The sequence below is a fragment of the Populus alba genome, chromosome 15 (assembly GCF_005239225.2).
Source record: "Populus alba chromosome 15, ASM523922v2, whole genome shotgun sequence".
Taxonomy (NCBI): domain Eukaryota; kingdom Viridiplantae; phylum Streptophyta; class Magnoliopsida; order Malpighiales; family Salicaceae; genus Populus; species Populus alba.
Genome location: NC_133298.1, coordinates 6,970,575 through 7,111,394, shown reverse-complemented (window position 1 = coordinate 7,111,394; position 140,820 = coordinate 6,970,575). Strand labels below are relative to the sequence as shown.

The following is a 140,820-nucleotide window of genomic DNA, read 5'->3' as shown; positions in this document are numbered from 1 at the left end:
ATTCAATTATATATTCACGGAACTCGATTTAAGTGAATTAATTAAGAAAACTTCGAGATAGTAGGGTATAATTTTTATTTTATTTTCAATATTTAAGAACCATTTTGATATTTTAGAAAATACTCCTCCATTATTGCAAGCAAATGCCAGTCCTCGCTGCTCCCAACTTAAAAAAGTCACTGGTTTTGGAAGCTCATGCGGTCCTGGTTCCTGAGCTTTGCTCTGTCTCCACGAAAGACTGTAGCTTGAGTATTGAAAGAGATGATCTTTTATTGCTTTGCAGTGAATTTTGCATCATCTTTTTCTTCAACGACAGGAAATCCCAATGATTATCACAATTAATTATAATTTTTTTTTTTTATCATTGTTTGTGGCATTCAAGTCTTTGTCCGGTAATGTGGTTGATATTATCACATTATGTTTTTTTTAAAAAAAAAATATTAAGATAATATTATTTTAATATATTAAGATAATTCAATTTTTAATTAGAGTATCTTACCCAACTAGTTGCAACTTTGGAGAAAACTCATGTGTACAACATATGCGAATTTGCTTGTAGAGGAAAATTCAGCATGGCTAATTTTTGCTTGTTTAAAATTGTTAAAAAATCATTTTCAATTTAAATTTTTCAATTTTTATATGAAAATATTTAAAGATATAATTTATATTATTTTTTTAACACACTTATTTAAATAAAAGCCTTTTAAACTTGAAATTTGTATATATATATATATATATATTATATTTAATTTTTATCAAATAAATAAAAATAATGATATTCAAACTAATAATTATTTAATCATTAAGACTCTGATATTTTATAAAAAACTATTTCAATCTAAAATTTAAACTTTATCTTTGCATTTCGAGTTGGAAAAGAAAATATCCTCCCAAAAAAGCAGGGAAGTGTTCTTTGCTAAAAAACCAAAAAAAAAAAAAAAAAAAATGATTCAAGGAGTTTCAATCCTCAAAGCACAAGAGAGAAGTCGAATAAAAGGCATTAGTATTTTCTTATTTTACTCCTAGCCTAGCCTTCGTACTCCCTCCCCAAACTATTGCCTATCACCAAAAGGTCAAAATATTAATTATTTGATCAAAATATCAATTATACTCCTAATTCTAACTTATTTTAGTATTTTTCAATCCAATTTCCCTCTCTTATTTACAATTAAATAAAAGGCATTAGTATAAAGTAATTTTAAAAGAAATAACATAATTAATGTGTAATTAACTGTATTTTTCTAATCTGACTAAAAAAACAAAAAAAAACTATGACTTTAGGATGGGAAAGATCCAAATTAATCCAAATCACCCTGCATCTCTGAATCATCTAGTGGAAGCCCCCCACGACTGCATTCCTGCAGGACTCTTTACACTCAAAAGGGAAGCTTTCGCCTTCATGGAGAAAAGAGCTCCATGTTCTTAGACCCCTGAATGCACGTAATAACCACATTTATACACAGATCAATCATCACCACACGATTTTTGTTCTTATCGCTTACGATGAATTCCTTAAAAGTTAAAACTACTGTGCAATACGTGCTCGACCTAGCCAGGTGAACAGCAGCTGGTTCTTCTGCACATTTTATCCGATAGCATCGCACATACTCTGCAAGATTCTGTGCCCTAGATCATGGTAATATCTTGCAACTTTGGGATTTATTTGGGCAAACTTTGTCTTTACAGAGAAGAGGTATGTTCTCCACCATCATTGTTTTCATTTTTTTTTCCTTGTTTTCAAGATCTCTGGTGGATGATACTGTTTCTCATCTGAAATTCATCTTCCACTCAATAGCGTACTGTGACTTTTTGTACTTATACTGATGCTTCTGGTTGTTGAATGTGGGTCTCTGTCTCTCTGATTTTTGAATTCGCAAATCGATGGCGAGCTAGTCAAATTATTCCTTGAAGAATTTTGGTGAAAGTGGGGTCTTTGTGTTTTAGCTTGAAGGGACGCCTGATTAAGCAATTTTCAATTTTCATCATTCTTTTCTCCAGAAATTCAATTTGAATCATCGTTTGCAACTGGTTTTTCAAAGGAATGAGAAATTAAGCATTCGAATTATGACATACATCATTATACTCTCTTGAATCTATGCTAACTAACTTATTTGTGCTGAATCAAATTAAAAGTTAGTTTAAATAAATAAATAAAAATAATACATACATCATTATACCTTAATTCAACTCCTTTCATTGTAGAAATTTGAGAAAAAATTGAGTTTTATGTCAACTAGCATCGTTTCCATTGATAAAAACAGTTTCATAAGTTTATCATGAAGAAACGTGCACTGACGTCAGCAAATTCTTATAATCGGAATTTTCTGTATTTATTTTTAATTTGATAAATAAGGTGAAAAAAATTAATGTTATCAAGAATAATATGTTTACTAGACCAATAGTCTTAGATATGAGTCAAACTATAAGGTCGTGTCACAAAATGTGTCATAAAAATGTGACAATAATAAAGAAAAGAAAAAAATCTGAATTAATTGGGTTAACCCTTTCAAACCAGGTTAACCGTTAAACCTTTGATTCTTGTCATTAAAGTTTGATAGCTAAATAGAAAAAAAAAATTGACAGGTTACCTAGAATTAATTGGTTTAATTCCGTCAAACCTGGGATTCATATCATGAAAGTTTGATAAGTAAATATAAAAAAAAATTGAACATTAACAAACTAAAAATTGACTGGTTAACCCAAAAATTAATTTAAAAAAAAAAATAAAAGCCATCAATTTATATAAAAATAGCAAAAAAAAAAGGAAAAAAAACTAAAGGCATCAGCCAATAATTAAATAAATTAATTAATATTGATGAACAAAATTAAATAAAAAAATATTAATAAAAAGAAAAAATAAAAGAAAAAAACTTATAAGAAGAAAAAAACTAATGAAGAAAAAGAAAAAAAATCTAAATTAACTGGGTTAACCCGTCAAACTTGAGATCCATATCAGGTCTGATAACTAAATAGAAAAAAAAATTAATATCAACAAATTAAATAAAAAATTTAATTAAAAAGAAAAAAAAAAAGAAGGCATTAGCCTTTTCACTGTGGATTGCATTGTACAGTCCATCGTGAAAGGCATAAAAAGAAAAAAAAAGCAAAAGAAAAAAAAAAAATTTAAAGGCATCGGTATTTTCACTGTGGACTGCATATAATACTAAAAGATGAAATCAGAAGAAAGAAACTAATAATGAAAAAAAGAAAAAAATATGAATCAACTGGGTTAACTCGTTCAAACCTGGGATTCGTGTCATGAAAGTGTGATAACTAAATAGAAAAAAGAATTAATATTAATGAACTAATTTTTTTTTAAAAAAAAAGATTAATTAAAAAGGAAAAGGTAAAGAGAAAAAAACCCACTGGAAGAAAAAAAACTAATGAAGAAAAAAAAATTGAATCAACTGAGTTAACCCGTTATACTTGGGATCCATGTCATTAAAGTCTGATAACTAAATAAAAAGAAAGGTAATACCAACAAACTAAAATAAAAAAAAAAAAAAAAAAAAACAATGAAAGAAGACAAAAAAAAAAAAAAAAAAACTAAATGCATCAGCTTTTTCATTGTGGACTGCACAGTAAAAAGCTTAAAAAAAAAAAAGAAAAAGAAAAAAAAAAGACATACGTCATAGGTTAATTTTTTTCTTTCATAAAAAATATCAAAAAAGGCTAAGATTTAAGAGTGTCAGGTCTTTATACAAAGATATACCCAAAAAGCCTTGGGTCTAGCTGCAACGATTGACATGAGAGTAATATTTATAATATTAATAATAATATTAAACTTACATTACTTAAGTTTAAGTGAGTCTGCAATACCAGACCTCAGAGCTTTGGATGCGGGTTTGGCTGCAAGGTTGTGTCATAAAAATGTGATAATTAAATAGATTAATTAAAAAGAAAAAATCAAAGAAAAAAAACCAACAGGAAGAAAAAACTAATGAAGAAAAAGAAAAAAAAATCTGAATTAACTGAGTTAACCCTTCAAGCCAGGTTAACCCATTAAATATGGGATTCGCATCATGAAAGTTTGATAACTAAATAGAAAAACAAAAATTGACGGGTTAACCCAAAATTAACTGGGTTAACTCGTCAAGTCGGAGGATACGTGTCATGAAAGTCTAATAATTAAATAGAAAAAAATTTAAAATTAACAAACTAAAATAAACAAAAAAAATTAATTAAAAAGAAAAAAGCAAAAATAAAATTCCGGGTTCACTCGTCAAATCACCGACCCGAAGAGGTGGGGAGGCTCCTGCCTGTTTGAATGCCTTCTTTTTTATCTCGCCAACAACAGATTTTTTTTCTTACGGCGAAGAAAGAAGCAACCAGGGACCAGACCACTAGCCTAGATAATCAAAGAGGCACGGGCTGCTATCTTCTTCTTATTATTATACGATAACGAGATTGGAAAATAGGGATTTTTGAATTGATGAACGAACCCATCTCTCTTTCTTCTTTAGCTGGAGATCAGGAAAGCCAGAAGCGAAGTTAGTTCTTTCTTCCCAAACCAAGGACCTATGGAAGTCGGGGCTCGTCCCCGGTCAATATTGGATCAAACAATAGGGGGTCGTAGCTTCTTTGGCTTCAACGTCAACCGGGGAAAGCTTAAGAGATGAGGAATCTGAGAATTGTTACATAGAGCAAAGGTCTACTCTATCTTCAAACTCGCCTTTGAAGGCAGGGCGGGCAGTTCATGTCCCTTCTAGCCTAGCTAAGACTACCAGCTTCTTCTCGGCATCAACTCACTCCTGGTCTTTCGGGAACAAGGACCTCAACTTGACACTGACTTTCGTGTTTGTTGAAGACAGCCAGGATCTTTCAGAAAATGGATTCCTATTCGAAGAGTGCATAACCGCATGCCTGATGACTGTATTCCTGCTTTCGATGCACCGGGCTCTCTCCTTGCCTTCGTCCCGCCGGGGCACATCTAATCTATGTTCTCTTTCCTCAAAGACAGATGATTATCTTATCCTAAGCCAATGATGGATTTTTTCAGTTCTTTCTATGAGAAGCTCTCTCTACGCCACCCGCGATTCCCATTAGAAAGTCTCTTTCGGTTCTTTCTTCCATTAGTGGGGCTCATCAAAAACTGGACTTCTAAATGATTTCCAAGCTTAGTTCATCCGGGAGCGTAGTGGTTTCAAGAGCTACGATATCTACCTATAAGAAAAGGAATACCTGGAAAAGTCATTCAATTCTTCCTCGCCAGGAGAAAGGCTCAGGGCCCTGCTCTCACTATATCGAGTTGGGTCCCCTCGTTTAGTCTATGGGCATTCGCTGTCTGGCACCTCCTTCAGATTCTAGAAAGTAGAAGACAATGATAAACCAGACCTAGTTAAAAAATAAGGTGTATAAACAGAAGTTCTGTTTATACAGAAGTTTTTTTTTTTATTATTCGGGCGCACCGCCAACTGGTTATAGTTATGAAATCACATTGATAGCCTCTACTCGTGCTCTAGCGGAGCTTTCCCACGATCGGCAGCACAGGAGAATACATGCCAAGGTGCTTAATTAATGCGCAAAACAACTCCCTCTAGCTTCTTCCCCCTCGCCGACGAGTCTATGGAAACTCGCAGGAGTTAGAGTAGGAACATGACAAACCATTATAATGCATTTTCGCAGGAAGTAGCATACTCATGTTGCCTGCTTTCGTTCCTTTCGTCTCGAAGGCCTAGCCATCCTTCTTTATTAAGTTAAGGCCCAAATAAATGCTGCCATATCCGATTTCCGACATTCAAGCATCTAATAGAAATGTACGAGGAGGAATCGAAATCACAAGGTGAATTTGAAGCCTCAACGAGAAAGGAAGGTCGTTGGGGACAAGTAAAATTCTTTCATTTAGTGCTTTCGTAGATAAGAGAACTCTTGCTTTTAGGAGCTTCATCTAACTCGGCATAAGAGAAGAGCTTCGGGTTCAGAAGTCGTACGTCTGGTTCACTAGGATTCGAAATCCCCTCTGTGTGTTGAATCCTAAGTAGCTAACCGAAGTGGGCTTGGTGGCCCTATTTCATAAGAAAGACCGCCCCCTTCAATAAATTCCGATCTATCTTTCCGCCCGAACTTCTCACCTGGTATGTCCTGTATGCCCTACCAGGGGAATCCTGGAGTTACTGAAGGATATTCTGATTCAAGCTCTGAACAAAAGCTCATTCTTTTCTCCCGGACAAGGATTAGCTTCTGATCTTCCTCTTCTTCTTCTTGGTCTCGCTCCCTTCCCGAACCTCCCCGCTCTCGGCCATTCCACACGCTGCCTAGAAGAGGCGTGGTTATCTGAAGTGGATTCTCTCTTTTCTAGTCGATGCCGAACCTGCTGCCCCATTGACTAAGAAGGGGGCGGGCAGCTACAATCCCATTGTATTCGAGGAGTCAAGGATTTGCTGGGAATTCCGGATCGAAGAAGAGGAAGATCTAAATATGGTGCGGAAAAACCCGTCAAATCCGCGATCCGTGTTATAAAAGTCTTATAACTTAATAAAAAAAATTAACATTAACAAACTAAATTAAAAAAAAAAATCATTAAAAAAAAAACACAAAAAAAAAAAACCGATCAACGTTTCACTATGCAGTAACAATTTTAGTATATTTCTAATTCTCCGTTTGCTTTTCATACAAATTTTAGTAGAGATCATAGAAAAAAATTAAAAATCATAAATGCATCTTAATATCCAGTCATGAAGGGATTGTTTGATGATGATGATAATGATGATGATGATGATGATAATAATAATAATAATAATTTTAATTATTGCTTAGTAGATAATAAGCAAAAAAATTGCATAATAAAAAATCCTCCATTTTGGATTAAAAAGACACACCCCGTCGGTCCTCTCTCTATTTTTTAATTAGAACTAAATTAAAATAATTTTTTTTAAAGTTATTTTTCATAAAAATATATATTTTTTTAAATATCACAATATTAAATAAATACTTCGGCTAGTGTTCGAAAGTGTAGTTGTGATTTTTTTTAAAAATATATTTTTTAAATGTATTAGAATAATATTTTTTATTTTTTAAAAATTATTTTTGATATGAGGATATCAAAATGATCTGAAAATACAAAAAAATAATTAATTTGAAGTAAAAAAAGATAATTTTTTTTTTACTATTTTTAAAAATACTTTTAAAACGTAAAAACAAACCGGGTTAAAATCTGCTTGTCATGCACAATTTACCAAAACTTTTATAAATGATATAGTGACATATACAACATAATAAATCCAACAATATATATATATATATATATATATATATATATATATATATATATATATATATATATATATATATATGCGCACCTAAAAACCTAACAGAGAATCACCAAATAATTAAAAATAATACAGAAAATTCCCTCTATACGACATCATTTAACACAATTTTCATAGAAGAAAGTTATTACCGACGTGGAAATCAAACAAAGTGTGAAAAAAAAATTGTAGAGATCGAGTTTATAGACATCAAGTGCTGGGGAAACGAAATGGGCCAGCTCAATAAACAAGAATCTGCTCCAATACAGTGCAGGCCGAAGAGCTTATAATCCATTTTTGTTTGTACGAGGAATGACAATCAAACCTTCTAAGGCCCAATACACTTTCTTCTTGCTGATAGGAACCCCTTATTTTGTATTTTGTCTGGTTGCTCCTTTGGTTTTCCATTATTAAGAACATTAAAACAAGACTGAAACTTCAAATAGTACTGTTTTAATGACTTTTTAAGTTTTCTTTTACCTTCTTAAGAAATAGGGTAGAGCCAAATAACACAATAACCGGGTTATTAAACTGAAAAAATTAATTATAAAAACGTGGTTTGGTTCTGTTTTAGTTTCTTACTAGTTTTTTAAAGCTATGCTATGCCACAAGTTAAATTATTTTTTTTTTCAGCCTAAAAAAATACAAAGATGCTAAAAAGTTAAAAAATTAATTCATACTAGCAGGAACACTTTGCAAATACTTAAATGGTAACATGTTACATGACTTTTTTAAAAAAAAAAAATTGAAGGCTAGGAGTGAAAAAGAAACATTTTAAAAAAGGATAAAAAAAGACTTCATCAAACCTATATTAGTGGTCAGCGCAATGCCTTTGGGTGGGATAAATCTTTCAACCTTAAAAAAAAAAAGTGAAGGTGTCACCATGATTTCCAAATAAGTCAAAGAAATTAAAGACTGAGATCATCAAATAAGTTTGGTTAATATCTCTCTCTCTCTTTTCTCTCTCTCTCTCTATATATATATATATATATAAACTTTAATCTAATAATAAGAAAAACCAAGCAAATTTGGAAAAGTTCTCTAAACCATAGTTAATCTTTAAAAAATCACAACTTGTAAAATCTCAGATTTGGACTGAAAGCCCAATCCTTAACTAATTTAATTTTTAATGACAAAATTGGAAAACAAAATAGCAACAAAAGGAACTTGGACCAACATGAAAAAAAATAAGGATGAAATAGTAAGAAACAAATAAAATTTATAAGTCATTTCAAACAAAAAAAATCAAAATCTTGTTGACTAAATTTGAGAGATGAAAAACATAAAGAGGATAAAATAATAATAATAAAAAAATCAATTTGAAGTGATTTTTCCAAATAAAACAAATAAAAGAGGGACTAAATTTGAAGATAAACGTAGTTTAAGGGTTGTTGTGAATTTTTTCATGGACAATGCGCAAACTAAGAAAGATGAGAGAGAAATGAAGGGGAAAAAAGAAAATTGAATCGTCACCAAACCGGGAGTAATCATTATATAAGCGCCACTCATAAAGAAAAAAAAACGCTGAGACATATCAAATGACATGACATGATAATTTTTTTAACAATTGTAGTTAGCCACACGCACCACTTGAAGGTGACGGATTGGTTGATGTGCTGACATGTGTTGTGCACGTGTCAGTAGCTTTTTATTTTTGTTTTTGTGTCAAAAGACAACATCATCCCAAAACCAAATAGTTATTGCTAAAAAACCATTATGAAATAATAAATTTGCCCTTGCAAAGATACTTTGAGAATTTTCATTTTAACAGTGATAAAGTCATTATACTATTTTAAAAAAGTTAAAAACCAAGAATGCCCCTAGCCATAGTTAAGTTTAATTTTGCTTTCAATGGTACCAAAGTAAATTCAATGTATAAAAAGTTTATGAAAAGATAAAAATACCCAACAATAATTATGAAATGACAAATGAATCATGTGAAAATATCAATTTATCCCTGTAGGTCAGTTCAAAAGATTCTTTTAGAGCAAAAACATAATTATATTGTTATAATCCATGATGAATCACATCTAATTAGTTTGTCTTTTTTTAAAATTGGTTATTCAATTTAATTTTGATTGATTTTAAAATTTAGATTCAATTAGATTTTTTATCCAAACCTCCAAACAAACCAATAATCATAACAAATCCTTAAAAAAGTCTCGAACATACTTCCATTAATATGGAGGAACGAGCGAGTATATTAACATCAAAATCTTTGATTTTATTGACATTATATTTATTTATTTTTAAATAAAAAATATTTTAAAAATAATTATTGTAATTAATGGTCCAAACATCCACTAAATTTGTAGCTTATGAATATTTTTTTTGGAAAGTATAATTTTATAATTAGTTTATACAGTATAGAAAATGGCCAAGAATAAATGACAACTCAGCCGTAATGGAGGCACACATATAAAGCATATTCTAAAGATACTCTATTATGCCAACAACAACCAAAGCATATACCATTTGAATTTACAAGTGCGTGGCATCATGCCTTCTCTGGTTGTTCAAGGATGGAGGGAAAAAAAAAATATCAAAGCAAGTGTAAGCTAACCTTTCAAGCTTCAAGAATCCCAGCATTCTCCTCTCGATAAAAAAAATAAGAAAAACACAGGTAATTTCATGATCTTGACCTCATTTGATACTTTTGCTGCAAAAATTGATTCATTTGGATAAATATATTCTTGTTTGTGTAAGATCCAATCTCTTGATTGATCATACAACTTTTCTCTGTGTACTCTCTGCTCCTCTCCCTCAACAATGAAACAATCTCATGATATGGTTCCTCCATCTTTAATTCTTGCATGCTCAGAAATCCCAGCATCTGAATCAGCATTCTCCTCTCGATAAAAAATAAGAAAAACAGAGGTAATTTCGTGATCTTGACCCTATTTGATACTTTTGCTGCAAAAATTGATTCATTTGGATGGATATATTCTTGTTAGTGTAAGATCCAATTTCTTGATTGATCATATAGCTTTTCTCTGTGTACTCTCAGCTCCTCTCCCTCAACAATGAAATAATCTCATGATATGGTTCCTCAATCTTTAATTCTTGCATGCTTAGAAATCTCAGCATCTGAATCAGCACTCTCCTCTCGATAAAAAACAAAACAAAAAAAAACACAGGTAATTTCATGATCTTGACCCCTTTTGATACTTTTGCTGCAAAAATTGATTGGATATATTCATGTTAGTGTAAGATCCAATTTATTGATTGATCATATTGCTTTTCTCTGTGTACTCTCTGCTCCTCTCCCTCAACAATGAAACAATCTCATGATATGGTTCCTCGATCTTTAATTCTTGCATGCTTAGAAATCCCCAGAACATTATGATTAATTAATCGAGAAAGTAGAATGGAAGTTTAAGTTGCTAAAAAAAATTGTTACTAGTTTTGGTATAATTCTGATCTGGCAGTTCATTTATTTATTTATTTATTTTTGTTATATCATCAACATGGCATTCATTTTGCTTTTATATTATTTTGGGAAGGCAGTTCAAACCATATTATTTAAAAATTTATATTTTTTTTATATTTTTAGATTATTTTAATATGCTGATATTAAAAATAATTTTTTTTTTAAAAATATTTTTATAAAATACTTTTGAATAAAAAATATTTAAAATCATGATCACTACCACACTTTTAAATACTATTAATCTAATTTTGATATAATTCTAGTCCGGCAGTTCTTTTATTTATTTGTTTGTTATAATATCGACTCGCCGTTCATTTTGCTTCACCTGTTTGAGGTTCATTTCAAGCAAAGTTTCCTGGCCTGAAATAAATTCTCAGGTTTTTACTTTTGGGTCTGTCTGCTTTGCCCATTTGCTTAGAGCATTGAGCTCTTTGTATTTGGGCCTCATATCCTTTTTAGGCCGCTGGCCTTTTGATGGATTCTACTGTTAAATAACAATAATAATAAAAAACAAAATTAACTCAATTTTGTATGTTTTACAAAGCACTTGTTGCTTGTTCAATTTTGGATTCGAATCTAGTTATAGAGATGATCAATATATAGGAATCAGAAAATCGTAATATTGATATATTTAACAGATATATTTCGTATAATATTTGGTACATATTTAACAGATATATTTCATATTTAGTGAAACATACTAAATGTTATATGATATTTGGTGAAGTATGATCAGGCATGGCTCTAGTTTTTTAAAATAATTTTAATTATTTTCTTAGGAATAAGGTAAAATTTAAAGCAAAGGGCATTAAAATCTTGTTAAACCAAATTAATTTTGTAATTTTGTTGGAGCAAAAGACTTTTTTATTTTAATTATTAATTCATGTGTTTGTTTTTGCACGGTAAAAAAACTTATTTTTTAAAAAATTATTTTAATTATTAAATCATTATAAATATTTCATTTTACTAGATTAAATATTTTGATTTATGTCTTTTTTTTCTAGTTTTTTTGTTAGTTATTATTAATAATTTATTTATTTACAGAGATGATTATTAGATATTTAGATAAGCTTTTTGATTTACACTTATAATTTATATTATATAAAAAAAGATTTCAAAATAGTTTGTATATGAAAGTTTTTTTAAAAAAAGAAAAATTATAACCCGCTATGGAGCGCATATCAAATCATTTTTTTCACTCTAATTTTTTCGATCATTTTATATAATTCATTTTTTTTATTCATTTTATCTTTAAGCATTTAATTTGTTAGATATTCGACTTTATACGAACTTATTGCTTTGCTTTTGTTTTTTATTTTAATATTGTCTCTTTTTAAATGTTTTTTTTAGGATGTTATGCTAATTTGTTCATAACTTTTTTTTTTTTATGTTTTATACGAATCAAGTTTATTTTAAAAAATAAAAAAATATTTATTTTTAAATAATATTACTATTGTGTTTTGCCTTACATAATATTTTTTTGAGCATGAGTTTATATGTGAGTTTCATTTGTGTTTATCTCTTAAGTTATAAGGTTGAAAATTTATTTTTTATTGATTTTAATTAATAAGTTCAATAAACATAATCAAAATATCTTATTTTGTGTGGTTAAATATTTTGATTTACATCGCTTAAGTTTATTAATTTCTCTTTTAATTATTGTCAACAATTGTTTTTGTTTATTTATATAAATAATTATTAATTTATTTAATGAGATAGTTGAATAAGCTTTTTAATTTATATTTTAATTTTTTTAATGTTAAAAAATATATTGAAACAGTCTATAATATAACTGGTATTTTTCTTAAAAAATCACTACCCTAGGCAAAACACAGATTAAATGACTAATAATAGCCTATAAATTGATGGGGTGATGAGGTGATCTATAGATAGACCCGTGACCAAGTAACTCAAGTTTTTTTTCTTAGACCTATGATTCTAGTGCTAAAAAATATCTCATTATCCTTTGTTGACACCTGGCAGCAAATTTCTCCATTGTTGTCGGCCAGCAGCACGGATATTCCTCCTCTTAAAGGATGGGCTCAAATTGCTTCACGTGTCGCCTCAGCATGCAAGATTGCCAGAGCTTCCCTCCTTGGTTGTTTTAAGTTTTAACAACTTTCCAGTTTCCACCACTTATACAAAATAGCTGGAAGGAAACGAAAACAAGCAACCGCCGTCAGCTCTTACACGCCGTTAAGTCTCGAGCAGTGCGAAATGCGAGGAGGGATTAGGTGACGGCATCACAGCCCAATTGGGCCAATTTGCTCAATTAATTTAAACCAAGGTAACTATATAAAAATCATAGAACATTAACCCCCCCTGTATCCGTACTTTATTTATTTATATTTCATATTCTATGAGGAATGGTAATTTATAACATACATAAAATAACAAGATAAAAAAATTATATATATCTTTTAGAATAATAATATATAAACAAAAGAAACAAAAAATATTTCTGTTTTGAAGAGAGATATATTAAAATATTTTATAATATATATATTTTTTCTTACATTATTGTTGTATTATTGTTATTGGAAGATAAAAACTAGGTTATATGTTATAGATGAACGTTGAGATGTTAGATATTTAAAATTATATCTAAAATCAATATTAAAATTTTATTTATCATTATTTTTAGTGTAATTTTTGTTATAAACTTGAAATTTATAAAAGTCTAAATTAAAAATGATAAAATTTAAATTTATAATTGCTTAACCAATACGATTTTAATACTATATTAAATAATTATTTCAATTTAGTTAAATAATTTAAATAAATTTTAAAATATAATTTATATTATTTTACAAAAAAATCCCAAACAAAGAAGTAATTAATAAACAACTAAAAAAGCTAAAGAAATTAATTACATCAAACATGGAAATAACAGCCACATCATTTCTTCATGTAAATGAGCTTCCCCCCTGTCACCATTCCCAGTCACCTGCCAAATTTCTCCCTCGGTTTCCGTTATTTCCCATATCAAGCAAGTAGGCTCGTTCTCCAAACCTCAGCCTCGGACTTCCCACACCTCTCAACGGCCCAGATCCCATCTCTCCCTCCAAAACTCACACTAAAAAACCTTGGAAAACAGTATATAATTACATCGAAAACGCTACTCTATCGCTCTGAGAGATCCATCAATGGCGGAACATGAAGGCGAGCGTGAGCGTGAACCAGTGGTTGAATCAGTGGTGGATAAGATAACAGAGAAGACCCACGATCATCATTCATCATCTTCTTCATCAGATTCCGATGATGACAAGTTGGATGCTGTGAAGTCGAAAATCTTTCGTCTTTTTGGTAGAGAGAAACCCGTCCACAAAGTCTTAGGCGGTGGAAAACGTAAACATACAATAACTAACATCTCTCTCTGATTGATTAAATATCTTGTTTTTATTTCTTTGATTCGTAGCTAGATCCTTTTTTTTTATACTTCTTTTTTATTTGATGTTGTTACAGAAACTTGAAAATTGTTGCCTGGTGTGGAAATTGATATTAAATGATGGATTTGGTTTCTAAAACCATGGCGTATTAAAAGAAAAGAAAAGAAAAGAACAGAAAAGAAAAGAAATGATGTTAAAATCCCTTTTTGTTGTTTCGAATTTGGAATTTCTTATTAAGAGAATGATTTGACAAGAGATTTATAAGTGAAGAGCGGTTTGTTGGTTGACGATGCTTGCTAGCTAGCGTTAGATCACTCGATTCTTTCAATTTTGTTTTTCTAAACACGCACAGAAACATTCCCTTTATTTGTCTAAATGAGACGGGAAAATTTATGCATTTCCACTGTTGTAGGATTGAGCATTGTATTGGTGAGTAGGGAAGCAAGTTTGGGTTACATTTGTTTTTGTTAGATGGGACTTGGAAAACCAAGTTTTGGCATTTCCACAATTATAGGATTGAGCAATGTATCGGTGAGTAGGAAAGCAAATTTGGGCTGCTTTTGTTTTTGCTAGACGGACTTGGAAAAGCAAGTTTTCACATTTCCACTATAGATTGATCGCTTGATTTCGTGTTCTCGAAATTGTTTGTCTTTCCGTAATGATTTTGGTTTTGTTTTTTTGCAGCTGCTGATGTTTTCCTATGGAGGAACAAGAAAATCTCTGCTGGTGTGCTTGGTGGTGCAACTGCTGTCTGGATTTTTTTTGAATTGCTTGAATATCACTTAATAACTTTAGTTTGCCATTTATCGATATTCTCTCTGGCTGTTCTTTTCCTGTGGTCCAATGCATCCAACTTCTTAAACAAGTAAGGATCGTTTGATATTCTTTACATCCCTTCAGCTTTGGTAAATGTATATTCTTTCTAACGGTGTTGGCTTCAGCTTTGGCGATGTATATTCTTTCTAATGGTGTTGGCTTCAATTTCCTCTGTACTAGATCCCCACCTAAAATCCCCGAAGTCTTACTTCCTGAAAAATGTGTTCGTGAAGTTGCATCTGGGTTGAGAATTGAAATCAACCGAGGATTTGCTGTCCTGCATGATATTGCTTCTGGGAGAGATTTGAAGAAGTTTCTTGCTGTAAGTGATCTCTTCCTATCATTGATATAGCGTTTGATCTTCTGATGGGGAATATCATATTTGGAGCTGTATTTTACACATCCTTGGTGATTAATGCTTACTTCATCAGACACTTCTACTTTTTTTAAAAAAAAACCACTCTGAATTCCATTTTGTAGGCATGTTAATGGATTAAAGCTGCGTAGTTCGTCCTAATACATGTCAAGTTATGTTGGATTTATACTTTATAGAACTAATTATGAGTTGTTGCTGCTCATTTTGTTGTCAGGTAATAGCTGGCTTGTTGGTTCTGTCACTTGTTGGAAGTTGCTGTAACTTCCTGACCTTACTCTACATATGTAAGGAATTCAGATGTTCATTACTTCTACTAGATGCAAGATAGGTTTTTATTAGACTCTGATTTTTATTTCTTCTTTGAAACAGCCTTTGTTTTGCTGCACACCGTACCAGTGTTGTATGAGAAGTACGAGGACCAGGTTGATGGATATTCTGAAAAAGCATGGATTCAGATCAAGAAGCAGCATGCGGTGTTGGATGAAAAGTATTTAAGCAAAATTCCAAGAGGACCATTCAAGGAGAAGAAGAAGGATTAGAGAGAGGGAGAGAGAGAAACCAGTTCTAGTGTTCACTAGGTTGAATTTTGACTCTCAGCAGGTCTGTTTGATTAAGCTGCTCTTGTTGTGACTTGAGTATTTTACAAGCCCTGCCTCTGCTTTATGTTTATGGGGGTGTTTAGGTGCTCCCAAATTTAACTAATATCGTATTCGGTAACCTCTTGAGTTACGTAGATTCGCTCACTTTTATAATAATAAGTTATTGGTTTCCAGGAAAAATCTCCGTCTTGTTCGTTCTTCTTATATCGATTAATCTCCTGCCTTTGGCATCAATGTGCTCGAGTTAATGCTTGTGGGCTTTAAAGGGTCACTAGTATAGTTGGCCGCATTGCAATGAGAATTTCTTGAAATATATATACATAGACACACACACACACATTTTATTTTGACAGAAAATGGTTTTCTATTAACAATATAATTCTTTGAATAATAAAAAAAGGCAACCAGTATAATGATTTGAAATAAACTGAAAAGAACAATTCTGAAGGTGTTTGTTGATGTAAAATGTTCTACCTTTTCTTTTATCATAAGGTACAACGTGTGCTTTCCTCTTTAAATTCTAATTAAAAAGAAAATCTTTAATCTATATGCTATTCCAAGTTAATATTCCAGAGAGAAGAAGATGAGCTAGACCTGGCAATCAATCTTGTGTTGTTCTACTCTTACTGCTCTCAGTACACTTTCTTGGCACATTTCATCACATTGGGACCAGCTGCCCTAAATGTGTAGCAGATTTGAGTTCCATCTCGCCCTTTTCTTTTCTGGTTAAATTGACTTCTGAATGTTCAGCTATAATCTTCAACAATAGAGCTATAAAGAAAGAAAAAGAATCATATCACAAGAGTAAGGAGGAGTATTACTACCTTTCACGAAGACTGATGTACAAATGCTACCCTTAATATTTGTTCGTAAACTACAGACTATCTTGAAAAACCCAATACAGATTCCTCTCAAATTCCACAAACCCTTGTGCATTTCCAAGCACCACACAGTCACATAATTACAATACTAAAAAATGCATTGCTTGTAGAATGGTCTAAAAAATACTGACAAGTGAGAACCCCCTCTTTCGCTTCATCTACACATTTTTCTGACAGAAACCTGAAAGTGTACGTTTTAACTTCTCTGTAATTTCCATCATTTCACTCTGAGGATCTGGTGTCGGGCATTCTGCGTTCCATTCGACACCCGCTGCTGCATGCTTGTAAGAAAAATGTTTCAGTTGCAAGGGAAGGCCATAACCTCCGACATACAAAGAACGTTGCCAATGACAGGGTGACTGCTTCGTAAAATCTAGAGGAAGTAAGTTAACTGTTGCTTCTTTCTTGAACCCCCTTCGCCATACAACTCATTCCATTGCTTTAGCTCATTCATTACCGTACCCTCAGTTGCGAAACTTGAAGCAACCTGCAGATACATATTTAGAAACATCCCTAGACAGAAACATAAGATTCTAGATTTCTTTTACTTTCATGCTGTAGAACCAAATTATCAAGATGGTCATTGGTTCGAATCACACTGCATTCACACATAGCAAAGAAAACATGGCTACTTAAGTAGTTGAGAGGTTTCTCGTCTGGGAAATAATGCTGTTATGATGCTAATCATAGAAAATTTAACTCCAATATAGTGCCAGCTACTTGAATTTCAAATCATAAGTTATGGACTATAAGTAGAAGAAGAAAGCATGAGAGTCTGGTGACAGAAGAATTTGAATTTGAAAAGATTATTTGCTCATGGATTGAGGGTGATAGATGCAATCCAAATTTAAAGGAAATTCATGTAAGATCACCTGATTCTTTGCCTGTCTCATATCATCCATGTTTAACGGCCTTAGAATGATCACGCTTTCCTCTTTCCCTTCTTCCTTTGTATGTGCAGCATCTTCTGAGCTTGTGCCTTCTTCAGCTTTCTGCTTCTTTTCCTATAGAGATATTAAAGGAGCAGAAAACCAGGAAAAGTGTCAGCAAGGACTAAATATGAAAAATACATCTGTAACATGGGAGAAAAGGCTTACCTTATCCTTCACTCGCTCCTGCTGTAAAAGCTCTCTAACTGGTCGATATGCTGCTGTGACACACAGGTTCTGTTTACAGCAATCAATAACATGAGCTAATCAGTCCATTATGAATTGGTTTGATGAATGCTATAAATCTTCTGGAAAATAGAGAAAAGAAAGAACAAACCTTGAGATCACTTCCAGTATACCCTTCTGTCATGGTTGCAAGCTCCTTGAAGTCTAGATCTTCTGTTTTTTCTTTTGACATGAGAGTTTTCAAAATCCTTTCCCTGCTCTCAATAGATGGAAGACCAACCATAATTCTGCCCGACACAAAAAACACGTTGTAGTTAGCAAACATGATGTGAAGCATGAAAATATTTTACATGGAAATATTGAAGCTTACAATTGAAAAGCCATGATGGAAGCTAAAGATATCTGAGAAGGTTTCTTGAAGAGGTCAAGACAGAAGGTGAAAAAGAAAGGAGTTGCGATGATGTTGGTCAATAAACCAATTAGAGGAATCAGAAGAAATAAAACGTACCTGCGCTCAAACCGCCTAATAATTGCTTCATCAAGGTCAAATGGCCTGTTGGTCGCTGCAAGGACAAGAATACGCTCACCAGGTTTTGTCAACAGTCCATCCCAGTGAGTCATAAACTCATTCTTAATCTTCCGCATGGCCTCATGCTCACCATTTCTAGTCCGCTGCCCTAGCATGCTATCAACCTCATCCACAAATATGATAGTCGGGGAAACCTTTGCAGCAAGTGTGAACAGAGCTCGAACGTTCTTCTCATCTTCACCAAACCATTTTGAAGTAATGGTGGACATCGAGACATTTATGAAACTTGCTCCGGCTTCTTTGGCTATAGCTTTTGCCAGCATTGTTTTTCCTGTTCCAGGTGGACCAAATAGCAATATACCTCTACATGGCTTGAGAAGCCCACCATTGAAGAGGTCTGGCCTCCGAAGAGGCAGCATGACAAGCTCCTGAAGTGATTCTTTGGTTTCATCCAAGGCACCAATATCTGCAAATGTTACTCCAATCTCATTTGCAGGGATAACCTCTGGTCTGATTCGTTTCTCAAACTCATTGTCAGGAGGAACTTCCTGCAGGAAGTAATGGGAATCCATCGGTTAGACAATCAAAATAATATTGACAGCTCTTATCTAAAGTATAAAGAATTTTGACTTACAGGGGCTTTAGGTTGATTCTCGCTGTCCTTCTTCGCTCCAGTAACAGATTTCTCTTTTTCAGTCTTACTATCATTCTTTGCACCAACAGCCTCTTCCCCTTCAGCTTCCTAAAATTGACAAAAAATGTAACACCAACCTTCTATAGTGCTCACTGTGTAATAGACAATATCAGGCATAGAACTAACCTTGCCAGCTTCGGCATTAGTCTCTAGTTTTAGTGTATCCTTCCCGTCACTTTTACCTTCTTGGAATATACTCAATCCATGTGACAAACTGCTCCAATGAAATAATTGTAATTAAGAGACTGTTGTCTATTATCTTCCCAGAGGATATAACAAAATAAATCATTAAATCAAAACAGGTATCCACCTCTTAGATGATATAAGAAGCTTTCCATTTCGGTATTCCGGATCCTTATTATTCATCAGATGATATGAGATTGCTGATACCACGATTTCTTCAATATAATTGCTAAGAACCATTGTGTCTGCATGGCAAATAGAACTCAAACCATCGCATTCAATATCATTTGCCGCAAGCACCTCAGCAATGTGGTTTTTGTTATCTTGAAACTGAATCTTCTTCATGTCCTCTTCCAGTTGGGCTTTCCAGCTGACAAGATGAGTCTCATCTTCTGGTGGTTTGATCTCAATGTTGTATGGGAATAACATTGAGAGCCTTTCATCCGCTTCTTTGCAATCATCTTCTTGGTCCAACATCCGGGAACCAAGTATCAACACATTACCTGAGAGTTTCTTCAACAATTTATCGAGCAAGTTGTACATCCTTTGTGATTGAAGAAGCAGCTTCTCAGCATCCCGAAGGTATAAAATGATGGAACTTCTTTCTGATACTGAAACCAATACCTGTAAGAAAAACATTTTGACTGTTCATAAGATCTTAAGAATCATGCAGCGTAATAATCCTGACGCTGAAAATCAAATTTTCGTTTACATTTTAACATATAGTTTATATATGCAGTAGAGACTCTCATTCAGAAGCTAAACAGAAATGCTGTAGAATTGTGTATTATCAAGGAAAAGTATACTTTTCACTAGTAACAACATAACGAGCTAGTGTCTTAAATAAAAAAAATTAAACATCAACCACCAAAAAATCAATGAGCACACTAGTGACAATATTTTTACCTGGTAAAGTGATTGCAAAAATAGTTTCTCATCAAAACACCAACTGCTTGTGTGCTTGAGAGGAGCTGAAAAAACAAAAGAATCCCCAGAAGCAATGAGTTCAATAGATGTTTAAATATGCAGATACCTACAGCCAATCTAACGTTCATAAGAAAACTAAAGAGAACAACACGGGTTGATGATCTTCGAGAAAATCATGCATTATAAATGAATTAGCATTGAGTTCTTCATAATTATATAATATCAGTCATGCAGAAAATATGACAGACAATAATAAAATTGCTACCAATATGAATGCTGGGAATCAAATCAAGAAATGTAGAACCTAAAGTTTGTGGATTCGAGAAATAGGACAACAAACCTAGGAAAAAAGTCCTATGCTCTTTCAAGGCTTACATCTCCTGGGATGAAACCGATTAAACAGGACAAAGCCATTTATCTTACCAATTCTTATCACTGAAACCAAGAGTAACTGAGGATACCGCAAAGAAAAGATTGGAAACAATGACTGAGTGATAAAGTTTCTGGTGAGAAATCATTTTTGTAGATGTGATCTAAACATCGTATCAAGTTTTGTAAATCCGTACATTACAAGGCAGTGGTGGTGAAGAAAAATGGATTCATTTCCAGCATCACTGTCTCTTCAAGGAAGTTCGCTTCATTTAACAAATTGTAATGAACTTTCCAATAGTCAGTCTTCAGAAAAATCAACATATATTGTCATGAACTTTCCAATAGTCAATCTTCAGAAAAATCAACAACTATCAACATATATATCGCATTTTTAATAGTATTTAGGACAGCAACAAAAGTTATCGAATTCTGATGTGTAACCTGGATTCATGGAACCGGACTGTGAAGTCATACTACTCATATCAGAAGCGGTGGAGGTGCTTCTGCGAAGTTTGGAAGAATTATGAGACCCTTCCTTACCCCTGCAATATACAAAGACACAAGGTTAGAGCTGAAAACATTTAAATCCATGAGAGATCTTTAATCTAACCACCACATCAGACCAGCTAAACTCAGCCAAGACCTATTTCTAGTGCAAAGGGATGATGAACTGAGGGGTTTGCTTGTGAATACCTACCTTGTTTCTTCCTTTGGAGAAAGGATTGAGAAAGAACCAAACAAAGAGGACATTCGTTCCAATGTCACCCCAGAAATGGACGTCTTGAAAGACTACAAAAACAAGCAAAGAAATCAGGGTACTTAACAAAATGAAGACATGAAGCCATCTGCAATCCTCTAACCAAATAATAAAAACTTTACTCATAAAATGCATGCCATTAAACATGTCTACATGGTTATTTTCCGACCACTTAAATGATGAAAAATATAAAATGATGCAGTAACACTCAGATTCAACACCCACTACAGCATTTTCAATTCATCAGAACGAGCAGGAGAAAGCTTACAGATTCTTTTTTACTGCATCCATACTTGCTTTGCATCTGCAGTGAAGAAAGCATGAAGAGTATAAGTACTATTCAATGGCAACACGGAGAGAAGGATTGGAATTTGTTCGTAGTCACCTTCATGGAAAAGTCACTAACATCCAACAACAGCAGCTTTGATTCAAAGTTATGTGCTAAAGCCTTCGCAAGCATTTGGTGATAAAACTCTTCATAAAATTAAAATTGCAAGAGATTAGGTCGCTGCCATCTTTAAACACATAATATTCAATTTAAAATCACAAAACATATCCTCATCGCTTACCAGCAGGTCCTGAGAGCAAAATCGCTCTACTAGCAGGAGAAAGATTCCGGGTGTGCTTGGAAAAGTCAGCATGCTTTAAATGAACAAATGCCGCACTTGTTAATAACATTCGAGTTTTCTCACTGCAATCAACCATACAAAGAAATGAGAAAGTAAAAATGGATTGATTATTGAAAATCTTCCCTAAGAATGAATTCCAGAACACATATTGCAGCAGTATCTGAACTAATGCCATAGAAGGACTTCATAAAAATGTTACAACTTGTGCTCTGTGTAGACCAATATGGTTTACTTTCCATGCCTCCTACAATCCAAGAACAGAGCAGCAACTCAGCCAGAAGATTTTCTCAAGCTTAACATAACTGAAATCTTGATACAACTATATGACTTAATTCCCTTCATCTCCAATAATCCAAGCAGAAGTTAGCAACTCATCCAGATAATTTTTTCTCAAATTCAACAATTTCAAGTTGAGTACTCCAAAAACAGTACAGGGACCCGTCAATAATTAGATGCCTCGTGACAGTTAAAAAGACAGAAAAAAAAATCCAGCAATACCAGTGAAAAACAGAGAGAACTGGCAGGCTTGGTATCAAAACCCTAGAACATTAATAAATATTTGACATGCTGGCTAAAATCCTCCTAATGGTTCAAGAAAAATTTCTGAGATTACATAAATTCCTGACTTTTCATTGTGGCATCTATGGATGAGTGAATTTCCCCTATTCAACAAGATGAACTTAAGGCTAACCTGTCCAGAAAGAGGGAAATCAAATTCAATTATTGAAGAGATCCTTCAAATTTTAAGCACTCATTATAGGAGGAAAATCTATCAAAATGAGATGATGCCATTGATTAACTACAACTCCAAAAGCAAACTATTTAATAAAACATTCATGATTATTATAATCATGTCCAGGGAATATCATCATGTCATAGCAGTTAATTTCCAGATAATGATAATAAAAGTACCAAAACCCCATATGTCAGTAGATACATAGAATCAACTCAAAATCCCATAAATAAAGAAATAGCACAGTTTCTTTCTCAAGATCTTCAAAATGCTGATATCAAAATAAAACAATTTTTGGACTGTATAATACAAGCATGTGATAAAGGTCGAAAAGCTAGCAGAGAATAAGAAGCATTATCTTGCCTGAGATAATAAGGGAACTCATCAAATGTGACCTTGCTGTTTCTTCCATCAACAACCTGCCTCATCAATTCTTGCTCAATCTGCTCAGCTGTGACACCATCTATAGAGCCACATCCACCAGCCCACCCACTTACCTTTTGTCCAGAGGCCAATCCTAGCCCCATACCGACCCCAACCCCAACACTCAAAGCAGACAGCAACATATGCTTCTGTTCCATCTCTCTCTGATTTTTTTTTTCTCTCTCTTCCCAAACTAACAACACCTTCAAGAAGACTAAAAACGCTCAAGATTTTAACATGAAAATGAAAACATGATCATATATGCACATAAAAGTGATAACTTCTGGACACCCTACAAGCTAAAATGGCTGTTACAATACAGTAAGAGATTTGGAGGATAAAAAAAGAGAGATTTTCAAGCAACAAGAATTTAGCAGTAAAAAAGGAACGATGAATAAAATCTTTTCTCGAGGAGACTAGAAAATCTGAAAATGGGTTAGGAAACGCTAAAGGGTCCCAAGAACAGAAGCTTTGTCTACAGTCTTTCTTGACAGGTATGACTCTGGTGCTATGTGGTCTGGCCCTCTTCAACTATTTATAGCATGCTCTCCTCCTAATGAACGTTAAATTACCGGGAAAATTTACTTTATATATATATATATATATATTTTAATGTTTTGGGTTTATTTTATTTTGGTTGGGAGGTTTTCTCTTTTTAACTTTTCTGTTAGGTGGTTCTTTGCCTTTTTCTTTTGTCGTATATTTTATTTGCTTGCGTGTCTTCTATATAATAAATAGTAGGTAAAGTAAAAATACCTACTTTCCATGCTTTATTTTTTATTTAATTTTTTTTTATTAAAATAAATATTTAAACTACTTTGCGTTACTAATTTTATAAATCTTGAAATAAACAAGCAAATCTAGAAAATAACCAGATAAGTTATATCCCACATTATTTTTCATTTATTTTTTCATGCCTTTTGCTTATAATGGTCAATGCTCCTGTAAATAATTGCTTTATTTTGAAGACTATTTATTTTTGACAAAGAAATTTTCCATTGAATCGTGACGTGCAAAAGTGTCTTCAGAATACCTGGATTATTAAAATAAAATAAAAACCATTTTCTGCAACTTAATTTTCATTTTTTTTTGTTTTTAACATGAGAGAAAAATACATCGACACTCTTAGACGAAATCTTGATAAATTTTCTTTACCGGTTGGGTGATATTATTTAAATGATCAATCATCAACTTCTTAGCTTATTATTTTTCATAATAAGTAAGAACACTTAATTACACATGTATTCTTGAAATATCAATTTTAAATCCGACTCACGGTGCCTATTTTAGAGACTAGTGTCTAAACATGTCTAATCAAATCTAAAAAAAAAAAAATGCTTAAAAAGAAATAATGTGTTATGTACAAATCTTAATGATATGATTTCTATTCGACGTGTCATATGGTTTAAGGGGTAATTGAAAATATAATAATATTTATATTTTAAAATATTTTTATTTAAAAATATATTAAAATAATATATATTTTTAAATATTTTTAATAATAACATATCAAAATGATTTAAAAACAAATAAAAAAATTATTTTGAAGCAAAATATAAAAAAAAATTAATTCTTTTTAAAAATATTTTTAAAACACAAAAACAAATAAGCTTTTAGTAATTTTATGTTACTAATTGTTTCTATAAAACATCACAAGGATTTTTCAAAAGCATAAGTTCATGGATTAAGAGTGTATTTAATATTATAATAGTTGTTGCTTTTCAAATATAATTTTTACTCGAAAACATATTAAAAAAATATTTTTTTTAGCTTATAAAATTTATTTTTGATATTAACACATCAAAATAATTCAAAAACACTAAAAAAAACTTATTATTATTTTTTTTAAAAAAATATTTATGCTGCAAGAACAAACAAGATTTATCAAAATTATTATTCGACAATATATCAATTTCGGTGGTCAAAATTATCAGATGGGATTGACCGACTTTACCCAAGTAATTATTTGACCCTTTTTGGCGTATGCGTCGTCTTTGGTTTTGGAATAACATCAATGGTCCACACCACAAGTAATTTCGAAGACAATGGCCCTCATGTGTAAAAGCATTCGCCTAGACCTCGAAAAAAGAAAGTTTTCTTGTTGGGTGCAAGGGGAAATTCTTTGATCTTCATGGAGGTTAGAATTAAAAATCATAATATAAGATGCAAATAATTTAATGTAATATAAAAAAATCATGACTTTCTATTAGATTCTTTTTTGTTGGGGTTAAAAGACTCAGAATTTCGGAGGATCCGTTCATTTTTTTCCTCGAAAACACCTTTAATTATTATTATTATTATTGATATTTCGGAAAGAGGCTTTAATATCGAGAAAAAATGATTTAGTAATGAGGTAAAAGAGGAATCATACAAGACAAGTCTTTTAAGAAAGTTTGAAGGCACTTTTTTTAAAGTACATGACACGGTCTATATAGAATAGTGTTTTCTGCTTGGTCCATTTTGCTTTACAGAGCAGCACATGGTCAGTTTCAAAAGAAATCGGTAAGCATTTGCACGTTTTTACCTTGTATATTGAAAAACTGCTTTCTAGGCCAATACATGAATGCGCCGCCCCCACTTGAAAGGGACTACAAGACTAAACTGAGGCGGCTCCTCCAAAAGCCTGAGGTTTTCTTATACTCTCCGGCACTCAAAAGACAAATCCACTCTGGCTTCATGCTCTCCATCACATGCCATCATCATCAACCATGAGAAGCCACTTGGCTTTTCATTGTTTGGCTGTATAATTATGTTGCTCTATACTGCGAGTTAAATTAAAAAAAAAAAAATTGAATATAAAAAAATAATATTTTGATTGTGGAGAAGGATTCTTTAATATTTGTCATTGTTAAAGAATAATATAAATCATATCTTGGAATCTCACTAATAGCTTAAGTTATTGGGTTGAGATGGTTCTTTGACATAGTATCAAAGCCTTGATGACAAACGGTCACGAGTTCGAATCTCATCATTTCCATTTATTTGATAAAAATTAAGCACAAGGTAATGTGAATCTGTGTAAGTTTCAAGCTCAAATGGTTTTCACTTAAGGGTTAAGATGGTTAAACTATTCGGGCTTGAAACTTGTAATTAGGCCCCGAATTTTTATTTAGATCCTGAAACCTTACCTAACAACTTAAACTATTGGGTTAAAATAGTTATTTGACAGCTACAAAACATGGTCTTTCATTTCAAATTAAAAAACTCATTACCTGATTTAATGTCTAGCCTAAATTTTTAATTAAATAATATAAGAGTTGCTTCGATATGATCCAATTAACTTGACAAATCTAAATAAAAAGATAAAAAATAAAATAACAAAAAAATTATTGTTTGATTTAAAAAAATATATATATATTTAATTAGGCCAACCCTAGGACTCAAGTCATAAACTCAATTAGGTTTAATAACATAATTTCTTTAAGATATTTTTTATTTAATTATATAATAATAAAAACATACGCTAGAAGAAAGCAACCAAATAATATATAATGTATGAATTCCATATAATTGGTATATGTTTTAATTAATTTATCAGGAAATTTGTATGGTCTAACATTGATAGTTGGTGCATCCATTGGGACCGCATTACCAAGCAAATCGGACGATTTAATTTGACATTCTATTCATGATGTTGTTACAGCTTGATAAAAAATAAAATATAAACTTGGAATCAAATTTTTAAAGTCACGAGATCCCATGCATAAAGACATACTATTACTTAAAAACTTTCACCTAACATTGTGAACCTTTATATATATATATATATTAAACCATTCTCTTCAATTACATGTGACATGAATATAAATAAATAATATAAAGTCATATAATAATCTTATAAATAAATTTTATAATAAATATTGCATTTTTTTTTATCAATATCGTTCAAATTAATAAAAAAAAATAATATAGGACAACAACAAAAAATCAACCAGTGATTCAATTTAATAACCTGATATTAATGTTTTATGCAATTATTTATTTTTAGATGTTGATAATTAATTTTATGCTCTTATTGATTTGGTTTTAAGTAGTTCTAGAGTTTTAGCAATCTAGATAAAATACCATTTTATATAGTTTAGGAGTGATTTAAGTAGCTTATTTTATGTTATTTATAGTTTTATATGATGTGTAAATAAAAAAATAATAAAAATGGGATTAATCTATATTTTAGGATGTATTATAAGAAATTGGGTATCTTCTTAGGAATTACTAATTTTATTTTTAAAATTTTTTCCATTATTGATTTTTTTCTTAATTAGAAATGAGATTGAATTTACTTATTAGTATTGATGATATTCTATAATCTTAGTATTATATTAAGATTGAAATAATTAATAAGAAATTTCAAAAGAGTATGTATTTTTACATATAGTTATGCACATGACATAAAGACATGTTATTCATTATTCATGAGAAGTACTCTATTTTACCCCAACATTATCCTTAGTTTTTTTTTATATTGTTAAATTAAAACATTTAATGATTTTTCGTTAACCTTTTCTTTCAATGGAAAGAAGTACGTACCATAGGTTTAATTAATCAGTATTCTTCATCCATTTCATTTTTATTATAAAACAAGTTATTAATCTATATTAAAATCCTTTACATTTCACGATAAAAATGAACAATGAAATGTCAATGCCTTTTATATTTTGGTTCTTAAAAGTTTTGAAGTTTTTTTTTTAATTTTATCATTTAACATTAAATTTATTGGGTATTGAACATCATAATTTATTTTAATTTTTTTCTATGAAGTTATTTCGGTTTTATGACTCAAGTCACGAATTTTGTGAGTTAATCGTGTTGATTCAGGTTATTTTTTTGTTCTTTTTAATTATTATTATTTTTTTATTTTCATACTTCAATATTGGATTTACTAGATATTGGACTTTATTATTTGTTTTGATTTGCTTTTTATCAAGTTATCTCAGTCTCATGACTCGGATTGCAAATTTTGCAGGTTAGTCGTGTTGACAGAAGTCATTTTTTTTTATTCTTTATTTAATTAAAATTTTCTCAATTTGTATCCTTCAAATTTAGGTTGATCAATAATTGAGATTCATAATTTTTTTTTTATTTTTTTTTATGGGGTTTTCACAATCTCATGATGTAGGTTGCGAGCTTTGCGGGTTAGCCAAGTTAACTCAAGTTTTTTTTTTTTTATCATTTTTTTAATTTAATATGTTTTTTTCAATTTTATTTTTTAATATCAAGTTTTTTTCAAATGAATCCACTTTACAATTTTTGATAGAGAAAGAGTGAAATTCGAGGAGAGGAGAAAATGAAAAGAAAGAAAAGATGAATAGGTCATTGGAGTCACATTGTGGCATTCCTCTACCACACACCGCCTTATTCCAACGCCATCAAGGATTATTGTCTAAAGTGGTCTGAGCAAGTTGCACTTGCCTCCAATGTGTGGCGATTCTCCCCACATAATGCACATATGTTGCAAGTATCAATCAACTTTTCCCTGCTTGTTCAATTTCATCCCCAATCTTGTAAAAATAGAGCTAGATATTTGTTCTAGTTTCAAATTTAATCCATGAAGTCTAAATATTAACATAATTTAATTTATCTTGCCAAACCGAGTGCTAGAATTTTTTTTTGTACATTATAAGATCCTCATATCTAAGCAACCAAAACAAACCATCAAGTTCAATCCTTAATTAAGTAAGTAAATTAAAGGTAATTTCAATCCTTAATTAAGTAAGTAAATTAAAGGTAATTTCAACACAAGTTAGTTGTGAGAATTAAGTAAATTTTAAGTTTAAAAATCTTTTGCTCGAAAGGTTTGCTAGAAATAAATTATCATTGATCTCACTTAAGAATTTATTCTTTTGGATTGAGATGATTCTTAAATAACGTAATTGAAAATGTAAATTTATTTTTATTTTAATCTAAATTAAGTGATTAGTAATTAATATTGTCTCTCTAATATTGTATCTATGTCAGATTTCTATGAATAATGTAGTGAATGGACTAATGATTTTTAGAGGGTCTTTGTGCTATTGATAGCTTAAACAATAATGAATGAAATGTCCTAATTACGCAATTGTTTTTAAGAAGAATGTCCTTGCATAATTGAGAGGACGGGGGCAACAAAAAAAAGTGATTGAGGAGGAATGATACAAGAGTATACCTCAAATTAAATCTTTAATAGAACAAGCATTGATGTGAATATAGAAGTTGCAATATGGATTAATGAAAGATCCATCTTCCTTGAATAAGATCACTTTAAGGAGGTGAATTTGTGTTTTTTCTCTCTCAAAAGAGAGCTTTTTGATGTGGTGATGAGCTAAAAGGGGAGATGTATTGAAGTTGAGCAAAAGTATATGTGGTGGCATTGCGTGTATCCCACAAATCAAAAATGCAGCAAAAGATTTTCAAAAACGAAAGCAGGCGAGGCTTAGGTGGAAGTACGCAAAGGAATTTCATTATTTTAGCTGTTTTTCTTGCGTAGTTCTCCATGATTTTTCTCAAAAACTTAAGACTCTCTTATTATGCCCTTTTGATGATCGGTTGATAAGAGCACTTGCCACTCACATTTTCAACTTTATTTCCTTTTGGCAAACTGCAAATGAAAGCCAAAAGGCCTCAAAGCTACAGCTTTCGTAAGGACCCAACACAACAAGTGAAAGTCTCCAGCCATCAATTTGAAGAGAATGGAGAGTAAGAAATGGAGATAGCGAGGAAGAATCCAATGAAAGGATGTGTTTTTCTTTCTTGACACTATACCAAATTAAGACTTCTTTATTTTCTTGTGCTTGCTTGTTCACTTTGTCCACAAAACCCTTTCCTTGTAGTTCATGTCTCGTCTTGAATCAACTCGAACTTTCCAGCTCTTTCCATTTTTCTTTTCGAAAGGTAATTTGATGTGAATAGAAATCACTTCTTTGTTGCGAAGAAAGAAGAACAATAGAGGGCTTATCCCCTGCCATGATTGATGAGACACAAATTCCATACAAAATTTGGACAACCATGAGAAGAAGAAAACCATTTTTAGGCCCTTCAATGTAACCTTCTACTTGTAAGTGGTAGAGAATAATATAAATTATATTATAGAATCTCATTTAACAATTTAAATTATTAGGTTGAATTAGTTTTTTAACATAGTATCAAAGCTTTAATGATCAAGCGATCACGAGTTTGAGTCTTATAATTTATATTTATTTGATAAAAATTAAGCACAAGATAAAGTGAATTTGTGGAAGTTTCAAGTCTTAAGAGCTTTCACTTGAGAGGGTGTGTTAGAAAATAATATAAATTATATCTTGAAATCTTATTAATAGCTTAAATTATTGGATTTGAGATGATTTTTTAATAATAAATTTTATTATATTTTAATTCAAACTTATTAAAAAAAATAAAAATAAAAATTATGTGACCTCTTCGGTAAGTTGCTAGCCTTCAAGTGGGATGCAAGCTAAAATGTGCATTAAGAGATGCTTCTTTTAAATCATCTCGTCAATAAAGCCAGCTTTATAGTCTCTAGGCTTTCTATTTCTCTTAGTTTTTGTAGTCTTACATTAATCCCTTTTGCTTATTCATGATGGAATATGCTTATTCATGATGAAAAATTAAAATTTTATTATTATTTTAAATTATTTTTTATTAATATTTTCAGATCATTTTAATTTGCTGATGTTAAAAATAATTTTTAAATAAAATATATTTTACAAAATAACAAGTATACTCTCGAACAATCTCATAGTTTCTTGCTACGACAACCTTTGCTGATTAGCTAAGTAAGCATCGCTACCTCAAAGAAAAGAAGAAAGCAAAAGGTTTCGACTTTGTTAAAAGCAGGCATGCTCCATAGGAGAGTTTTGACTAATATATTTTAACCTTTTTTTCCATTTGCAGAAAGTTTTGAATCTTCAAGATATCAAGACATTAATGTTGTGCCCAAGAATTCTATAGCCACTATCTAGCAAGATTTAACGTTTCTAAAGTAGCATAGATGACGGGAACCATGGTTGTCAAAATCGCGACTCGTAAAATCGTACGATTTTACGAGTCAAAACATGCATTACGGGTTGAATCGCCGAAAAATGGATAAAATCGGGTTTGAAATCAGGTAAAATTGCAAAAATCGGATGAAATCGATCGCGATTTCAGGACCGATTTTGCGATTTTAGGGATACCCGTGGTCTGGTCTTGGGGTAAGCACCTTTCTCTTCAAAATTCCTGCAATGGGCATCCTCCAAGTGTTTCTTCTCTTCTTTTTATTTTTAAAGCTCTGTTTTCACCTAGGGAGAGGCAAAACTCTCCTGGACAAATAGCAAAAGTGTGGGCCACAAAATAGTGCTGCTTGTTATATATTTTATTATTTTTGAAACATAAATTTTTTAATATATTTTAAAATTCCTTACGATTTTTTTACGATTTTACGATCATTTTTACGATCCGAGTTTGTGAAAGGCTTTCCATTCCGTGTTAAAATCGTGATTTTAACAACCTTGACGGGAACTGCTTTAAAGCACAAATTTGCTGGTGGTGGTTAAGCATGATAATTGACGCAGATCCAGATGGAAAGTTAACAGAAAAAAAAAAGAAAAAGTTTGAGATAGATCGAAACCATGGAGCTACGTTGGTGTAGCCAGCAGGCCTATGAACACTTAAACATTTGAGATATCACACGTTAGTTTGATTAGAAATGCAAAAGGTTGAGTTTTTTTTTCTTTTATATTAATTGCAGGTGTTCGATTATTTTTTTAAGATTTTAAAATTAATAATTATATAAATTTTTAATAATTATAAGATTTATAACACTTCAACGGGTAAAATTTAAAAAAACAAAAAAAATTGAGTTTTTATATATAAAAAACATGTTTATTTTACAGTGCCCCGCAGGGCACTTTAAAGACCCATTAGTCAATAGCAATCGTGTTTCTTCGCCGGTTGAATACTTTTTTCTAGTAAAGAAAAAAGTAAAGTGCAGTAGTTAACAATGTATTTCTTGTAACAATAATTTATTATTATTATTGTGAGTTTTTTATTTTTTTAATGAGTAAAATCCATTGTAGAGGGCTGTAAAAAGAAATTGCCCACTAATATTACAAAAAATAATGCTATAAAAACTTCATTAAAAAAACAAAAGATAAGAACAATATTTAATAAAAATAACAAAAAGAAAAAAACACAGTGCAAAAATAACCATAAAGAGTTGTAAGAAAGAAAAACGCTCGCTAATATAAAAAATGCTATGATTTCATTAAAAAAAATTTTTTTTTTGGAATTTCAAGAGTATTCAATAATTTCTTTTCTTAATCTATTTTAACATATTAAAATGTAAAATGTCAAAAAAAAAAAAAAAAGAGTTAGGTGCTTTCTTGGGCCTTTATGTCAGGCTCATTAAAAAAAGAGTTAATTTTTTTTTTTAAAAAAAGACGCCAATAAACAATGTATTGTCGGCAACTCTATAATATGGTTAGCGGAGGATCGCTGAAAAATCAGGGCATGCGTATTTTATGTTTAAAATTTTAATTTTCAACAACACTCTAGTGTAATTTTTCTGATGAAAGATATTGATACCAAAATTGATCGATTTTGGGGTTAAAATTGGTGTTAATCTAAACTTTTTCTCTCTACAACTAAAATATGGTGATCATCTCTCCTTTTTTTTTTTTTAAATCAAAAACCAAAAAATAAAAATTTGAACCAAAATAAAATATTTTAAATATGGACCAAAAATTTATCATTTAGAAAAAATAAAAATTAAAATGAACTTTTCGTGCTAATTTTAAAACAACCACTTATTTTCTTTTTCTTTATCACTTTGGCGCTCTTTCTCTGCATCTTTCTTTTTCTCAACAAAATTCAATTAAATTAACCATCAATTTGGTCCTATAAAAGCAAAATAAAAATAAAGATTTGGAAAAAAAAAAAAAAAAGCACCCATCACAATCCACAATACTTAGCATGTGGTGTTACAGTGCGTTGTGCTATAGTAAAAGCACTATACCTTTTGTTAATACATGGAAGATGAGGTTTTATTGTAATAAGATTGGATGCACAAGTAAAATCTGAGTGAACAAGCATCATACATATAAAATGTAGATGAATGGATAATCACGTTATCAAAAGGAAAATGTCCATTTGTACAGGTACGTGGAGCTTCATCACCCTCTCACTTTTTATGGTTTTTTATTTTTTAAATTTTTTATTAATGTAGATGTTCAGGTCAGTTTACGCGCACCTTGATTAATCCTACATGTCCTGAAATTAACGATCATATAAACTTTTAATGGCCTTAAAATTTATAAGACTCAAACTAATGACCTCTAGAAAGTAATTCTAGACCTTGACCAGTTAAGTTACACCTCTCATAGCTTTGATCAACATCTCACTTATTAGCTATAATGGCAGATAAAACATTCATTTCATGCATATATGCCCTAAGGTCACTTTTTTTCTACTTGGCAACGACCATAACATCATCTTTTTTATCTAACAACGACCCATCAACAAATTATACAATCTAACAAATCTCATGGCTACAAAAATAGCCATGAGTTTTTGGGTTAGCTAGGGTTTCACAATTTAAACTCTCTATTCATCATTTGTTTTCAACCTACACTCGCTATCTTCTCAAGCTTATTTTATTAATTTCTTTTGTGTTTGAGAATGTAATAATGATTTTTGTTTAAAATACTTTTTGTTTAGAAATACACTAAAATAATATATTTTTTTATTTTTTTAAAAATTATTTTTAATGTGATCACATTAAAACAATCGAGAAACATAAAAAAAAATTAATTTTAAAAATTTCAAATTTTAAAAATACACAATTTAAATCGTGTTTCTAAACAGGCCATCAAGAATCTTTCATCCCACTAGAAAAGCTTGTTTTGCAAGCATTCTAATGAACCTGGTCCTACATTATCAATCTCAACTTTATCTCATGAAGAGTCATAGTTTTTCAAACCTTATCCTTCATAACCTAATAACTTGGATTAAAGATGATATTCATTAAAGTATATGACTTCCGTATGTATAAATTCATATACAAATCTGCATATTCTTCATGAAAATCTCCCTCAAGAGACCACAATTTGCATGAAAATGTCAATATGTTACCAAGTATAATAATAACAAATGTTTTGAGTTTTTTTTATTTGTTTAAAAATAAGTACTTGAATTAAATTGGATATTCCACACCCTCATGTTTTCCTTTTATTTTTTTATTTTTTTGTGAGTGTTGAAGTTGCTTTTTTTGATGTAACTATAGCTTAGGTAAACTTTATATTGTGCCATTTTGTTGAGAGGTGGGACAACCCTCAAAATGGATGCCAAATCAAATCAACTTGCTGTGGTGTTTTTGATGAAAAGCCAAAGCCTGTGTCCACAACTTTACAAATGACACGTTGTCAAATAACCCAAGTCAGCATCCACAACTTTCCAAGTAGATCTAAGATTAAGAAAAGACAATAAGATATATTTTTTTTTCAAAAAAAAAATAAAAATTTCCTCAAAGCTTTGTGTTAAATTAAGGAGCCAAATCCCACAACTCACGTCCAACATTTCTCATTCAAAGGAGGTTAGGATGTTTCCTGAGACTAAAGAAATCACAAATTAGAGCCAGCCAATGAGCTTTGGCCCGACCCACAAGCTGTAAAATCAAAATCTCCTGACTCCACTAGAAGCCAAACCAACTTAGCCACGTTGGCCCATCAAGGGATTGCCGACTGGCTGTTTTTGTTGTTAGCGTCGAGCACAAAATGGCAGCACCACCGCCGGAGGAGGTCAAAGTGGAGACAAAAGACAACAATGTGACAAGACCACCTTACTTTTACAGAAACAGTGGTCTGTAAAAGAAGGGCTCTAAAGCCACAAGAAAGTTGAAGCCTTCTCAACCACCCCAAGTGTTCCTTTTCTTGGTATTGTGCTCGAAGAAGTAAAGCACACAGTTGTGAAAACAATGGCCTCATCACTCTGTTGAATTTGATTTTCTATGCTCCGAGATTTTGAAATGCCAATCTTTTTTCTTGAATTCTAGAGAAGGACGGCAAGGCATATTAATGCTTAAAACAAAACTCAAAAAGGAGGAAGTAAATTGTGGATAAACATCAAACCACGAACCCAGCCTTTATCCATTCAATTGCAAAGTTGAAGTCCTTGTCGCCGTAATTATATCAGCAAGGTATTTGTCGTTAGTTGGCATGTTTAATTTAAAAAATTTAATCTAGAATTAAAACTTGGAATTACTTATATTATCTTGTGTTGATTTTTATTAATTAGAATGAAACAATAATATTCGAACTTGTAATCTTAGCGTTGTTAAGTTAAGTTTTAAGATATAATTTATATTATTTTTTTATATAAATTTTTATGTTATGAATTTGGCTGTAATCATTTACTAATGTATTGCTTCGATAAAATTGATTCTGGACTTAAATAGGGTTTGAGTTTGATTGAATCCATTAATGATACACGAGATATGTTCAAGTATCCATGTTTATTTGTGCTTATCTGAGATTATTCAATGTATCATTGCTCTGTAATTATTGTCGAGCAAAACGCCAGCTGAATCTACTCTCAATTGGCCGATTGTTGATTAAAAATGAATATTATTATACAAGTTATAATTAATCCACTCAAAAGCATTTTGATATGATGCAATGATTAAAGGTAAAGTTCGAACGACCACTTTTTCGTTTTTGTTTTATTGAATTGTGGAGGTGGAAATGGATGTTCCTGGAGCAAACCCGCCGCCGCCGCCGCCGCCTCGGAGACAAGTAACCTCTATAATTTTAATCCGTTCCCCATAGTTCTTTCCTTTAAGTAAAGTATATAAGATGAAAAAATAAAACAATTTACATTTGTCAAACAAATTTAATCAAAGTAATCTTAGAAAAAAATACGTGAATTATTTTAAATATATAATAAAAATTATAATTATACATAAAAGCATAAAACTTTCAGAATCCAAAACCATGAGATAAAAATCCAAGTATACACGAAGACGAGGAAGAGGAACATGAGAGTAAGGTAAAAGAAATAATATAAAAAAAGAAGATAAAACTAGGTTTAATAATAATAATTTGGTTAAATAAAACTAGGTTTGATACAATTTAAATGTTAACACAATCAAAATAAATAAATATCCAATTTAACATCGCTCAGAATCGGGTCAGATTATTTTGGACTTAATGAATTTGGTCAAATTATTGACCCTGTTTATATTTTTCTTTTGTATTTTTTTTAAAAGAAAAACAATAAACGCTACCAAATCACTGTAATTAAGTTAATGAGCTAGATTATTGTAAAGTGGAAAACAACGGAAGAAGAGGCCAGCTAATCCCATGTCTATGTTTCCAACCAAATATTAGGTTGGGCCCAATTCTATGTTTAAAGAGTATGAACCAACGTCTAGCCCATCAAGTTACCATGCCTTACAACTTTGGGCTTTAAGGGGACATCGTGCTTTTACTGGATTAGTCTATCCGAACTGGGCTATGGCTTAGCTTGTAAAGCCCACTATCGGTATTATGAGAACCGGTCCAAGTTAATGAAAAAACAAGGTTTTTTGAATAAAAAAAGATTTTAACCACTATTGTTATTTTTGAAATAAAAAATTATAATTAGATTGATTTGATATTATAGTGTAGATTAACTAGTTTTCAGACCACATTACAAGAAGTTTTCTTTTAAAAAAAAATGTAAAAAAAAAAAAAAAAAAAAAAAAACCTTATGCGGTTGCTGCACTGCACATGAGACCTTAACTTTAAAAAGCAGCTTGCTGCGCAAAAACACGTTCAAAAGAAGAGAAATTATTAGATATGTTACAGTTTTATTTCTAATATGAAGTGAAACCAAATTCAGCCCATTAGAGAAGGTGGAGATGGGCTGAACTTTACACAGTCAGATTAAACTCTTGATCTTTTTTATTGAGTTGATATAATCTAATCTTAGGGTGTGTCTTCTTGTTCCCTTAAATTAAAAAAAATATATTATTTTTTTTATTTAAATAGATTTTTTTTATATTTTTATATTGTTTTGATGTGCTGATATCAAAAATAAATTTTAAAAAATAAAAAAAATTATTTTAATATATTTTTAAACAAAAAACATTTTGAACCATCAATATTATTATAATTCCAAACACACTCTTAAATAGCCTAAATTCAAAGTCTTAGAGTGGGTTTGGAGTCGAGTCATAAAATCAAAATCCACTATAAGAGTTATCATTTAGATTATGGGATTATGTATAATTTAATTTGAAGAAATGATTTTTTAATGAAGTTATTTTTTCAACAATAAAAGTATATTTTAAGTTAATTTATACGTCAATCCAAATTAAGTCCCTCTTTAAGCTAGCGTATATCAATTTAAGTATATTAAAAAGAATTTAACAATTTGTCTAGATGATGGCTTCATGATTAAAACTTAATAAATCAACAAAAAGAATAAAGTAATGGATGGGGATAAACAATGCTAGATGGTCCTCACTAGGGGTGTTCACGGTCCGGTTCGGTCCGGTTTTAACATAAAAATTCAACCGAACCGGAAAAATATCATTTCTTGTAATATAACCCGAACCGAAAACCCACCTAATAAAATAAAAGAAAACTAAGGGGGGGCCGACAGATTAAATTATTGAAATAAGTTAATTAAATTGTTGAAATGCGTTTCAAAGGGGAGGGAGGTTCGGTTTAGTCCGGTTCAATCGGTTTAAGCTTTTTAAAACCGGAACCGAACCGGACCGGATGATTTTTTTAAAATTTTTAATCGGTTTATTCGGTTTTTTTATCGGTTCGGTTTTTTTCGGTTAATTTTTCTCGGTTTTCTCGGTTTAATCGGTTGGTCGGTTTTTTGAACACCCCTAGTCCTCACAATACATCACTTCAAAGATGTTGGACAATGCGGTAAAAATGCTATTTATCTAAAATTTAAATATTTTTTTGTTTAAAATTAAATTTTTTATAATGTTTTTTTTTTTATTTTGATCTACTAATATCAAAAATAAAATTTTAAAAATACATAAAAATATTATTTTAATATATTCTCAAAAAAAATATATATTTTAAAATATAATTTCAATTACATTTCAAAATAAACTCTTTCATAAGCTTGTGTAGCGTTGAAGATGTAGCTATGAGCTATAACCGAGTTTGAGAGTTATTTTAACTACTTTTATAATAGTCTTAAATGATATTTATTTCATATGCGAACTTTTATAATTGTTTGCAATAAATTCTATCATATGAGAAAATGAGATTAATTAGGAATTTTAATTAATATTTAATAAGTGCCTAAGATCTTTGCCTGTAAATGCATTAATATTGTTAGGATAAATTAATTTTTGGGCTAGCTAAAACCTTAGCCCATGAGAACAGAGCGACACCCAAATCTTTGTTTAAAAAACGAGAAATGATATAGAGCGTGAAAAAAAAAAAAAAAAAAAAAAATTAAAGAAGAATGGGAGCTCTGAATTCGGTCTCATGTCAAATTTCCATTAACTTTGAATTCCTCGACAAACCACCAATTGTCGCGTCTAGACTACTCTTCCATTTCATGAACCAGTATTCCAAGTAAGACTCCTAAAGGAATATATCCATGTTTTCTTTTGATATTTTCATTAATCAACAGAACATTTTAGATTTTCTTCTTCTTCTTCCTCTTCTAGAATGAGAGTATATATAGTTTTGATGATGAATATGATAATGCCTATTCAACATGTCTGGATCAGCCAGAAGATTGTGTGCCGGAGGAGCATGCACTTAAATCAATCAACGAGCTTGTAGAGCAGAGAGGAAAAACTTCACCAGCAAGGTTTGAGCTGTTAAGGAGAGGTTTGTTAATGAATACAAAGATTGTGTACTGATTTGTAGTTATCCCAAGAAAAATTACCATTGATCACGAACACCATGCACAATCCTTTAATTAAAAATAAAAGAAGAGAAAAAACTCGAACCATTCACAATGCCATGTACGGATGTGCTGATACCAGACACCATAATCGCTCGTTGTCAAATTTTATGGTCATGTAATTCTCAGGTTTTAGGTTCTGTCCACCTTTTGTCACCCAGCTTACTTACATTGTAACTTTAAGGGAAAATTACTTCGATTCTTCTTTGTTTAGATGTTCTTTTGATTTGTATGTATCAATTCTTTTAAAATTTATAATTTATATCCCAGGTTAACTCAAGTTTAATATTATGATGGAAAGAGCAAACTACCCTCTTTTATAATATCACCTCAGTAATATAAGCTAGAAATCAGTCAACATGAATGAAGGTGAATATTAGCTACATCTTTTATAATAATATTTTTGATTTGAGTATTGATAATGATAGTTGTAAAAATATTATTGGAAAACATACTACTAATACTTCTATAATAAATTTAAATGGATAAAAGCTATAGAAAAAATAAGGGTAATCCTATGTCTTAAAATACATCTTTTCATTATAAAATATAGGAATGAGACTTATTGTGATGTGGTAAGTATAGATGCGTGTATTTTGATATTAAGTAGGCTTTGATAATATATATATATGATGTAGATATACATTACTTAGATAGAAAGAATTTGTATAAAATTAATAAGGATAATATGATGTAGATATACTCTTGTATCTTTGAAAGGAAAGCCCAAACCCCAAGCTTTTAAGGTAGAGGAGAAGCAACTTGAGGCACCAGTTGTTCAAGTTGAATCCAGAACCATACACACGTAGTTTTCTAGCTTCGGTGACCAATGTTCTTAATGATAAACTTATTCCGAACTTAATAAATATCGATTTATTGGTTACAAAAATGTAGCCGCCCGTGGACTTTCCATTTCTTCCCCGAAATAGTGGGTTTTGGAAACAAATAAATTATGACATCTATGGCTGTATATGGGGACCAGAAACATCAATGTTCTCTCTCTCTATATATATATATATATATATATATATATATATAGACACACAAAAGCTTGGCTTGATGTTACCTGGTTTCTTGTTTTACTCGCTTTTTTCTTCTTTGCAGTGCTGAAATGACAGCAACTACTTGCTGCTCTTGACAACTCATTCTCTCGTATATTCCTCATATATTTAGCTATACAATCACTCTGTTTCATTCTTGCTCTTCAAATAATGATTTTATTACTCTCCAAATAATACCTCTATTTATAGATTTTAATAACCAGTATTCTTGCTCTTTTGTCAACAATAATGGCCACCTTTGTCAATAATTGATGCAGCTTTTTTTGACATTACCAGCTGTCACCAACAATCGATCCATTATAGTCTTTTTTCTTTGATAATAGCAGATCTTTTCTAGAGTAGGGCTGCGGATATTGGTGTTTATTAATAGCAACATCCCAGCAATCTATGGCTGTACGTGTGGACTCTAAACATCAATGTTCTTGTTAGAGATGCTATGTTACTCATGATGGTTTCTTGTTTTATAATTTCCAGACTGTCGAAGATTGACGGTGCAAGATGCTCCATTTATAATTAAATATTGGATAGAAGAAATATAGTTTACAATGAAATTCTTTGACTTTTCTGATTATTAATTTTGTAAACAGCTTTGCATTGGAACAGTAATATATCTGTCCCATTCAAGTAGTTTTCGGTTTGGTTTTGACATCTAAATGTTGTTTTTGTGGTCCCTTTGAATATCAATTGTCTTTCCATTTATTTGTTGAATTCTTATCACAAACTTAAAATCAAAGCTACCCTTTCTTAGTTGTTTTTATTACTTATTTTCCATAAACTTTCAATTCCAAAAGGAGCTCTCTCTGGGTTCGTCTTTAGATATAAAAGAGATGAAAATGACAGAGATATATCTTTTTATATTTTAAAAGTATAAAAGTTCATTTTAAAATTTTTCCTAGATTTATTTTACATTTTATCCTCTATTTTTTAACTAAATACATTATTTTTATCTTATTTTTATTGCTTATTTTATCCAAGAACACTAACTAAAATAACTTAGAGTCTTTTTTTCAAAGTCCTGCTCCTTGTGCTTAATATAGCATTAATTCTATTAAAATTAAATGGGATTTTCTTCTTAGTTAAAAAAAAACATGGTAAACTAGGGAGATGTGATTTAAAATCTAGCAAAATTTTTTTACGTTTTATAATCGAAGTAGAACTTACCTTGTTGATTAAATTATACTATTAATTTTCTTTAGGATGGTTGATAATGATGATAAATCATTGAAGCCATTATCATTGGAATTAAATTTGAAGTTTAGACAAAGTAAAAGTGAGTTTTTCGAATAGTCTTTTTAGTTATTCTAAGCTTAAATGTGCAATAGATTTATTAATGATATGATTATCTTCTTGAATTCTAGAATTCTAGTGGTCTAATAGGCTTGTAATTTAAGTCCAAATCTAGAGTTACATCAATATAAATATAAAAATGAAATATGTTCAACCGTGTTTTCTTCCCCCCTCCTCTTTCCCAAGTTTTTACAAGAAGAATAATGTTAGTGGCTAACGTATTATTACCTAACATATGGTGATTAGTATTAATTAACTAGCTTGAATTTGATTAACTTAGCTGCTTTGTCTATTTGCATGAACGTGTCATTTTCAAATAAGCAACACTACTCGTTATCAAAACAAGAGTGCTTTTGACGTAATGTTGTTTTTTATAGCAGATGGCTTGCCTTGAAGACTCTCTATATACAATGCTGTTTATTGTTGAAAGAAACGTGTTAGATTTTCTCATTTCTTCCTTCTCCTATCCACATAAGTCTGGTTTTCCTGTGCTTTTTTTGGGGAGCCGTCTGCTTTAAGAAGGAGAAAAGGAACACGGATTTTTGCTGCTGATTTTCTATTAGCTTAGCTCTGAGCTCTGCCTGTGTTTCTGATTAACTACGATTTTCTCAAGTGTGGCTGCTTGAGGAGGTAAGTATCGTGTCATTTTTTTGAAGTGTTTACCGATTTCTGGGATCCGTGTGCATGGTGCGTGCGTGTGTGTGTGTGTGTGTGTTAGCATGTCAGTGTACTTTTTTCGGTTCTAGCATGTGAAAGATCTTATGGTTGAAAATGGAAATCAGTTGTAGTTGTTGTACTTTGATTTGTTGAACTAAGCAATCTACTCAACAGTGATAAGATAAGATTTGTGGCTTCTAATTAGTAAAAAGCATACTGTGATATGCAGTCGTTGATGAAATGATTCATGTACTTTAGTATGGAGTTTGACATGGACAGTTTTGATCTGATATGTGCAAATCATCTTGAGCTAGCCTAGATGAAGATGCTTTATTTCCTTGTCATCAATTTCTCCATATAAGAAAAATCCAATATGCTTTCCTCCTGTCCTTTCTACCTTTCAATGTGAAATCAAAGAATAATTGGTTGGTATTTACAAGATGATCATTTTTCTTCTTTTGTTGGAACTGGAAAACTTTACTTATGTTTTGAGAGTCTGCAGTTTTTCCTTTTTTAATTTTCCATACTGGTCAAGACTATTGGATTGCTTGTCTGGAGATATTCTCCAAAAACATGGGACTGTCCTGGACCTTTTCACCAGTATTTCAAGACAATGAACCTGATAACCAAATATGGGAATGATGACTAACATGGATAAATATGTAGTTAGCAAGGTTTGATTTATGTGTTTTAGGTGCTGGTTCCAGTTACATTGTCATCTGTACCATTTATGTTCTTGAAGAGTCTACAATACAAAGATTGGCTTAGGGTTAATCGATTGACTGTAGTTTTTTTTAATTCTGATTTATATCTAAACAAGTTTTGGTATTTGTTAATTTGATTGAAAGATGAAATATGTTAGTTAAATAATTGATCTTTGTTGAATTCTACTATCCTTTCAGGGTAACTTTTTATGATGGAAAACAGCAGAAATGTAGATTTAGAGAAGCAGATTTTGCCAGAAGCACTTCCTGCGCTCATCCAATACATCACATCAAAGGAAGTGGAGGGCTTTGATGGCATTCAACTAAATAAAATCTTGAACAATCAGCTTCAACCAAGTGATTCTCAACCTTTTAGTTCATCAGCTATGGTATGATACATATATTATGATATGTTACGAGCCATTTTAGCCTGATTCTGCAGAAATTCTTGGGTGGTTTTGTGTTAATTTCCTTCTGCAGGGATTTGATGGTAAAGGCATAACATATTTCTTATGTTGGTTGTAGCAGGGAAGTGATACTGCTGCCTTTGAGAACCAAACTGATGAATCTCAACCCATCCACCTTCAAAGGAAGCATTCTGTTTCCATCAGCTTGCCAGCTTCTCCCATAGCAGCAAGCTCAAGGAAGGCAAAAAAGGTCCTTTTCAAAGAAGATGGTGAAAAAACCTTTGTTTATGGAAATCCAGATTCTTCTGCTGCATCTAAAATTGTCGATACACCACCTAAGCAAGTTAAATTCCACTCTCAACCAATGGCTAAGGGAACTGCTGCATTTGAGGTTGCACTTGACGTTCCAAACCATCCTAATAACCATCCCAGCTTGAAAAAGTTACAGGATAAAAGATACGATTCTTTCAAAACATGGTCTGGGAAACTTGAGAGGCAGATAACAAACGTACGTGTGAGGCCGCGAGAAGATTCAACAGAGAAGACTGCTGGCCCAAAAGCAGAGAAAGATGCTTTACCTGTAGACCGATACTTTGACGCGTTGGAAGGGCCTGAGTTGGAAACTCTTAGGGTATGTTCTTAGTGTTTACCTCCCCCAATCATTTAAAATAATTTCTTCGTAATCTGAGATCATCCAGTAAAAGGAAACTAGATGTCCACTTTGTGCCTTTTCTTTGTGGTATGAAATTATGATGCACATCTGTCTGTTGCTGCACTCCTAGCCTGCATTATAAACTGAGTCTATCTCGTCAGATTTCCAGGTTCACTGAAGTCACCAAATTATGATGCACATCTGTCTGTTGCTGCACTCCTAGCCTGCAATATGATATCTAATTATAGGAAAGATCTGGTTTGGTCAGATCTTTCATTCAAGTTAGCATGATCTCCGCGCATTATCTTTTGCCTTGGTTTTTAATGAATTGTCCTTCTATAACTTCTTTTCTCACATGTAGTTATTGATGCATTTTGTATTGCTAAATATCATACATATATTACTGCTGGTTAAGCTGAACGTTTCTGATCAACACTATGCATGCTGCTACTTTACAGCCTTCGGAACAAATAGTGCTACCAGATGATAATACATGGCCATTTCTTCTCCGTTTTCCCATCTCTTCATTCGGTATCTGTCTTGGGGTTAGCAGCCAAGCAATAATGTGGAAAACCCTGGCCACCTCTGCCTCCACAAAATTTCTCCACATAAGCATCTACGTAAATCTTGTCCTATGGTGCATCGCTGTTGCTCTTGTAGTCATCATTGGTTCCATATACCTTCTGAAAATGATTGTCTACTTTGAAGCAGTTCGTCGTGAGTACTACCACCCAATCCGAGTGAACTTCTTTTTTGCACCATGGATAGCTCTGCTATTCTTAGCTATTGGAATGCCTCCTTCCCTTGCCGAAGACCTGCATGCAGCGCTTTGGTATGTTCTCATGACTCCATTCCTCATTCTGGAGCTTAAAATATATGGACAGTGGATGTCCGGAGGACGGAGAAGGCTTTCAAAGGTGGCAAATCCTACAAACCATCTGTCGATTGTTGGGAACTTTGTGGGGGCACTGTTGGGTGCATCAATGGGATTAAAAGAAGGGCCTTTATTCTTCTTTGCAGTCGGGTTGGCTCACTATACAGTCCTATTTGTAACTCTGTACCAGAGACTTCCGACAAATGAGACACTCCCCAAGGAGCTCCATCCAGTTTTCTTTCTGTTTGTTGCAGCTCCAAGTGTGGCTTCCATGGCATGGGCAAAAATTCAAGGTTCATTTGATTATGGATCACGGATTCCTTACTTCATTGCCCTATTCCTTTATTTCACACTGGCGAGTCTCTGCCACTTAAGTTACCCTTATTTCTATCATACGTTATATTTCTGTTATGTACATTCTCATAAGCTATCAACTGTGTGAAGATGATCAGACTATATTGCTTTATTTTGCCATTTAAGATTTATCCCTTAACACTACTATCCTCTTTTTTTGGCAATTTTGCAGGCAGTCCGTGTTAATTTTTTCCGAGGATTTAAGTGAGTCATTGCCACTTGAAGTTGTTTTTTCTTTCTCTTACCATTTCGCTTCTGAGGTTTCCTAAATTTAACGATCTCTTGAATCTACAGGTTTTCATTGTCATGGTGGGCATACACTTTCCCCATGACCGGCGCTGCCATTGCGACCATCAGGTACTCGAATGAAGTCACGAATGTAGTCACCCAAGTTCTTGCCGTCATATTCTCAGCTGTTTCCACACTCACTGTATCGGCTCTCCTTGTATCGACAATAGTGCACGCATTCGTACTCCAGGACCTCTTCCCTAATGACATGGCCATCGCTATCAGCAACAGGAAACCAAGACAGCATCACCAGAGGAAGTGGTTCCATCTAAGACGTGGAAGCTCGGATGAAAATGAGATTGAACATTACTTAAAGTTCACAAACTCAGATGGTAAGGATATAGAATCTTCTCTACACCCCACCACTTCCAGCTCAGATAGTAGTCATTGAGTTTAGGTAAGTTTATGTAATGCGCATCACAGTGAGGCTTATGTTTCGCTTCCTTAGATGGTCCTTCGCCATTTTCTGAATCTTCAGCCTAGTCATGTAAGAAACTCATAATCTAGCAGTTATGACAGTTTCAATGAGCATGATGAATCAGAGAGGAAATGAAGATTTATGCAGTAAGAGTAGAGTGCTGTCCAAAGAAATAATAAGACGTGTGCTTGTATAGGATGAGTATCAGTAAAATCTATGCTTTTGCAAACAGGCTTTTCTGCTTTTATTAAAAAACAAAAACCAGCTAAATCAAAGAACCTAACTTTTGCCAAGACCATTTTACAATTCATATGCTAGAAACAAAAAATATTCAAATGTACAGAAAATTGTAAATAGAATAACCCCTGCCTTTTCAGCTGGACGAGGTGACCAAGTGCCTCATCAATGCAGCAATCTGGGTTGTGCAGATAGCAGGTTGAACAGCTTTGTTGGACCTTCAATGATTTTGAATGTTCAGGTTTAAGCTCCAACCACTTGCATAGACCCCAATTGAAGAGGACTAAGAAATAATAAATTGATCTGCAGTAGAGAGGACACCAATTCATTGGATTTCATCTTTTAAGAATTAAAGTGCTATACAGTACAGAGAATGTGACTAAACGTAGAGTCTTAGACAAACACTACCATTTCTAGTTGTGCCACAGCATAATTGACAAGACTAGGTGAAGTTGAAGCCACAACAACCTCCTCGTCTATTATCCCCGGCGACTAATGACAGACATGGTTTTGTCGACCACCATGGCCACCATTAGCAGTGATTTGATCTCCGACATAGTTTTGTCGACCACCATGGCCACCATTAGCAGTGATTTGATCTCCATTCGTCATCCTCTTTTCCTTGCGACCCAACAACCACCATCTCTGCCATTTTTCTAAGAAATTGACCCACACAACCCCTATGCCACTCTCTACTTGATCGATCACCACACCCAAAACCTAGCCTCCACGCCACTACCAGCCACCATATAAATCATCTCACAGGCCCACATAACAGTAGTAATAACAACAATACTAAGGAGAGAAGATCGATGGTGGGAAGGAAATTCAAACTTCAGGTGATCCAATCAACATGAGCAACAATGAGTTGCATTGCCGATATAGGAAGAAAGAGAAGAAGAAGATGCACTTGTTCCTACCCTTCAAGTGCCCCGAGTCTCATCGGAGCAAAGGTTCAAGCACCAGCAGCTTCCCTAACCCACCAACGCATCTTAGTCACGCGCCGCTGCAATCTTAGTTCCATCAGTATTTTTGTCACCCCCAGCCACTATACAAGTCGATTTTAAACCTCAAAAATAAGTTCTGGATAATTTTTAAAGTTGATACGGTAAATAAAAGGGTGAATAAGAAAATTTATTATTATTTTTTATATATAATTGTGTTTGTTGTTAATTTTATGCTATAAAGCATAAATCTTGATCTCATCGTTAAATTCAGTTAAGATTTATACATGAATTTTCAGATATATTTTTTTTATATTAAATTAAAACTTCATGTCAATTAGAGTTCTAAAAAGCGTAATGATATAATTTTATAACAATCTTTAATGGTCAATGATATAATTTTCAAGTGTATCAATAATTTTTTTAATGTTTAAAATTCTTTTTATATGAGGATTCATTATTTATCCTATATACACAAGCAAAGAAATTAAGGGGCAACAACTATTACAAAGATTTTCATGCTTATTTAAGAGAGTTAAAATTGATTTTGACCTGATTTTTTCTATTAAATAGTTTGAAACCAACAAGCATGATTTTTTATTCAATTATTTGATCAAACTGAAATTTTATTATAAATTTTCAAATGTCTAGTTTTGTATTGGGTTAAAATTTTAGATTAATCAGACATAGAAAAAACTTTGCGATAAGGTCTAGAAGTATTGTACAAGAATTTGTATTGGTTTTCTAGTTGGTTTATATATATATATATATATATATATATATATATATATAATTCTTTTATTAATTTTTTCAAAATTTCTTAAGATATATTTTTTTATTTAGTATAAATAGGGTTATTTAGCTTTTAGTTAAGTTTGCTTTACAACCATAGGGTTATTAGTTTCTTCTTCTTTTTTTTCAAATTTTTTTTTTCTAATAATGAAAGAATTCTTGCCACACTTGAAAATTATGTTGTTATCCATTAAAGATCATTGTAAAACTAATAAAGCTTCTAAAATTATCTTTTGGATATCCTTGCATTATTATAAAGAGAATCCTCCCTAAATATAAAGTCTACAAGTTAAAAGGCAACAAATAATAAAAGACATTGCATCTGCTGACCTGTAATACAATACTTTACCAAACTCTAATTAACTTGGAGTTTTAACTCAAAATATAACAATATGTCTAGAGACTTTTGGTAAAATTTTATTCTGATCCAACAGTCGAATTTAGAGTTATGATCGATAACAGAAAACTAAACGATAGACACAATTACTCTAGAATCCCAATTTTCTTATTCAACATTTTCTTGTATTATTCGATAATTCAAGGCTCAAAACCAAAACCTTAAGTACAAGCTAAATAATATTATTTATACTAGGCTAAAAAAAAAAAGCATCCTAAACAATTCTAGGAAAAAAAAATAAAAGAGTTATAAATAAAATAATAATAATAAAAAAGAATCTTAAAACAACTAGAAAAATAATACAAATTCTTACATAATAGCTCTTGGATCTTATTGTAAGGTCTTTTTGATGTCTAATTGATTTGAAACTTTAAACCAATATAAAACAAGACCTTTGGCAATTTATTGTAAAATTTCAGCTTTCGATCCAACAGTTGGATTGAAAACTATATTTGTTAGTATAAAATTATGCATTAGAAAAAAATCAGCACAAAACTAACGTTAACCCTCTTAAATAAGCATAAGAATCTTTGTAATAGTTGTTGCCCCTTAGTTTTCTTATAAAGTATGGAAACTCCCAAAAAAATCTACCATTAAATACAATAAGTCCTCATTTTCTTGTATAGCTAGGATAAATAAGAAATCCTAGTAAGAAAATAATTTTGAGACATTAAAGAAGTTCTTGTTGCACTTAGAAACTATATTGTGATTAATTATTTGAGGTTAATTAAAATGTATGAATAAAAATATACGAATTAAAAAAACTGTAATTTTTTAAATAAAATATCGTTTAATTTTAAATATAGATGAATTAAAAATTTAAATATTATTTGAGATTAATGAAATATATATGTGGGATGCCCAACCTAGAGGGTATTTAATTTTATTTGAAATTAATTAAATAAATAAATTAAATATATTCATCAACTTTTCAATTTAGAATTACTTTTTTTAATATCTAAAAAATACATTGGGAATGCTTGAAAAATCATTTTTTTTTTGTTAAATTTTTTTTATTAGTCTACGACAAAGCGCGAGGCAACCGGCTAGTTGTTTCTATCACTCGTGGAGTAACTAAGGATGGTATGGTCTAAACTTGGGCTTTATCATTCTAATGTGATATGAACAATTAATACATGATCCTTGTTAACATGTGATTTTTTTTATATAAAAAAATATGTGTTAATTGTTTCTATTATTGGCCAATCAATTCAGGATGATATGGTTTGGTATCAATCCTTGTCCTTTGAATGCTGTTAAATGTGTGATTTTGAATTTGTTTTCATCTTTTAATTATTTCTATTATTTACAAATCAACTCAGGGTGGTGAGGTTCAATCTCGGGTTATGTTCCATGTATTTTCTGAGTGGAAAATGGAATCGATTAGCATATATAACTAAAGTTTTCATTACAAGGCTATCATATTTCTAGGATGTGATTTATTTTTTTTAATATAATGTATTGATTATTCTTGTTTATCTAAGAATCAACTCAGGATTGACACATGATCTTTAAATGGGTCTTTTCCTAAGAAATTAAAAGAAATATGAAAATGGTTGATATATGATAATATTCTCTCTCTCTCTCTCTCTCTCTCTCTCTCTATATATATATATATATATATATATATATATATATATATATATATATATATATATATTTCAAGACTGCCCCCAACAATACATTTACTATCTAGGTAACCGCCTTTAAGAAGTGATGTCATCTATGGTGACAATATTTTTTTTATTTATAAATGTAAATATTTGTGAAAAACATAAAATTAATCTTTAATTATAAATATTATTTGTAAATATTCATTTTTTATTTAAATTTGAATTTCTATGTTTGAGTTGAAGTATGTGTGGATTTATTCTTTTATTCTTTTTTTAGAATACCATTTTTCATGATATGAGCAAATATAGGATTGCTCAATTTGATCTCAAATAGACTCGTTAAGTGTAGGTGATGATTTTTTAGGCTCATTTTAGTCAATTTATTTTTGAATATGCTTATGCCTCTCATTGATCACCATTTTTTTTTGGTCCAATGCCTCATGTTTTAAAATTAAGGATTAGGTCTTTCCATAAGATACATGTCCCAAATCACTAATTTATTATGTTTATTTTAATGATGACTATGTTGCATTTAGACAATGACAATAATGCTAGTGATGGTATTATCAATATTATCCTCATTGATAATAAGACAATGAGTGTAAAAAAAACATGAAAAGTGCTAAACTAAAAGAATATTGATTTAACTATATTGATTCTTTTAATTATAAGTTTACTGTTGTCACAAAGGTAGATATGTTTAAGAGTTATGTGGGCATAACATATATTGACAAAGCAAGTTTGAGGTTTGCAATTTATTACTTTAGAAGCCAATGTAAGCAAAATAGTTTATTAAATTGTTGTTTCTTATATAAATTGTAAAATGAAAAAAATTGAAGTTGATATCTAAAAATATTATACACTTGAAACAAAAAAGAAGAAAAATAGAAACCAAATGGATTAAATGTTCTTGGCCATGAGCCATGTCTACTAAATGTTCATTGTGATAATCAGCACCTCTAGTTGGCTGCAACATCATGTCTTTCTATCTCTTAAAAAACATCGAAAATGTAACTCATTGATATTGACCCTGTCTTAATGCATGTATATTTAAGAGTGGTGCAAGTTCTGCAAAGGGAGAAGTTTTATGTATTATTTCGTTGTCTGAAAACTTGCTACATTGACCCTAGTATGAGTACATCCGACATTAGGCATGATCAATTAAGTTGTTCATTTAATCATGAGAGATAGCTTATCTGGTCAGGTTTTGAGTTTGCTTCTCAATAATCATGGGTTCAAGTCTTTTCAAGATCACTAGAGGCTCATATGATTATTAACTTTAAGACCCGTGAGATTAGTTAAGATGCATACAAAATGCTACAAACACCAATATTAATAATAATAAAAAAATAAGTTGTTAATTTTTGTTGGTTTCTTGTCATTACATGCTTCATTTCTCTAAATTTGTGTGAAACTGGAATGGGCATTGATGATACAATATCCCACATCAGCATGGAGTTGTAGGCTACACGCCTTTTCAAAGTAAAACCCACTGCAAGGTTATGAGCTCTAATGGGAACAATACTTCGTGAGGGGTCTAGTGGATTTTGGTCAACATCATCCTATCTAGGGAACAAGGGCTACTACATGTTCTTGGATCCTAAGCCCCTCGACTAGAAGGGCTATGATGATACTAGCATCCACGGTGGCTAGGAGTCTAGGGCTTGGACACCTTTTTTGTTTCACATACCACCCCTTTCTCTTCAAGAGGCACATTTTCTAGACAAAACCTATCGCGGGGCTATGAGCTCGAACGAGGAATAATACGTCTTGAAGGAATAACCATGTAGCGAATTTTGACCAACATAATCAGATATCATTATGACTGTTAACACATCTTAATTCTCTATCATGTTCAAACATTTATTCCATCATCCATGTTCATCATTGTACTGCTACTTTAGCTGCAGCCAGTGCCCACAACAAGGCTATAGCCTCTACGAGGCTAGAAAGGAAGCATGTTTGCCATGAAAATTTTGGTCAGTAGTAGCTAAGAATCAAACTCTAACATCTCCATGATTGCTGGTCTGCAATGGTGTTGAGTGTGAATTCTGTCCACTGATCTGTGTAGTCCTAAAACGACCACTCCAGCGCAACCAGCCGTGTAATTTGTTTGTAGGTCATTTGTCCTTCTATAACAAGGTTCAGTTTTCACATTGAATCCAGCGTCCTAAATATCCGAGGACATAATTGAAGAAGCTCCATGTCCTCATCTTTGAATCTATATGCAATGTCTAGATGAAAACCAGTACTGCTATTATGACATGGAGTGTCTTGCCAGGAGATACAATTACCGAAGAATCGATAGCAGCGACAAGTAGCATGCATGATGTCTCGGTCCCCACAGCCATAAGAGAAACAAAAGTTATGAAGTTACCCTTGCTTTTGTGAAGAAGCAGAAAATCCAACTAGAAAAACAAAACGAAGTAGATAGGAACAGAAAAATCAATGTAATCAAGCTTTGAACTTCTCCTAGCACAGTTTGCCATGGTCTCCCTATCCTACCTACTGACATGTGATGAACCCTTCAATCGTTGCCAAATTCTGCTTCAACCCTGATGGCCTATATTTTGCCAGCTATGCTCGGTTAGGATACTCCGTAATGGATTGAATTTTAGAACTAATTTTTTTTGTAGCGTAAAATAATGATGCTCAAGTGATATAAATTTATTTAAAGAACAAAAAAAATCTATGAATCGACATCATAAAATGAGAATCGAAAACAATAATGATTGTCAATCCTCCATAATTAAAAAGTAGAATGATGAAATGAGAAAAAAAAATCTATGAAAAAAAATCTTAAAAAACAAAACTCTAACGAAGCTAGGTGAGGTCGCCAAAAACTTGCGAGTAGAATTATATGAACGGGGTAATCTAATAGAAGGTAAAAAAAAAAAATACAAATTTAATTTTAAAAAGAGTCGAATTTTGAAGGACAAAATCAAAAAGGATAAAAAAAAAAAAAAGTAACCTAAAAGAACATGGGCTGCTTGGACAAACTTTCTACCTAGATCATGAGATAGGGATGACTTAATTGAAAAGAAAAATGAAGAAAATAACGAAGCTTATTTTTTAAAACAAACAACTTCGAAGGATGTAATTGGAAAAGAAAACAATGTCAACTTGTGTTAACTTTTCAAACTCATGATCCTAGTTAGTGACTAAACTAGATGCATTACATCTTGAAAGCCACTACTTTAAAACTTGACTCGATCTGATGGGTTGACTCATGAATCAAGTGACCTAGGGCTTAGAGTTGGCCAAGTTTTAAAGGAAATTGGAGGAGAATTAATCTAATATAAGACAATTAAAAACCCAGGTTGCCCATGTCCTAGTTAACCCGGGGCAAATTCAGTTAAAATAGGGTCAAAATCCATTGACTATTTTTTTTTTCTTTTCAAAATGGTATAATCTTTACCTTTTAATAAAACAAAAAAAAATTGATTGACTTAGGTGCACTCGAGTCAACCCACTCAACCTGTGACCCGATACTTGTCTCAAATTAACTCTCGGATAAGGCCTAAAAACAATGGAAAAAACTAAGGAGACCAAATCCTAATAAATCAAATGTCGACTAAAGAAAAAAAATAAAAAAATAACAATTAAAAGAAAAGGAACCTCATTTGAAAAAAAAAAAAAAAAAAAAAAGAGGATAATTTGAAATTTTGAATTGAAGGGAAAAATTGAAAAAGAAAGGATCAAATTAACAAATAAATCCGTAATAAAATAAAAATAAAAATCAAGAGAATAAGGATGAAATTAAAAACAAATTAAAAATTAATAATAGGATTAAGAATTAAAATTAGAAATCAAAACATTAAGGAATAATTTTTAAATATTATTAGATTTTCAAACACTACCTTGAAATGTGGTTTTTAACTATTTGAAGACAACCACATACACCTTCTAAAGGGCTTGAGTGCATCCTAAATTTTGGTGTGTGCAATGCATAGGCCAGCTGCTTTTCTATGATTTTTTAACTCCCCACCCCCCAATTTCAACATTTTAGCAACTACATTGTGCCAAGAAATAGAAAAGGGCAAATATTGTTAAGAAAATTCAATTTTTAGGAGTATTTTAGATATTACACTGTACAAGTAAAAGGTTAAAAGTTGTTTTTACCCCATCGAATCTTGTAATTAAAAATGTGTCCCGTAAAAAATATAATATTACTCTTGAAAAGCATGTTGGAAGCCATTTCTAAGGGGACCAGGTACTCTCATTTCTCAGCTTTATACCAGATAGAATGGTCCCTGAAGATTGGTCTAATTAAAAAAAGAAAACGCACTCATCAAATCACTTGTGTTTACATAGTTTAAATGTTTAGCCATTGAAGATTTTTATCAGATAATGGTCGTTGTGCTATATATAACAGCCATTATTTAAAACTGTGCTTGGTTAGGGTTTCAGATATAATTAGACATGGTTTAAGATCATGATTTAGCCTACTTTTTCTTGTTTTTTATATTCTACTGGCTAGGAGTGGACTTGGTTGCTTGGATCCGAGACAAAACTTGTGAGAGCTAAGCATTATCAAATGATGTAGCTGCAACTCTAGCTTTCTTTTAGTAATGAGTTAGCACCATCCATGATAATTCCCAACTCTGGTCATTATGGATCAACTTTTTTTCAATTTGGTCAAGAAAGAAGCTGTCACTGCACAATTACAGAGCACAGAGAAATGTATGCTACAATGCTACAATACCAATGATTGTGCTAGAAAAATCAGCCTCGAGGAATGGAAGTTTGCCCTAGAATGAAGCAAGTGTTTACTTTCCTTGGAATTTTCACCTTCATTGCACCTTGCTTTAGTCTTTACTTGATCAGTTGGCACCATGCTACACACAAGAAAAGAATGGGAGTTTTCTTCATAGAATAAGTAAACGTTGGTCTCCTGCAGCATATATTCCGTTCTTTTCCACCATCAGGAGACCTGCTTGCCGGAGAAATATCTATCAATAATGTTGAAGAATTTCTGGTCCAAAACCTGTCAACTGTCAAGAAATCGATCAAACTTTGTCTTTTTTTTAGTGGGAATCAAGAACTTGCCTGATGATATTCGAATAATCAGCAGTCAAAGCTTAACCAATCAGTAAAAATTTGGCATTGTGCTCTTTCATTTGTGTCACAGGCCATGTCAGATAATCTTCAGCTCGTAGATTTAAAAGTTAAAACAAAAGAATGGCTGCTGGGACAGGACAAAAAAAGTAAATAAAGAAAGAAAATCTAGCTTGTGAGAAACAGAGAAAGAAAAATAGTCTGATACCAGTTCTGACAGAGACACAAAGTAGAAGTAGAATCTGCCTGTAACTGCAATTCAATTTTCCTACCAGATATCTAATTTCAAGAAATCTTGGAAGAACTTCCTTAAATATGGTCAAATTGTTATAGATTAACTTCTCCCGTAATTGCATTCCACGCCAATTGATCTTTTAAGGCAATTGAAAATCCTTCATAGTAAACTAACATTGAATTCTTCAACATTTAAATGCACAAGTTAAAGTAGTTGAGAAGATTATTTCTACAAGCAAGCGTGTTGGAGAGAAAAAATCAAATTTATTTGATTATGTAATCTAAGTTACGCAACGGTCGAGCAACACCAGCAGTTCTTCTTCTCTTTTTTTTCCCTTTTTTGTTTGCCTAAACAATTAAGCAACAACAGTAAGTAAATTCACCGAGTAAAACACCGATAAATCCAAGCTATACCAGGTAAAAAGATTGAACCCAGGAAGGGCACCTCAACTTTATATCCCTGAGGTTAATTCATCCCTTTCCATCAGGCTAATCCTAGTGGGGCTTTCTCGACCGTCGTTGTCCTGGAAGGCTCAACAACATGGTCCAGTGCAGGCATTTAGACATCTGAAAATGTTTATCGATAATTCTTAAAGGCAATGACAGTATGGTACAAATCTAAAAGAAAAAGGTGCCCTGAAGACAACTTGTGGAATTTGAAATTTGAAACAATAATAGAATTGAAATATAATGGAGATATTTAATGAATAGAATAATCATGTTTCCACTAAAAGAGAACTATACAGAAATATGGGAGAGAGTCTTTGTAGCTGGTAGCTTTTCTCCCATGAAGGAGAAGACAAAAACAGAACAAAATTTAAAATTTATCCTTAAATTCTTCTTCTTCTTCTTCTTCTTCTTCTTCTTCTTTTATCTCCCTCATGGCCCGACCATCCACGCAACTTCTAAATATTTCTTTATGAGAAAACAAATTTACATTATCCTCACAGAAGAGTAGAAGAAAAGAACAAGAAACAAGTGGTTGCTGGTCTTTCTTTATTCGTCTCTCATTTTCTTTCCCATGTGAATATCAACATTGCTGCTTTCTTTTCTTCTTTTCGACTCCTTTGTACAGCAACCTCGATTTATTTCCCTGAAAAAAACAAATAACAAAGAATGTAAAAAAAAACCCTGATAATTATGAAGTGACAATCATGGCAGGATAGAGATTTGAAAAAGGAGATAATCATAACTAGGTGAAGATTGACTTACCATTTGATCTTTTGCAATGGAGAACTGCCTCATAAATAGAGCTCTCAGAATCACAAGATCTTCGCCAACAATCGTCGACAGAATTAGCTACACTGATTCTTGGAGATGTTTCTGCTGAATATACCCAGCTGTTCATTACCTGAACTTTTGAATCAATATTTTCAGCTCTAGAACTTGACCTGTGGCCTCGAAATCTTCGATAAAATGGCCTAAGAAAATCCAAGTACTTCTGAATTATTTGCTTTGACACTCTCCTGCACCTTCTCAGTGAAGAGCAGCGACGAGGTTTACAACCTGAAACCACAGTTTTTGGGGGATGTGAAGAGGTAGGAAGGGCTGCGGTTGAATCTGAGACTTCATAAGGCTCTATCGTTAATGGATCGACAAAGAGAGGCATGACATAGCCATTGGAGAAGAGCTCGTCAGCATGAACAAGAGTAAGAGGAGATTGTGAAACGGGGAAGTCAAATTTGAAGTCCTGAGAATTTCTGAAGAATCTCTTCGATGGCGGCATTCTTGGGTCCATCTCGATGAATGAAGCTTCATCTGATGCATCAAGCGAGGCCCTGAAAGAACTGTCTAGGCTTTCCAGAGATGGTTTCAGGTTAGCTAACCAACTATATGAAAAGCTTTCAATAGAGAGAGGCTGTGAAGCTTCCATTGGGATCACTCTTGGCAAGATATTTAGGAAAAGAGAGCAGACAAGATTGCAAGAAATATTAAGGAGGGGAAGAGAGGTACAGTAGGTATATTAGCAAAGGTCCTCTACCATTAGATTAGAATATATCAAGGCATATATATATATACATATCCTCTCTATAGCAATTGGGTATGTGGCTCTTGCAAAGGACACAGTGACGAAAGAAGTTTATTATAAGTTAAAACATTTATAAATAAAAAATACTATAATTATAAAAATTATACAAAATATTTCAAAATATTTAATTTTATTCATCTATGTCTTATTTACCAAGAGGCTATTATAAAATAACTAGAAAATCCTATTAGCACTTATTAGAAAAATAAAAATAAGTGTTTTTTTCAAATAAAAAAACTAGAAAAGTAAATAATACTGAAAGTATAAAAAAAAATTATAAACTGAAAAAAAAATAATAAAAAAAAAAATAAAATAATTTATTTTCTCAAAAAGCTTTTCCATTAGTTTTTTTATATTGAAAAGATCTCATTCTTATATTCAAATTGTTTATTGACCTTCTTAATAAAAAATAATGCATCCACCATGAAAACTTCTAATTAATATAATATTATTCAAGTAAAACCTATTGAACAAAAAAAACTCAATTATTTTTAGATGTGATTATTTTATCATGGATCCCTAATATTTTTTGTGCAGATCATTTTATTATAAATCTCTAATACTTTTATGTGTCATTTATTACGAGTCTCACCATCAAAATTTTCAATAATAACATATAATAATTAATTATCAAAAATCAATAAAGCTTTGATATCAAGTTACGTAATTAAAAACGAATGATATCAGGATTTCTTACATGTTAAAATTTTTAAAGATTAAAAGTACCATAATAAACTCAAAATACTTAATATATATATATATATATATAAAGTAGAAAACTAGCAAACTAGAAAAATTATTCCCAGCAAATAAATAAATAAATAAAACTAGAAAAGTATGATAATAAAAAAAAAATAAAAAATAGAAAAAAATAAACTAAGTAAAGAAAATATATAATTTAATTTCCTAAAACAATTCTTTAGAAATTAAGAAAAGGGAAAGAAAAACAGAAACGTGTGCCCCCTAGGCAGTACCCATTATGTACTGTTTGCATCTATCTTTTACCCACCAATTTCCCAGGTTTATTAGAGCATCTCCTAATAAAAAAGCTAAATAAAAAGCTAAAAATAAAAAAAAAATATTTTAGTTTTTTTTTGGTTGTTTTGCATATTCTAAGGGGAAAGCCAAACAAAATGTTAAAATGGCTTTTCTCTTCCACAAGTGTTATTTCTACATATCTCTTCAAAGAGCCAAAACCAATAAGGTGGGACCACTACAAAAATAAACCAATTAAATATAGCCATGTGGAAAAAAAAAAATAACATCAAACTTATTAAAAAATAATAAAACACTTGTTTCTTCCACTCCAATATAAATGGCTCTTCAAATGGTTTTTTTTATTGGAATAAATATGATAAAAAAAACTATATTTATACTATTTAAAATAGTATTTTATCAATTTAGTTTTTTAAAATAATATTTTGCATTGAAGATACTACTTGGTTAGAAGTTGCCACAAGCCAATGATACAGGTGTGGACCATTGGGGTGAGCTAGTCATATCGAAACTTGATCCTAAAAGGACTTGTTAAAAGCTGTTAAGGTCTGTTGGAACATCGACATCAATTACGCCATTCGATTCAAAAGTCGAAGTCATTAAATTCGAGAATGATTTATACGATATTTCTAACAAATTGATCCCCTTATTATGCACTTCAGATTAAATCCAAGAGACGCGGCAACAAATTGAGTTTTTGTTTGTGCATCCCCACTTGTTTTTAAATTACTGGTCATTTAAAAAAAAATAGATTAATGTTAATTTAAGTTTATTTGGATGATTCTATATATTAATATTTTAAAAAAAAAATAGGAGTATTTTTAACCCCAAAAATACTTATTACTACAATATTAAACACACAAAATTAATATTAAACTAGAACTTTGGAATGGTTTATATTTTATTTCTAACCAATTAAACATAAATTAATAAATTTATCAAAAAATTCTCTTAATCTAATAATTAAAGTTAACTTGAACAGATTTATACTAGTTTGTACTTGATTTTTATTAAATAAATAAAAATAATAAGATTTAAACTTGTAATTACTTAATTATTAAAATTTTAATATCATATTAAAAAAATTAATTTAATCACAAAATTTAAGCTACTATAAGATATCACAAATATAATTTATGATGAGTCAGCTGGTTCATGCACATCCTCTAGCCAACTGAAAGGAGTCATCTAGAACCCTAGCTAACGCAAAAGGCATGCAGAAAAAGTGAATGTGTTGCTTGACACCATGTATCTAGCAAGCCCATGCTCTAAAGGGAGCAATTAATTAGTCTTTTTTTGAGAAACGGGTAAAGCCACTCTCTCTATTGTTTATCCAAGCTGCTGCTAGAGCTACAGCATAAAGGCAGTACAATCATTACTGTGCTTTGAATGTTTCTCACAAACATATATTCTATACTGTTTTCAAAGAAAGTCAACATTGCCTGGCCTGCTTTAGTGTTGTCATCTTCTTTAACTGATGCATAATTCTGATGCTCGCAATGCTCACAATAATAAAGCACGTCATTTAAAGAATCTATTACGATGTCCGAGCTCTGCTCTGTGCTCCGAGCTGCATCGCCAAAGCGAGTAGGCCCTCGAGAATCAATGCTACTAGGCTCCAAATTGACAAGTGTCTCTAACCTTATCGACTCAAGAGAGATTAATGTCAAACGACTTTATGAACCAAGAACTTCGGTTTACAACATTTCTGCCCTTGGATCATCAGTTGAACAAGATGCAATTGAGATATCAAACAGGAGAGAAATGGTTAGAGAAGAGAAACCATCACTAGGTTTCTCTCGGGAGTAGAGACTTCGAGCCTTTTCATCCACTAGCAGTCCGAGCGGTGGTGACTTCGAATCTTTCTAAAAAAAAAAAAAAAAAGCTTAAGAAAGTAGTGTCATTTTCACTCGGAACCGTAACTACATGTTTTTTACAGAGAACGTTATAAAAACAAGAGTAACAGACAAGGGTCCCCTTTGGCTGTCGGAGAATGAAATGGACAATGACCAAGGTCTGTGGGACAAAAGCCAAAAATAGAAAGTGACTTGAAACCAATTGGTCCCCCCTATGACATCCTCTCCGAGGCATTGCGCAAACAATCACTAGATAAAGCATTCAAACATTTGGAAAGGATCGAGCGGTTAAATTTCAAACAGAATACTTTATGTTCGAGGTTACTGTCCTGATCTCTACTCTCTATGGAAATTCTGTCAAATAACCACAGCTTGAAATTTTCATAGATTTATCATTAGTTTTGCTACTATGTGGTAGAAAATGTTGTCTCCAAACATCCATAAATGGGATTTTGTAATAGGCAGCAGGAAAACATGAAAGTGAAAGCAACTAGTTGAAATTTAGTAACACACTATTGTGCCCGCACTTTGCTATAGAGCTCAACTATTTTTTTAATGTAAAAAAAGATGTTCAGATTATTAAATGGAATAAAAATAAATAAAAAATTGTATCATAACAAATTTATATTCATATTAATTAAAGTTGAGTCAATCTAGAATATTACGTCAATCCTTGTAACTCAATCATATGATTAAAATAACACAATAAAAATAAAACAAATTATAAAGCTTTTTTTTTATATAAAAAAAACTAGTATTACCTTTTCAAATATGTAACCCGAGTCATTAGATCCAAAACATCTAATCTTAAAAAAAAAAAAAAAAACATGAAGTACAGCTCCTAACAAATCATATATTGAATGAGAAAATTTGAAAAAAAAAATTTAATTGTTCAGAAGAACTTAAAAACTAGCAATTAAAAGAATGAGAGTCAAAATTAAAATACAAAATAAAAGTTATATTTAATTGAAAGAGTGAAATTGAAAAAAAAAATCAATTTAGTAGAAGGATAAAAATAAATTTTAAAAAATGAGGCTCCAAATTGACATAAAAATAAAAAACAATGTTCTAATTCAAAGGTGAAATTGTAAAGAATAAAAATTTTTACAAAAAAACAAAGAAAAAAAAATAAAAATCAAAACAATGATGACCAAATTAGAAAACATAGCACCATCAATTTGGATTAAAAGATAAAATTGAAAACCATTAAAATTTTTACAAAAAAGACCAAGAAAAAAAAACTAGAAATATAAAGAATAAGGACTAAATTGGAGAATATAATATTTGATAAATTGAAACTCAAATATGAAATTGAAAACAAATAAAAATTTTACAAAATGATTAAGACCAAAAAAAAAAAAAAAAATAGAGATTAAAGTTGAAATACCAACAACTAAGAAGATGAAGCTGTAATTTTCAGGAATAGAGAGAGAGATAGAGAAGGTTCATTGGCAACATATGTTACATCAATAGAAAAGGAACATGATGACGCTTGTTAAAGGATATTTTTGGATACACTGCATAGGAACATCCCACTCACTCTCAGGTGTGCCTAATGTGCATATTTTTTTGTTTTTTTAGAGTATTTTCATTGTTTTACTATATATTTTAATTATTTATTATTTTTTTTTATTTAGTAAAATACCAAACTTCCTCCCAGCTTAATAATTAAATAATCATTGTGAAAATACAAATATATCCTTGATGTCAAGTTTTTATTTACTTTGAATCATTTTAATATGAAATTAAGATGAAAAATGCTTATTTGTCTCTAATTAATTTAAAAATAATACATAAACAATGTTAAAAGAATTCAATACTCTTAAAATTCAGTATAAAATTTTAAAAATATATTTATATTATTTCAATAAACGATGCTAATATAAATAGAGTTACAATTTTATTTTTTTAGGGGTTTTTGGGTTCTTCTAAGTTTTCAGCAAACACTACGATGTAAATTGTTTCTGGTTCCCTCTGTGTGCAGATATGACACCCTGCTGTCAACAAATGTTCACATCACAAATAGCTTTACTTTAAAAAAAAAAATTCTTGAGAAAGCCAATTCTAAGCGGTCCAAAGCACATGGGAACCTATAAACAGCACAATCATTGTACTTGGGTGAGGCAATGGTTCCTTAAGCCAATTAAATAATAATATATATAATAATAATAATAATTCTATACAAGTGAGATGTCATATCATTAAAAAAAAAACTAAAAGGGTGATGTTGACACGCTACTACTATCAACAAATGAATTCACTGTTTCTCTAAGCAAGTTCCACCGTGGACAATACCGCAATAAATTTATCTTCATGAAATTAAATTAAAAAAAAAATTAGGATATGGTTGTCTTATAATGAGGATATTTTGGTATTTTTAAATTGATTGAAGGTAGTAAAGTATTTGTCTTTTAAATTATAGTAAAATATTATAAATACTTGTAAGATTAATATAGTGTTGGATATTATTAAGGGGTAAATTTGTATTTTTATTTATAAAGTGTGTAGTAAATAACTAATTTACCATTTTTTATTTGGAAAATCAAAATATCTCATTGTTTTTTGGGTTTAATTTTTTATGCCTTGAATTTAAGGATATTATTCTTATTCAACTATTGATTTTTTTGGATGGTGCATGCAATTGATTTTGACAAACAAAAATGTTATTAGGAGGAGTCCTCAAATTTGCCCCGGTGTCTCCTCCATATAACGACAACATGTGTAGAGAATGGATCTCATGTTTGACTTCTGACACCCATATCATTTTTTCTTCTCTCTCTCTCCCTTGATTTTTTTGCACCAACCTTGCTATTTTTCAAATCAACCCCTTTAACTTCTCTTTGTTTTTTTTTATTTTGCCCTAATCTTTTAGAATGATATTTGTTTTATTTCAAGTAGCTTATAAAAATCAAAATTTATTTTAATTTCTTTCTTAATTGATTTTTTTACGTCTCTTTGTTATCAATTCAGTCCTTAATTTTTTGGTTGACGTTTGTTTTATTTGAAATAAATTTTGAAAATCAAAAATCTATTTCAATTTCATCCTCATTTGATTTTTTTAAAATTTATTTTATTTGATCCTCATTCTTTTAATTTCTATTTATGTCATATGAGATAATTTTTTATAATGTAATATTTTTTTTATTTCACCCTCGATCATTTTTTTTTCATTTAGAATTTATCCTCATTCTTTTTTTTATGTTTTTTTTTACTTTGTCAAAAATTTTAGTTTGGTATTTTTTTACACTCAATCTCATCATTCAACATTGAGTTGATTCATATTTAACCTTCTTTAATTTTGAAATTCACAAGTTCAATTTAAAAAAATTATTCAACTTAAGGATGTTCGCTAGTGGTTACTTTAGGTTCTTTTTAATCATTCTTTAAGTTAATGTGTTTTCAATCTCATCCTTGAATATTTATTTTGTTGGAGATTAAGCTTTATGTTTTATATGCTTTCTACTTTCTTTGTTTTTTTATTTAGTTGGGTTATCTAAGGTCTTTTATTTTTTGTTTTTTATTAAATATATTTTATCAAATAAATTTTTTTCTTAAATTAAATAGAATTGATTAATTAAATATAGATAAATACTTATTTCAATGTGTTTTGTTCAAATAGCTTTTCCAAGGCATTTTTTTTTTTTTGGATTCGAGGAAACCCCACCCTCCGGAAAGCGCACTTTGTGGGCCCAGATAAGTGAGTGCTGTCCCAGGCAAGAAGTGCACGCCCTGACTCGAACTCAAGACCTGCTGTGCAGATCTCAAACCCTTTGCCACCACGCTACACCCCTTGGGAACTTTTCCAAGGCATTGCTCTAGCAAACCATGCACTTTCTTTCAATGTTATTTTGCATTCTTTGGCAATGAACCTTAAACAATTTCAGCAAATCCACGGTGGAGTGAAGGGGAGTCTTCAATATTTTTCTCTTCTTCTCCTTGCATTTATGATATAAATAACTTATTCTTTTTAGTTAATTATTGTCAAGTTTTTTTTTTTTTGCAGTTCATTTGTTCTCACTATCTTTTATTTAAATCAAATTGTTAAATTAATCAATTTAAGTTAATGATTTGAGTAACAAATTTTTTGAAATTTTTTTAAAAACACTATTGTTACCTAACTATTTTTTTAATATTAAAAAAATTGAATCGGCATAGCACGGTTCCATTCTAGTTAAATCTAAATGACATTTTGTCAACAACCCCACTTCAAAAGGACACTTTGATTAGGTATTCCTTTATTCCTGTGCCGTGCTATGTGAGCTAATAATAGAAATACTCAAGATTCTACCATGCAGAATACAGCGAGCCCGCGTTTTCCGTTTATTTTTAGAGATTTGTTTTTGGGATTTGTTAATTAGATTTATAGGATTTGTTACATTTAAGAATATTCATTGATACTTAAATGTGTTTTTTTTTAATGTTGAAAACATGAGTTGCATTGAGAGACCAAATTTTTCTCATTTGATTCTCTCCATTGTCATGGTTATTGTTTGTATTTCTCTCTCTCTCGGGTACACACACACACACACATATATATATATATATATTGAAATTATACAATTTAAATATAATTTCAGTATATAAAGAAGACATCACCGGCGTGGAAGAAACCAAATTTTTTTCATTTGATTCTCTCCATTGTCATGGTTATTGTTTGTATTTTCTCTCTCTCTCGGGTACACACACACACACACACATATATATATATATTGAAATTATACAATTTAAATATAATTTCAGTATATAAAGAAGACATCACCGGCGTGGAAGAAACCAAATTTTTTTCATTTGATTCTCTCCATTGTCATGGTTATTGTTTGTATTTCTCTCTCTCTCGGGTACACACACACACACACACACACATATATATATATATATATTGAAATTATACAATTTAAATATAATTTCAGTATATAAAGAAGACATCACCGGCGTGGAAGAAACCAAATTTTTTTCATTTGATTCTCTCCATTGTCATGGTTATTGTTTGTATTTCTCTCTCTCTCGGGTACACACACACACACACACACATATATATATATATATATTGAAATTATACAATTTAAATATAATTTCAGTATATAAAGAAGACATCACCGGCGTGGAAGAAACCAAATTTTTTTCATTTGATTCTCTCCATTGTCATGGTTATTGTTTGTATTTCTCTCTCTCTCGGGTACACACACACACACACATATATATATATATATATATTGAAATTATACAATTTAAATATAATTTCAGTATATAAAGAAGACATCACCGGCGTGGAAGAAACCAAATTTTTTTCATTTGATTCTCTCCATTGTCATGGTTATTGTTTGTATTTCTCTCTCTCTCGGGTAACACACACACACACATATATATATATATATATATATTGAAAATTATACAATTTAAATATAATTTCAGTATATAAAGAAGACATCACCGGCGTGGAAGAAACCAAACCTGGGCTCCAGCTCCCGAGCAACAAAATAGTCCGAAGAAAGAAAAATTTGTAAAGCCCACCTATCATCTTTAAGCCTGAAGTGAGATTTCCAAAGGCCAAGCTCTGCTTTGGGAGTCAAATTACAAGAAAAGAACTCAAACTAGAAAACGGGGCTTTCAAGTTTTGAGGAGTTTTGCCTCAAAAGTCAAAACGGCATAAAACGAAAAGTAAAAGTAAAGAGCAATCTCAATCTCAAAAAGTTGCCTCTTTAAACACTCTCTGGGTTTCTTGCTTCTTCTTCTTTTAGATACTGCTCTCTTCACTTCTTCGTTTACACAAATCAAGAAGCAGAAGGTTCTAGATTTCAAGAATTTGAAAAATTGAGATTGTTTCATAAATAGTAAAACAACTGAAATCTTAATTTTTTTTATTTTTTATTTTTAATTCCATCCCTGTGTATAAGTATTCATAGTAATAAAATTGGGCTAGATATTATAGGTTATGGTATTGGTGAAATAAAATATTTATACGACACTAGCATTTTAAAATAAGTAAGAAAATTATACTGTACTGTTCACATATTCATTAACTTACTGTATATTTTTATTTTCTTACTTGATTCCTCAAACTATTATTTTTGACAATTTAATCCTAAATTGCATGTCAATTCCTTTTGATTTCTTAAAAAGGAGGCTCTCAATAAAAAAGGTCGTCAAAATGGGTGATGTGTACAAAGTTTTTTAAGAAAATAAACTTTAATATTCCTTAAGCTTTACAATTAATATAATTTACATATGTTTGAATGTTTAATATTTAATTTTAGTTAAAAACTTCATGTTTTTTATATTTTAGTTCATGGTTAGAGCGAGTAGAGAGAAATTTAGATCAAAATTTTTCATTCCCAATAAGAAAAGCTGCAAATAAGAATTTTAAAGAGAACTGTGGAATTTTGATCATTTAGCTGAAGCAACAACATCTTTATTGAATATCAGATTACAAGACGAGATGATTCAAGTTTGCTGGACTTAACTAGCACAAAAGGGATATAGCAAACCAATAATCTAAGACGGTCAGAGCAGGCCAACAATTGCCAGAAAACAACATACGAAATACAAATTTCTGAACTCCTCCACTTCTACAAGGAGTTTTCATTTATTATTATCTTAGAGAGGCATAGAACCCTTATTAAGTTTTATTATTCGATGCTTGGCTTATTGCCATAATTTTGAACAAGATCAGTATCATGCCGGCGACAGAATACTGTTTTCCAGTGAGAGGATGATCCCCTCAACGTCATCTTCAGTAGGAGGATCCGGCACATAATCATTCAACTTCCAGAATCCGTTGTCTATTTGGATCATACCATTGTTCTTCACGTTCCACCATTTAGGGGGTATGTTATACTTGTCCTGCAATAAGTCCAGAGATTTGTTTAGCAGTGCTATATCACGATCGACCACTAACTTGAACTCTTCTTCTTGCCCTTGGTAACCTGCTATTGTATGTAGATAAAGCTCTAAATTATGGGGTTCCGCCTTGGGATCCTTGAGGTACGGGGACTTGGTACTGTCAATTTCCAGTTTTTCACCTACATCTTGGTAGCCCAGCAAAAATACTGGTGGAAGACGAGGAATAATATCTTTCGAGTTTTTTATACGCAACACATGAAGATCGGTGGTGAGACCATTGAATACATCTTGGAAGCCTTGATCTCCGACGCGGGGACTCGCATATGCAAAGACTGTGACAGGAAATCCTATGTCCGAACCAGATGGCTTGTTAAAACCATTGGCAACCATGTCCACGCCATTCAATGTTGCAAGTGCTGCACCTAAGCTATGGCCTGCCACGGTTATGCTCACTTCCTCTCCGTTGAGAGCATACATGTCCACAAGTCTCCTGACCTCAGCAAGAACCTGGCCAGTACGAACGTAGTAAAATAAATAAGATTACATGATTATATATATATATTTCGAGGCAATGACAAAACATGGATTTAAGTATCGATTTTATTTATTTATTTTTACCTGCTCCCTAGCGCTGGTCTTGTTGTATTTGGACTTCGAACTTTTGGCCACATATACATTGTGAAAACCATGATGCACCTTGGGATTGTTGGTCTCTCCAAAAATGTCAGAAGCTGGTGTTAAATCGAATTGAAAATCCTGTGACCATTCCGAGGCCAGGATTGTTCCTCTCCAGCATACCAAAATATCCCTTCTCCCTAACACTCTCTGGCCTTCATCGGTTGTTACAGCCACGTAACCGATCCAGGCAGACCCTTCGAGATCCAGTTCGAGGACCTCTGCAATGTCTTCTGATTTCAAATAGAAGTACTTGGTTACTTGGTATTTGAATGGATTTCCGTTCTGTAGATTCACATTCATGAAAAATTCTTCTGGTGGATAACGGGAAAGCGCGTATGAATCCGATGCCTTCACGTAGTTGAAGGCATCGCCGATAGCTCCAACCCTTTCACCATAGTGAATAAGATAACGGCGGAAATCAGTGTTGATAGGGTGGTCCAAAAGACCCTCCCAGTTCTTTGCACCACTGAAATCCTTCCAGTTATCTGCTATGCTTGCCATATCAATGGATCTCACGATGTTAAAACTTGAATGCCTTCTCTTTTTTGCAAGTTAATTATGATGAGATGTGCATATATTTCATGGTTTTGCATGCTTTATATAGAGTATCACTACTGACTGCACCATTATTTGAAGCTCAAATGGAAACACATGGAAAAGTTAAAACACGTGTATTGAAAAAAAAAAAATTTCAATTTAAGATGATATATTGTCGTAAGAGAATTTTAAATAGATACTGTACTTAATTATATATTTTAATAAAATTAATTTTTATACATTTATATTACTTAAAAATATATCAAAATTATATTTAACTGCCTAAAATAAATTTTACTGGCTGCCTTGCGTTAGCACTGAAAATTTAGAAAACACATGGAAAATCAAATGGTAATGATGGTCTAGATTTGACTGGGGACGTCGAGATTAGAGAGATTGGATTAGCTTAGAGACTATTTTAATTAATTCTTGGATTTTCTCATTATTTATACAGCCTTTTGCATGTGAAGAGGAATAAGAGGTCATCGTGTTCTGACCAAATTTGGCAACAATATTTCATAAAATTATTTTAATTCAATAATTTAGATAATTAGATGAGGTTATATATATAATTTATATTATTTTTTAATATATTTTTTTAAGTGAAAAATTTTTAAATTTAAAATTTACATAAATTTATATTTATTATCTAGTGTTTAATTTTTATCAAATAAATTAATAAAAATAATAAGATTTGAACTTGTGATTTGTTTGGTCATTAAATTTTTAATACCATATTAAAGAATTATTTTAACTCAATAACTTAAATTGTTATATGAAATTTTAAAATATAATTTATATATATATATATATATATATATATATATATATATGTGTGTGTGTGTGTGTGTGTGTGTGGATGGATGTGTGTATATTACTTGCTGCCTTGCGTTAGCACTGAAAATGTAGAGAATACATGTAAAATCAAATGGTGATGATGGTCTAGATTTTGATTGGGGACGTGGAGATTGGATTAGCTTGGAGACTATTTTAATTAATTCTTGGATTTTCTTATTATCTATACAGCCTTTTGCATGTGCTAATCAAGAGGAATAAGCGCGCATCGTCCTCCGACCGAATTTGGCACAAAAAACAAATGGATTGGTCCCCCAGGTTAAAAAAAAAATACCTTGTAAATAGACTAAATACTTTGAAATCGACAATGAAATCGTTCAATTAATTTTTTTTTATCTCATTCTTGAGAAGCGTGCTAACCCTAAAAAAACTCAATGCAACCCTTCAATAATTGTTTTTTTTTAGTTTTGATTTCTGGTTTTTTAATTAATATTGTTTATTTGAAATAATTTATAAAATTAGAATGTATTTTTAATTTCATCCCCAATAAATTATTTTATTTTTTAAATTTGATCATTTAAAAAAATCAGTGCACCCTTTCATTTAATTTTTTCTCTGGATTTAATCCCTGATTTTTTTTATTAATATTTATTTTATTTAAAATAATTTATAAAATTAGAATTTGTTTTCAATTTTATCCCAATGGGTTTATTTCTATAAGTTTGGTCCCTGTTTTTTTCAATTACTATTTATTTTATTTAAAATGGTTTATAGATTTTCTTTTTCAAATTTCATCTTTTTTGAATTTTTTTTCTATTGAATTTTATCATCAATTTTTTATTGCTATTTTTCTACCTTTAAAGTTTTGAATTAGATTAAATTAATGGATTGAATATAAACATGAAGTGCTTGGTGTTTTTGCTTTTTTGCTTTTTTCAGGTTGCCATTTTAACAACACAAGCTATCTCTTTCAATTATTGAAATAATATTTTTTTTTTTCTTTTATGTCACATTAATATCTTTTTTTTATGTCTCCTTCAATTGTTTAATAAAAAACACTGATATTGACAAACCATCAATCAAATCTTTCTATTTTATATATAAAAAAATAAAAAATAATATCATTTAAAAAAATAAAGAAAAATAGTCAATCAATGTTTACTAGATTTGCCTTGGATTCATCGGGACATAAGTCAACTCGAGTTTTTGATCATTTTACATTAGATCAATTCTCCCCTAATTTCTTTTGAAACCTAGACCGGTCTAAGTCTCAGGTCACGAGTCCACCTGTCAAGTTGAGACGAGTTTTAAAATAGTAGTTTTTGAAAAATAAACTCTTTTATTTTTTTTTTAGTTTCCTTTCAATTAGGTTATCCTCATCTTATATTCTAGGTAGGAGGTTTGACCGAGTGACCTAAGTTTTTTTTGTTGCTTTTTTTTTATTATTCTTTTTTAATTTTGTCTTTGAAGATTTGATTCTTTTTAAAATTAAGCTTCATCTTTTTTTCTATCTAGTTTTCTATTATGTTTATCTCGTTCACATGATCCTGCTCGTAATTTTTGATGGTTAATTCCCAGGTTTGCTGATGTATTGTTTTTTTAGCTTTTTTTTTCATTAGTTTTTTTTTTTTAATTTTATCCTTCTATATTTGTATATTTAAGAATTAACAATCTTTATTTTTCCAATTTTTATTATTATTTCAAGTTGTGAATTTTTTTTAAAAAAATATGCTGACAGAATTTAAACATTGCTTTTTAACATTACAAAAAATTAGCTTAGCTGAGCCTGTTTGAGAGTGTGGTTGCAATTACTTTTCAAAATACTTTTCATTTAGAAATATATTAAAATAATATATTTTTTTTATTTTAAAAAAATTATTTTTGATATCAACGTATCAAAATAATCAAAAAATATTAATTTAAAATAAAAAATTTAATTTTTTTAAAAAAATATTTTTAAAATATAAAATCAAATAAAACCTCGTATTACAACCGAATCACGGGCCACCTACATGTAGTGGTGTTCGTAAAGCCGTTTGGAAGTGATAGCATGCAAGACTTGTATTTTATTTTTCATTTTTATCGTAAATGCCTTCATTAATGTACGTGATTTAAAACTTTTGGTGGGTTATCGGTATAAATGTCTCCCTTCCTTCCAAAACTTGGAAGACTTGTGGTATTTGACGCAAGAGTTTATGATCAATATTTGGACCTTTACGACTTTATATTGATCGTATAAATCATAAAATCAATAAATTAAAGTCTTAAGCTATTAATTTATAATAATCAAAAGGTTATTAAGTTTTAAAATAAATAAAATAATTACATAAAATAAATAAAAGATAATAAATAACTCTCCATCAAGAACTTAACACTCGATACCTTAAAAAAAAAGGATAATAAAACTTAACACTCGGTAAAAGAAAATGCTCAGCATGAAAACAAATTTAGACCATACCGTCCAATAAGAACATCATGATCTCACGTTTTCTTTGAAAACAATGCATTTCATCGTTTGAAAACAAGGCAGAATAATCCTGGGATTGCAACAGCCATGGGAGACCTTAAAACCTCAATTTCATAAAAATAAATAAATAAATAAACTAAGCATATGGAAATTGAAATGTCCAGGTACGAAGAATGGCGGAATTAGAAGCAAGTGGTCACATGCCTGCAGTGAAGGACACTGGCACTTGTAAAGGATAAGGATGTGTACAATTATTATTTTTATAAAATTTTTGAATTTTTTTAGATTAATTTTATATTTTTTTATTGTTTTGAAAATACTGATATTAAAAATAAAATTTTAATATATTTTAAAATACAAAATATTTACCACCATCCCCGAATACAGCCTAAATTTACAACGTTTTCAAACCAAACCCATGTAAAAAATGTGCGAGACGAGCGCAGCCAGTATTTAACACTTGAAGAGGCAATATTGAAGCTCTGTTTTTTTCACGTGAAAATCAACTCGAGACGTGCATAAGATTGCAGCCCACCTACTCCCACGTGGCACGTACACCTAGAGGCGTTTAGAGGCGAGCGGGCTAGGTTTAGGCCGGTTTATTTTCTCGAACTAAACGTGGCCAGACAAATTGGATCTTACCGAGCCTAGTAAAGTGTTAAAAAATAGAGAGTAAAGTCTCGAACTTTTTTTTTTCGCTGCCGAATAATCATATATCCTTGTGAAGAAGGAAAAACGGAAAAGATAGATTTACGTTTTTCATTAAAAAAAAAAGAAACACAAGGTATTATTCTTATAAATTTCCCAAACAAAGCTGAGCTACTCGGATTTGTGCACGCTATGCAACAGATCTTAATGCAGATTATAAGCTTGTGGCTTTGTTGAGATTCGAGACGAAAATATCTTCTTCTGCGTGCTCCGTCATAAGAGATGTGATTTATAAATCTCTCTATAAACAAAAATCAAACCAAAGCACGGAAGGAAAAAACCAAAAAAGATGAGCGTTGCTTTAATTTGATTTTATGTAATAAAAGTTGTTTGAAAATGTGGTTGTTTTTAAAAATTAATTTTTTATGTTAAAATATATTAAAATAATTTTTTTTTTAATTTTTTAAAAATTATTTTTTAAGAACAACACATTAAAACAATTCAAAAACATATAAAAAAGTTATATTTTAGTAATTTTTTAAATTTTTAAAAAACATGAATTGACATATATTTCCACGTAGACATATATATATATATATATTAAAATTTATTTTAAAAAAATATTTTGAAAATATGACAATAATTATTTTTTAAAATATTTTTTATTCAGAAAAGCATCAAAATAATATATATATTTTTTATTTTTTAAAATTTATTTTTGATATCAATATATCAAAATTAATCTAAAAATATTAAAATAATTAATTTAAAATAAAATAATTTTTAAATATATATATATATATATATATATATATATATATATATATATATATATATATCCTTTTGAAGTTATGAATTTTTTTTTTTTGATAAGCTTGGATTCATTAAAAAGCACCAAGAGGCAGAAGGGAAGAGAGAACAAAATAGAGCTGCAGATAAGCAGCAGGAAAAACGTAAACAATAAAAGCATTGAAATTTCTTTATTCTTGTTGTAAGTCTAGTTATTATTGAATTTAGTGGTTGCTCAATTTAGCTATTTTTTAACTAGATTTTAACTAAAATAGCTAGAATTTTATTTTAACTAGCTTTCTGAAATAAAAGTCCATAAATATTCTATTATTATTTTTCATTATTCAAATTATATTTAAAATCTCTAAACTCATTTAACTCTATTTCTCTCAATCAAAACAATGTTTAAGCATAATTTCCATATTTAAATGTTTGCCAAATGTAAAGGGAATTATTCAACTATAATGACATTGAGAATTGTGTAAAAAATTAAAGCACTAAACTACATATGATCCATAATTCAACTCAAGGTTGCACTTGGTATTGCACCATTGACCGTTGATTTTTTTTTTTTTTTTTTTGTTTCTGAATAAACGGTAATCAAGCAAGCAAACAAAATAAATGGAGAGAGCTTTTGTTCGCCGCAGTGGAGTGTTCTAGAAAAAGGGTTCCTTGAAACCCTTCACAAAACCCAACACTCTCAAAACAACCGGCCCCTTGTTTCCTCTCCGTCGGTGCCTTTCAACACAAACCTACTCCCACCATAAAACCAGAATTTCTCCGCCGAAATCGTCCTTTTCAACATCGACCCTGTCATCAACACAGAATTCTACCCCCTCGACGAGATCATCTACCGCGCGCTCCTACTGGCGTGCCCACTTCGACTCTCTCGTTGGTAAAACCACTTGGCCTTATGGTTCCCGTCTTATTCCCATTGCTGCAAGTCATATTCAGTTTTCTTGGGTTCCTTTTCCTCTTAAATTTGCATCCATAGGACCATCAAAGACAAGTCCATAAATCCCTCTTTAGTTATTCTGTGTTCACGTAACTGGGTTCTGATACTTCTCACTCTTACATTCCTTTATAAAATTTGGTTTGAATCTTGCAGCTGACTGCAGACTTGTTTTGGCCGAAGTGGTAAAGGAAACTCGCCCGTTCTGGTTTACACGTAGTCACTCTAATTGATTTTAGCCTGTTAGGTTCAATCAGATGCTTGTTACTTTCGGTTCACATAATTAATTTTAGCCGGTTTAAAGTGACCGGATGTTTAATTAACCGGTCCAAGACTTTGTGTTTTAGGCCATGTTTGTTTCCAGGAATTCACTTTCCTGGAAACCATTTTCCTCACTTTCCCATGTTTGGCAAATACATGGAAAGTGAGTCAAAGGAAAGTGAATTCTGGTCAAAGGAAATGTTAACGTTAATCTCAGGAAAGTGTTTTCCGTTTTTTATTCTTGGAAAACACTTTCCTGAGCCGGCGTTCTCGTGCTTTCTTAACTGTTCATGTTAATTGCACTGTTCAATGAACAGTGCAATTAACATGAACAGTGTATTGCGTACACTGTTCACTAAAAAAATAGTGAACAGTGCAGTCTCTTGCACTGTTCGTTCACTTGCCTGCAGAACTTTTTTTTTTTTTTTTTTAGTTTGTTATTTTTTTTAACATTAAAAAAAATAGTTTAGAGTGAATTTTTATACCTTAATATTTTATCCAATTTTATTACATGCTAAAAATATTATTGAAACTATAGTTTTTGTCGGATGTATTTCGTATGTAATGGAATTATAAATGGTTTCATGGAATAGTAAAAAAATATTCACAAGCTTATTTCTCTACAATATGATATGATATATATATTATATTTTATAAAAATAAACTATGTATGAATATAGGATATAATAAAAAAAAAATTCATCATTATACATTTTAGATTTCCATTTTTTTTTATTGTAAGTGATTAAAATATTTTATATTAAATATTTTATATTAAATATTTTATATATATTAGATAAATTAAAAAAAAATTATTAATAAATTATTTTCCAGTTCATTTTTCATAATACAACCAAACACTGGAAAGTGTTTCCATAACACTACCAAACATCAGAAATACTTTCCCGGAATTCACTTTCCAGGAATTCACTTTCCCCGGAATTCATTTTCCAAAAAGAATTCACTTTCCTGCAAACAAACGGAGCCTTAATATAGGTAGTGAAGAAGGCACCTCACCAATCCCTGCAATATCGTTTTCCTTGAAGGATCCGGCACGTGGTCATTCAACCCTATTACACCTGTGTGTTTTTTTGCTGATATAGTTATTTCTGTATTATAGATATAGGGACAGGTTCTAACATGCCAACTTAACCGTCAGCATATATAATTGAGTTGAAGATAACACAAATATAAGATAAAATGAAATTACAATTCAACTAAAAAAAATAAGACCATAATCATGTGACTTTTTGTACAGAATTTATAAAAAATGCCGCATGGTTAATTTATGAGCAATGCAACAAGTGTTATAAGTTTCGAGTATCGTAAATTTTAGTATTATTGAAAAATTTATATGATCGCAAACTTCAGAGCTCATGAGGTTAGTTGAGATATGTACAAATTGATATAGATTATTATATATATAAAAAAAAATTTGCTTGGAAATTGATGTTTGTATTGAAAGTTACTTGTAATAAATACTAAATTTTTTTTTTAATTTCTTCAAGAAAATGAGTCTAATAAGATCGTGTGTTAGAGCATAAACACAAGCAAATTGAATTCTACAAGGAAATCCAGATTAATTGAGCTGACCACATTCCACGCATAGCATAGGCGGCAGAGTCGATGTTGCCATTGTGATCCTATTGGTTGCAAATTGAATCTTTATTAATATCATTATTATAATGCTAGTGGCGTATTGTCTTTCAGGAATATAGCAGTAATATTCCCTTCAATATCATCTTCACTTGGAGGATCCGGCACACAGTCATTCAACTTCCAGAATCCGTTGTCCATTTGGATCATGCACTTGTTCATCACCGTCCGCCAATTAGGCGGGACTTTATACTTTTCCGGCAATACATCTGCAGATTTGTTTACCAGTGCACTGTCGCGATCGATAACCAACCTGAATTCTCCAAGTTCCCCCTGGTAACCTGCGATTGCATGAAGATAAATGTCCAAATTATGCGATTCAGCATTTGGATCCTTCGAGTATGGCGACTTGCTGCTGTCAATTTCCAGCTCTTCAACTCTAAGCTATGGCCTGCCACCGTTATGCTCACGTCCTCACCGTTGTGAGCATACTTGTCCACAAGTCTCCTGACCTCGACAAGAACCAGGACAGCAAAATCAAGATCAGATAATTCCTTATGGGATATAAATACTTTTCTTCTACAGTTAAGCAACGACAAGGTATATCACTATTTACCTGTTCTCTAGCACTGTTCTTATTGTACTAGGAGCTTGAGCTTTTGGCCAAGTAGACGCTGTGAAAACCATGGTGCATCTTGGGATTGTGGGCACCTCCAAGAATTTCAGCAGCTGATACCAGATCAAATTGAAGATTTTTCGCCTATTCGGACGCCAAGATTGTTCCTCTCCAGCAAACCAAAACATCCCTTCTCCCCAAGACCGTATTCCCTTCATCTGTAGTCACAGCCACATATCCAATCCAAGCAGATTCCTTGATATCAAACTCCATAAAATCAGCAAAATCATCCAGTTTCAAGTAAAAGTACTTCGTCACTTGATATATATTTGAATGGATTACCATTTTGCAGACCCACATGGGAGAAGAGTTCTTCTGGTGGATAACGTCGAGAAAGTGCAAATGAATTTGATGCCTAGACATTGTTGAAGCCATCACCAATAGCCCCAACCTTTTCACCGTAGTGAATAAGATAGCGGCGGAAATCGGTGTTGATGGGAGGAATCAAAACACCATCCCAGTTGTTGAATCCACTAAAAGCCTTCCAATGATCTGCTATGCCGGCCATATCAGTCTTATAGTATGTTTGATAACTCCCCTTGCAAGGCGTGTGTGGTGTTATCATATTGCTTGGTTTTTTATTGTATAGAGATTATCCCCCAAAGCTTGTACACTTGAATAATCCAACAGTAACCGAACAACATTGCAAGTTTAAAAACCTTTTGAACGATGTAATGATAGGTAAAGAATAATTAAATTTAATTAATTAGCACTCTTTCACTTTCTCGTCCTCTAATATATATAAATACAATAATGAGAAAAGGGGTTTCGTTAAGAAGTTATTTTATTATTTTTATTTTGAATCGTCTTTATTTTTTAGGTAAGTCTTCTAAATGCTTTCAGCTTTTATTAAATAAATAACATAGAAAAAACTGTTGGATTTTTAAGAATTAAAGATATTAATAACAAAAAAATAAGCTTTTACTAGCAAATTATTTTTCCAATATAATTTAAATTATTACTTTTCTTATAAAAAATGATAATGCCATGTAATTAAGTTAAAAAAAAAATAATAAAATTCAAGATCTTCCTTCCTGAAACACATGATTGGATATCTTTAATTTTGTATATTTCTTAACTTCACGAATTAGTATTTGATTAACGTTAAGATCTTTTTTTAGTATTTTTATTTATCTATTTTATTAATCAAATATTGGATTAATGATTAAGATTTTTCTTATTACTAAAAAACACATTAAAAATACCTAAACATTTTTTTTTATGTTAGAAAAGAAATTGTTACAACATGGGGCATATCACAAGCCAATTATAATAAAACATGAAGTTAGTCATGTACAAATTAGGTGACGTATTTTTATTAGTTTTGACAGAAAAAAATTGACAAAAAAATATCAGAAACATAATAACTTTATAATAATAAATTAAATACAATTAAACATATAAGAATAGATGGTATATATAAAATCCTTAAAATATGAAGATATATGGAGCCTTTTTCTGGATAAACAAGCTTGAAAATTTTAACACTCCAAGCCAAGTCATGATCTGCATAATTTTGTTTTTTCTCCGTCCTTTTTTTCTTAGACATTTTCTTTTCACATTTGGACAACCAAATGTTTCTTCCTTTTAGCCTCTATCTCCACATCCATGGTAATGTGAAAATCTGAATAATTTCAATCTCATGCAAATGGATGAATTCTATGTTTGGCTACGCAATTTAACCTGTTTTTTATTTTTTTATATTTCATGTCGTTTATATTATTATAAAAAATATTATTTATAAAATAAAAAATATTTTTTTTAATAAATTTTTAAATAAAAAATATTTTAAAAATTTATTACGGCTTGACTTCCGAAATTCCGTACCAAATGCGAGGTTACACGTGCATAGCCCTTTCGGCTGATCATTGCCCCACACATACACGACACGTGCCACAAAACCTATGGCTTATAGCTCTAGCCGACCATCTGATCCAAAAAGAAAAAAATTTCAAAGTGTAGTTCACCAACCACTGTATACGTGTTATGATCTTCCTATTTTTCTTCTCTACATGAAATTCTTACACGCATCTTTCAATCTGTTCTTTCCCTCTCATAAATAATGCATGGCCAATGCTCTATTTTGTAGTTTTAGCTCTTTCAAGTTCTTGACATTAACACTCCTAGTCCACTGGTAGCCTGCATGGTGCTGAGTTTGTGATCATGGCTAATTGTTTGGTCTTTTTTCTCTTGGTTTTAGTTTGGCTTTGGGCTGGGGCTAGGGCTAGCCACATTGGTTTGGGTTCAAGATTGATGGCTCGTGATCAGAATGAAGCATGGGTTTCAGATAATGGTACGTTTGCTTTTGGTTTAACTCCAGCGGCTAATGCTCGTGACCAGTTTCAAGTGGCCATTTGGTTCGCAGATCTTCCTGGTGATCGAACCATAGTTTGGTCAGCTAATAGGTACGCTTGCTTATGAGTCCCTGATCTATATATATATCATTTTTAATTTAGTCCCTAAACTAGTTTATCTTCAATAGGATCCTCCATTTATCAGAAATTCTCAAATGGGTTCTGTCCATATCATTATATTTTTCATTTTTTTATTTTTATGAAATGAAATGATGTCGTTTAAAAAAAAGGAAAGATAGAAAAAATCAAAGCCATTTATCCTTCTGTAGTCTTTACAGAAGCTTTCGCAGGTGACACTTTCTTAATTTTCTCAGTGATGATCTGATATATAGAAACTCCCTGGTCAACAAAAACGCATTCCTGGAGCTGGACACCACCGGCAACCTAGTTCTAATCGACGGCGAAAGAACAGTCTGGATGTCAAACACCTCCGGCGCAGGCATTACATCGGCAAGCATGGAAGAAACTGGCAACTTTATCCTCCACACTAGCACTAACCACTCAGCATGGCAAAGTTTTGAACACCCTTCTGATACTTTACTTCCAAACCAGCCTTTAACAGTATCCCTTGAACTAACATCACCAAAATCACCTTCACAGGGTGGCTATTACTCACTCAAAATGTTACAGCAGCCTACTTCATTAAGCCTTGCTTTAACATACAACTTGCCTGAAACCTATGATGCTTCACCTGAAGCTTATGCCAACTTTTCCTACTGGCCTGGACCGGATATTTCAAATGTTACTGGGGATGTTGTCGCGGTTTTGGATGATGCAGGAAGCTTTGGAATAGTGTATGGTGAATCATCAAATGGGGCAGTTTATGTGTATAAGAATGATGGTGACTATAATGGATTAGGTTCAGCTACAAATCAATCAAGCAATCGGTCAGCAGTTCTTCGAAGACTGATACTTGAGACTAATGGGAATTTGAGACTGTATCGATGGGATAACAATGTTAATGGTTCACGGGAGTGGGTTCCAGAGTGGGCTGCAGTGTCAAATCCCTGTGACATTGCTGGAATTTGTGGTAATGGGGTATGTAATTTGGATAGAAGCAAGACTAATGCTTCTTGTACATGCTTGCCCGGTACTTCCAAAGCAGGGGGTGATAACTTCTGCGTGGAGAACTCATCATCGATTGGAAGTTGTGATTCACGAAATACAAATCAAACATCTGAGTTCAGGATTGCAGCTGTGCAGCAAACAAGTTATTTTTTCTCCGATTTTTCGGTGGTAGCAAATTACAGTGATATTCCTACAGTGTCAAAGTGTGGTGACGCTTGTCTATCAGATTGTGAGTGTGTAGCTTCTGTTTATGGACTTGATGATGAGAAGCCTTATTGTTGGATACTTAGGAGCTTAGACTTTGGTGGATATGAGGACACTGGATCCACCTTGTTTGTGAAGGTTAGAGGCAACGAGTCGATGTCTCCAGGAGGCAATAAAAGGGGGACAGATGATGATAACACAAGAAAGAAGGTTGTGGTTATACCTATAGTTCTCAGTATGGCAATTCTTGTTGGCCTACTATGCTTATTACTGTATTTCAATGTTCATAAAAAGAGATACTTGGAAAGAGCTATGGAGAGCTCTCCTATTCTTCCTGGTGCTCCTATACATTTTACTTTCCGCGACTTGCAGATTCGTACCTGCAATTTTTCCCAGCTACTTGGAACAGGTAAATAATTATCACATAAATACAGAAACAGAGGAACTGAAACAGGGAAAATTTGAGTCTATCGAGTTTTAGTTATGATTTATGCATGCTATTGTCGTATTGCAGGAGGATTTGGAAGTGTATACAAAGGAAGCCTCGGAGATGGAACTTTGGTTGCTGTAAAGAAGCTAGACAAGGTTTTACCTCATGGGGAGAAAGAATTTATAACTGAAGTAAATACCATAGGCTCTATGCATCACATGAACCTGGTTCGTCTATGCGGGTACTGCTCGGAGGGATTGCAACGGTAAGAAATGCTTCCCAGAAAGAACTTAAAAGTGTTGAAAACCTCAAATATCGTTGATTCATCCTACATTTTCAGATACAAAAGACCACAACTCTAACAAATAGTTTTTTTTTCTTGAAAATTTGTTCATTTCCTTTGGCAGTCTCCTAGTTTATGAGTTCCTGAAAAATGGGTCACTGGACAAATGGATCTTTCCTTCGTATAGTTGCCGAGATAGACTACTGGATTGGTCAACTCGCTTCGATATAGCCATTGCTACTGCGAAAGGGATTGCGTACTTTCACGAGCAATGCAGAGACCGGATAATTCACTGCGATATCAAGCCGGAGAATATTTTGTTAGATGAGAATTTCTGCCCTAAAGTATCAGATTTTGGACTAGCTAAGTTAATGGGGAGGGAGCATTCGCATGTTGTGACCATGGTTCGAGGAACTAGAGGCTATTTGGCTCCAGAATGGGTTAGCAACAGGCCTATCACTGTGAAGGCTGATGTTTATAGTTACGGAATGCTTCTTTTGGAGATTGTTGGTGGAAGAAGAAACCTTGACATGTCTTTTGATGCAGAGGACTTCTTTTACCCTGGGTGGGCTTTCAAGGTATCAGAAGTTTTCTTGCTCAACCTCATCAGCTACAAATGGTGTTTTCATGGCAATAATTCTCATTTAATCTGACATTGATATCGATGCTTTTTTGCAGGCGATGATGAACGATACACCACTGAAAGCAGCAGATCGCAGACTAGAAGGATCGGTTAAAGAAGAAGAGCTAATGAGAGCAGTGAAAGTTGCTTTTTGGTGCATTCAAGATGAGGTCTACACCAGACCTTCAATGGGGGAAGTGGTGAAAATGCTAGAAGGATCAATGGAGATAAACACACCACCAATGCCACAAACTGTCTTGGAATTGATAGAAGAAGGCTTAGATCAAGTTTACAAGGCCATGAAGAGAGAATTCAATCAGTATAGCTCCTTCACCACTGCTACTGGTCATCCATCATCTCATGCTACCTGCAGTTATTCAACAATGTCACCCAGATAGGACAAAGGACAACAAGATTTTGTTTGACTTTATAATGTCGCCTCATTAATTTAAGTTTTATCCTTTTTTTTCTATTAATATTGGTGTCCGGATTAACTAGTTTGTGCCTCAATTAATTTTATAAATTCTGAAATTAACGATTATATAAATCTCCAGTCGCCCTGAGATTTGTAAGATTCGAACTAATGACCTTTAAAAAATAAACTTAGAATCTTATCAATTGAGCTGTATCCTTCGAGATTGAATTTTAATCTTTTTGATTAGGTAATATAGTGCCTAAGATTTTTGTTTAATTTTTTTTTTATTGATTTAAACATTCAATTTTACAATGTTAAATTAAATTTTAATTTAACTCTCACAGGTGTTAGTTTTTCAATTTCATCTAAAATCTTTTATTTGTTTCAATTATATCTCGTATCATTTTATTTTTGTTCCCCTATGTGAAGATTTCAATTTTATACTCAAAGTCGATAGAATATCTCAATATAATCCAAAAGATAAGAACGAAAAAATTGCAATTGAAAAAAAACCAGTGATGCAAGGTGTTTTTTTTTCAATAAACAAATATGATGATAAAATTTTTTTTCTCATTAACATTATCCAGTAGTCCTTTGACAATAAAGAATAAAGTTAAACTAAAAACAGATATGATAAATAATAGTTTTTTCATAAAATTAATTAACTAGAAAGTCTCTCCTACAATCTCTCACTATCATATTATATCTCCACTTTATATCCAATTTTCCATTAAAATCCTAAAATTTTTATTAGAGTTTTTACCCTTTTTTTTAATTATCATTACTTTTTATTGAATAAATTGTGCTATTAATGTTATTGTAAAAACAATACATGAACGAGAGAAGATAAGTTTGACTAATAAAATATATTTTTTCCTTAAAATTTAAGTGATTTATTTTATTATAAATATCTACTTTAATTTTAATATAATTAAATTAAATTAAATTAAATCTTTTAAAACTATTCTACTATAACATAATAGGTTCGTGTCATTTTACTAGTATCATGTTAAAAGTTTAATTTTTTTATCCTTAGACAATTAAATGTGTGTTTATCTATATGGTTGTGTTTGGTCCCATGTTTTAATTGGATTTTTCAAGTAAATTAAAAAATGTTTTGTTTTAAATTTTTTTTTTATATATATTTTTATTGTTTTGATATATTAATATCAAAAATATATTTTAAAAAATATTATTTAATATACTTTTAAATAAAAAACAATTTAAAAAATTCGTTGAACTATCACCGCAAAAAGCATAATCTTAGCTCTGAGGCTTAGAATTTTACGAGACTGAGCGACGAAAAAAAAAATCATAAATTTTGGAATCCCACTCCTAACTGGGCCTCATCTTGTTATTGGGTCGTGATCACATTACACTCAGTCCATACCACTTACCCAAACCCAATTCAACTTCCTTCTTTCTAACGCTCTTAACTTTTATCTTTTATAACCGTTTATTTTTGTATTTTAAAATTATTTTAAAAAAATTAATTATTTTATTTTAAATTATTTTAATACGTTAAGATTAAAATAATTTTAAAAAATATAAAAAATATTATTTTAATATATTTTTAAATAAAAAATATTTTATAAAAAAAATAACAACCATCTTTTTATATTACAAATAATTTATGAGTCAATACCATTGTAGGCCTTTTAGCTTGAGAGAAAAGCCTTTGAAAAATTAGTGCTTTTAATTTAATTATTTAATTTTAAAACAAGCTCAGCTAAAACCCTTTTCCCTCTCATATCTCCGGAAAAAAGAACAACTAAGAAGAAGAGAAACACCAGTGGAAAGAGAACGAGTAGAAATGGCAAGCGAACAGGACATGAGTAACTGGACCGATCTACTCCACTCCTCCACCAAACTTCTCGAACAAGCTGCTCCTTCCCCTCAATTCCCTCCTCTTCAGGTTTTTTTTTTTTTTTCCCTCTCGCACTCTCCTTTTTTCTTTTCTGTTTGTTTCTCGAGAAAACGCGATGGCAATTTTCAAAAGCCGAGGATGTATACTTTTAGTTTTAGTCATTGTTAATCCATCGGTTCTTTTCTCTTTGTTAATTGAAAGCTTGATTTATTTAACATTGTGAACTTTTTTTCTTTCTTTTTAGTATCCGATTTTAAAGCAATTATACTTTCTTTCTAAAAGAAATTGCTTGCTTTTGCTATCAATTTCATTTATGTACTGTTCTCCCCCCCCCCTATTATTATCGTTATTATTACTCAATCAATTTTTTGACCGTTAGAATTAGTGCATTTTGTTGTTTTGTACTAATTTAGTGAGTTTATAATGTTTTTCTGTATGTTTTAGAGGAACTTAGATCAATTAGAAGCATTATCGAAGAAACTCAAGGCTAAAGCCATAAGACCCGAGGCTCCTTCGCAATCTATTGCCGCTACAAGGTTGGTTTTTTCAATCACTTTCTCAATTTCTCTCTATTACTGCTTAAATACTGTTTTCTATGACGTCATGTCTATTAAAGGTAGCATTGATTGGAATCTTGGGAGTAAGAAGAATCTTGAAGGGGTGGGGTTTATTTGTGTTGTTTTATGCTTTCACAGGCTTCTTGCACGTGAAGGAATAAATGCCGAGCATCTTGCACGAGATCTAAAGTCTTTTGAATTGAAGGTGAAATTTAGCTTCTGTTTTAATTAATGAGTATAAGCTTGCCTTGGTGGACACAGTCGTGCAAATTTACTTCATCAAACAGTTGATGAATGACTATAGACTCCAAAGGTTTGTTGAAAAACAATTTTTTATGATGTGTTGAATGAAATTAAAATTTGATTAGTAGGTTGTTAATACTGCCTTGTTTTTGTGACCATGCTGAACTTGCTTTAGGCTACCATTTTGATTTTATGTTTGAGGTAGTGACGTGTTTTCTTCTTTTGAAGTTCCTGTTTCTTTTGCTTCAATGTAATATTCATGGTTCACAATTGGAATTTCATTATTTGTTACACCTGCCTTCTCTATTCCTAGACAACATTTGAGGATGTGTTTCCTGCCGAGGCTACAAGTGTTGAAGAGTATCTTCAACAGGTAATTTTTTCTGCTTTTTTATGATCTGAGCAACAGATCTATGATATGAGCTGCCATTATTTTCTTGTTTCTTTAGTTCCTTAACTCTATGAAAGGTTTTTGTTGGCTTAAGAATAATTCACGCCGCTATTCTATTGACTGCTCAAATGTGTAGTTGACATGCTCTGTTAAATTTAGCTATTAGTTGTACCAAATAACTAAAACATAAACACATAATCATACTGTTTGCTGGTTGATGGGAGTGCTCATGTACTAGTATTGAAATTACAAAGACCTCGAAACATAAAAACATAATCATACTGTTTGCTGGTTGATGGAAGTGCTCATGTACTAATATTGAAGTTACAAAGACCTTGAAATTAAATTTTAGTTTTTGTTATAAACACTGTTTTTTCTAACTGTGTTCATTTTTCTGAAAAGAAGAATGGTTTTTCTTTCCCCAGAAATGATTACATTCTGAGACTGCTTAAAAAGATGACTTTCAAATATAGCCATCAAATTGACAATCTTCCTTTTGTTTCATCAATGCATGATGATATCATTTTCTTTCACTATGGTTTTACATGCATGAAAACTTCCCAAAATTCTTTTGTAGAAGTGGCTGAAGGTCAATCGAAAGTTACATTTGGAACATGCTCTTTAAATGCCTAACAGATATGGCCAAAATTTCTTGCAAATCTCGAACCAATCTAATGGAACAAACAACATGTTGTTTAAGCTTCATGTCTGTTAGGAAGGGAAAAGATTTAGGAAGAAAAACTTCATGAATTGTCCTAAAATATTTTTCTTAAAGCTTCATGAATTGTCCTAAAAACATTCTTCCTTTTATGTTCAAGTCAGGGAAAAGCAAAATAGTATCCCAGGAAGCTGTTCTAATCTTTAAGCTGGTGCTAATGTGTCCATATATAATAGCCTAGTTTTGTTTTTACCATCTATTTGTTTGGAACTACTGAACTGGAACTTTCAATAATGGTGGTAATTCTCTCTTGTTTTATGAGTTTTTTTGTTTTCAATTACATATATGGATGATCATGGTGCATGCAATTGGCTGATAAATGCTTTAATATCTTACACAATATTTCCTCATATGGTTGTGCAACTCTGCTTTGTCTCAAGTAGTTACCTCCTGCTATTTAGATGGATGCTTTTGCTTCCTACAAAGTGGTTGTTACTGGTTTATGGTTACACCATGCAATTTTTGTCCATAGTTTCATGAAATGGCAATGGTATCAGCAATCCAGGAAGCTCAGAAGGATAACGTAAGAAGTTTTAATGATTACATGATGAGAGTTTTGGAGGTTAGTGCCATACAGCATGTATTTGAACTGTTGGTATAATTTATTTATTGCCAGCGTATAGATGCTGCTAAATCAATCACAGCTTATGGCTTCTTACTAACCATTTTTATATGTTAGGTGACTTTTAGTCCCTATTCTTTTCATAATGGTTTACTTATAAAGTTTTTTAAAGCTGCAATATTACACACATGCAATAGCCTTGCTGCAATGTAGACTAATCCACCCAGAATGAATATGGAATTCAACGTAAAATAAATTTAATGCTTGCTTGGCATAATTACCCTCTAAATTTCCATCCTTTTTACTATATGTTTGAATGGATAGGACCACAGTAAAGCAAAGTGACAACTTTAGGGGTAACTGTGCAACTTTTTGGACTTTAAGGAGTGACATGGACCATTATGGAAATTAAACTTAGTAATATATACCTTGCTCTTAACCTTGTCAGTTGCAAAAAAAATAAAAAATTAGCATGTTACTTTCAAGCAATTACGTTTTAAGAAGTTAAATGTCATAACTAACTTGGTTGCTTCTAGAATTGTAAAAACTTAAAAATCACTGCCGCTGTAATATAAAACATGAAGGGGTAAATTGTTGTATGATGATCTACCTTTGATATAGGACAAAGGCAGGGATTTTAGTGGTTATGATGTCCTATTTGAGTGCTTCTGAGTTAATTTTTAGTGAATGGTTGTTCATTCAGTTTAGACTTCTGTGAAAATGATGTATTCAAAAACTCACACATCTGCAACTGATTAAGAAGATTAACTAGTCACCTCTAAATTTATGCTGTTTAATGATGTTCCATTCCCTTGATTTTGTCTCTCTGTGAAATCTGTTCTGATTGTTATGCCTGCCTTGTGGCTAAGGCTTGGCACAGTGAGATGGTGAAGGGTGGGAATTTAGTATATAAATGAATTTTCAGAGCTAGTTTGGTCATTTAAAGGCATGCAGTTTTGGATTTAAGAACCAAATGAGGCATTGAAGTTTCCTTAGAGGTTTCTATGCTCACTGTGTTTTTACTTTGGTTGATGAGTCAAAGTTGATATATTGCAGGAGGATTGGCAAAAGGAAAGACGTGACTTTCTTCAGAGCTTGAGCCGAATTTCATCATTGCCCAGGACTAACATAGTTGATTCAAGTACTGAAGGTACTCGTTCTGGTCAACTAGCTTCTCTGGCTTCCAGCCCTCATGCTTCTTTTGGTCCATCTGGCATGGAAATTGTACCTTTAGCTAACAAACCCATTGTGGAGAAAAAAGCTTTGGCCTGTGCTGAGGTTGTTAAGAATCTGAACCATGCGCGAGAGCATGGCTCACAATTCAAGGTAAGGCTGGTTTTGTTTGCACCTTTTCTCTGTTAAAACTTGTTTCTACATCTTGTTGAAAGAAATCTATTTCTTGAGTAGCTACAGACTAGGGAAAACTAGAAAATCAAAAGATTTGATAGCAACTGTATCTTAGAAATGTACCACAAGTGTCAGAGTGGAGAATGTATCTACTAGAGAATAGAAAGAGTATTCCTTTTCAATGATAGTCACTGCTCACATCTCATGGATTTGGCAAAAGTAAGACCTGGGACAAACAGCAAATAATCAAGGTTTATATACAGTGTTTTGATAATCATTTAGCTGGTTGAAAGGCATCGATGACAGCATTGTGCATTTAAGAGTCAAGGTGCAGCATATTGAGCTAGAACTGTCCTTCTTGTTTTCTCTCTGTTTTTAATCATCACATAAAAATATTCTTCAGAAATCTCTTAACTATATCCTTGGAACATGGGTGACAATCATTATATATATATATATATATTATTTGGTAGTCCAAATCTAGGGATTCAATGGGTTCAATGGGGTAGGTGGCCTTGCCTTGATGCTCATTGGGAGCTTATTGAACAACTATATTATAGAATTGTTTTTTAAATACCATAAATAGATAGACTAGCATCGAGAACTAGAGATGCATTATTTGTTGAATTATATTTGTGCAATGCACACTTTTGATGTATGATTGGGCCAGTATTTCCTCAAATACTTAATTGGTAAGTTTGCTTTTGTTCTAAATATCAATATACTAGAATCATGTTAGGAAGCATCACATAATCTGAAAGGATAGGGGTAAGGGCTATATTTCCAAGGAAGTGGCTGAGACTTGAGATTCAGTCACTAAGATTCTGAGGCACTATGCCTGAGAGGGGATGCGTCTCACATCTGAGGGGTATGGCATTTTGCAACATGCATAGATCACAAAAGATTAGACATTTCTCCTCAGTCCTCTTTAAGTAAGAGTTACAGCCATGTACTAACTTCTTTTAGTATGCATTGTTATGAGGCATTTCATAGCCAGGTAGCCAAGGACAGGCAGTCGCTTACAACTGCCTAGTTTAAACAAAGCACACAAGCACCCACCTTTCTGGCTTCCAAGTTGTTCGAGGGTGAAATTTTCATCAGGACTTGGAATGATTGCTTATTGAGCCGCTTAATTTCCTGAAGAATTTGAAAATTATAGGATGACCCTCAAATCTAATGGGATGTTAGCCATGCCCATATGCCCTGATAATATGTTTCTTCAAGCTGTCATATGTAGCCTACATTGCTAGGAAGTAAGATCTTCAAAGGGCATTATACTTTTGTGTCATCTTCTCTTGTGTTTAGGTTCTCTTAACTTGATACTATTGATATATGTATTTCTTATGTCCTGCTTGCTATTCCTGTAGCCTGCAACAGCTTTCAAAGCTGCTTATGAAAGCTTAGGTGTTGAAGTATCTGGTGGAAAATCTGTTAACATGCAAAAGATATGGCACCTTGTTCAGGTATACTTTTTATTTATTTCCTTATTTTCCTGAAATAGATTTTAGTGGGACCATTATAGAGTTTTTTAAGTTCAGTCTAATGAACAATTTTTTAGATTGATAAATACAGTAACCATTTAAAAGTATTATTTTCCATCTAAATATATATATGTATACTTTGACAGGCACTGGTGGGTGAAAATACAACCATGCAACCAATCGTTTCAAGAAAAATGTCATTAGTTATTGGTGCAAGGCGCCATCTTGAATGGGGCCATGGAAAATACATCATGGATACAATACAGAATCATCCAGCACAGGTAGTAATTCTTTCAGTATCTTCTTATTTTGTGGATAACCTATTATTTTTCAGAATGACATAAATGCTAATATATGTGTACTAATAGTCTATTTGTTCACTGCTGCTACCTTTGGTCTTTGCTTCTAACAAATTGTTGCTTGGTAGTGTTGATTACTATTCATCATTTTTCTGTTCTCATGTCAGGCTGCTCTTGGTGGAGCTGTTGGGAATCTACAAAGAGTTCGTGCATTTCTTCGGGTTTGTTAATATTGCTATTCAACTTGAACTTGCTTGCCTGGACTTGTTCATTGACATTTTTCTTTTACGTGAAATCATATTTTTCTTGTTCTTCTTATCTTCCTGTGCAGATTCGGTTAAGGGATTATGGAGTTCTGGATTTTGATGCAGGTGATACGCATAGGCAGCCTCCAGTTGATACCACTTGGCAGCAGGTCATTGATAAATTCTTATTTTAGGGCCTTGTTACATGTGAATTTTGCTTGGGAATGCTTTTAATAGTTTTTGGTCTCCTAAATGCTTATTACATGAAAGCCAGAGGGCATTGTTTAAAGGGTTAATAAAGTAGGAACCACGATTCATCTGTAAGATAGTAACCTTTGTGTTTTGCTCTCTTAATTATGTGACCACACCATTTTATTTGAAATTGCACACCACTAATATCTATACTATCTTGTTTTAGAGAGACCTCCCGTGGCTAAAATTTATGGGGGTTGTTGCTATAATTTATCTAACTGAAAACAACAACAACCCTAGCAGTGGTAGTTAGGATAATTTCAGAAGCAAGAAAAATAATTAATATAGAGTGCATGCATGCGTCTGTATCATTTAGTTATATTCATTAATTTGGGTCAAGTCATTCAGCAGAATGTTAAATTCCTTTTGAAGCTATTTTGACAGACCAAAATAGCAGGATACTAAATTTATTTTCTGCTGTAACGACAAACCAGTTGTGTTTCTAGCAGAGTACCGAACAATTGTATTTCATAATCTTCTATCTAAAAAATCTGTGTTTCTATACTAAATCATATTTTTCTGTTCTCAACAGATCTATATTTGCTTGAGAACTGGGTATTATGAGGAAGCAAGAACTGTTGCCCTGTCTTCCCGTGCTTCACACCAATTTGCTCCTATGGTACTGATTTTTCTCTGCTTAAGATAAAAAGTTATATACTTTATAAGCAGCCTCCATCATTAGCTTTCCCTTTCACAGCTCATGGAGTGGATTAACTCTGGAGGTATGGTGCCTGCGGATATTGCAGCTGCTGCTTCAGAAGAATGTGAAAAAATGTTAAGAATGGGTGATCGGGTGGGTCGAGCTGCATATGACAAGAAAAAGTTGTTGCTCTATGCTATAGTATCTGGTTCTCGCAGGCAAATTGACCACCTGCTGAGAGATCTGCCAACCCTTTTCAATACTATAGAGGATTTCTTGTGGTTCAAATTATCAGCTGTACAAGAGTACCATGGTGGGGCCTCATCTCAGGTCCTGAATGAAAGCTTGGTACCATACAGTTTGGAGGATTTGCAGGCATACTTGAATAAATTTGAGCCATCATATTATACTAAAAATGGGAAAGACCCTCTCGTATACCCTTATGTGTTACTATTAAGCGTCCAGATGCTACCAGCTATCTTATATTTGTCTAAGGAAGCTGCAGATGAAGGATACAATATCAACGCAGTCCATGTATCAATTGCACTAGCAGACCATGGGGTTCTTACTGAAGGTGCTGGAGCTGGGCAAAAACTTGGGGTAATGGATGCTTATGCAGAGGTCTCTAGCATAATTAGGCAGTACGGATCTGCATATTTACGTCATGGAAATCTCTCAATGGCACTAGAATATTATGCCCAAGCTGCAGCTACAGTAGGTGGCGGGGAAGCATCATGGACTGGGAGAGGTAATATTGATCAGCAGAGGCAGAGAAGCATGATGTTGAAGCAACTCCTCACTGAGCTGTTGCTAAGGGATGGTGGTATTCATCTTTTACTGGGTCCAAGAGGTGCCGGAGAACAAGGTGAATTGGCTCGATTTTTGACTGATTCTAAAGAAAGACAGCAATTTCTACTTGAAGCTGCTCACAAGTGTCAAGAAGCTGGACTAGATGAAAAGGTTAATTTTCCTCTCCTTGCCTTTTGACTCTCTTGGTTTGGAAATCATTCCTTTTTGGAGTTCTTCGGGGAGTCTTCACATTTTTCTCCAGTTATGCATCTCTATTTCTCCAGAAATGTTTATCTACCTCTTGGTAAAGCAATATAGTGACTAGCTGGTTTTTTTACCTCCATATTGCTCTTTCGCCTCACATTTTCTCATTGTTGATTTGCCTTGATCTGATTGCCAAAATCCAGTCCATTGAAATTCAGAAGAGAGTTGGGGCATTCTCTATGGCTTTAGATACAATCAATAGGTGTCTATCTGAAGCAATTTGTGCACTATCACGTGGTAGATTGGATGGTGAGAGCTGGACTGCTGGTCTCATTAATTCTGGCAATGAGATTCTGGAGACATTTAAGTATTATCCTAATGAAAGGTAATTATGATCCTGTGTTTTCCTTGGCTTCCTTTTTTGCATCGTTAAGTTTGGGATGATAGTTTGCTTTTGATATTTTTTACTAGATTACAAGTGCTTGAAGCATTTATATAGTTGAACTGAAAGCAACTTTCGGAAGCACCAGAAGCTTCAATTTCATGGTTTATATTGTGAATGTTGTCTGCAACCTACACTGTTAAATTTTTAAATTTGAGATTAAATTGTAATTGACAAGATAAATCTCTAACTGCTGTTCTTGAAATTCAAGTTGTTGGTGATGACACATGATATAACCTAATCTATGTTGTTAACATTTCATGCACTAAGTTAGTATTGAAATGTGTACCAAATTTCTGAATTCTTCGAAGTGCTAACACGTCTTTCACCCATATCTTTGCACTCATTTCAAGCCATCATGAAGATTATTTACTTGAATGATGTTTTCATATTGTTGAACTTTGTTGATGGTGCTGGCTTCCCACATCTTGAACTTTATCCTTGCCATCAACTCAAGTTTGGAACTTTTTCTGAAATCAATGAATTCTGAACTGTTGGGATTCTAACAAATTGACAAGGTTACTGAAGTTTGCAAAACAAGTTCCTCTGAGTTTTTAACATCCCTTCTCTAGGGCCTTTATAGTTTTCAATATCAGTGTTATATAATCTTTTTATATCTTCTCTATAGTTTTCCTTAACTCAATCATTCGGTTATGGTACCCAGTTTTCAAGAAAGAGGTCATGTCATAGAACAAGAAACAGTATTGAGACAGCTTGAGGCAACATTATCTGTTCACAAGTTGGCGAGAATGGGTCACTATCTTGATGCTTTAAGGGAGCTTGCCAAACTTCCTTTTCTTCCATTGGATCCACGAGTGCCAGATGTCACTGTTGACGCACTTCAGAATTTATCCCATCATGTTCAGGCTTGTGTGCCATACCTTTTAAAGGTTGCTTTAACATGTTTGGATAATGTGACAGATTCTGATGGGTCACTTCGTGCCATGAGAGCAAAGGTATTTTGGAAAATTTATGCTCTGATCTTGTTATTTTTTCTTTGATAGATATCGGTGCTCCTTTGAAAATGCTATTTTGCTTGTGATCTCTTTGAAATTGCTTACTCAAAATTTGTAGTTTGAAGGATAGTGAGTAAAGGTTGTCAAAAACTGCAACCTGGATCATAGTCATATGATCCTATAGTCTAGACATATAAAATCTTTTGAATTGCTAAGAAGAGTGTCAGTGGGTACAGTCTTGGTGGGATTGCAGTAGAATTTGTAGGATCATAGTATCATATAATCTTAATTTTTGAAGCAATTTAAGGCTTTTTTGCTTACTAATCAGTCTGAACAAGAAATATGGGTGTTGTTTTGTCCAGTTTAAAAGACATGTAAACTTGAAATCTGGATTGCGAAAGTATTTCTTGGCTTAAGTGGTGACATAAGTCCTCATTTTCTTGTAAGGTTTTGGTGACCATGGCATCATTTAATAGATACATCCTCAAATTCCTAGCATGCCTTTATCGATTATGTCATTATAAATGGATGAAAATCTCGATAGATAAAAATTATAGTTGAGACACCCTATTGTGAGAAAAAGTTCAGACCCTCAAATGTTTTATACTTGAAAACTGAGAAAGGCCCATTCCTTAAAAATTATGATGATGAGCTAGAAAAATGCTTGAATGGGTTTTGATAGTTTTCCTACAGGTTATATGGAGGGCCAGAAATAATGATGAAATGACACCGATGTAATATGAACTCATATATGCTGCCAATTGCGTACCAATGCATCCAATTCTCATTTCTATGACTTGATATGTATTTCGTTGTTTTCTTTGGGCTTTTCTAGTTATAAATCATTTTGATTTGCAAAACATATAGTGGCCATCAGGCGCGTAATGATTTGATAGTGAAATGAATTGCTGTATTTTGATCTTGTCAATTTAGAGTGCAACTGTCGTTGAAAATGTGGTGGTTCTCTTGAGAATAGGCACAGAATGTTGTTGTTACCTGGTGATTGTTATTATTATTATTTTTCTGGTACCTTTTGCAGATTACACAGTTCCTTGCAAATAATATGAATCGGAATTGGCCTCGTGATTTGTATGAGAAGGTTGCTCGAAGTTTGTGAAGTAAATTAACGGTGGTGGTTTGAGATGGCAATTCATCCCTCAGGTGGACAAATCTGATAAGAGGCAGTGTTTCAGGCTATTATCACACATGTAGCTCCTTGAACAGTCAAAAACATTTTAACCTAACCAAAATGAGTGTTTCTTGGCGAGGAAACGCAGCTGTTTCGAAATGAATTGTGCAATTTTGTATTTCAAACTTGGAAGATCCTCCTGTCTATAGCTCTAAATTTTGAAATGTGAGCTCCATATGCTTCTTCTTCTTCTTGTATCTTTTTGAATAAGTTTATGCTGCCATTTTTTGTGTCATTAACCATTTCCCTCTTGAGGAGCCGAAGCTTGCTGTCAATTTTTGCAGAATATATATAAGCCACTGAGAATCGACTGTTGTTGGTTTTCTCCTATGCAATTGAAACCAGTGGATGACAAAGATATTTGAGGAAAAATTGATCGAGTCATTGAACATAAAAGTGCAGGTCGTCTTCAAGAGAGGTATCCTTTCTAGTTTTTTCATGAGCGGCGACATGGTTCCTCAAGTTTAGGAAAGTGGTCAAGTCAGCGCCTGTACTTTTACTTTGTAAAGATAGGGAGGCAGTATCTAGAAGGATGGGGAAGAAGACTCCCCCATGTCCTCTTCCACTTTGATTAGAAAAATTCTTTGAACATAAATTTAAATTACTAATAAAGCTTTTACTACATGGTTAAAAAGCTTAGTAAACTTCTATATATAACATATAAAAAGCATTTTACCAATGTAAAAAGAAATAATAATGTGAATGAATCTTTATTCGTAGTTGCATCCTGGTGTTTTTCTGAAGTTATAAAAACCCGGTTATAAAGGTCAGGGGTTAATTAAAAAGATATTTATTTTAAACAATATTATTTTAATATAAATTGAGTTTGTAATTAGATTTTATTTAGCAACGTGAGTCAATTGTGGTTTTAATGATCATGTCAAGTTAATTATCTACTTTAATAAATAAAAAATAAAATAAAAAAATTACCGGACAAATCTAGATTCTGCATTGACTAAATCCGAGTGAATTTGTGTCCAGGTTTTATAATAATACTTTCCTCAATTAACTAATAGTGCTTAACTACTTTTTCAACTAGCCGCTGTACATGCTATGATCAATACAGCTTCATTTGTGTACATGAAAAGTTGAAAACCAATAAATATTTTATGAACCAATAGACAATAACACATTATATTTTTGCTTCTAATTTGGGCATTTCCCCCTTTTAAAATACCATTTTTATTTTAGTTTTTGAATCGTTAATTATTAATATTAATCATGAATTAATAATTAATGTTAATAATTTTAAGTCATTACAAAAAAAAAACTATTTTTTAAAACTTCACCTCACATTTTGATCAAAAAAACCTTGTGATAGGTTGAATTTCAACAAAAAAATTAAATATTAACTCGGTATAATCCATATAAAAACCCTGAAATCTAATTAAATCTTTGTTAAAATTTGTTGATTTTTTTTTAAAAATGATAATAATTTTATTATTTTTTAGATTAACCAAGACCCAAGTTAGCCTACTTCATACCTTATCCTTACCCTAATGTTTTCTTTCAAAAAATAAGAGCATGAATTTGTTGACTTTAAGAGGTGTAGCTTAATTGGATAGATCTGAATTTGTTTTCTAGAAATTATCAGTTTAAGTTATATAAATTTTTAAATTATTAAAAATTTATATTTTTGTTAACTTCAAAAGCTTATAGAATTAATTGAAATACACGTAAAATAATCTACCAATCGTCGTATTAAAAGAAGAAGAAGAAGAACCAGGGGCAGGGGCATCTTGGGTGACAACATGCTAGTTGTCGAGTATGAAAATCAGGCCCATGGCCTTGTTTTGTTTTCTTACAAGTCCACTACATTTCAGTGTACATTAGCACTGAAACTTTAGCAACGGACTATTACAAGAAAGAAAGGATAATAATAAAAATAATAATAACAGCGCCTAAGCTCCATTTTACCAAACAAATCTCTCTTTGGATCTCCTCTGCGAGTTCTCCAAGGTACAAATTCACCATTTATCTCTTACAAATCTCTCTTCTCCTTGAATTAAAATCGCTTAAAATCTTCTTTTTATTTCAATCTTAACTGTCTTACGTTTTCTTTCTGTGTAGGGTTTGAACAGAAACATGGAGAACATGCAATATGCAGAGGAGCTAGTAAGAGAATTTCTTGTATTTAGAGGGTTTACTAATACCCTACAAGCTCTTGATAATGAATTATCCACTGATATCGGTAAAGGGTTTCATGTTGATAAGTTGTTAGACTTGATATTTGCTATTTACATTCCTAGATTTCAAGTTGATAAATTAGTGGGTTTGCTTAATTTTTTTAAGCATTGCTTTTCCAACTTATCGGAGAATGTGCTTGTTGATACTTTGTTAAAATTGGAGGGTTATATTTTGCGGTATTATATTGTTTACGCAATTCAATCGGGGAGGAAAGATATGGTTCTGGAGTTTTTTGGGATCAATGGGAATGAGCTGGTGCAAAAAGGGCATGACTGGACTCCATGGTTCGGTAGGTTTGTTGGTTCCTTTTGTCCTTGTGGTCGAGTTTGCTGTTTTGGATTTTGGGTTTGTTTTATTTTTTGATTTGGGTTATGTATTGTAGCTATTCCTTATTTGAAGAATCCTAGCTTGGATCCTCAGTTTCGGATTTATTTCTCGAAGGAATGGTATGAAGGGTTGCGGTTGTCTGTAAGGAATTTTTTCAATGAGATCTTCAATGGTACTCATATCCTTTTGAGTAGAATCACTATGATGATATGCTTTCTGAAATATTCCTTTTCCTTGTTATTGTTACCAATTTACCGTGCATTTCATATTAAGATAATGCATTTTGAAATTTGGAGTGTTATTTAGCTGGTCCATTCTTCACAGCCTAAAATGTTTCTCCATCAGCCAGTTACCATTATATGTGAATTATTTTTGGATCATAATCTATTTGATTTGTGAATTTAAAGTTTCAATTGCAAAACCTGTGTAATCTTAGAGGGTGGTTATGAGTTCCCTCAAATTACCAACACACTCCTTTTATGTAGAACTATCCCTTCTTCCTGCAAGCCTACAAGAAAGCTACGTGACCTTTTTAGCGTGAAATATTACATGATCAAATGTTGCATTGGTTCTCTGTTCATAATAAAGTGTTGTTACTGTTTGAACTGTGAAGAAGTTTTCTTAACTAAGCCACGCATCCCTGCGCTGTTGAAGATAAGTTCAGATAAAAACACTGTCAACCATCTAAAAAAAGATATCAAGCAGCTTAATCTTAAACTATCTCAACTTCAGGCTTTATTGGAGGAGAAAGAGGCTTTGATATGCCGGTTAAGGAGGTAGGGATGGTTTTCTTCCCTTCAATGGTTTATTTTTTGATTTGTTGTGACAGTTGATACTATTTTTGGACTCAGTAGTGCTGGTAATACTCCATCAACATTGGGAACAAGTGTGGGACAAGCTAACAGTATAACTTCATCTAGTGGCATGGATGAAGAAAATTTTATTTTATCTGTAAGTGACAAGGAAATTGACGTTCCTGGAACCCTGGGTCTAGGAGAAAGAGAGCTCAATCCAGAACGGGCTGTTGGGGAACCTGCCAAAAATGTGTCCAGGCCCCGGAATGGCTCAAGCTATATTTCTGATATTGACATTGAAAGTGGTAAAAGTGATGTCAGTCATATGAACTGTGATAACTCTTATAAAGGTGGGTAATAATTCTGTATTAATTTTCTTTCTTGAATTATGATTGCTTAGATTCTCTCTTACAATCATATCCAAACATGCTGCAGAGTATGTTCTTCAAAAATGATCAGACTGGTAGACATTCATAGGGTGGGAAATATAAGATTCATTGTTTGTTTTGATTAAATATGAAGCCTAGTGAGAGCGAGGACTTTGAGCTGTATTACTGGAAAAATGATGGAATGCAATGTTATCAACCTGATATTGTAGCCATGTACTGAGTGAACTAATGCTACTAGTTAGATTTTTTACTTGCATGTTGATGTTATTAAAAGCTTGGCGCTGAGTGGGGTATACATATTTCCCCATGTTTGTGCTAGAGATATGTATCACACTATGTCTTAGCTTTCAATACTTGACAAAATTAGATCAGAGGGCTGTATATTTCTGGCTGCTAAGATGTTCTGTTCCCCTGATTTAAATTGCTTGTTTGTTACCGGAATTTATTGGCCAGTGATGCTGTTTTGAGCTTCTCTCTAGTTGAGTAATTATTGGTTGTGATATTACAGATGATGGTTGCCAGATGCAGGGTGAAGAAGAATTCCCAGAAGTGAAAGTGGACTTCCAGGTGAAAATGCATATGAAGGCTTTATTGCTCGTGGATAATTTTGTGCCTTTTATTATATAATTCCTTTCATGCCTTGTTGTTTGCCACTTTTTTTTTTTAATTCCTTTTATTATAGTTTTCTGACTCTTAGACATGTGTTTTAGGAGACATTTTTAGGCCACACAAGTGCAATCAGTCGTTGCCGCTTTTCTGCCTCTGGCAACAATATAGCTAGTGCTTCTGTTGATGGCACAGTCAGGTACTTACTAATTGAGTGGTGACAGGAGGACCAAGGCATAACCTGATTAATTGCATTTGTTGTTTAACATCTTGATTGTTTGTTGACTTCCAATTGAAATTTCCTTCTCTTGCCATGCCTTTTTTGATGAAGGATATGGACATATGACTCATCAACTTCAGCATCAAGAAATGCAACCATATATTGCGGGGCGGAGATTATGTCTCTTGACTGGGAATGCAAATCTGACCGCTTGGTATGTATAGCGCCATTTTCTAGTAAACATATGTTTTATTAGAGACATGATAGTTTAATTATTGAAGATTAGAAATTTCCGTTGTTAAGCACTATTGTTCATTTTGACAAAAGCTTCTCATAGGCACCGCTGATGGAGGAATCAAAGCATGGAATGTTGATGCAAAGAGAGTTGTCTGTGATCTGAGCACAAGTGAAGCATTTCCCAGGCACTTACATGAAAAACTACGTCTGCATTTATGTTTTGCCTTCAAACTTTCTCTTAACATCTTTTGTTATCCTGCAGTGTCCTGGATCTAAAGTGCAGCCCTGTAGAACCAATTTTTGTTTCTGCAGCAGCTTCTAGAAGGTATTTCCTTTTATTTTTGGTTGAATGAAAAGTTGCTGAATACTGAATCATGTGCTTGAATGGAAATTCTCCTGTAATTTACTTGCTAGCTGATTAGCTTAACCAATTTAAGCAGAACTGTTTGTTGGAAATGCTACACATCCTTTTTATTTCACTTTTTGAGCAGGCATACATGCTTAATTACGAGCAATTTAATTTTTTATTTCACATTTTGGCGCCATCTTTTTTTTTTTTTGGGTCATATCAAAAGAAACAGAAACCTAGCAATCCCTGCTGATGAAAGAGAGAAAAAAAAGGCAAAACAGAAAATAAGACATGCTCAACTCCAGTTAAGGGAGCCTTATTCCAAAAGTTGGATTGGTTGAATGAATCATTTTCCTCTTCTATCTAGAGCCATATTTATATAACTCAGATGCAATGTGAAAATTGCAACTTGACTCCTAAAATTGTCTCTTTATCATGTTTGGTACCCATGACTAATTACCAGTGTTATGTTTAATTGAGTTTGTGCAATGGGCTAAAACTATTTTTACCCGATGGAGTTGTATTTGAGAAGTTTATGATTATAATTTCGTTTAGAAGGCCATGTTTATGTAAATTTCTTCTACATACTTTCTGTATCATATTAAAGCTAGGGATTACCAGGGCCTCATTGTCTTTGCAGGCATGGCTCAAACTATATTGAAAGTTTGGGATTTGCTTCATTAACTGTATGGAACATGAAGACATGGAGAGCAATGGTATGTCCTTGTTTGTCCTAGATCTTTGTGCTTGAGTGCAGTTTAAAATTATTTATTTATTTCTTACTGAATTTAAATTTAATGAAGTCAGCTCTACCTCTTGGTGAAGATCCTCCAGCAATTACTTCCTTAAGCTTCAATCACAACGGAAAGATTTTAGCAGCTGCTGCAACTGATGGAATGATCCACATTTTTGGTATCCTTTTGTAATATTAGGTCCTAGTTTTCTGATTATCCTTATTTCAATTTAGTGGTTATTGCTTTACATGTGCATGAAAGAACCCTGGTTTCAAGGTTGCACATTCAAACCTATAGAAAAGGAAAGCTTTTCACATGCCCTGTGATATTCCCCCAGAAAACAATATTGTTCCTTTGCCTTGTTAACTCTGGGGGTACCCCAGTCATATCTTGAAAAGAAATGGTGACCAATTTATGTGCAGTTGAGGTTGCATGTGCTGTCACATGCACAGCACACGGGTATTCTTGCACTCACCTTAACTACCGAAAGACATGGCTGCTGGTCTACAAATTACTGGGTGGCCTGCACATGATACTGCTATAAGCTCAATTCTTTTTGGACCTGATGAGACAAGTATTTTCAGCTTGGGTTCAGATGGGAAGGTAATAATTATTTATCCTATATATCAACTTTGGTTGTTGATTACATGCCATCTGGGTTGTTATTTGTACTAGATGTTACTTATAGGTGTTTGTTGATATGGTTAATTGCATGTTTTGACTATGTTATTGGCCTCATGGCCATTGCCCAATGTGATAACCTTATAGGTTTGTGCAAATTATAATAAAATAAACAATAAAATACGAGAGAACCTGACAGAATTCTTTTTGTGGTGTCAGATATTTGAATGGAGTTTGCAAAACCAAGGTCATATCCTTTGGTCGAGGAATGATGCCAGGTACTTCTTCATTGCCTATGAGATAAACTATACTGGTTGTGTTTCGAACAATTGGTTTCATCAATCTTTGAAACTGAAATATGTCCTGAAGTATCTTTCCTCATGCCTTTTATGCCACTGTTTGATAGCTAGTGCATATGTATTTTTCCATAAATACAAGGAGTCATGGGATGTTTTTGTTGTATCACTTGACTGATTACTGCTTAGTTTCCTTGCCCTTTTTTTCTAACCATAGCGAATTTATGAGGACAAAAATGAGCTGTCTAAGTTTGGAATTAAATGCAAGTAATGAAAAAAAGAATATGATATCCACATGATGTTGTAAAATATAATTTCTACCTGCTGTCTAATAATTTAGATAAACAATCCCCAACTAATATTCTGTGCTTGTGAGTGTGTGTACCTGTTTTCAAAGATCTAATTCCTGGATCTTCCCCTTTATTATTCTCTGTTTTTAGCCAAATGATCCAATATTGGTGCATCCCTGACAGGATTTTTCACGTGCTATTGCATTCTATTTTCCTATTTTTTTTACCAGACCTGTTGGAGTTGTAACCACATCTTTTTATTGGTTTTATGATTTGATAGAAAGTGCTCCAATTTTATTTCATTTTGTAGGTTCTGTGACCCAGGGACCTCAAAACATTGTAGACATGAAATGGCTTTGGATGCAAATGGAAGGAAACTATTGGTAACATCTGGTTCAGTAAGAGCACCCATATATCAGGTGAAGCTCTCTACCCCACCCCCGCCCCCAACGCACACTAAATGCATCACTTGATTTATAATAATCATTTTTTCATTTTATTTACTTGGCTCAGGTTCGAGGGTATACGAATGGTCTTAAAACTCTTCCACACAGTGCAGCTATAACAACAGTGGATTGGCACCCGACTTTACCCATTTTCTTGACTGGGTCTGCTGACAACTCTGTTCGAGTGACATCTATATTGTAAATGCCTAACATCTTTATTTCTGTTTTGATGTGTTTTGTCTGGTTGGTTGGATGAACATGAATTTCACTCCTGGTTATGGCATATGACAAATGTTTTGGCATGGGTTTGATTCATGATTGCGGAGGTTATGATGAAGGAAAGTGATTATGTTGTTTGGTGTTGAATTCTTTGTATCATAATGTCAACTCCATTTTTTCTCCTTGTGATGTTTTGAGTTATTTGCATCATAATGTAACTCCTATTTCTCTCCAGATTCAATACATTACTTGATCTCCTGAGTTGCAGGTGCTATCAATATCTCTTCTGTTTTGATAAGAATCCCCTAGATTTCCAGCTGTAAATTAAAATATGTGAGCAGCACGCATGGGATTGTGTCATACTGTCACGAGTCATAAGTTCTTGGAAGCACCAGCAGTGCCTATCAATTGCCGAACTCAAAACAAGACCGTGTGCTTTGCCCTAAGGTCATTTCTCTTCTTTATATGGAACTTTGAAACTTAATCTGCTTGATCACTATGTTGAAACTGAGGCAAACAAGAAGCAGAGTTGTTCTCTCTGTGATAGAAGCAGAGGTAATGCAACAACTAACTTTGAACAGATGGACGAAGCAAGCTTCCTCCTAGACAGAAGAAAATCTGTCTTTTCTGCAGCAACAACTATTCCTGATTTCAAAATCAAAGCATCAGCGTAAGTTTAATTATTTTATTTTAATAAGATGTTTTTGAGCTAGAAAAACTATTAAGGTTTTAAAGAAATTGTTCTAGGAAAAACTTATCGGATTCTTACATTTATGAGCTGGACAAACAGATAAGTAAGAAGAAATCGTTTTTCATGTACCAAACCCAAGCCAAAATTTAAATTGACAAATATTATTTTTTATAACCCAAAAGATTATTTTATAGTAAATTCGAACTTAGATCCAAGCCTGACTCGAGGCCTAAACCAGGCTATGTGGTGCATGTGTAGGTTTAAATCTAAAACTCATTTTATTTAGGATATTTTACTTCTAAATATTTGTCTTTTGAACCTTATTTTAACTTTTTATATTCTCATTTTTTTTTAAAAAAAGCAAGGCCTATTTCCTTGCTGTATGCAATAGAAGTTTTTACAAGATTTTGAGTTCCTTTAAAACATTTCAACTAAGGATTATCTAAAATTAATTTTTTATTCACCCACAATTTATTTAAATCAGATAAATATTTCATGTTAAAGAGCTTATATTAAAATTAAAATTTAACAAAGTTTTAATCCAAAAGATAAATACACTCTACTTTTAATTTGGACTCAAATATATTTATTAACCATGTTTCAAACAAAATTTTCAACATGCTACAATAAATTGTGTAACAGCCGATTATTTGTTTTATTGACTTACCAAAATTTGTCACTAAAATAAATTCTTTCAACGACAGAACTTTTCATCTCTAAACATGATTAACTTAATAATGATTGTAAAATCTTCATAACTGAACGCTGAATTCACGCAAGCGAAACTCTTTGAATTCGAAAGCAGATTTGTCACCAAAGACGTGGCTCAAATTTTTTCTGCCTCGAAGAGTGTCGCCAAAGAATATATTTATAGTCACCATGAGCTTTGACTGTCGAGACTTTCCGTCGCTAAATCTGTGATAATTAGCGACGACATTATTATTAATATATTTTATTATAGGTGATAATGTATTTAATGGATCAAAATTACTTAATTTAATTTTATGATTTGGTTAATGAAATTTTGGTTTTATAATTATTCATTTTAAAATTGTTATAGAAATAATTTTTTATATATATATTTATCTTTGATTCTTCAACTAAATATTTTTTTTGGGACAAAACACAAAAGAGTAAATTATTAATTAATCCTTGTTTTTTAGCAAATGATAAGCTAGTCCCTCTAGTTTAAAAATCTTCATATAACATTCTTATATTTTTGTATTTATTTTATAACTTAATCCATATATTATTTAAGTGTTCAATAATAAAGAGTTGACCGGTGGCCAATTTAATTGTTTTTTTTTAAACTAAGTTATTATTTACTCAATACAAAATCATAAGAAAACGAAGAAAGTATCTCAATAATTAACGAGCACATGCTGTCCATGTGCAATATAAGCCTAGCTAATCTAAAAATGGCTATTTCTAATCGTGTAGCCATGTAATGCGGCTGCTCTCACTGTTTTCTGAGATTTATTTTTTTACGATGTCATCCACAGATATTATTTGAAAACACGAAGCAAATTATTTTTTTATTAAAATTTATTATTTTTATATGTTTTAAATTGTTTTGATGCGCTAATTTTAAAAATAAAAAAAAATCACTTTAATATATTTCGACACAAAAAAAACTTTATAAAATAACCGCAACCACACTATGAATAACAAAAGACAAGGGGTGTTTTACCATCTTTTTAAAAGTGTTTTTAATTTGAAAAAAAAAATCAATTAATCGTTTTTTTTATAGTGTTTTTCATTGTTTTATAGTATTAATATTAAAATAAAATATTTTAATATATTTTATAATAAAAAAATTATTTTTAAAAAGCAATTTACATTGGAATTCAAAACGTGCATAAAAAAATTAGTTGCCGTGTTCATCTAGTTTCTTCTTTTGCACTTCTGTAGAATTATTATTTTTATTAACACTCGACAGGCACAGTTGAGTATAAAAGAATGAAAATTAGCCACAACTTGTCACAGCTTTTGACCTCCTTAACGTTCGTCAAACAAAAAAAAAAATTATTATTTAATTATCCATTGATCAATGATGAATATACTAATGTATTTTCCCATAAAAAAAATGCCTATTGCGAAAAAGAAACACCTTCTAAGAGAAATTCAACTGGAGGTAACATGAGAGAGACAGATAACTTGAGGGGATCATCAATCATGTGATGATGCTAGCTCCGGTGGGCTTTATCTGGGAGGAATTATTAAATAATTTTGAAATAATATTTTTATACCATATAAGCACCCCATAAAAAAAAAAAAATCTTTTTTCCTAATAATAAAGACCAGATGCTTAATTTTTTTTTCCATAAAAAAAGACTTTGCTCGCAGACCATGGAGAACATGGCAAAGACACTGCAAGCATCCAGAAGAGATCACTACAAGAGAAGCTCAAAAAAATTGCCAGCAAAAAGCGCAGCTCATTCTTCAATTAAAATTTTAAGATTTCTGGCCTGTGGATAAAATTAAAAGCTCTAGCGAATCTTAAATATTATTGCCGTTATTGAATTCACCTGAGACAAGATTACTAATACTAATCTTGGCAATATAATTGAATTATATTCAATACTTGCAAAAGGTTTTTTTCTTGAAATTTAGAGACTTTATGATAATTAAAATCAATATTATATATATAAAAAAGTTTTTTTTAAAAAAAAAACCCTAAAAATATATATAGTAGAGAAAAATTGAACTTGGCCTGGCCTGTTGAGGCATACATTGATTTCTTTTATACCTCTGAAGGTTTCCTCTCGTGTGGAAGGGTAAGAAGTTCAAATATTAGCCAAATATTTATGTTTTGTTAGGATAAAATATCTTTAATTTATTAGGGTAAAAATACCTCTGACTGTGGATATGGCGGTATGTCAAACCCACACATGTCTGGACTTAGTGCTTGCTGAGCTTAAGAATGGTGGGTCTCGAGGCTCGCCAGACCCACATAAATCCAGTCTCAATACTTGATTGAGTTAAAAAATAATGGATCTAACAATTCACTAAACCTACATACATATATATAGGCTTAATTCACTAAACCTACATACATATATATAGACTTAATGCATAGCTGATCTCAAAAACAATAAATTATCACTCTAAACTTTATTTATTTGTTTATAAGAGAGAACTAAAAAAATGTCAATCCATCAATACGGAATATATAGGGATTAACACGAAACTTTTATTTATTAAGCATATAGCTAGTTTCATCTACTTCAATCCTAAAAGGTTGGTTTGATAGTAAAGAAGGTATACCTCCTCTTTTTTACTGAAGAAGATAAATTTATTTTACTGCATATGCCAACCCAAAACTTGATCTCGGTTTGACATGCAAATTATTATTCATAGATATCACTACTTGTGCATGGAACAAAAACTAAAAAGCTGACGGGAAATGTCTTATGGATTCTATTGGAAATATCCTGCATCATGTGTTTATATCCTAGTCATACTCCATCATCTGTTAGCTCCTGAAAGTATAGTTATAGTTAAAGATAATAACATGTACTGTTACAATCCTATATGTAAAAGGATAATCATCTGAGAGAGATTGAAACAGAGTCTAGCTCTATTTCCCTATATATATGTATGTAACCTTGCTGGACATTAATAAGAAAAACATCAATCTCTTTCACTCCTAATTTCTACATGGGAAATATCAAAGAAGAAGTGTTTATGAAGCTCCCTCCAGGACACCCTCAAAGCAGGGATTCTAAAATGGTTTGCCACCTACATAAATCCATTTATGGATTGAAACAGAGTTCTCGTGCCTGGCATGCTAAATTGAGCACTGCCCTTGAAACACTCGGTTTTTCAAAGAGTTCGGCTGATTCTTCACTTTATGTCTAGCTCAGAAAAAATGATAATCTTATGGTATTGATATACGTGGACGACCTCATCATCACGGGCAACAAAAAAGACTCTATTACTCAGTTGAAAGAGAACCTCCGGCTACAATTTCCTATCAAGGATCTGGGGCAGTTGAAGTACTTTCTTGGAATTGAAATGGCAACTTCCAGCAAAGGGCTGTTTCTAAATCAATGAAAATACATTGAAGATCTACTTCAAGAATTAGGGTTGTTACACACTAAACCGGTTGCCACTCCACTAGATAGCAAATAAAGCTAGATTCAGATGGAAAAGCTACCGATTCTCCTAGCAATTATCAGAAACTTGTTGGGAAACTCATTTATCTGACTATCACGAGACCTGATATTGCATTTGATGTTAGTCTTGCAAGTCAACACATGCATGCTCCAACTACTCAACACGAAGGCATGGTGAAACGCATTTTGCGATATTTGAAAGGCTCTATTGGTCGTGGCATAGTTATGAATAATAACGGGCATACGAATATTATGGGATACTTTGATTCTGATTGGGCAGGTAACGCACTTGATCGTCGATCAACTACAGGTTATTGTATGTTTGTTGGTGGTAACCTTGTTTCATGGAAAAGCAAAAAGCAATGTGTGGTGGCTCGATCTAGCGCAGAGGCTGAATATCGTGCTATGGCCTCAGCTGCATGTGAGCTTGTATGGCTCAATCAACTTCTAACCGATCTAGGTTGTCCAAGTAATCTTCCCATGACTCTTTGTTGTGATAATCAAGCCGCCATGCACATTGCGTCTAATCCTGTTTTTTCATGAATGTACAAAGCATATTGAAGTAGATTGCCACTACATTCGTCAACAAGTCCAGTCAAAGCTTATTGCTACACAATATGTGCGTACCAATGATCAGTTGGCAGATATATTCACCAAAGTTCTGCCATTAATTCAATTTCACCGGTTATTGAGCAAGCTTGGATCCATTAATCCTCTGGATCCAGCTTGAGGGGGAGTATTGAAAATATCCTACGTTATGTGTTTATATCCTAGTCATACTCCATCATCTCATGTGTTTATATCCTAGTCATACTTTATCATCTGTTAGCTCCTGAAAGTATAGTTATAGTTAAAGATAATAACGTGTACTGTTACAATCTTATATGTAAAAGGATAATCATCTGAGAGAGATTAAAACAGAGTCTAGCTCTGTTTCCCTATGTAACCTTGCTGGACATTAATAAAAAAAGCGTCAATCTCTTTCACTCCTAATTTCTACATATTCAGTTATGGAATAGATCATTAACAAGACAAAATACAGGAGAAAGTATGGTTATGTCAAAGTTTTTTTCTTGCTAATCGATCATAATTGACCATCAATTATAATCAAGTTTTAATTTGATTTTTCTAGTTAGTCTGTTTGGGAACGTGGTGCAAACCATGTTCCACAAAAATTCAATTATTATTTTTTTTGTTAAAAATTAATATTTTTTTTTGATGTGTTAGATCGTTTTGATGCGCCAATCTAAAAAATAATTTTTTTAAAAAATAAAAAATATATATTATTTTAATGCATTTCAGCACGAAAAACATTTTGAAAATCAACCGCAACTATATTTCCAAAAAGTCTTATTTGATCTAAGTTTATTTATATAGATAGGTTTAAAGTTTTTATAAAAGCAACGTTATGCATTATTTGGGAGCAGAAATCAGGATTAATATTATTATTTGACTTGAGGAATTTCTTCAGAATTTAAATTTCGAATTTTATCTATAATTTTGGAATGTTTAAGAATCTGATTAAATATTTTTCACCATACGCTGCGTCAAAAGTCTCCGATGCTTTTATCTGCGCGAAGTTGACTTCAGGATGAGATCAATTACAGGATCATCGACGGATAGTAGCTCTCTCTCTATAAGATCAGGACAAATCATTTCCTGAAAGACAAACCAAAAAAGAAAACAGAGGAAAATGGTTCCATATACATCCATTATTCCAGTGTTTCTAATCGTCCTTTTATTTCCTCCGTCTATAGTTTCCCTTCCGATTCAGGGTAGATTTCTGAAATGTCTCTCGATAAATTCTGAATCTTCCTTTCCTTTCTCCAGTATCCTGTACACTCCAAAAAACTCTTCATTCACTGATGTCTTACTGTCTACTGCTCAAAATCTCAGGTTCGCATTGCCTTCAGTACCAAAACCTAAGTTTATTTTCACACCATTGCTAGAATCCCATGTCCAAGCTGCTGTTATTTGCTCAAAAGAGCTTGGAATTCAAATTAGGATCCGCAGTGGAGGCCATGACTTTGAAGGAATCTCTTACACCTCTGTAATTGACGCTCCTTTCATTGTGGTGGACCTGGCCAACCTTCGTTCCATTAGCGTTGACATCAAGCATAAGAGTGCGTGGGCTCAAGCAGGTGCTACAGTTGGAGAGCTTCACTTCAGAATTTCAGAGAAAAGTAAAAATCTTGCCTTCCCAGCTGGTGCTTGTCCCAGTGTAGGTCTTGGTGGGCACCTTTCAGGAGGTGGATATGGCCCATTGTTTCGAAAATATGGCCTTTCTGCGGACAATGTCATCGATGCTCATATAGTTGACGTTCATGGAAGACTCCTTGACCGGAAATCCATGGGAGAAGATCTTTTTTGGGCAATCAGAGGAGGTGGAGGAGCGAGCTTTGGAATAATTACTGCCTGGAAAGTAAAACTGGTTCCAGTACCATCAACTGTGACAGTTTTTAGGGTTCTCAAGTTCTTGGATCAAGGTCTTACTAAGCTCCTCTATAGATGGCAGCAAGTCGCTCACAAATTTGATGAGGATCTTTACTTAATCGTCGGCATACGACCGGGTATTGCTAGTTCCACAGGTAAAAAAACTGTAAGAACCGTCTACAGTGGTTTGTTTCTTGGTGATACCAACAGACTCCTCAAAGTGATGGCAAAAAGTTTCCCTGAGTTGAATGTAACAAGGAAGGATTGTATTGAAATGGACTGGATCAGTTCAGTTCTCTATGAAGCTTTCTTCCCCGCAAATTCAACTCCTGAAGTTTTACTTCAACGGAAGAATTTGTTCCCAGTTTACACAAAAAGCAAGCCAGACTTCGCCAGAAAACTCATAAATGAAACCGCCCTTGAAGGTTTATGGGATTTTTTCATTCAAGAAGACAAGCTTGCTACCTTATTGGTTCCTTATGGAGGAGTGATGGATAGAATTTCAAAATCTAAGACTCCTTTTCCTCATAGAAAGGGTGTCCTGTTCATGCTTGAGTACGCGACCAGCTGGAATGATCCTTCGGAGAGTGCAACGCACATTGATTGGGCTAGGAAGGTTTATGAGTACATGACGCCTTATGTTTCCAAGAATCCAAGGGAAGCATACCTCAATCACAGGGACCTTGATTTGGGCATGAACAAGAAGGTCAACACAAGTGTTGAAGAAGCAAGGGTTTGGGGTGCTAAGTACTTCAAGGGTAACTTCAACAGATTGGTGAAGGTGAAGACCAGAGTTGATCCCGACAACTTCTTCAGGAATGAACAGAGTATCCCACCTCGTCCTCGTTCTTAGAGAAAATGAGACTTTAGAGGAATTCTTGGCTTGAGAAAGATTGTTTGGATCTCTCCTAGGTGTTTTCATAAGTCCTGTGTCCTAAATTAACATGAATAAAGATATCGAGTTCATCAGTGATAAATCGGCCATGCCCTCTTATGATGTCGTCATGAGCGTTGCATAGAATATTTTGAGAGTCACATGCATCCTTTTTTTAAGAATATTTTTATTCGAACAATGCCATGTTAGTCAACCAAAAAAAAAGATTCTCTGCACTCTCCGGATAGTGGGCATGCACTGGTTTATAGAATATTTCGTTTTTTTAATTATTGTTATAACACTGTTTTTTAAAATATTTTTACTTGTAAAAACTTGTAAAATAATTTAAAATAATATTTTTTATTTTTTAAAATATATTTTTGATATTAACACATCAAAATAATCTAAAAATAAAAAAATTAATTTAAAACAAAAAAATTCAAATTTTTACAAAAACATTTTCCAACTACAAAAATAAATAGAGCCTTGTAACTTATTAGACATTGTGATAGTGGTTGTTTTTTTAAGTTTTTTTTGTTTGGAAATAAATTAAAATAATATTTTTTAAAATTTTTTAAAATTTATTTTTAACATTAACCTATCAAAATAATTTAAAAATAAAAAAATAAAATAAAATAAAAAATTAATTTTTTTTCAAAACAAAGAGCATTAGAGTTGTATGATCTCCAGCACATTTCTGTGTGATCGGAGGCTCACAAAGTGATTACCAGCAAAAGCCGATGAATTAGAGCTCTGAAACTTCCCGGTCAGGTGAGTGCAAGAGTGGTACAAGTAACCCTTAAGGTTAGATCACTTTTAGGCCTGTTTAATATTATCATTCCGTACTATGATATGATGTGAAAGCAGTTTTTGATATCCAGTTATTGTGTTATAATTATAAATATTTAAATAACATTTGATCAAATCAAATTCCATTGTAGTGCTTTGACCAATAAATACCATAATATAATACAGATATTTTAGCAAATATATTTGTCTAAATTTGTTATGGGAGATTCTTAAATTCAAAATATAAAAATAAAAAAGAGAGTTAAATAGGGTCATAATATATATATATATATATATATATATATATATATATATAGCTTCAAGAAATTATTTGATTCTTCAATTTTCAATCAGTGTTTTTATTTCATACAAGCAACATAGAACTTTCCACTTCTTTTCTCCCCGGCTGTGCTAGTTCAGGGCACAATTATTAAACTCGTCCCGGCCGATGGCAACCTGGGATCCGGTCAATTTGATGGCTGGACCGATTCGGGTTTAATAAAAAACCGGTTATGACAACAACCCGGCCAAACCCGGGTGATCCGGGCAAACCCAGACGAGACCCGTTTTTTTTTTTTTTTTTCAAATGTGAGATTTGAAACTTATTAGTATATATACTCTATGTTCCCAAGAAAAAAATCATGTTTTTTCAATGTGAGATAAAAAAAACCTTTTGGTTTAAATACTTCAACTTAAAAGGATAACATAGTATCTTTTCAATGTGAAATTTGAAGCACTTTCATATATATACACTGTGTTCCCATAAAAAAAGTTATATTTTTTGAATGTGAAATTTGAAACCTATTAATATATATACTCTATGTTTCCAAAAAAAAATCATGTTTTTTCAATATGAGATAAAAAAAACTTTTTAGTTTAAATATTTCAATTTAAAAGGATAACGTAGTATCTTTTCAATGTGGGATTTAAAGCCCATTCATATATATATTCTATGTTCCCATGAAAAAAGTTATGTTTTTTCAATGTGAGATTTGAAACCCATTAGTATATATACTCTATGTTCCCAAGAAAAAAATCATGTTTTTTCAATGTGAGATAAAAATCCTTTTAGTTTAAATACTTCAATTTAAAAGGATAGCATAGTATCTTTTCAATGTGGGATTTAAAGCCCCTTCATATAAATACCATGTTCCAAGAAAAAAATTATGTTTTTTCAATGTGGGATAAAAAAAATTTTTAATTTAAATACTTCAACTTAAAAGCTTAACATGATATCTTTTTAATACGGGATAAAACTTTTTAAAATATTTTTTTAAACTTCATTATTTATAATATATATAATCTATATTTACATGAATTTTTTCATATAAAATATTAAAAGTTTAATTTTTTCCGGGTTGATCCAAATTGATCCATAAAACCCGAGATCTAATTCCTTAGCCGGGTTTAATAACTATGTTTCAGAGTGCCCATCCCACTAAAAGACTAACACGGTAATGAATATAGCCGGAAACCAGGAAAAAAATATGTACTGCAGCAATGTTTAGAAAAGACATTAAAATGACGGTGAAAATCATCTCCAAATGTTCAAGATCATTCAGCATATCACTTGTGCATTCTTTCTTCCACTTTATTCGAAAACCAGCAATAGCATTGAATTGTCCACCAACTACAGTCATAACTGTACGTAATACATCAAAGTATTTTCAGAATTGAAGCAGAAAGAAAATCTTGGATGCTTCGGGTAGAACTAGATGATTCAAAGGGAGAAGGTGATGTACCATTACAGCAACAAGCAACAAACACCAATGATACAGAACTTCTCCACAGGTAAAAGAGCCATGATTTTTGGGCGGCGAAGAATCCTGATACCAGAAACAGTAGTAAGAAACAAATTACAAGTCTATAACATTTGTTTTCACTTAATTATGAGCAATTTCAGCCAAAGCCGATTCTGGAGAACCAAAAAGAAAAGGAATAACCATGTTACCTTGTAAGCCTAATCTGAAAGACTGTCAAAACCTAACTGCAAGTTTGGCGGTGCTTTTTATCTAGCCTTGTGAGCTGCCAGTATAGAGAGAGCAAACCCCATGATCCATCCAAAAACTGGAAATAGGCATGTCTCCAAGAACGTATGAGCAGTAAAGCACCTGAAAGTCCACAAAAGAATACACAAAATCCGTTTTCCATGCCAGTATAAAACCAAGCACTGAACTCATGAACAGTTTCTTTATTGTCTTGGATTACACCATTCATCACTGGACTTCGAGGCGAATCACCTTCAAGGCATTTATGGGTGACTGGTGGACCACACAAAGCAGGATTGCCAATAAAAGCTGAAGCATCAAAGCTCAGAAGCTGAGTGCTTGATGGTATTTGCCCAGACAAGTTGTTGTAGGAGACATTCAAGTAACTCAGAAAATTCAGATCACCCATTGCGACTGGAATTGCACCAGAGAACTGATTTCCTGACAAATCAAGAGATTCTAACGATGTCAACAGCCCAATTGTTTGGGGGATTACTCCAGTCAAATTATTTCTTGACAAATTCAGTGCAACCAACCCAAGCAGGCCAGTTATTTCCTCTGGAATTTCTCCAGATAAATTGTTGCCTGCAAAATCAATGACACGCAACAGTCCAAGGTATCTCTCATACTCATAATCTCTTCCTTTCCATCCAACCCATGCCTTATTGATATAGTAGCGTCCAGAAAAAATTGCTCCACATCTCATAGAAGTCAAGTAAAGATTGTCAATGATAGTCTCTGCTTCTCCTTTCAGAACCATAGCAGTTAGATTGTTGAGACACTTTGGTATGGCTCCAGAGATGGTGTTTTGGGAGAGGTCCAAGATCCTAAGATTTGTTAGCTGACAAAGATGCAGTGGGATGCTTCCAATGAATTCATTAGATTGAAGGGAAAGGAATATCAAAGATGAGAGGCTTTCTCCTATCCAAGCTGGTATTTCTCCTGATAATTGGTTTCTACTAAGGTCCAAGAATTTCAACATGCTACAGTTTTTTAAAGACATAGGCAATTCTCCATAGAGGCTATTGTTGTTTAAACTCAATGTTTGAAGGGAAAACAATGATCCAACAGAGCTTGGAATTTCACCTACCAAATTGTTGTTAGCCAAATTCAGAACAACGAGTGTGCTCCAATTCATGAAACAATCTGGAAGTTGTCCAGTAAACTGATTGTTTGACAGATCAAGGAAGCTCAAAGCCTTGCCTACAATATTGCATATAAGAGAAATTGGCCCTGAAAACAAATTGTTAGAAAGAATCAATGAGGCTGTGTTAAATGGAAAAGCTGGCAGCAGACCCTCAAACCGATTAAAACTCAAATCAAACCCAGGGAATGTATCATCAACTGCATCTACTGATGAAAAATCTGGCAGTGTTCCCCTCATCAAGTTGTGAGATATGTTTAAGAAAGCCAACTTAGGCAGTAGGTTCCGAAACCAATTAGGGACGATATCTGAAATACTAGCACTGGAGATATCTAGCAAACGGACTTTTATCTGAGTTCGCAGCCATTTTGGGAAACAAGGCCCCAAGTGGCATGAACTAAGATGAATGTTGTTCAATTGAAAAGCAGGGTCCCAATCGGATTTGAATCTCAAGACTAAGGAATTATAAGACAAATCCAAGTGCTTTAAATTGGAGAGATTAGAAAAATGTCCGCCAGACACCAAACCTTGCAAAGAATTAAAAGAAACATCGAAATAGTCAAGCTTGGAAAGGAATCCAATACTTTCTGGTATAGACCCATTCAGTTGATTATTCGAGATATCTAATTCTCTCAAGGAAGAAAATCTAGCAATATCAGTCAATGAACCATGGAGTTGATTCTGACATAATCTTAAAATCTCCAGCGAGCTCTCTGTGCGTCCAGATAAGTTCCGAGTGAGATCAGAAAGCTCCCCGGTGAGATTGTTGTGGCACAAATCTAGCGTATGCAAGCTGCACATCTCCCCAAGAAATCTTGGAATGCCACCTTCAAGCTGATTACGGGATAGAACAAGCTTTGTAAGAGCACTCATCTTTCTGAAGCCATCTGGAACCAAACCTTGTAACTGGTTACCAGAAAGGTCAAGGTCAGCAAGGCTGTTACTAAAGTTATACAGCCAGGGGTATATTGCAGAAGAAAGATTGTTATTAGAGAGATGGATTACAGCAAGCAATTTAGAAGAGTTCATGAAAGAAAGAGGTGAAGGAATTATATCCGTAAGACTACACTGATTTAATCGCAAGTCTTTTAGGCGAGGGAGGTTGGTAACCACTTGCAGCCAGTCATTTACCTTGCTGAGGTCGGAACCACTCAAATCAAGATGCTCCAAAGAAGAAAGATGAGAAAGCCAGCCAAGATTTTCAACACTGGCATCAAAACTATAGCTGAGATCAAGAGACTGCAATCTTGAGAGGTTCTTGAGGTGATATGGGATAGTTACAGTGAAAAGGTTGTAGGAGAGGTTCAGGTATCTTAGGCTGCTTAGGGAGCCAATGAAATCCATGATACTCTCATCAAGATTATTCAAACTCAGGTCCAAGTAATTCAAATGCTGCAACTCAAGTAATGAATTACTAACCTTGCCTGTTAGGGGCGTAAAATGATGTTCATACAAAGGTGAGGAATGAAGATTAAGTGAAGTAACATGACCAGTTATGTTGTCACAGCCAACTCCTCTCCACTTGCAGCAATCTCTTTTCTCTTCTTCAACCCCCCAAGAAGAAAGAACACCATATTCATCACTAATATCTTCTTTAAACTTAAGAAGTGCTTGTCTCTCCCGCTCAATGCACCCAATTTCCCCCCCTGTTGCCCCTGTAATGAATCCAGGAAAAAGGATGTGCAACAATACACGCACAATAATTAAAACATAGTTTTTGGGCATTATTATCGCTATGAAAATGAAGCAAAAAAAGCATTTTCGTTGGGTTCTTGTAATTCTGATTTATGAGAAATCATTACCTTTTTAAAATAAATTTCAAGTTGACTTGTCTTCTCTTTTTTTTCTTTCTTCAAGATAATAATAATGGTTGGCTCGACAAGTCTAGTGATAAGAAGTTGTATATGTCACATCCCACCATAAAAGCTACCAACAAAATTGTACAGATATTGTTGACTTGTTGGATAAAAACCAATCTTAGAATTCTTATTAACAAAGTTATGCAAGATTGAGTGTTTTCTATTTAGAAAAATATATTAATAATATTTTTTTATTTTTTAAAAATTATTTTTAAAACTAACATATTAAAATAATTTAAAAATATTAAAAATATATTAATTTAAATCAATAAAAAAAAATCCAAATCTATTAAAAGCACTTTCCAAAAACATTGCCAAACATCCTCTCGAGTCTCCCATGAATCTCACCATCTCAACAGCAACCCACCACTTCTCTTGTGGCTATCAATATGGTTTTTTTTGGGTAAATTAAGGTATAATTTTGTTCGAAAAGCTACACAAGGAGGGAGAGTTCATCTGAACTTACAGAGAAATGGTGGGTGTGGCAAAACAACAAACAGCTTTCGTGCAATTGCAAGAAATAAGCCATCATCATAATTGCGCGTATGATACGCGCGACTCATCCTGACATACAAGTCGCAACATCAAGAACCAAACAGAGTAATCAGCCAAGTAAGAAGAAACCAAGATGCAACCCTCAAAACCCAAGTCAGTTCAGCATAAAAACAAGCAATCCACAGCCAGCAATATTCACCTGAACAACGTTAGCGGGAGGAATCAACGAAAGAGCAGTGTAGACGGGTTTCTCTGTCATCAGAGATCTACTTACGGATCCACTTGTCGCTGGATATCTGCTTGTTCGACCGCCAGTGAAGGTGACACTGCTCTGCTGCTAACTCAAATGTTTGCCGCTGGTTGTTTATCTTTTCATTTTATATTTCCAGGCCGTCGGAGAGAGAATTTTATTTTTCTTTTATCATGTGTAATTTTACTCTATTTTTTCATTCTTTCTTTAAATTTTCTTTTAGATCTAGCTTTAATTAAAAATATTGAGATGTACATATGTGTAATATCATCCCTGTTTGTTTTTAAACTTTTTTTTACCATGGTATATACAAAATTGTTTTTGTTTGTTACAATCTTTTTTTATTTTTTAAGAAAAAAAATTTATTATGAAGAAAACCAAGTAGTGAGGAAATTTGTGTATTTTTTACTTGTGTATTTTTTAACAAATCACTTTGGACGGTAAAAGAGCTTCTTTTTTTAAAGTTCTCAATTGTTTTTTCCCTCCTTTGCACTATTTTAAACTCAAATTAATATCAAATTGCTTTTGAAAAAAATACAATGATGAAATTCAAAGATAGAGAAACAAAAATAAATAAAACCTTTGAATATCATACAAATAAAAAAAAAATATTATTTATCCATTTAAAAAATAAAAAAATATATATAAAATCAGGTCCTGGTATGCAACCTCTTCATTTTAGAAGGCCTATGTACCTGGTCTTTTTTTATTTTATATTTAAATAAAAAAAATAAATATATAAAATTATTAAATTCAGTTGAGTTCATAGCTAAAATTACAAGTTTGATCAGTTAATACGTAAAATTTAAGTTGATTCAATATTTTATTATTTAAATATTTTTTAAAAAAATATATACCAAATTGAAATTTTTTTTAATATTTAGTTTATTTTAAATTTATCTTCGTCATGTTTTTTTTTTCATGGGACTAATGTATTCAAAGTCAATTTATTTTGAATTTTTCCTTGATTACACTATTTTAAGCCCAGATTAATACAAATTGCTTCCTTTCTTAAGAAATGATGGCATTAAAAAATAGAGTATCAGAGTGGAAAAAAGAGAGAGAGAAAATAGATAATAGTTTTAAATTTTATATGAATAAAAAATATCATTTGCTCCTTTATATATATATATAATCAAGCAGGGGCATGCATGATCTCTTTTTGGCTTTATTTATTTTATAATTAAGTAAAAAATAAATGTAATAAAAAAATTATTAAACTCAGTTGAGTACATAACTCGAGTCCCAAATTTAATAAGTTAATCCACAAAATTAGGATTGATCTAATATTTTATCATTTGAATATATTTTTAAGAAAAATATGCTGGCTTGAGATTAAAAAAAAAACACTTGGTTTATTTTAAATTTATCTTCATGATGTATTTTTTTTTATGGGACTAATTTTTTTGAAGTCGGTTTATTTTGAATTTTCCCTCAATTGCATTATTTTAAGGCCAAATTAATACCAAATTGCTTTTTTTTTTTCCTTTAAAAAATGATGAATTGAAAGATATAGGATCAGAGTGAAAAAAATAAAGAAAATAAATGGTGATTTTGAATTTCATACATATCAAAAATATCATTTGTCCCTTCAAGAAATAAAAATATATAAAATCAGGTCCAAGCGTGCAGACTTTTCTTTTTAGAAGGCCCACATGCCTGATCTATTTTTTTTTTGTTATTTTAAATTTAAGTGAAAAATAAAGGTAATAAAAGAATTATTAAACTTAATTGAGTTCATGATTTAAATTGCAAGTTTGATGAGTTAACCCAAAATCTATGTTGATTCAATAGTTTATCATTTGATTATTTTTTTAAGAAAAAAAAGTGCCAAATTGAGATTTAAAAAAAAACATTTGGTTTATTTTCAATTTATTTTCGTGATGTATTTTTTTTTGTGGAACTAATTTGTTTAAATTTGATTATTACATAATTGTCATGGTCTTATAATTTGATTTGTGGGTATAACAGGTTAACTCATATAGTAATAGTATATCATTGTGTTAACATTTGTTTTTTAAAAAAGTCATTTGTAAATTTTTTATTTCTTTAATTTGTTATTTTCTGGTTTCATTCTTTAGTTAGTTTATTTTTTAAAAGTTTTCCTATTTTTTATTCTATAATTAGGTAAAACAAATAAAAATAATAATTAAATTCATTGAAATTATTATTCCGAATCATAAACTTGGCAAGTTAGAATGTAAAGTTCTTGTCAAGCACGAGTCGATTAAATATATTACCATAATAAAAAAAATGTGATACTAGAAATTTTTACCATTTAGTTTATTTTAAATTGATTTTTATGATATATTTGTTTCTTGTTTTTTTATAGATTTTATTATTATCTTGATTTGTATTATAGCACCAACTCCATGCAGTCTCATGGCCCATCAATTAAGGAATTGAAAGTAAATTCTTTATCTTTTCTTCATCTTCTTCTGCCTGAGCACCCAAATGTGCCTACTTCTAGCTTAGTTCACTTCTACTTCTAACTTAATTATGATATTAATCTCTCTTTTTTCATCTCTTTTTGTTTAAACTGTTAATTTTCAGTGGGATTTTCTTTAGAGGATCACTCGACAATTGATCTGTGTCATGAAGAATTCTTTTTCTTTCCCTTTGAATTTTCGTTTTTCCATAACTTATTCCATTATCACGGTAACACCTCTGCAATATAATGCTGCTCCACCACGGCGGAAAGAGCGTGGTTTCCTTGAGGAATGGTAATTTCTTTAAACTTGATTAAATTCGAACTGAATTACATGGATTATAATATCCCAAACAATAATAAAATATTACCCTTTTTTATTTGTTCTGCTCTGCTTTTATTATTATTATTATTATTATTTTATTAATATTGGTGTCCAGACCAGCTTGCTTGTACCTTAACTAATCTCACAGGCTTTGAGGTTAATGATCATATAAGTCTCTATTAACTTTAAATTTGTAGGACTCAAATTGGTAACTTTTAGAGATCAAATTTAAAACCTGATTAATTGAGTTAATGGAGCTATAAACTGCTCTCTTTTTTTATTTTATTATACATGTGTTTGACACCATATGTGTTGTCAAAATTATCACGGTTCAATAATATATATATTCGAGGAAAGCCCATCTCCTGAAAAGCATACTGCATGGCCCTAGATGAGTGAGTAAAAGTCTGGTTATCTCAGGCTCTTATAAGAGGTGTACGCTCTGACTCGAACTCGAGACTTGCTGTGCAGATCTCAAACCCTTTGCCACCACGCTACGTCTCTTGGGAACTATTATATTTACTTCCGCATAGATAAGAAGTTTTTATTTTTTATTATATAAAAATAAAATTATATAATATATATTTGTAGTAAATCATAAACCGCCTAATAAATTCTAGAAATTTTAAAAAATTTAACAGTTTAAAAAAATATTAATAATTTTTTTTTTATTCTTTTACTGTACCAAGAAGCAACGCCCCCTATACTATACCCAACTTATTAATACTTCCCGGCAACAAAACAAAAAATAAAACTCAAAGAGACATATGTCGCCCTATTCCAGTATATTCCCATAAGCCACAAACTACAGCAACATATATAATTCTTGAATTTTAATGTGTTTGTTTGGTTATATTTATTGACACAGCCTTGCAATTTTGTGTTTTTGCTGCCTCGTGCAAGAGTGTTGCTGCGATCCCTCCGGCGTGTGCTAGTTTGCTGTGTTTTTATTACCCTGCAACATTACTACAATGTTCAGTATGGATCTCCTTCTGATCTTTCTTTGAGTGGCAGCGCACACAAGATTGAAAAAACTTATTTCTAATTATCTGTTGATTGATTCGGATTATTTGAGTCCTTGGTATTGCATTATATTCCTGTCTCGGTTCTCATTTATGCCCTAGTTAACTGAAATGATGAAAAATCAATTAAAATAAATTGTGAAATGATGAATAATAAGATTAAAAAATTAATAGTACGGGAACAGTAATTTCCCTGAATTTGTTTTTCTTTATTAATTAATAATATCCCCACCTCGATGTGACTTTCCAGGCTGTCTTATGGCCCATCAATCAAAGAATTGAAGCACCTTTCTCGACTTTTTTGGGCAGCGAAACTTTCGGTCACGTCTGCAAACAATTGCCAACGTTATCCACGCGTTATAACACACGTCATTCCATTTTTAAATTTTTATTAAAAAATATTTTAAAAAACAACTATTATCATCATTTCACTAAAATATCCGTGTTTAGTTTTTTTTTTTAATATAAAAATTAGAGTAAACATTAAATGTATTTAAATAAAAAAATATAAAAATAAATTTATTTGAGATAATTTTAAACTAAATTTTTTATATTTGTATTGAAAGGTTCAACTTAACTTTCTAAAGTTTTTAAGATTTTTTTGAAAAAAATCAACAAGATTTTTATCTATTTTATTTTGAATTAACCTGAGTTTTTAAATAGGTTAGATCAAATCAATTTTTATTCTATTTTTTTTTTTAAATTCAGGTTAGTTTGGGCTTTTTATTAGCCCATCAACTCAATATTAATTTTATAACTAGAGTTATTATAATATTATAAATTTTAACACTTAATATATATTAATTTTTAAAAAATATATAAATTTGATAACAATATATATATATATATTATATTAAAGAAAAAAATAATTTTTAATATTTTATCTATAAATAACTAAACAAAATACAAATAATTATTTTATCTTATACTTTACTATCGAATACAATTTTATTTTAATAATGTTATTTTCTATCCGATTTTCTTTATTTACACTGTCTATGTATCTTTTATTTCAGTAAAATAACCAAAAAGCTACCTTAATAGCTTTAAAAAACGAGAAAAAGATGAAAAAAGAAAAAAGGGGGAAAGGTTTACATGATAGAGAGTGACAAAGTCATCACTCTGAGCTTATCACAAGTTCACACACAACATCTTCTTCTACCTTAGCTCCCTAAAATACAGTACTGGTTCTCTTCAATCTTAACCTCTAAAATTCTGAAGAATCTTTGGTAGAGAGATGAGTGACCCCAAGTATGGCTATCCTTACCCTGCCCAAGGTATTTACTTATCTTAATCATCTTCAAAGATCTTCAAAATCCTTTTTCTTTTTTGCCTTTTCTTTTCCCCTTCCTTTCATTTTCCTTTCAAAGATGCAAGTTTGAGACTCATATATACAGGTTTTGCTTCAGTTTTCTAATTAATTATGATATTTTTTTTCTTTTGTTTAAACTGTTAATTTTCAGTCTATGCACAAGGGATTATCTTGAAATCATTTTATGGTTTAATTTAATTTCTTAATTTTTTTTTGCCCCTTTGGCAGGTTATTATCAAGGACCTCCGGTGATGGCACCTCCACAATATTACGCTGCTCCACCTCCTCGGAGAGAGCCTGGTTTCCTTGAGGGATGGTAATTTCTTTGAAAATCTTAATATACTGCCTGGTTTATATGAATTACAAAAAAATAAATAAAATAATCTTCGTTTTATTTGTCTTGCTCTTGGTTCTTGCTCTGTATATATTTTCTTGGATTTTTGAAGCGTTTTCTCACAGCCTTGCAGCTTTGTGCTGTTGCTGCCTTATTGACGAGTGTTGCTGCGACCCCTCCTTCTTTTTCTGACAGAGCGAGCTGCCATGCTTCTTCTTCTAAGAATAGTTATAGCTATGTGATTGATAAATGTTGAGTATAGTGTATTGATGAGTGCTGTTGTTTATTGCCTTGGAACATTTTACTCTAATGTAGTTCTACATCCATGTTTAGTACATGTGGACATCAAGAATTTTAGTTTTAATTCCCTTAATTTGATCGATTTAAATTGTTCTGAAATTAATTAGTCTATCGGGAGTTTGTTGGAGAGGGCCATTAAAAAACTGTAAAATATTTTCAATTCAATCTGGTTAAAATTAAAATAATTTGAAATTAAGTTTGACAAAGAGCTAGGAATAAATCAATTTATTAATTTAAATCGATGGATTATATATTAAAAAAATAGTAGCATTTAGAGATTTTTATTTATTTAATTCGTTACATGTTTTTTTATAGTTGAGCATAAAAACAACATTTTCTTAACATTTAAATACTCTCAGTGTTTTTCACTCAAAAATAATAACTATAAAACACATTATTATTTAATGAGTGTTTTCTTACAAGTAGATAATAAAATATTTTGTGATTTCGCGTTTTATTTTATTAAATTCAAAAGTAGAAAAGTTTAATAAGCTCAATTTAATCCTATATAATTTTCTAAATAATCATTAATTTTGTATTTGATTAATTTTTTTGTGGCCAGTTTTATGAATTCCATTTTTTAAATAACATGATTTTATTTATTTATAATTTTATTTTTGAAAATTTAAGCGTGAGTTTCAATCAAAAGAACGTCTCACTCTGGTCTAAAAAGACCAGAAAAATGCAATGGCGTAAAGACAAAGGTAACTCTCCAACAAAGCTATTATTGTGCAAATTCAATGTTTCAAGCACTGCCAAGTGAAGCTGGGAATTTCACCTGAAAGGTTGTTGTTGTTGGCCATATTCAATTTGTATATTGCCTCAGCTTCTTAGTCATTTCCATTGATTTCTATGAAGATCAGCACTGCCAAGTGAAGTGCATATCTTCCTGCATGGAAATTATTAAGAGCTTCAAGTCATCAACAAATGCGGTGCAACTATTTGTAGTCATGCATTTATTGAAAAAATTGAATAAAAGCAGGTAACCCAGGGCATGTCATTTTCCTTCATTAGAGTTTCTTTAAGAAAATAAAAAATAAAAAAGCTTCTCATCTAAAAAAATAAAAACTAAAAACTTCCCATCGATCAAATAATTAGCCAAAGTAAAAGTGTTCATATATTAACGGCCTTTCCATTAGCGACTAATACATGACATGGATTGGTATTTCAGGTTTTAAAGGAGGAGCCAATTTCACATCACCATGCATAGCACAAAATACATAGTTCTTGCCATTGCCAAATTACATATATAAACCTTATTTCAATCAACTTTGTCAAATATGAGGTTGGAGACAATGGTGTAAAACAACGAACAAACTAACGATACAGACTTTTCTGGAGAACCCATGTTTTCAGACAGCCACGGTTCCTGACATCAAAAAACAGAGAATAAAAAAATTATTAATCTACAAATAAAAAGGTTGAGATGAAGAATGAACTGTTAATCATTAAGAAAAGTGAGTTAATCTTCACTTTGAAATTTCCATTGAAGTACTGATGGAGCTAGGTATGAGTTAACAAGTAATTCCGAGTAGTTAAGTATTTATTTAATACACTATGACTAGATGATTATATATAATAAATAGATTATATAGATGGCTTGACTGATGCATTTATAGATCAATATGACAAGTTTAAGTTCAAAAAAAGGTTCGGTCTCTTCAAACCAGATTGATAACATAGAAGGATCGTAACTTCTAAAATTTCAGAGCTCATTTTCTCTATAGAAGCAATTACATCTTTATGTATACTTTTAAATCTTTAGGTATAAAAAATCTCATTTGTATTTTGGTGTGGATTAATTTTGTTATTTTATTTATTATTTCTGGATCTATGTATTTTTTTTTTATTTCATGCTTATTTTCTTTGTATTTCAAAATTTTTATTTTTTATTTTCTAGTTGAAATAAGATTTATAATCCATTTAAGGTTTTGTAAACATCTTAACGAGCCATACTTTATTAGTATTATTTGGAGAAAGAATAAAATTGTAAATTTATGTTCATATCTACAACATCTTTTACTCATTAAATTATATGTTTTGTATGTGTTTGTTATCTTTATTCTCTGTCTAATTTAAATACACAACTTTTTTTTATAATAATCCAAAGATTTTATTGATATAGTTGATTATCGTTGAAAACTAGCCAGTGAAAACCAAAGTGAAGAGGTACAAAGGTGATGATATGAAGAAGAAAAGAAAAGAGTAAAATCCAAAACTTATACATAAAATAGTACAGAAATTGAAACGTGAACAAACAATAATTTTTTAAGCTAAAATGTAAAAACCTTAAAAAGTATAAAAGTTGCAAAAATTAAAACTTGAGGGACCAAAATATTTCAAAACACGCCTAAACTACAATGAAAAGAAAAAAAAGAAAAAGAGAATGATTTTTTTGGTGTCAATTTTGGCACCTAAAGTTTTAATCTTTTTTAATCAATAAAATTAAATTTAATTTTTCAAATTAAGCATCAACTTAATGCTAGAATAATTTTTTGACATTATCGGAAACTCATACAAATTAAGTTAACTAAAATAAATTATTAAATCAAATCCAAAAAAACTTGATATGGAAATTTCAAAATGAAAAAAATTTAAGTGACTGAAAAAATATTTAAATAACTAAAACAAAGAAGAAAGCAATATGTGAATGCGCCATTGTTCTTCTCACAATGTACAGGAATTCACTTATCCCTTTAAAAATTCTTTTAATAGCTTTGTAGCATTGACTCATTAAGTAAGATTGCAATGGAACTCGTCAATGGCTGCATCGCAACCCCATTTTTTCTCCTTCTTCCTTTCTTATATGACTGGGCATACTTTTCAACAATCACTCTCATAGTTTAACATAAAACCAGCAGCTGCACAAAGAGTTCTCCAATGGAACCTTATTTCTGTTAGTTAATGATATATGTAGAGCTTTTAATTAGAGAACAAAGAATAGAGAACAGGGAACAAAAGAACAGCGGTGAAAAAAAAATAAAGAACAAAGAGCAGAAACACACGGGGGTGAGGTTACTGCCATCCCTCTAGTTTTATTTATAGAAGAAATCAAACACTACAGAAGACAAGAATCAAATAACAACCATCATCTCCTTTATCTAAGGAGGTATATATAACTAACTAGACTTATCCAAGATAAGTTCAAATTCTACAGATTCAAACAAGATTAAGATAAATAATTTGTAAAGAAACGTTGCAGAATAAACTCCAGCTTTGGTGCCACCACTTCAACAACCTCAACAATTTCAAACTAGTAGTAGTAGACGATGATGAAGTTGCCAAGGTAAAGGACGATGGAGCTCCAGCAAACACGTGCACAAACAATACGAACTCATTGGACAAAGAGGACCTGTTATGCACCCAGCTGCAGCTCCTGGAATAAAATGAACCATTAGTCTTCAATATAAAAAGAAAGGAAAAGATATATGATTAACCATATTACCTTGCAATCCTTCTAAGCAAGAACGTGCTCTCGCAGCCTCTGAAATTCTCGTTGAATTCGTGCCTTGCGCAGTGCTACCTTCACATAGAGCCAGTCCCATGATTCATCCAAGAACCGGAAATAGGCATGTCTCCAGGAACGTTTTAGCAGTAAAGCACCTGAAACTCCCCAAAAGAATACACTAAAACCAATTCCCATAGCAGTACAAAACCATTTCATGAATTCATCAGCAACGACTTCTTTGCCTCGGTTGTCATCATTAGCAGGTGGACTTTGATTCGTCTCATCTCCAGGGCATTTCTGTAAGAGTGGCTGCCCGCACAATGCAAGGTTACCAGTAAATGCTGAAGCATTAAAGCTTTGCAGCTGAGTGCTTGACGGAATCCTCCCCGACAAGTGATTGTTGGAGAGGTCCAAGAAAGCCAGAAAACTTAGATCAGCCATTGTGATAGGAATCAATCCTGATAATTGGTTTCCTGACAAATCAAGTGATTCCAACTGTTTCAACTGCCCAATCTTTTGAGGGATTTCTCCAGTCAAATTATTTCCGGATAAATTCAGTGCAACCAACTGTAAGAGTCCTGTTATTTCTTCCGGAATTTCACCTTTTAATTTATTTCCTGCAAAATCAATGATCCTCAAAAGTCCTAGTGTGCTTCCATAAACATCCTCTCTTCCTTTCCATCCAACCCTGATCTTATTCTGATATGCACTAAAGCCACCTCTTGCACTGAGATACTGACTAAGAACAGCATTATTCGCGAAGGAATATTCTGACTCCGTTTCTTGAACCATGGAAGTGAGGTTATTGAGGCACTTTGGAATGATTCCTGAGATATTGTTTAGAGATAGGTCCAAGATCAGAATATTTGATAGGTGACATAGATTTGGCGGTATGCTTCCATTGAATCCATTAGATTGTAGGGAAAGGACTTCCAGAGAGGGCATGCTTTCTCCTATCCAGCCTGGTATTTCTCCTCGAAACTTATTTGAGCTCAGATCTAAAAATACTAGAGAAGTACAATTCCTCAAAGACAAAGGTAATTCTCCAACAAAGCTATTATTATGCAAACTCAATGTTTGAAGATTGCGCATTGATCCAATGGAGCTGGGAATTTTACCTGAAAAGTTGTTGCTGGCCATATTCAGAATACCTAGACCTAAATTCATTAAACAATCAGGAATCCATCCCGTCAACAGGTTATTTGAGAGGTCAAGGACACTTAAGGTATCACTTCCAATATTACATAGAAAAGAAGCTGGACCTGAAAACTTATTGTGAGAGAGAAACAAGGTTGATGCGGTATTTGATGAAAAAAGTGGTAATGGACCCTCAAACTGGTTGGAACTCAAATCTATGCTTTGGAGATTGGAATATTTTGATGAGAAATCTGGCAAAATTCCACTCATCTTGTTGTGAGAAAGGTCTAAGTATTCCAAGTTGGAATTGGACAAGTTCCAAAACCAATTAGGGATTGTATATGAAATTCTTGTGTTCGAGATATGCAGCTCCACGAAATTATTTTGATTTCGCAACCATTGAGGGAAACGAGGACCCAAATTACAAGATGAAAGAAATATACCAAACAATTGAAAAGAAGGGGCCCAGTTAGACTCAAATTTCAAAGCTATGGAGTTACCGGTTAAATCCAATACCGTTAATTTGGAGAGATTTGAAAAGTGAGCTTCAGACATCACACCTTGTAGGGAATTCCTTCCAACAAGCAATTTCTCGAGCTGAGATAGGCTTCCAATACTTTCAGAAACATTCCCATCTAAGCGATTGTTAGCAATCACCAACTCTCTCAATGATGAAAGCATCGTAACATCCGTAAGTGATCCAGTGAGTTGGTTGTCATTCAAGTACAAGAAAACAAGTTCCGAACGTTGACTAAATCGTTTCGGTAAAGATCCATTCAGTTGATTCCGAGAGAGATCCAGCTCTGTCATGGAAGTGAATCTTGTGATGTCAGGCACTGAACCATGAAGCTGATTTTCGTCTAGTTTTAGAATCTCTAGTGAGTTCTCCACGCATCCATGCGAGTCTTGAAACAACTGAAACAGCTCTCCAGTGAGATTGTTTTTACTTATATACAGTACATTTAAACTGCACATACACCCAAATGAACTCAAATCGCCTTGTAATTGGTTAGAGGATAGATCAAGAGCTCTAAGAGAAGTCATGTTTGTGAAAGCATCTGGAATTGAACCTTGTAATTGGTTAGAGGAAAGATCAAGAGTCCCAAGAGAAATCATGTTTGCGAAAGCTTCTGGAATTGAGCCTTGTAATTGGTTATTTGAGAGGTGAAGATCAACAAGGTTGTTACTAAAGTTGGCCAACCAATAAATTATTGAAGATGTAAGCTGGTTATCAGAGAAATCAACGACAGCAAGAGATTCAGATGAGTTTACAAGAGAAGGAGATGTAGGACCGATAATTGAAAGACTACAAGACCTTAACCTCAATTCATGTAAGCGAGGGAGATTGTAAAGCAACTGCAGCCAGCCAATGGTCTGACTAAGGTCATTGCCACTCAGGTCAAGATGTTCAAGAGAAGAAAAACAGGAAAGCTGATTGAGGTTTATAGAACCGGTAGCCCACCTAAGATTAAGATCAACAAGGCTGTTACTAAAGTTGGACAACCAATTGAATGTTGAAGAAGCAAGAGAGTTTTCAGAGAGATCAATGACAGCTAGGGATTTAGAAGAATTTGTAAAAGAAAGAGAGGGAGGACTGCTGTTTGAAAGATCACATTCACTTAACCGTAAGACTTTTAGAAAAGAAAATTTGTTAATTATTTGCATCCAACGAGTGGCTTGACTAAGAATGTTATTACTCAGATCAAGATACTCAAGAGAAAAAAGATTGGAAAGGAAGTCAAGACTTGTAAAGTTAACATACTGATTATAACTGAGATCAAGATATAGTAATCTTGAGAGATTCCAGAGCTGATTTGAAAGAGTTCCAGTAACACCAATGGAAGAGAGATCCAGGTATCTTAGTTTTTTAAGAGAACCAATGAAATATGGAAAATGACTCCCTCCAAAATTACTTCCTCTTAGATTCAGGTAACTCAAATGCTGCAACTCCACTAATGAATTACTGATCTTACCAGTTAAGCGAGGGAGCCAGTCAGTCGGACCACTCAGATCAAGATGAGTAACATGACCAGTGCGATTGTTGCATCCAACTCCTCTCCATTTGCAGCAATCCCTCTTCTCTTCTTCACTTCCCCAGGTTGAAAGAAGACCAGAGTCATCAATAAGGCCATCTTTAAACTTGAGAAGGGCTTGTCTCTCCCTCTCTATGCACCCGAAAGTTGCCCCTTTCACTCCAGAAATGAACCCAGGAGCAAGTTTCATGAGCAACAGAAGCACAATAAGCACATAAAGAAGATGAAACGACTTGTCGTGATTTATCAGCAGCATGATCACAAAAAAAGATAATATCGAAGTGGGTATGGAAGTAATAATTGAGAGCAATGAGAATTTGGCGGGTAATTTAACTTTGAATATCCATTCTCTTCACCACTGCTCTATATATAATATTAAATCTCATTATAGAGCAATGAGAATTTGGGGGGTAATTATTTAACTTTGAATATCCATTCACTTCACAACCTCCCTATATATAATATTAAAAACACTATAAGAAAATTTTAAATTAAGTCATTAATTGTATAAGTCAAGGTCGGTGGATATAATTTTTTTTTTTTTTTTATTATTATTTTATAATACTTAAACTGTTACTAATAATACTTCCATAAACACAAAGGAAAGAGAGAAGATTAAAATAAAAAAATCAAACTCGTTTTTTTTATTTCTCACTCTTTCGTTATATATATCTCTCATGTATTACAAGTAGTGGTATAATTTAAACATCATAGCTATAGTTTTGAAACCCGGCCCGGCCCGGTGGGTTGACCCGGGACCCAGTCGACCCGGGGCCGGAACCAGGCCAGGTTGAAGAAAAAATGAAGGAAGGAAAAACCCGGTGTGACCCGGCGGGTTGACCCGACGACCCGGTTAACCCGGCAAGACCCGGCTTCAAACCCGTTGACTTTTATTTTTTTTTGTTTTTCTTTTATTAAAACGACGTCGTTTTGATTTTTTTTTTTTAAAATAAACATTGACCCGGCCGACCCGGTGACCCGGTCAAAACCCGAAACCCGGGCCTTGGACCGGGCCGGGTCTTAAAACTATGATCATAGCAGAAAAAAAAAATTAATAAGATTTATTAACCAAAACACAGAAAGGATTAAAAACTTGAGGGAGGTAGAATGAAAAAATGGTCATGGATATGCGTGTCCGATGCTTTTGAGTAAAAACTTTTCAAGTCATGAATGTGTTTAAAAAGATGCCACTTAATTTCAATGGTTCGGATACCTTATTTATTTTATTATACGTCTTATCCTTAACCTCATAGGCAAAAACCATTACTGTTTCCCTAAAAATTTTTATTATGATATATCTATTTTTCTGTTTTAAAAGTATTTTTAAAAAAATTTAAATTTTTTTTCTTTGCTTTAAATAAAATTTTTTTTCTTTGCTTTAAATTAAATTTTTTTTAGTGCTTTCAAATCATTTTAATGTGCTAATATAAAAAATAATTTTAAAAAATAAAAAATATTATTTTAACACATTTTTAAATAAAAAATAATTTAAAAAGCAATTTCTACTACACTGCTAAACATCTTCTAATTGTGCGTACCCCATGCTTTTGGAAAAAAACTTTTCAAGTTATTAGTGTGTTTAAGAAAATGTCACGTGGAAAAAATAATTTGTTTAATAATTTCAATGGTTCTATCTTATTATGTGGTTTATAGCCCTAACCTCGTAGGCAAAAACCTTTTTTTTTTCCCTAAAAAACTTTTATTTGGATATATTTGGTTTTGTATTTCAAAAGTATTTTTAAAAAAAAAATTCTTTAAAACTTTTTTATATACTTTTAGATTATTTTAATGTGCTAATATCAAAAATAATTTTTTAAAAATAAAAAAATATTATTTTAATACATTTCTAAACAAACAATATTTTAAAAACTAATATTTACTATATTGTTAAACATCCTCTAATTATGCGTGCCCCGTATTTTGGGCAAAGACTTTTCAAGTTCTCAGCTCGTTTAAGAGGACGTTACTATGGTTTAGTTGAAAACCATTTAATGATTGAGTTGCCTTATTTATCTTATTATATGGTATATAGCCTTAACCTCATAGGCAAAAGCCATTCATTGTTTCTAAAAAAAAAAATTATTTGGATATATTTGTTTTTGTATTTTAAAAGTATTTTTTTTAAAAAATTAATTTTTTATTTTAAATTAATTTTTTTTATGTTTTCAAATTATTTTGATATGCTAATATCAAAAATAATTTTAAAAAAATAAAAAACTATTATTTTAATATATTTTTAAACAAAAAAAATATTTTAAAAAATAATCTTTATTCACAGCTAAACATTTTCTAATTGTGCGTGCCCCATACTTTTAAATAAAAACTTTTCAAGTCATCAATGTGTATAAGAAAATACCTCATCTTCCTAGTCATTTCCGTTGACATCTAAGAAATCAGAACTTCCATGTGAAGTGCAAGCCTTCATCAATGGAAATTATTTAGGGCTTCAGTCTTGCTCAAAGTCATCAATAACCCCCATGTTTTCTCAAAGTCATTTACTGTTTCTCTAAATTTCTTTCGACATTTACTTGTGCGTGCCCCTTACTTCTCGAAAAAGACTTCCAAGTCTTACTGAATGGAAATTAAGAGCTTCAAGTCTTCGTCAATGTCATCAATGGCCCACACGTTTTCCCATTCCTTTATTTGATAGACAGTCTCTCCCGCATCAACTTATGGTCTGGGTGGAGACATTATAGCCATCTCTGTCTTTTTTTTTGTGTTACTTCTGCGTGCCCCTCGCTTCTGGGAAAAGACTTCCAAGTCTTGGTCAAAGTCATCAATACCCCACACGTTTTCCCATTCCTTTATTTGATAGACATTCTCTCCCGCATCAACTTATGGTCTGGGGAGAGACATTATAGCAAGTTCAAAATTATTATTTTTTTATGCTAGTTCCCACCAAGATCTCTGAGCCCATGAATCCTTTTGGTTTCAAATTATTTTCTTGGGAGTTTTTATTGGCTGGTAATATGAGATGTTGTAACGTGTTTGCCGACCCTGGCATTAGTGGTTAGTTTAGAGCAAGTATGAGAGTCTACCAAGTACATAAGAAATCGATAGTTTTTATAGGTTTTATATTCTTAAGATTATAAGAATCTATCAAAAGCTTGCTGTGTTCCGATCTATTGATATAAGAGTTATTTCCTTCAATATTATTGATAAAGATAACTTTTATATTAATATTAATTTTGATGAGAATATTTCTTGTCATCAAAGCTTTTAAGAGGAATTGACTCTCCACCCATTTAACAAAATAACAAGGTTCAGGAGATATAAATATCCTCTCAACAATGCAGATAAAAAGTTCTCATTTTTATTATCCGATTATATATTCATAGAGTATTTATCATATAAAAAATCAGGAATAAACACTTTGATTCTTAGAATTTAATGGTCATTCTTTTATTTATTACAACCCCTTATTAAAAAGTCACTAATTTAATCATTCGAGAGTCCCCAAACCCCATAAAAAAGATTGTTAGGATTTTCCAATTCTAACCTTATATCTTTGATCTCCGGAAACAAATATTATGGTGTTTAGGTTTTGGTGAAATAATTGTCAGTGAAAGCAAATTCAAGGTTATAATGGTGAGGGGAGTAGAGGGGTTTGTTTGTAGATCTTCCACGAGGTTGTAGTATTTGGATTTTATTAACTTCCAGACATTATTGGCTATAGAATCTGCATAAAATATTAAAGTTAATAAAAATACAAAACATTATTTTAATTTGATTAGAAAAGAAAAGTGAATTGATTATGTATAATTCGACGTATAGAAAATCCACTACAAGAATTTGGGGATTGAAATACCTCACTTAATTTTGCGAGCATATATTTTTTATTATTATATAATCAAATAAAAATTATTATTTATAAAAAATAAAATTATTAAATCCAATGGAGTCCATATTACAGATTATATATCTGCTAAATTAACTTGGGTTAATTGAAAATTTGGTTTTCTAATTTGTTTAGGTTTGCTTCCTATGAGATTATCTCAACTTCAAACAAGCACCCCAACATTGAGTTGATATTCAATTTTACAAATATTTGTTTATGTTATCATATAATTAAATAAAAATTAATTTAAAAAAAAACAAAGTTATTAAACTCAGTGAAATCTATGACCCGCTGCAAAGACATTGAGTTGATATTCAATTTTACAAATATTTGTTTATGTTATCATATAATTAAATAAAAATTAATTTAAAAAAAAAACAAAGTTATTAAACTCAGTGAAATCTATGACCCGCTGCAAAGCTTTAATTAATCCTATATGTTACTATCTTAATATATATATATATATATATATATAATAAAATATAACCTTGAATTTTATCAAAATCAAATCATTTTTTTATCAGTAATTCAGTTTTTTTTTGGACTCACTAAGTTATTTAGAATATATTAAAATATTTTTTATATTATTTAATTTAAAATTCAAGATAAACAAGAAGTAAAATTATAATATTTTAATCTAATAGGTCAAATTTAATAATTGAAAAAAAAACTTATTGAGATATAAGCATTTTTTTTATATTTAAATTTTATTTATCCACATAAGAATCTCATCGTTAATCAAAATCAACTTTCATTAATCAATTTTCTTTATCCACAGAACCAACTAAATATCTAACGCCCTATTTGTTTGCTGGAAAGTAGTTTTTTTTTTTAAGTGAATTTCGAGAAAGTGAATTATTTTTCGATGTTTGGTAGTGTAATGAAAAATAAGTTGGAAAACACTTTCCAGAGTTTGGTTATATCATGGAAAATGAGCTGGAAAATAACTTATTCATATTTGTTTTTTCAATTTTATTAAAATTATGATGAACAAATCTTACAATTAAAAAGTTGAATGAGAATGAAATTGAAATAAAAAATATAATTTCATAAATTATCTCAAATAAAATAAATAATAATCAAAATATATAATAGAGATCAAATCTAAAAAATAAAAATTTTGAAAGATGAAGAAATTAAAATAATAATAATTAACATTTCATAAATTATTTCAAATAAAATAAGTAACAATCAAAAGAATACGGACCAAATTTGATAAATAAAAAATTTCAATTAAAAAAGAAAAAAAAAGCAAATAATAATTATAAAAAGAGGAACAAAATTAAATTTTAAGGGATGAAATTGAAAAATAAATATTCAAAACAAAATATATATAGCAATCAAAAGTTTAAGAACAAAATTTAATATTATCAACAAATAACATGATATTTTTAAATTTTAACTAAATCTGGCTTACCACATGAATCGTAGCATTAGGGTTTTTGAGTCCTTTTCCTACACTAAACAATGCAACCCCCCCGCCGAGCAGCTTTGCTTACCTTTCCCTCAGCCTGAAACGGTCTCCGACTGGAGTTTTCAAAAGGAAGAAAAGAATCCACGTGATTTTACCAAAGAACTAGTTACTTTCCACAATCAATCTTAATTTGATCCAAAAAATTGTTAAGAATCCAAGTGATACGGCTGCACAAGTGATAGCCATATCGATGTCAAGAAGACCTCCCTTGTTATTTTCAGGGATATAAATGTTTCTGGATCTCTTCAAAACACGATCAAGTTTCAGGACAGAGAGTATGTACAACTACATGCTTGTAGCAAGAAAAAAATGAAATCTCCTGGAGTCCAAAGCACAATTCTTATAATCCATATATATAAATTTTTAATTTATTCTTAGGAGAAATAAATTTATGAATTGTATCAATATATTTGTTATTAATATAAATTTTAATGTTTAAAAAACAATCCTGAGGCCGGCCTTATCTATTCTTTACTGCAAGATGAGTAAAAAACATTTCAATTGAACTTTTTTCATGAAACAAAACCATAACATTTCACACCAAAAACAATGTTTTTGATCATCCAAAGTGGCCAACTAACAAATATTTTTGTTTTATTTTTCAACTTTCTCTGAAAACTGAAATGTGAATAAAAATTTAATTTTTTGAAGTAAAATGTAAAAGCCTGGGGAAAATGGATAAAAGTTGCAAAAACTAGAACTTGAGGGCCAAAATACTTCAAAACACACCTTACTACAATGGAAAAAAAAAAAAAAAAACAGAGACTGGATTTTTTGTTTTAGAGTCAATTTTGGTATCCATTAACTTAATTTTAGAATATATATATATATATATATATATATATATATATATATATATATATATATTATCATAAACTCATACAAATTAAGTTAAGCAAAATAAATTATTAAATCAAATCCCAAAAAAACTAGATATGAAAAGATCAAAATGAAAAACAAATTAAGTGACTGACTAAAACAAAGAAGAAAGCAATAGTGAACGCACCATTGTTCTTCTCACAGTGTACCTTTTGAACTAATCCTCGAAGAAATTTCTCTGAAATTTTATTTCCTCCGGTAATTGTATGTATAGGCTTCAATTAACATCAATTCAATACCTGCTAATTGCTTAATTTAATGCCAATAATTCAACAGAAGCAGATAAATGAAAATGTAAATTACATGTGTTTTTAATTAAATTCTGTAGCAAAATAAGCAAGTACTGGCATAAAACCAGCAGCTGTACAAAGAGTTCTCCAGTGGAACCTTATTTCTGTTAGTTAATGAATTTTCTGTAGAGCTTTTAATTAGAGAACAAAGAATAGAGAACAGGGAACAAAAGAACAGAGGTGAAAAAAAATAAAGAACAAAGAGCAGAAACACACGGGAGTGAGGTTACTGCCATCCCTCTAGTTTTATTTAGAGAAGAAATCAAACACTACAGAAGACAAGAATCAAATAACAACTGTTGTAACCTATTTTTGGGTCCCCATGAAAAATAAAATAAATAGCCAAAAGAGTTTAGAAAAAATAACAGGAGGCAGAAACGCTTAGAAAACAGTCAGAAAATTGGTCAAGGAATTTAAAAATACAAGGATTGAATTTTTGACAGTATATTCTTGAAGGATGAAAGCCCTATTGAGAAGGAAAATTTGAATTTTTAGGAGAAAAGCCCAAATTTGGATGTTTATGGACTTAATTGGATTTTTATTTGAATTTATAGAAGATTTGATTGCAAGAAAAATTGATTTTTAAGTCAATTTGAGCTTTAATTAGAAGAAATTTAAGTTCTGGGGCCAAAATATATTTTTTAGGAATTTATTAGGTCAAATCAGGGGCTTAATTGCATAAATATTGAAGTTTATTGGCCAATTAGGGACTTAATTGTGAAAATCCGAAACCAGGGACCAATTTGGAGAAGGCGCAAAGATAGAGGGGGCTGTTTGGAATTGATTCAGGGGCTTAATTGAAGAAATTGGAAGTTTATTGATCAATTAGGGGCTTAATTGTGAAAATCAGAGGCCAAGGACCAAAGTGAAAAACGCGGCCAACTATAGGGGTAGGGACCGAATTTGGCAGGGACGCAATTGAATTTTATTCTTGATTGAAGGACTCGATTGAAGGACTTAATAGAACAAATGATAAATTAAGGAATGATTCAAAAAATGTTCTGGCGCCTTTATTTTAAAATGAAACGGCGCGTTTTATCCAAAACGACGCCGTTTCATGCATAAAAAAAAAACCGAACGGTGCCGTTTTGAACGGCACTGTTCACTTTCTTCTTCCCCCGAACATTACAGCGGGGAAGAAGGAAAAGTTTGTATTTTTTATGTTGTAGGTCCCTCTTGCCACCAACCGACCGAGGCCCCACGCCGGTGGCCCATCGACAGAAGACGCTGGCCGACCACCCGCCGCACTGCCGAAGCCGAGGGAGGCCCGCCTGGACAGCCGCTCCCCGACAGCCGCTCCTCGACCCGCTCCTTGGCTCCAAGGTGAAGCCACGCCCGCCAGTTCTATAAATAGAGAACCGAAGGAACCCGAAAGGAGGATGAAAAAAAAACAGAAGAGGAACCCGAAGAGAAAAAAAAAACAAAGAGAGAGAGAAGGAGAGAGAAACCACCAAACTTAAGAAACAACCACCGAAAACCCAAAACTGAGAAGCTTGGGAAAATTTGAAGCCGATAGGAATCTCAAGAAACCGAAACAGAAGCAACAAACCGGGTGAACGACGACGAACCGTGGGAAAAAGCTGTAGCGCCGCCTGACTCGCCGTCCGTAAGCCACGACTCTGCCACCGCCTCCACCGTAGCACCACCAGCAAGCCACCGTCTCCACCGCACCGGTACACTTCCTTTCCCCCCTGCATTTTTTTAAAACCTGCATCAGTTTTGCCTCCTGCATGCAGAATCATTCTGCATGCAGGAGGCGGGGGGGGAAATAATTCCCCCCCGTCCTTTTTTTTTTATTTATTTCTCTGGGCCAGATGGTGTCTGGCCCAGAACCATGTGGGACGGGCCAGAGGGATCTGGCCCAATCCGGCGGTCTGGGCCGCGTCCGGCCCAGACCGAGGTTAATTAGTTTTTTTGGGCCGAGATCGGCCCAGTACCTGTTGGGCCGAGTTCAGCCCAACAACTTTTGGGGCTGGGTCCGGCCCAGTTTATTTGGGCTGGGTCTGGCCCAGTTTAGTTGGGCCGGCCCAGCCCACTTAATATATATTTATATATTTATTATATTATTATATTATTATATTATATATATTTTAAAAAAAAAATCTGAAAAGTTTTTTTTTTTTTTTTAAATATATTGTTGTTTCCTTTTCATATATATATATATATATATATATATATATATATATTTTTATATACATTGGTTTGTATTTTTATATTGTGGAGATACAAACTCAGTGTTTAAAATACTCGGTTTTCGTCAAAACATCCAGAGTTTCAAAGATAAAAAAATGTCTGTTTGCTTTCAAAAATTCTAAAAAGTATCCTTAAGAATATTGTGGATTTTCCTGCACATTTTGTTTATGATTTTTTTACATTGGTTTGTATTTTTATACCGTGGAGATACAAATTCAGTGTTTAAAATACCCGTTTTCGTCAAAAAAAAATATTTACAAAAAAAAAATGTTTTCTTGCGTGTTGCATACGGCCAATACTCTAACATGTTTTGAATGTTCTTTTTATAAAAAAAAATATGTTGGAAGCTTCGAAAGTGTGTTTTCGCATAGATTTCTTAAACACAAATTATTTTCTTGCATTTTTGGATTTTACAACATGTTTGTAAAAGTCCAAAGGGTATTGGCCAATATTCCAAAAACTATAAAAATCTTATTTTGGGGGGAGAAAATTTATTTATTATTCACCGCTAATGTTTGGATAAAGAAATCCTTAAAAGGATGAATATCCAAAATATTATTGGGAGTAATAAATCCGTACACATTCTTGAAAGAAGCCTTGATTATAATCGAGGACATTTCAAATTTTTTTTGTTTTATTATTCCACGATTTATGAGTCGCAAACTCTTGAAATACTAAGGGAAAAATGAGCTTTCAAAGCACATGGAATCTCCTTAGATTTCTATCCAAAATCAATTGACGGGACTAGAAAATACCAACACCATAGCAATTATAGAGCAAACCAAACACCAAGCAGCTTACCTTAGGTAGGGCGTACTAGGGGTGCTAATACCTTCCCTTTACGCAACCAGTCCCTTGCCTTAGAATCTTTGAAAGACCAGTTAGAGTTCCTAGTGACCAAAATACTAGGTGGCGACTCCAAAGAACCAAATCAGCAAAACAGAACAAAACGAAAGTCGCCAGTCGAATGTCGCAAAACAAAATTTTTTTATTTTCGTTTTTTTTTTTTGGGTGCGACAGGATGACGACTCCACTGGGGACCCTTGGACTAAGCTTGATTTGTTTGTTTGTTTATGTTATGTGTTATTGGTTTTTGTTTTCTGATGCTTTGTTTAAAAGCTTTAGCATATCTTTACATTCTATCATAAATGGCATAGTCATGCATCACTTTATTATTATTATTATGTTTTGGAGGGCACACATATGTAACTTTAAGATTAAGTGGGGGACTAGCAGCTTGCCTTATGACTTGAGTCAAGGTTTAAGTTTGTGTAAACCCCAACTCTTTGCTGAGTGTTTAGACTGATTGTGATTGGTACACGTACCATCCCACTATCTGCTAGACCTCCATATCGCCTTTACGAAGGCTGATCACTGGAACAGCAAGAGACCCTCTTTTAGAGACTCAATAGTAAACCTACCCTATGTCTCACATAGAGGAACTAGAACCTATCTTTAGGGTGTAGGTTCCAATATATCTTTTGCATCAAAACAAGTCTAAACCCCAATGCATTTTGAATTGCAGGACTTGTGAACGAAATGGCCATCATCACTAAATCTTCCATCTTAGAGTATGGAAAAAATTCTGAACTGTCACAATTGACTGAAGGAGACTGCCTTAGAAGCGATGCTAAGAAGATGTCACCAATCAAGAACCTGAATTGCATGTTGAATGAGGTGAACAAGTTAACGACTCATTTTCAGAATGTGGATAAAGATGCATTTTTTAGGAAATACGGACGTTTGATGGAAATTGCAAAGGTAGAAGTTTTAAGCCCAGCTGTGCGAGCTTTAGTTCATTTTTGGGATCCAGACTACCGATGTTTTTCCTTTAGAAGCATAGACTTGTGCCCTACGGTTAAGGAATATGGATTGTTGACCGAGTTTCCCAACGACCTGTATCGGATTTATTCTCCTTTAAAATCCGACAAGATCATCCCTGAACTGTCAAAACTGCTCAAAATCTCCAACTTGGAAAAGTTTCAGGAGAAGAATGGTACCGGTTTGAAATGGAGGATGATAGAATTGGAAAAGAAGTCAGGAGTAGAAAAAGAGAGATTGATTGCCCTAGGTATATTTGGCCTTGTATTGTTCCCAAGTCAGATTGGTTTAGTGAGTTTGGAGGCCACTGTTGCTTACGTGGAGTATGAGAATACACAAATCAATCCAGTGGCTGCTATTTTAGCCGAAAGAATTTTGACACTTAACCATTGTAGGAGGGCCGGAAAAGGAGCAATGAGATGCTGCACGCAACTGTTGTATATTTGGATGGTTAGCCATATCGAGACAAAGAAACCTGTCTTCAATAATTTTTGGTGGTTCACCCAAAAACCCCTCAAGTTAGTAGAAGAAGAGGAATGGGGAGATCTAGACAACCAGGGTTGGGTTGATAAATTAGAAGGTTTACCTAATAGCGAGTTTAAGTGGAGGGCCCCATGGGTAACGACAGTGAAGGTCCTAATGAGTTATGGACAAAGGCGTTGGGTACCATTGGTGGGGATTACGGGTTATGTGAGTTATGCTCCTGCCTTAATGGTAAGACAACTTGGGAGCATGCAGTTCGTTCCCAGGACTATGGGAATCGCTCAATTCTCTGGTTTGTTCAAAGATCCCATGACAGAAGAGGTTTTGGAGATCGTCAAACAAGATTGGAAGCATCTAGTGTTGGTGGAGATAGAAGGTTTGAGAGATCCAAGTGTGAGCGAAGGATATATAAAATGGAGAAACTTAGCCACGCCTTGCGTAGAAGCTAAATCTCCTCAAGATGTAGCGGAGCCTATTAAGAGAAAAAGGGTGAACATTGAAGATGATTCAGCTGCTTCAGCCATGCCTTGTGTAGAAGTCAAATCTTCTCCAACTGTAGAGGAGCCTATCAAGAGAAAGAGGGTTAGTAATGAAGAAGACTTGAGAAGGCAAGTGGAGAAACTACGAATAGAATTGAGCAAGAGCAGAAAAGACAAAGCAATGTTGGAAGAAATGATGCTAGAACAGGATAAACTGAGAACATTTCTAGATGAGCAAATACAGTCTAGAGATGAGAAAATAACAAAGCTGGAGTTAAAGTTGGTTGAGGAGAAGATTGCTAGGGAAGGAAGTGAGAAGGAGCTTAAAGGGTTAAGTTTGGATTGGATGCAAAGTTGCTATGAACTTGAAGCAATGGAGATGGATTTTAGCGATTGCCAAGAAGGTGCAGAATATTACCAAGAAAAATTTGCGCAAGTGCAATTCGAACTGATGGATAGGATTAGGAAGTATGAGGATTTGAATAAGAAATATATGGAGTTGGAAAGCGAAAGGGGAGGATTCGAGGATGTTAAAGCAGAGTTAGCAGTCAAGAAGAATGAGATAAAAGTTATGAGGATAAAGCTTGACAAAGAACGCGAAAAGTCAAAGTATTTAGACGAGAAGCTAGTAGCAATGGAAAAGCACAAAGATCAAATCGACGCCAACAACACTTCTTTGAACAGAACCAGCATGCTGCTCATAGAAAAAATGACCAAAACAAATGAGCAAATGGACGAAGCTGCTGCACATGCTTGAATTGTTAGAATCAATGCGCGGAATGTGGGGGGAGACATCATTCGCTATCGCCGAAGCCTAGCTGAAACTGATGCCTTTCTAGGGAAGATTGAGAACCGTGGCTTTGCTTTCTTACCTTTGGCTAAAGAGTTTAGGGAGGAAAGGGATTAGTATGTTGTATTTCTTTTATTTCTAAATGTATTTTTATCCAAACGTTAATGAAAAGGGCGTTGACCCATCTTCTTATGCAAAAATCTATCTCTTGGTGAACATGATTCAAGCAAACGACTCGAAAGGCAGAACT

General features: G+C 32.3%; 12 protein-coding genes and 4 long non-coding RNA genes across 26 annotated transcripts; 9 read left to right on the top strand and 7 right to left on the bottom strand.

Annotated features, from left to right (window-relative positions):
- The first annotated feature begins 9,688 nt into the window (after positions 1-9,688).
- On the top strand, positions 9,689-10,661 carry LOC118057244 (uncharacterized). Its single transcript, XR_012167995.1, has 3 exons — positions 9,689-9,870; positions 9,954-10,124; positions 10,234-10,661. It is a non-coding gene; the product is annotated as an uncharacterized lncRNA (long non-coding RNA).
- Positions 10,662-13,604: 2,943 nt separating this feature from the next.
- LOC118057243 (reticulon-like protein B1) lies at positions 13,605-16,037 on the top strand. The gene is made up of 5 exons (XM_035069759.2): positions 13,605-14,025; positions 14,751-14,931; positions 15,063-15,204; positions 15,473-15,542; positions 15,628-16,037. The coding sequence occupies exons 1-5, from the start codon at positions 13,824-13,826 to the stop codon at positions 15,795-15,797; spliced, it is 765 nt and encodes a 254-aa protein (XP_034925650.1). The 5' UTR covers positions 13,605-13,823; the 3' UTR covers positions 15,798-16,037.
- Positions 16,038-16,651: 614 nt separating this feature from the next.
- LOC118057241 (uncharacterized) lies at positions 16,652-23,613 on the bottom strand. The gene is made up of 15 exons (XM_035069757.2): positions 23,041-23,613; positions 21,885-22,006; positions 21,701-21,789; positions 21,584-21,619; positions 21,256-21,347; positions 21,000-21,100; positions 20,166-20,230; positions 19,387-19,883; positions 19,203-19,290; positions 19,017-19,124; positions 18,362-18,930; positions 18,005-18,140; positions 17,836-17,904; positions 17,611-17,742; positions 16,652-17,225 (listed from the first exon to the last, which is right to left on the bottom strand). Exons 1-15 carry the CDS (start codon positions 23,256-23,258, stop codon positions 17,112-17,114), a joined length of 2,436 nt encoding a protein of 811 aa, XP_034925648.1. The 5' UTR covers positions 23,259-23,613; the 3' UTR covers positions 16,652-17,111.
- Positions 23,614-41,737: 18,124 nt separating this feature from the next.
- On the top strand, positions 41,738-45,825 carry LOC118057188 (S-type anion channel SLAH2). Of its 2 annotated transcripts, none has more exons than XM_035069690.2 (6): positions 41,738-41,951; positions 42,881-43,071; positions 43,208-43,720; positions 44,200-44,970; positions 45,142-45,173; positions 45,264-45,825. In XM_035069690.2, the coding sequence occupies exons 2-6, from the start codon at positions 42,892-42,894 to the stop codon at positions 45,646-45,648; spliced, it is 1,881 nt and encodes a 626-aa protein (XP_034925581.1). In that variant the 5' UTR covers positions 41,738-41,951; positions 42,881-42,891; the 3' UTR covers positions 45,649-45,825. The 2 variants fall into 2 exon arrangements, with proteins under 2 accessions (XP_034925581.1, XP_034925582.1); XM_035069691.2 differs by having other exon boundaries at positions 41,739-41,951; positions 43,211-43,720.
- A 70-nt stretch (positions 45,826-45,895) lies between these two features.
- LOC118057189 (uncharacterized) lies at positions 45,896-46,971 on the bottom strand. The gene is made up of 2 exons (XR_004688919.2): positions 46,321-46,971; positions 45,896-46,215 (listed from the first exon to the last, which is right to left on the bottom strand). It is a non-coding gene; the product is annotated as an uncharacterized lncRNA (long non-coding RNA).
- Positions 46,972-55,649: 8,678 nt separating this feature from the next.
- Positions 55,650-56,942, bottom strand: LOC118057202 (probable membrane-associated kinase regulator 6). The gene is made up of 2 exons (XM_035069706.2): positions 56,163-56,942; positions 55,650-56,043 (listed from the first exon to the last, which is right to left on the bottom strand). The coding sequence occupies exons 1-2, from the start codon at positions 56,821-56,823 to the stop codon at positions 56,036-56,038; spliced, it is 669 nt and encodes a 222-aa protein (XP_034925597.1). The 5' UTR covers positions 56,824-56,942; the 3' UTR covers positions 55,650-56,035.
- Positions 56,943-66,227: 9,285 nt separating this feature from the next.
- LOC118057284 (phospholipase A1-IIgamma) lies at positions 66,228-67,903 on the bottom strand. Its single transcript, XM_035069810.2, has 2 exons — positions 67,290-67,903; positions 66,228-67,178 (listed from the first exon to the last, which is right to left on the bottom strand). Exons 1-2 carry the CDS (start codon positions 67,848-67,850, stop codon positions 66,504-66,506), a joined length of 1,236 nt encoding a protein of 411 aa, XP_034925701.1. The 5' UTR covers positions 67,851-67,903; the 3' UTR covers positions 66,228-66,503.
- Positions 67,904-73,221: 5,318 nt separating this feature from the next.
- LOC118057224 (uncharacterized) lies at positions 73,222-74,923 on the top strand. The gene is made up of 3 exons (XR_004688924.1): positions 73,222-73,594; positions 73,694-73,779; positions 74,795-74,923. It is a non-coding gene; the product is annotated as an uncharacterized lncRNA (long non-coding RNA).
- A 523-nt stretch (positions 74,924-75,446) lies between these two features.
- On the bottom strand, positions 75,447-76,604 carry LOC118057178 (phospholipase A1-IIalpha). Its single transcript, XM_073404994.1, has 4 exons — positions 76,462-76,604; positions 76,167-76,415; positions 76,011-76,105; positions 75,447-75,833 (listed from the first exon to the last, which is right to left on the bottom strand). Exons 1-4 carry the CDS (start codon positions 76,576-76,578, stop codon positions 75,479-75,481), a joined length of 816 nt encoding a protein of 271 aa, XP_073261095.1. The 5' UTR covers positions 76,579-76,604; the 3' UTR covers positions 75,447-75,478.
- A 1,554-nt stretch (positions 76,605-78,158) lies between these two features.
- LOC118057268 (G-type lectin S-receptor-like serine/threonine-protein kinase At5g24080) lies at positions 78,159-81,507 on the top strand. Of its 3 annotated transcripts, none has more exons than XM_035069786.2 (5): positions 78,159-78,475; positions 78,757-80,105; positions 80,211-80,391; positions 80,534-80,987; positions 81,088-81,507. In XM_035069786.2, the coding sequence occupies exons 1-5, from the start codon at positions 78,234-78,236 to the stop codon at positions 81,427-81,429; spliced, it is 2,568 nt and encodes an 855-aa protein (XP_034925677.1). In that variant the 5' UTR covers positions 78,159-78,233; the 3' UTR covers positions 81,430-81,507. The 3 variants fall into 3 exon arrangements, with proteins under 3 accessions (XP_034925677.1, XP_034925676.1, XP_034925678.1); XM_035069785.2 differs by having other exon boundaries at positions 78,739-80,105; XM_035069787.2 differs by having other exon boundaries at positions 78,347-78,475; positions 78,715-80,105.
- A 1,656-nt stretch (positions 81,508-83,163) lies between these two features.
- LOC118057198 (nuclear pore complex protein NUP93A-like) lies at positions 83,164-93,943 on the top strand. Its single transcript, XM_035069702.2, has 15 exons — positions 83,164-83,361; positions 83,758-83,849; positions 84,009-84,075; positions 84,427-84,486; positions 85,695-85,784; positions 86,841-87,110; positions 88,499-88,594; positions 88,759-88,893; positions 89,079-89,132; positions 89,243-89,326; positions 89,941-90,027; positions 90,106-91,008; positions 91,245-91,426; positions 92,148-92,439; positions 93,479-93,943. The coding sequence occupies exons 1-15, from the start codon at positions 83,260-83,262 to the stop codon at positions 93,554-93,556; spliced, it is 2,592 nt and encodes an 863-aa protein (XP_034925593.1). The 5' UTR covers positions 83,164-83,259; the 3' UTR covers positions 93,557-93,943.
- A 1,489-nt stretch (positions 93,944-95,432) lies between these two features.
- On the top strand, positions 95,433-101,526 carry LOC118057199 (uncharacterized). Of its 2 annotated transcripts, none has more exons than XM_073404958.1 (15): positions 95,433-95,587; positions 95,699-96,104; positions 96,198-96,918; positions 96,997-97,286; positions 97,834-97,892; positions 98,036-98,130; positions 98,263-98,365; positions 98,479-98,573; positions 98,651-98,713; positions 99,378-99,453; positions 99,541-99,649; positions 99,962-100,074; positions 100,312-100,370; positions 100,989-101,097; positions 101,192-101,526. In XM_073404958.1, the coding sequence occupies exons 3-15, from the start codon at positions 96,692-96,694 to the stop codon at positions 101,324-101,326; spliced, it is 1,533 nt and encodes a 510-aa protein (XP_073261059.1). In that variant the 5' UTR covers positions 95,433-95,587; positions 95,699-96,104; positions 96,198-96,691; the 3' UTR covers positions 101,327-101,526. The 2 variants fall into 2 exon arrangements, with proteins under 2 accessions (XP_073261059.1, XP_073261058.1); XM_073404957.1 differs by having other exon boundaries at positions 96,994-97,286.
- Positions 101,527-107,789: 6,263 nt separating this feature from the next.
- Positions 107,790-109,650, top strand: LOC118057267 (monolignol oxidoreductase AtBBE-like 15). Its single transcript, XM_035069784.2, has one exon. It carries the CDS (start codon positions 107,846-107,848, stop codon positions 109,436-109,438), a length of 1,593 nt encoding a protein of 530 aa, XP_034925675.1. The 5' UTR covers positions 107,790-107,845; the 3' UTR covers positions 109,439-109,650.
- Positions 109,651-111,720: 2,070 nt separating this feature from the next.
- On the bottom strand, positions 111,721-116,209 carry LOC118057295 (receptor-like protein EIX2). 6 transcript variants are annotated; one of them, XR_012168069.1, is made up of 5 exons: positions 115,934-116,206; positions 115,706-115,803; positions 112,200-115,035; positions 111,991-112,074; positions 111,721-111,890 (listed from the first exon to the last, which is right to left on the bottom strand). XR_012168069.1 is itself a non-coding variant. In XM_073404927.1 (5 exons), the coding sequence occupies exons 2-4, from the start codon at positions 115,800-115,802 to the stop codon at positions 112,232-112,234; spliced, it is 2,256 nt and encodes a 751-aa protein (XP_073261028.1). In that variant the 5' UTR covers position 115,803; positions 115,934-116,209; the 3' UTR covers positions 111,721-112,074; positions 112,200-112,231. The 6 variants fall into 6 exon arrangements, 5 of the variants coding, with proteins under 5 accessions (XP_073261028.1, XP_034925715.1, XP_034925719.1 ...); XM_073404927.1 differs by having other exon boundaries at positions 111,721-112,074; positions 112,200-112,677; positions 113,323-115,035; positions 115,934-116,209; XM_035069824.2 differs by having other exon boundaries at positions 111,721-112,074; positions 112,200-114,286; positions 114,512-115,035; positions 115,934-116,207.
- A 4,621-nt stretch (positions 116,210-120,830) lies between these two features.
- LOC118057294 (uncharacterized) lies at positions 120,831-121,769 on the top strand. Its single transcript, XR_004688935.2, has 3 exons — positions 120,831-121,036; positions 121,300-121,387; positions 121,531-121,769. It is a non-coding gene; the product is annotated as an uncharacterized lncRNA (long non-coding RNA).
- Positions 121,770-124,694: 2,925 nt separating this feature from the next.
- On the bottom strand, positions 124,695-128,705 carry LOC118057293 (receptor-like protein EIX2). 2 transcript variants are annotated; one of them, XM_073404793.1, is made up of 2 exons: positions 125,151-128,705; positions 124,695-125,057 (listed from the first exon to the last, which is right to left on the bottom strand). In XM_073404793.1, the coding sequence occupies exon 1, from the start codon at positions 128,577-128,579 to the stop codon at positions 125,163-125,165; it is 3,417 nt and encodes a 1,138-aa protein (XP_073260894.1). In that variant the 5' UTR covers positions 128,580-128,705; the 3' UTR covers positions 124,695-125,057; positions 125,151-125,162. The 2 variants fall into 2 exon arrangements, with proteins under 2 accessions (XP_073260894.1, XP_034925712.1); XM_035069821.2 differs by having other exon boundaries at positions 124,695-125,081; positions 125,151-128,703.
- Positions 128,706-140,820: the final 12,115 nt, after the last annotated feature.

What these genes read in the sequence shown, in the direction of transcription:
- LOC118057198 (XM_035069702.2), top strand. Translation starts at nt 83,260, where the DNA reads ATGGCAAGCGAACAGGACATGAGTAACTGGACCGATCTACTCCACTCC. An exon ending in GAGTTCGTGCATTTCTTCGG is followed by an intron (nt 89,133 to 89,242) that starts GTTTGTTAATAT and finishes CTTCCTGTGCAG; the next exon opens with ATTCGGTTAAGGGATTATGG. An exon ending in AAGCTGGACTAGATGAAAAG is followed by an intron (nt 91,009 to 91,244) that starts GTTAATTTTCCT and finishes GCCAAAATCCAG; the next exon opens with TCCATTGAAATTCAGAAGAG.
- LOC118057267 (XM_035069784.2), top strand. Translation starts at nt 107,846, where the DNA reads ATGGTTCCATATACATCCATTATTCCAGTGTTTCTAATCGTCCTTTTA.
- LOC118057293 (XM_073404793.1), bottom strand. Translation starts at nt 128,579, where the DNA reads ATGCTGCTGATAAATCACGACAAGTCGTTTCATCTTCTTTATGTGCTT.
- LOC118057241 (XM_035069757.2), bottom strand. Translation starts at nt 23,258, where the DNA reads ATGGAACAGAAGCATATGTTGCTGTCTGCTTTGAGTGTTGGGGTTGGG. An exon ending in TTAGTGACTTTTCCATGAAG is followed by an intron (nt 21,620 to 21,700) that starts GTGACTACGAAC and finishes TCTTCACTGCAG; the next exon opens with ATGCAAAGCAAGTATGGATG. An exon ending in AGAATCAACCTAAAGCCCCT is followed by an intron (nt 18,931 to 19,016) that starts GTAAGTCAAAAT and finishes TACTTCCTGCAG; the next exon opens with GAAGTTCCTCCTGACAATGA.
- LOC118057178 (XM_073404994.1), bottom strand. Translation starts at nt 76,578, where the DNA reads ATGGCCGGCATAGCAGATCATTGGAAGGCTTTTAGTGGATTCAACAAC. An exon ending in TTATTCACTACGGTGAAAAG is followed by an intron (nt 76,416 to 76,461) that starts GTTGGGGCTATT and finishes AGGCATCAAATT; the next exon opens with CATTTGCACTTTCTCGACGT. An exon ending in GCTGGAGAGGAACAATCTTG is followed by an intron (nt 76,106 to 76,166) that starts GCGTCCGAATAG and finishes AAATTCTTGGAG; the next exon opens with GTGCCCACAATCCCAAGATG.
- LOC118057202 (XM_035069706.2), bottom strand. Translation starts at nt 56,823, where the DNA reads ATGGAAGCTTCACAGCCTCTCTCTATTGAAAGCTTTTCATATAGTTGG.
- LOC118057243 (XM_035069759.2), top strand. Translation starts at nt 13,824, where the DNA reads ATGGCGGAACATGAAGGCGAGCGTGAGCGTGAACCAGTGGTTGAATCA. An exon ending in GCATCCAACTTCTTAAACAA is followed by an intron (nt 14,932 to 15,062) that starts GTAAGGATCGTT and finishes CCTCTGTACTAG; the next exon opens with ATCCCCACCTAAAATCCCCG. An exon ending in ATTTGAAGAAGTTTCTTGCT is followed by an intron (nt 15,205 to 15,472) that starts GTAAGTGATCTC and finishes TTTTGTTGTCAG; the next exon opens with GTAATAGCTGGCTTGTTGGT.
- LOC118057284 (XM_035069810.2), bottom strand. Translation starts at nt 67,850, where the DNA reads ATGGCAAGCATAGCAGATAACTGGAAGGATTTCAGTGGTGCAAAGAAC. An exon ending in AGACCAGCGCTAGGGAGCAG is followed by an intron (nt 67,179 to 67,289) that starts GTAAAAATAAAT and finishes CGTACTGGCCAG; the next exon opens with GTTCTTGCTGAGGTCAGGAG.
- LOC118057268 (XM_035069785.2), top strand. Translation starts at nt 78,234, where the DNA reads ATGGCTAATTGTTTGGTCTTTTTTCTCTTGGTTTTAGTTTGGCTTTGG. An exon ending in TTCCCAGCTACTTGGAACAG is followed by an intron (nt 80,106 to 80,210) that starts GTAAATAATTAT and finishes GTCGTATTGCAG; the next exon opens with GAGGATTTGGAAGTGTATAC. An exon ending in ACCCTGGGTGGGCTTTCAAG is followed by an intron (nt 80,988 to 81,087) that starts GTATCAGAAGTT and finishes GCTTTTTTGCAG; the next exon opens with GCGATGATGAACGATACACC.
- LOC118057295 (XM_035069823.2), bottom strand. Translation starts at nt 115,802, where the DNA reads ATGAGTCGCGCGTATCATACGCGCAATTATGATGATGGCTTATTTCTT. An exon ending in GCCACACCCACCATTTCTCT is followed by an intron (nt 115,036 to 115,705) that starts GTAAGTTCAGAT and finishes GATTCATTACAG; the next exon opens with GGGCAACAGGGGGGGAAATT.
- LOC118057199 (XM_073404957.1), top strand. Translation starts at nt 96,692, where the DNA reads ATGATCAAATGTTGCATTGGTTCTCTGTTCATAATAAAGTGTTGTTAC. An exon ending in TCTGTTGATGGCACAGTCAG is followed by an intron (nt 98,131 to 98,262) that starts GTACTTACTAAT and finishes TTTTTGATGAAG; the next exon opens with GATATGGACATATGACTCAT. An exon ending in TCTGCAGCAGCTTCTAGAAG is followed by an intron (nt 98,714 to 99,377) that starts GTATTTCCTTTT and finishes TTGTCTTTGCAG; the next exon opens with GCATGGCTCAAACTATATTG.
- LOC118057188 (XM_035069690.2), top strand. Translation starts at nt 42,892, where the DNA reads ATGATGGAAAACAGCAGAAATGTAGATTTAGAGAAGCAGATTTTGCCA. An exon ending in CTTTTAGTTCATCAGCTATG is followed by an intron (nt 43,072 to 43,207) that starts GTATGATACATA and finishes TGTTGGTTGTAG; the next exon opens with CAGGGAAGTGATACTGCTGC. An exon ending in TATTCCTTTATTTCACACTG is followed by an intron (nt 44,971 to 45,141) that starts GCGAGTCTCTGC and finishes GCAATTTTGCAG; the next exon opens with GCAGTCCGTGTTAATTTTTT.